At 44.8% G+C, this 138,411-nt stretch overlaps 3 protein-coding genes across 8 annotated transcripts in view; 1 reads left to right on the top strand and 2 right to left on the bottom strand.

The window, feature by feature from the left end:
• The first annotated feature begins 16,852 nt into the window (after positions 1–16,852).
• Stau1 (staufen double-stranded RNA binding protein 1) lies at positions 16,853–59,040 on the top strand. Of its 5 annotated transcripts, none has more exons than XR_006638540.1 (13): positions 16,853–16,935; positions 37,415–37,551; positions 39,113–39,278; positions 44,191–44,289; positions 47,114–47,344; positions 49,365–49,508; positions 52,548–52,694; positions 54,281–54,356; positions 54,491–54,651; positions 54,737–54,810; positions 55,440–55,562; positions 56,045–56,130; positions 57,783–59,040. XR_006638540.1 is itself a non-coding variant. In XM_045156671.1 (12 exons), the coding sequence occupies exons 2-12, from the start codon at positions 37,472–37,474 to the stop codon at positions 57,802–57,804; spliced, it is 1,476 nt and encodes a 491-aa protein (XP_045012606.1). In that variant the 5' UTR covers positions 16,853–16,935; positions 37,415–37,471; the 3' UTR covers positions 57,805–59,040. The 5 variants fall into 5 exon arrangements, 3 of the variants coding, with proteins under 3 accessions (XP_045012606.1, XP_045012604.1, XP_045012605.1); XR_006638539.1 differs by having other exon boundaries at positions 57,674–59,040; XM_045156671.1 differs by having other exon boundaries at positions 47,132–47,344; positions 54,491–54,810.
• A 6,375-nt stretch (positions 59,041–65,415) lies between these two features.
• On the bottom strand, positions 65,416–113,131 carry Cse1l (chromosome segregation 1 like). Its single transcript, XM_004663880.3, has 25 exons — positions 113,000–113,131; positions 107,774–107,869; positions 100,579–100,721; positions 98,962–99,063; positions 98,747–98,892; positions 98,203–98,293; positions 94,295–94,402; positions 92,780–92,872; positions 88,321–88,488; positions 88,098–88,227; positions 85,537–85,602; positions 85,010–85,212; positions 84,027–84,111; positions 83,454–83,515; positions 79,246–79,382; positions 78,039–78,142; positions 76,135–76,232; positions 73,503–73,653; positions 73,195–73,403; positions 71,812–71,909; positions 71,627–71,712; positions 71,124–71,205; positions 69,705–69,851; positions 67,400–67,631; positions 65,416–66,025 (listed from the first exon to the last, which is right to left on the bottom strand). The coding sequence occupies exons 2-25, from the start codon at positions 107,856–107,858 to the stop codon at positions 65,936–65,938; spliced, it is 2,916 nt and encodes a 971-aa protein (XP_004663937.1). The 5' UTR covers positions 107,859–107,869; positions 113,000–113,131; the 3' UTR covers positions 65,416–65,935.
• A 3,538-nt stretch (positions 113,132–116,669) lies between these two features.
• The window catches only part of Arfgef2 (ADP ribosylation factor guanine nucleotide exchange factor 2), a 113,173-nt gene continuing 91,431 nt past the window's right edge, over positions 116,670–138,411 (bottom strand). For both annotated transcript variants that reach the window (XM_045155851.1, XM_045155852.1), the window contains exons 31-39: positions 138,385–138,411; positions 137,052–137,190; positions 136,906–136,960; positions 135,248–135,362; positions 131,614–131,744; positions 128,922–129,090; positions 125,650–125,788; positions 122,055–122,172; positions 116,670–120,068 (exon numbers count right to left, since the gene is read on the bottom strand). The exon at positions 138,385–138,411 is cut by the window's right edge and continues 109 nt beyond it. In XM_045155851.1, the coding sequence (XP_045011786.1) occupies positions 119,892–120,068; positions 122,055–122,172; positions 125,650–125,788; positions 128,922–129,090; positions 131,614–131,744; positions 135,248–135,362; positions 136,906–136,960; positions 137,052–137,190; positions 138,385–138,411 (1,070 nt within the window). In that variant the 3' untranslated portion in view covers positions 116,670–119,891. The remainder of the gene's footprint in view (positions 120,069–122,054; positions 122,173–125,649; positions 125,789–128,921; positions 129,091–131,613; positions 131,745–135,247; positions 135,363–136,905; positions 136,961–137,051; positions 137,191–138,384) is intronic.

The following is a 138,411-nucleotide window of genomic DNA, read 5'->3' as shown; positions in this document are numbered from 1 at the left end:
CTGGCTTAAATACATTTTTGTTAGAGAATAGTTTTGTGTCAAAGTTATATTACAGCTAATTCATAATGAAAACTTTCAAAGTTTCTTTAAGGTACTTGTGCAACTATGTAGCTGTCACCATGGGTTAAATTTTAAGCAAAGAATGCTTAATTTAAAAGTCTGGGGCTGGAGGGATGGCTTAGCGCTTAAGGCGTTTGCCTGCAAAGCTAAAGGATCCAGGTTCAGTTCCCCAGGATCCATGTTAGCCAGATGCACAAGGGGCAAATGTGTCTGGAGTTTGATTGCATTGACTGGAGGCCCTGGCACCCCCATTCTTTCTCTCCCCCACTTTCTCTGTCAAATAAATAAATAAATAATATTTTTAAAAAGTCTTGTCTTTCCGGGCATGGTGGCACATGCCATCCTGGCACTTGGGAGGTAGAGGCAGGAGGATCACCATGAGTTCAGGGTCACCCTGAGAGTACATAGTGAGTTCCAGGTCAGCCTGGGCTAGAGTGAAATTCTACCTTGGAAAACCAAAAAAAAAAAAAAGGTCTATGTCTGGGGCTGGAAAGATGACTCAGTGGTTAAGGTGTTTGCCTACAAAGCCTAATGATTCTTATTTGATTTTCTATTATCCATGTAAAGTCAGATGCAAACAGTAGTGTGTGCATCTGGATTCCTTTGCAGCAGCTGGAGGCCTTGGTGTGCCCATTCTCTGTCTTTTCTGTGTCTCTACTTGTAAATAAATAAATAAAAACATAAAAAAATTCTTTGATGGCTAGACATAGAGCTCAGTGATAGAATGCTTGCCTAGCATGTGTGAAGCCCTGGATTCCATCTCCAGTACTGCAAGAAACAGAAATAAAAGAAAAAGAAATCAGTCTGGAGAGATGGCTTAGCAGTTAAGGCACTTGCTTCTAAAGCCAAAGGACCCAGGTTCAACTCCCCAAGACCCACATTAAGCTAGATGCACAAAGTGGTGCACGCATCTGGAGTTCATTTGCAGCAGTGGGAGGTCCCAACATGCCTTTTCTCTAGCTGCCTCTTTTTCTCCCTCCCTGTCTCTCCCTCCCAAAATAAACAAAAAATAAAATATTTAAAAAAATTATTTGAGGCAGGAGGATCACAAATTCAAGGCCAGGCCAGGAGTTCATTCACAGCTGTAGGAGGCCCTAGGCTTCAAGCCCATTCTCCCTCTCCTTCTGTCTCTTACCCCGCCCCCATAAAGCTGTCAACCACGTGTAGTATTGTCCAAAGATCTCCCATCTCCTTTAGTTACAGGTTACCGAGTATGAATGAACCTAACCTTTGTGAATAGTATGAAATCACAGTGTTGGTATTGATACTTGCCCTTCTTGTCTGAAGAGATCTCTCCTAGAATGGAAGTTGATAGGGATTTTGTAACTGTTGGCCACTGTTACTTAATTTCCAAGTCCCTCGCTGGACAGTGTCCAGCTCTGGCAGGCAGTGCTGTCTTTCTGCTTGTGGAGCTTGGTTAGCAAGGCAGAAATGCTGCTGGATTTTATGTGTTAGTGACTGCAGCCTGGGAGGTGCACGGGGATGTACCCCCCCTTTTTTTCCCAAGGTAGGATCTTACTCTAGCTCAGGCTGACCTGGAATTCACTATGTAGTCTCAGGGTGGCCTCAAACTCGAGGTGATCTTCCTACCTCGGCCTTTAACCTCTGGGACTAAAGGCATGTGCTTCTTAATGTTAACTCGGGTAAATTTTCCACTATTTTATATCTAGAAAGGACATCTTACTCTTTCTCTTTAAGCCTAAAGTAAAACTTTTTTTCCCCCTTTGGTTTTTCGAGGTAGGGTCTCATTCTAGCCCAGGCTGGCCTGCAATTCTCTGTGTAGTCGCAGGGTGACCTCGAACTCACGATGATCCTCCTATCTTTGCCTCCTGAGAGTATTGGGATTAAAGGCATGTGCCACCACGCCCAGCTCTAAAGTAAAACTTTCTTTTTGGTTATTTGAGGTATGGGGTTTCTTCTACCCCAGGCTGGCCTGGAATTCACTGTAGTTTCAGGGTGGCCTCAAGCTCATGGAAATTCTACCTCTCTGCCTTTTGAGTGCTGGGATTAAAGGCGTGTGCCACCACGCCCAGCAAGAAAAACATTGAAATGTTTAGAATTGCTATCATACATAGTCTTCAGAATAAATTGCTCTTTTAAGAGTTTTGTCAGAAAGCTCATTTATGTACTAACTATTTTAAGTTTAGAACATGACTCATGGTTCCCCCTCTAGTTCTGAAGGCCACACCATCAATGCAGTCCCTTAAATCCTTAAAGTGTGCTCCAGGAATGCCTGGCAGACCCTCTGGGAATCCCGTTTGTGGGCTGCCCCTGAGGCTGTTCCCTGGGTGGAGTAAGACATTAGCAGCTTCATTATGAAACTTACATGAAAAATGTGCCTTTTAGAAATGTCCTTGTGAATTCTCCAGACTGTTCTTATGATCTTCCAGGTCAGCTCACCTTATTTGGTGCAGTGCTTATCATAACAGAATCCCCCAATGTGGGAAATGTAAACTTTTCCCCTCAGATGAGAGCTCTGGGATTTGCTTTTTCAAATTTTTCTCTTAGACTGGGGTTTTAGAGGTTTCAAAAATGTTTTCAGAGCTGGAGAGAAGACTCAGTGGTTAAGGTACTTGCTTGCCAACCCTGATGGCCTGGGTTTGACTCCCCAGTACCCATATAAAGCCAGGCGCACACAGTGGTGCATGCATCTGGATTTCGTTTGTAGAGATGGAATTCACTATGTAGTTTGTTGAACTTATAGCGATCCTTCTACCTTATGCTCCACATTGCTGGGGTTAAAGGTGTGTGCCACCAAGCCTGGCTTATTTTTATTTTACTTACTTATTCATTTATTTTGAGGTAGGATCTTACTCTAACCCAGATTGCTCTGGCCTGTAATTCACTATGTAGTCTTAGGGTAGTTTTGAATTCACAGCGATCCTCCTACCTCTGCCTCCCAAATGTTGGGACTAAAGGTGTGCACCACCACACCCAGCTTATTTTATTTATTTATTTATTTACAAGCAGAGAGAGAATGGGTACAGCAGTGCCTCAGCCCCTGCAAATGAACTCCATATGCCTGTGCTACCCCGTACATCTGGCTTTATGTAGGTAGTGGGAAATTGAACTTGGGTCAGTTGTTAGGATTTTCAGAGAAGCACTGTAACTGCCAAACCATCTCTCCAGTCTTGGCTATGTTTATTTTCTGCTAACTTTTTTTTTTGGTTTTTCGAGATAAGGTCTCCTCACTCTAGCTCAGGCTGACCTGGAATTCACTATGTAGTCTCAGGGTGGCCTTGAACTCACGGCGATCCTCCTACCTCTGCCTCCTCTCCTGCCTCTGCCTCCTGAGTGCCGGGATTAAAGGTGTGTGCCACGATGCCCAGCTCTTCTAACATTTTATTACTAAAAATTTCAAACACATCAAAATTTCTAGAATTTTAGTACATACCTATTTTTTAAAAAATTTTTTATTTATTTATTTGAGAGAGACAGACACTGAGCGAAAGACAGATAGAGGGAGAGAGAGAGAATGGGCGCGCCAGGGCTTCCAGCCTCTGCAAACGAACTCCAGGCGCGTGCGCCCCCTTGTGCATCTGGCTAACGTGGGACCTGGGGAACCGAGCCTCGAACCGGGGTCCTTAGGCTTCACAGGCAAGCGCTTAACTGCTAGGCCATCTTTCCAGCCCAGTACATACCTCTTAAGTAGACCTATTGACTATCCTATTAATATTGACTATAGTTGCCTATTATAAGTTTAATACATCTACCCTGTGTGCCTTTGTCTCTCAGTCCATTAATCTGTTTTTTGATGCATTTCACAGTAAATTGAAACAATTCAAAAGAGTATGATAGCAACTCTAAACATTTCAACATTTTACTTGCTGGACATGGTGGTATACACCTTTAATCCTGGCACTTAGGAGGCTGAGGTAGGAGGATCACTGTGAGTTGGAGACCAACCTGGGCTAGAGTGAGACCCTATCTTGAAAACACCCCCCCAAAATAAAAAAAAAAAAACAACAAAAAAGGACACACTTTACATGAAATACTTCAGCATGTACTTATTACAGTTCATTTGTTGTGTTCTGCTTGGAGTGAGCCTGAGCCCCTGCTCTTGTTAGAGAAGTGCTGTAGCATCAAGCTGCAGCTCCAGCTATTATAGCTAATTTTAAGTTGAAGTAGCCCTTTAAGTTATTCCCAGATCTTCAGGAGACAAGAATTCTGTTGATTTTTATTTCTAATTGTGCTTTGACTCCAGACCTTTCTGCTTGGTACAATAAATTGTTCATGGAACTGTTTTTTTTTTTTTAAATCTATAAATCAAGTATTACAGAGCTTAAACAATGTGAAACAAGTCTTTCTTCTCATTGCTAGAAGAGGAGGTAATGGGATTATAACAACATAGCTCCGTGGATCTTACCAGATGAGTGGTGTGGATATGGGTCTTGTCAACAGCATAACGTTCTGAATGAAGACTCACTGTGAACCGTTGTTGTTAAGGTGGTAGGATGGGAACCTGCTGCAAGTAGCGATGTACTTTTCCTTTTTTGTGTTTTTGAGGCAGGGTCTCATTTGAGCTCAGGCTGACCTGGAATTCATATGTATCCTCAGGGTGGGCTCCGACTCATGGCGATCCTCCTGCTGGGGTTAAAGGTGTGTGCCACCACACTGACAACGAAGTGCTTTTGAGTGTGTACATTCTCACACTAGGGAACAAGACAGACGTGAAGTGAATGGAGGGAGCCCCTGCTTCATTGTGTTTCCTGAGCGTGTATGTGCCCCATGTTTGCTAAGGGTGTATGCTTAGGGGCTCCTTCAGAGTGTACTCACTGAAAACAATCTGTCCAAGAAGTCATTTGCTTTTGATTAAAAATTAGTCTTTAGGCTGGAGATATGGGTCAGTGGTTAAGGCATTTGCCTGTAAAGCCTAATGACCCAGATTCGATTTCCCCAGTACCCACATAAAGTCAGATGTAAGAGGTGATGCACACGTCTGGAGTTTGTTTGCCATAGTTAGAGGCCCTGGCTCACCCATCTTCTCCCTCCCTCCCTCCCTTTCATAAATAATTTTTTTGTTTTTCTTCTTTTTTAAAAATTTAATTAATTTACTTATTTCATAGAGAGAGAGAGAATATGCACCAGGGCCTCCAGCCACTCACTGCAAACGAACTCCAGACACATGTGTCACCTTGTGTATCTGGCTTACGTGGGTCCTAGGGAATTGAACCCAGGTCCTTTGGCTTTACAGGCAAATGCCTTACTGCTAAGCCATCTCTCCAGCCTCTTGCTTTGTTTTTCAAGGTAGGGTCTCGCTGTAGCTCAGGCTAACCTGGAATTCACTCCTCCTATCTCAGTCTTCTTAGTGCTGGGATTAAAGGTGTGAGCCACCATGCTTGCCTATAATTTTTTTTTTTTAAATAAATAAGGGCTGGAGGGATGGCTTAGCAGTTAAGGCACTTGCCTGCAAAGCCAAAGGACTCAGCAGGTTCAGTTGATTTCTCAGGACCCATGTAAGCCAGGTGCACAAGGCGGCATGCATCTGGAGTTCATTTGCAGAGACTGGAGGCCTTGGCATGCACCCATATTTTTTTTTTTCTCTCTCTCTCCCTCTTTCTCTCTGTCAAATAAATAAATAAAATAAAAAAAATTAGTCTTCTAATATTGGTATGGTGGAATGTACCTTTAATTAGGAAGCATTAGGAAGGCTGAGGTAAGAGGATCTATTGGAACTCAAGGCCAGTTTAGGCTACAGCATGAGTATGAGGTGAGCCTGGGCTAGAGTGAGACTTTGCTTCAAAACAAACAACTAAACAACAAAAAATGTGTCTTCTAAATACTTGATCTATAACCCAAGTTGTTAGGCATTGCAGGCAAGCACCGTAATGGCTGAACCGTCTCTCCAGCTCTGTGTGTGTGTGTGTATGTGCGTGTGCACGCACCAGGGTCTCTGGCCACTGCTAACTAACACTAGATGTTTGTGCTACTTATGGCTGGGGAATTGAACCATGACCTACAGGCTTTTGTAAGCAAGCACCTTTAACCACTGAGCCATCTCACTGTAGTAGCAGTTTTTTTCCGTGTCTACCAGACTACAAAGGCTACAAAATCTACCTGAGTTCCCTCGGTTACTAAATGAAATGGGTTGCCGAGTCCTGACCCCTCACTGCGTTGAGTGCCTCTGCTTACGTGGAGCTGTGGGGCTAGGTGGCCAGCGAGTGGGAGGATTGTACTCATGCTCTCTTGCCATTTTAAATATTTTACAAGAGGCAACTTTAAGTTTATATTTATAGATGTTTACGTGACTGCAAACGGGACTAGTGAATTTTTTGGGTAATATTTGCTACTATTTATTGTGTGCTTACCAAATGCCAGTTTAGAATTATAGGTGGGAGGTATTTGATGCGGAGGACTCTGACAGGTCAGGTTGAACTTACCCAAGACTGTGAAAGCTGTGTGTCCTTGATCTTGCCTGTGCTATGTAGTGATGTATATACATGCATACACACATAGATTTCAGAGGGAGAGGGAATGGGCTCGCCAGGGCCTCTAGCCACTGCAAGTGGATGCCACACATGTGCTACCAGGTGTACCTGGTTTTTATGGGTACTGGGGAATAGAACCTGTGTCCTTAAGCTTCATAGGTAAGTGCCTTAACTACTAAGCCATCTCTCCAGCTCCCCCCTTTAAAAACTTATATTTATTTTTCTAAGCATAGAGAGATAGAATGGGTGAGCCAAGACCTCCAGGTGCTGCAAACAAACTCCGATGCATGTGCCTCTTTGTGTACCTGGCTTTATGTGGGTACTGGGGAATCAAACTCAGGTCATTAGGCTTTGCAGTCAACTGTCTTAATCGCTGAGCCATTTCTCTAGTCCGACCCTTTCTTGAGTAAGGGTCATAACTGAGGTCCTTGAGACTGAAGGTGACATGCTGGGCTCAGGAACACCAGGCTGGTCTGTCTCCAAAGCTACAGTTTTCCAGCCTCCAGCTGTTGCAAATGAACTCCAGATGCATGCGCAACCTTGTGCATCTGGCTTACTTGGGTCTTGGGGAATTGAACCTAGAATCTTTGGCTTCATAGGCAAGGGCCTTAGCTGCTAAGCCATCTCCCAGCCCCTATTATCACTTCTTTATTTAATTAAAAATGTTTATTTATTTATTTGAGGGGGGGAGGGAAGGAGAGAACGGGCATGCCAGTGCATCCAGACCCTGCAAATGAATTCCAGATGCATGCACCATTTTGTACATCTGACTTACATAGGTCCTGAGGAATGGAACCTGGGTCCTTTGGCTGTGCAGCAAGTGCCTTAACTGCTACACTCTCTCTCCAGTCTTTTTTTTTTTTAATGTTATTTATTTATTTGTTTGCAATGGGAGAATGGGAGAGAGACAGACAGTGCACCAGGGCTTCTAGCCACTGCATATGAATTCCATATGTGTATGCCATTTTTGTGCATCTGGCTTTATGTTGGTACTGGGGTATCAAACCCAGGTCATTAGACTTTGCAGGTAAGCACTTAACTGCTGAGCCATCTATCCAGCCTGATTCTCTTTTTTTTTTTTAATATATTTTTTTAATTTTTTATTTATTTGAGAGAGACAGACACACAGAGAGAAAGACAGATAGAGGGAGAGAGAGAGAATGGGCGCGCCAGGGCTTCCAGCCTCTGCAAATGAACTCCAGATGCGTGCGCCCCCTTGTGCATCTGGCTAACGTGGGACCTGGGGAACCGAGCCTCGAACCAGGGTCCTTAGGCTTCACAGGCAAGTGCTTAACCGCTAAGCCATCTCTCCAGCCCCAGCCTGATTCTCTTAAAAAAAAATTATTCATTTATTTATTTTTTGGAGGGCTTTTTGAGGTTGGGTCTTACTCTAGCCCAGTCTGACCTGGAATCCACTGTGTAGTTTCAGGCTGGCCTTGAACTCACAGCAATCCTTCTATCTCTTCATCCCAAGTGCTAGGATTTAAGGCATGCACCACTATGCCTGAAAAAATTCAGTTTTGTATTTATTTTTTAAATATTTTATTTGAGAGAGAGAAAGAGGCAGAGAAGAGAAAGAGAATGGCACACCAGGGTCTTCAGCCACCGTAAGCAAACTAGACAAATGTGCCACCGGCATATGTGGGTCCTGGGGAGCTGAACCTGGGTCCTTTGGCTTTGCAGGCTAGCACCTTAACTGCTGAGCCATCTCTCCAGTCCTGTTTCTGCATTTTTTTTTTTTCTTTTTCTTTGAGGTGTGGTCTCAGTGTATCCCAGGTTGACCTGGAATTCACTATGTAGTCTCAGGTTAGCCTCGAACTCACAGTGATTCTCCTATCTCAGCCTCCCAAGTGTGGGGATTAAAGGTGTGCACCATGTCTGTTTCTGCATTTTTTCCTTTTAAATATTATTTATTTACTTAACATATTTTATTTATTTATTTGAGAGACAGAAAGAAGCAAAGAGAGAGAGAGAGAGAGAGAAAGAGAATGGGTGCACCAGACCTCCAGCCACTGCAAATGAACTTCAGATGTACATGCCCTCCTTGTGCAGCTGGTTTACATGGGTTCCTGAGAGTCGAATCAGGATCCTTTGGCTTTGTAGGCAAATGCCTTAACAACTAAGTCATCTCTCCAGCCCTTGTTTATTTATTTGAGAGAGAAAAAGAAAGAAGCAGAAGCAGATAGAGAACGGGCATGCCAGGCCTTCTAACCAGTGGACCCAGATCCATGTACCACTTTGTGCATCTGGCTTACATGGGTACTGGGGAATTGAACCTGGGTCCTCAGCCTTAGCAGGCAAGCACCTTAACCACTAAGCCATCTCTCCAGCCCTGTTACTGCTTTTTTTTCTTACCAGTTTGTTTGTCACCGGTGGTCCCTCCCCACAGTTATCCATCCACTGTAGTTCCCCCCTTCCCCATAGGATGAATTTTGTTTGGAGCACTTTCAGTCAGTTTGAAAGAAAGTATTTTTAGGTAATACTGTCTTGGTAAATAGTCCCTTTGGTGGTGGCGCACACCTATAATTTCAGCACTCAAAAGCAAGCAGGGTTAGGAGTATCTTTGAATTTGAGGTCTGTCTGGTCTGCACAGTGCATTCCAGGCCAGCCTGGAATAAAACAGAATAATAAACGATCCTTTTGTGTCCTGTATCAGATTGAGCTAAAACTTTTCAGCTGATTCACAGGTTTCTGGGGATAGAGGTTTTGGTAAATAAGGAGGGGTGGTGGTTCATTACCCTTTATTTTTACTTATTTATTTTTTTGGTTTTTCAAGGTAGGGTCTCGCTCTAGCCCAGGCTGACCTGGAATTCACTCGGTAGTCTCAGGGTGTCCTTGAACTCATGATGTTCCTCCTACCTCTGCTGCCCAAGTGTTGGAATTAAAGGTGTGCACCACCATGCCCGGCTTCATTACCCTATATTGAAGGACCGTAGCTATCTCTTGCATTGTCATTTGTATCATCTGTTACTGAAGTTGTTAAAATAATTCATAGCCTGGCATGGTGGCACACACCTTTAACCCCAGAACTTCAGGAGGCAGTGGTAGGAGGACTGCTGTGAGTTCGAGGTCACCCCTAAGACTACTGAGTGAATTTCAGGTCATCCTGGGCTAGAGCTAGACCCTACCTTAAAAAATTATACATACAGGGCTGGAGAGATGGCTTAGCGGTTAAGCGCTTGCCTGTGAAGCCTAAGGACCCCGGTTCGAGGCTCGGTTCCCCAGGTCCCACGTTAGCCAGATGCACAAGGGGGCGCACGCGTCTGGAGTTCGTTTGCAGAGGCTGGAAGCCCTGGCGCGCCCATTCTGTCTCTGTCTCTCTCTCTCTCCCTCTATCTGTCTTTCTCTCTGTGTCTGTCACTCTCAAATAAATAAATAAAAATAAAAAATTAAAAAAAAACTCTCACATTAAAAAAAAATTATACATACATACATACATACATAGACTGGTCAAAATTATTGCCAAAGAAATTAGTTTCTTTTGAATTACAATGTTCTTCTTTATTGGAAAAAAAAAACTTAACTAAGTTTCCGTTTTCTGAGGGTCTTTTTTTTTTCTTTTTTCTAATGCTGGGGATTAAATTTCAATATCTCTACCACCTTGTGAACTTTTTTGTTTGCTGCTCACTGTCCTTCCTGAAATTTATTATAATTCCTGGTTAATTTAGTGCAGTTTTCTGTTGAATACTAACTACTTTTTTTTTGTTTTTGGAGTTAGGGTTTCACTGTAGCCCAGGCTGACCTGGAATTCACTATATAGTCTCAGGGTGGCTTTGAATATACAGCAATCCTCCTTTCTCTGCCTCTGGAGTGCTGGGATTAAAGGCGTGCGCCACCATGCCTGGCTTTTAACTGCTTTTTTTTGTTTTTATTTATTTGAGAGAGAGAGAGAGAGAGAAAGAGACAGACCAAGAGTCAGTATGAGAGGGTCAAGGCCTCTAGCCGCTGCAAACAAACTCCAGATACATGTGCCATTTCGTGGCTTTACGGGTATCGGGGAATCCAACCCAGGCTTTCAGGCTTTGCAAGCAAGCCCCTTTATCTCTTCAGCTCCCCCCTTTTTTTTGGACACAGGGTCTCTGTGTACCCCAGGCTGGCTTCAGACTTGCTCCTTACCTTCTGCCTCTACCTTTTGAGTGCCAGGATTGAGAGGCATACACTACCCACTGTTGCAACTGTTGTGTGTGCGCTAGGAAGGAACTTTTGGCTTTGTCCCTAGTAGGCAAGGCAGATCCTGTACCTATCATGCTACATCCTCAGCCCTGACCATTTTTTTTTTTTTTTTTTTTAGGTAGGGTCTTGCTCTAGCCCAGGCTGACGTAGAGTTCACTATGTAGTCTCAGGGTGGCCTTGAACTCACAGCGATCCTCCTATCTTGGTCTCTAGACGCTGGGGTTCAAGGCATGCACCGCCATGTCCTGTCTTTGGGAAATTTCTTCAACCATAAACCTCTTGTTCTCTACCAGTCATCCCTTAAGGCTAGTGTCTTTTTAAAAATTTTTTTTGGTTTTTCGAGGTAGGATTTCACTCTAGTCCAGGCTGACCTGGAATTTACTATGTAATCTCAGGGTGGCCTCGAACTCATGGTGATCCTCCTACCTCTGCTTCCTGAGTGCTGGGATGAAAGGTGTCTGCCACCATACGCAGCTCCGCTTATGGCTAGTGTCTTTAAGGCTACATCAGTGCACCTAGGTGTAAGGCCTTCTGTGAATGCTTAAAGTGATGGAGTCTCACTGGAGTGGGTCTCTGGGACGAAGGAGTCCTGGTAGCTTGGGTCCTTCAGGGCTGAGCTTAGTGATCTCATCAGGTCTTGTCTCGATTCTCTCACATCTTTACTTTTTAAATTTTTTTGTTTTGCTGAAGTGTGGAGGAAGGTATGGGTGTTGACAGTGTTTTATACAGTGCCCAGGCTGGCCTTGAACTCACTGTTTAGCCGAGGATGACCTTGAACTCATCCTGGTTCTCCTGTCTACCTCTCAGGTGGTGAGATTATTACAAGCATGGGTCACAGGGCCCGTGCTTTGAAGTCCATGTTTTCTAGTGATTAGTTTAAGTGAGGTGTGAATTGTCTACATTTTTTTTCCAAGACAGGGTATGTAACCCATACTGACCTGAAACTCACTCTAACCCAAGCTGGCCTCAAATTTATGGTGATCCTCCTAAGTTAGATCCCCTCCCAAATGCCAGGATTGGAATTGTGTGCCACCCTATCTGGCTTTGACTTTTCCACTTTTGCAGAGTCCACCCTGATCCCAATAGGACCATTGTGTGCCGATGCCATTTCTGTGTAAGGCCTCTGCCCACGAGCAGGAGCAGGAGCGGGAGCTTCCATGCAAGGATGAGTAGGATTAGGCTTGGAAGCTCGGTTCTCCATTGCATTGAAGCAGCCCAGTGGATCATTAGGTTCCCTGAGTCTACTTGGGTGGCAGTCAAGTATAGCTAGGTCAGTTTAGTGTACTGTGGCTTGCACTGGGGTGAATCTTCACAGGTTCTGATGCTTGGCAGTGATGTCATCTACGCAGCAGTTTCTCTGTGGAGAATGGAAGCGCTAAGCATAAAAAAGCATGGTGCTGCTAGAGCTGGGCATGGCGGTGCCCGCCGTCAATCCTCACACTTGGGAGGCAGAGGGTCACTGTGAGTTCGAGGCCTGCCTGAGACTAAAGAGTGAGTTCCAGGTCAGGCTGGGCTGGAGCTGGACCCTACCTGAAAGCCCTCCCCACACACACACAAAAACTTATTTGCAAGCAGAGAGAGACAGAAGAGAGAGAGAAAATAAGCATGCAAGGGCCTCTACCCACTGCAAACAAACTCCATATTCACGTGCTACTTTGGGCACCTGGTTTTATGTGGGTACTGGGAAATCAAATGTAGGTCATTAGGTTTTACAGGCAAGTACCTTAACCACTGAGCCATCTCTCCAGACCTCACATTAAAGATTTTTATTTGCATGTGTGTGTGTGTGGGGGGTGGGGGGTTCAGAGAATGAGTGTTCCAGAGTCTTTTATTACAGACAAATGCCAGAGGCACATACCACATTTTGGGTCTGGTTTTATGTGGGTGCTAGGGAATTGGGTTGGGTGTGACAGACTTTGTAAGAATGCACCTTCTTTTTTTTGGGTTTTTCAACATAGGGTTTCACTATAGCCCAGGCTGACCTGGAATTCACTATATAGTCTCAGGGTGGCCTCGAACTCACGGTGATTCCCCTACCTCTGCCTTCCAAGTACTGGGATTAAAGGCGTGTACCACTGTGCCCATACCTGGCTAGAAAGCATCTTTAACTGTTGCTGAGCATCTCCCCAAGCCCCACCTTAAAATATATTGAATTAAAAGCTAAATGCAGGGCTGGAGAGATGGCTTAGCGGTTAAGCACTAAGTGGTGAAGCTTAAGGACCCCGGTTCGAGGCTTGATTTCCCAGGATCCACGTTAGTCAGATGACCAAGGGGGCGCACGCGTCTGGAATTCATTTGCAGTGGCTGGAAGCCCTGGCACGCCCATTCTCTCTGCCTCTTTCTCTGTCTGTCGCTCTCAAATAAATAAATAAAAATAACCCCAAAAAATTAAAACAAAAAGAAAAACTAAACACTAGCCGGGCATGCATGGTGGCGCACGCTTTTAGTCCCAGCACTCGAGAGGCAGTGGTAGGAGGATCACCGTGAGTTCGAGGCCACCCTGCATAGTGAATTCCAGGTCAGCCTGGACTAGAGTGAAACCCTACTTTGAAAAACCAAAAACAAACAATAACAACAAAACAAACAAACTAGAAAACAAAAACTAAACGTTATTTTCAGGCTGAATCCATCAGATCAGATCAGATCAGGGGCCATTTTCTTTGTGCATACCTTTCCCAGTATCTAGAATAGTCTTGCAAAGAGGAGATGCTGAAAAGAAAATGCCAGTGAATGGATTCCTTCTCTTGCCTGTTTGAGTAGGGGAGTGAGGAAATTGGGTGTATCTTACTATATTCTCTGCTATGTAGATACATGGTAATTAATACGATGGCTTTGGAAATTTATTCCCTAAAGTGGATTTCTCATGGACGTGCAATACATATGTATGAGTCTCTGCTATCACATGTGTGAGATGTTTGAGATTCTCATGATTGCAGACCTATTTTTCCCTCTTTCCACAGTTGATGGCAGGTTTGAGTTTTAAAAAATATTTATTTGAGAGAGAGGGTGGGGGGACAGATAGAGAGAAAAGGCTGAGTAGGGTCTCCAGCCGCTCCAAAAGGCTCCAGATGTATGTACCACCTTGTGCATGTGGCTTATGTGTTCATTGGGGAATCGAACCTGGGTCCTTTAGCCATCTCTCTCCAGCCCAGGTGTTTTTGTTGTTGTTGTTGTTGTTTTTGGTTTTTTGAGGTAGGGTCTCACTCTAACCCAGGCTGACCTGGAATTCACTCTATATTCTTAGGGTGGCTTGGTACTCACAGTGATCCTCCTGCCTCTGCCTCCCAAGTGCTGGGTTAAAGGTGTGCGCCACCACGCCTGGCTTTTTCTTTTTTGGTTTGTTTTGTTTTTTCGAGGTAGGGTTTCACTGTAGTTCAGGCTGACCTGGAATTCACTATGTAGTCTCAGGGTGGCCTCCCAACTCATGTGATCCTCCTACCTTTACCTCCCAAGTGCTGGGATTAAAGGCATGTGCCCCCACACCCAGCTTAGGTTTGAGGTTTTTAAAAAAAGATTTGTATTTGTGTGGGTGTGTGAGTGAGAGAATGAATGAATGAATGAATGAGTGCACAGGCCCGTTATGGCTTTGAGCAGACTCATGCACCACTTTGTGCATTTGGCTTTATGTGGGTACTGAGGAACCGCTTAGCCCTCTCCCCAGGCCTGATTTCTTTTATTTTAATTAATTTATTAATTTATTTGAGAAAGCGGGGGAGGGGGAGAATGGGCATGCCAGGGCCTCCAGCCACTGTAAACGATTCCTCCAGATGCATGTACCACCTTATGCATCTGGCTTATTTGGGTCCTAGGGAATCGAACCGAGGTCCTTTGGCTTTGCAGGCAAGCGCCTTAACAGCTAAACCATCTCTCCAGACCCCTGATTTTTTAAAAATGTTTATTTATTAGAGAGAGAATGTGGGCACGCCAGGCCTGTAGCCACTGCAGATGCACTCCAGATGCAGGTACCACCCTATGCATCTGGCTTTTACATGGGAACTGGGGAATCCAACTCCAGCTGTTTGGCTTTGCAGGCAGGCATCTTAACTGCTGAGCCATCTCTCCAGCCCCTAAACTTTTATTTACTTATTTGATAGAGCAATAGGCAGAGAGAGAGAGAGAGAGAGAGAGAGAGAGAGAGAGAGAGAGAGAGAGAGAGATGGGAGGGAGGGAGGGAAAGGGTGCGCCAGGGCTTCCAGCCACTGCAAATGAAATCCAGATGTGTGTGCCCCCTCATACATTTGTCTTACATGGGTCTTGGGGAATTGAACCTGGTCCTTTGGCTTTGCAGGCAAGTGCCTTAACTGCTAAGCCATCTTGCCAGCCACCCCCTCCCCCGCTAAAGATTTAAAAAATGTGTGTTGCCTGGCATGGTGGCACATACCTTTAATCTTAGCACTCTAGAGGCAGAGGTAGGAAGATCACTGTGAGCTGTGAGTTCAAGGCCATCTTGGGACTACAAAGTGAATTCCAGGTCAGCCTGGGCTAGAGTGAATAAAACCAAAAAAAAAAAAAAAAAAAAAAAAAAAAAAGAAAATGCAGTGTGCAGCTTTTTTTAGGGTTTGAGGCAGGGTCTTGTTCTAACCCAGACTGACCTAGAACTCACTCTGTAGCCCAGTCTGTCCTGGGGCCCACAGCCATCCAACCATCCTCCTAATTCAGCTGTGATTGAAGGGGACAAGCCACCACATGTGGCTGAAAATTGAACAATTAAGCTCTTCCTCTCAAATCCAGTGTTTTCCCCCTACTTCTAGAAGATGGTTGTGATGTCATTTTAGTAAAAATAATGTGCTCCAGCTGGGCGTGGTAGTGCACACTTTTCTATTTTTTCTTTCTTTTTTTATTTTATTTGAGAGCGACAGAGAAAGAGAGAGAATGGGCACACCAGGGCCTCCAGCCATTGCAAAGGAACTGCAGACGCATGCGCCCCCTTATGCATCTGGCTAACGTGGATCCTGGGGAATTGAGCCTCAAACCGGGGTCCTTAGGCTTCACAGGCAAGCGCTTAACTGCAAAGCCATCTCTCCAGCCCCCCCCCTTTTTTTTTCAAGGTAGGGTCTCACTCTGGTCCAGGCTGACCAGGAATTCACTGTGTAGTCTCAGGGAGGACTCGAACTCACGGCAATCCTCCTACCTCTGTCTCCCGTAAATGAACTCCAGATGCATGTGCCACCTTGTACATCTGGCTTATGTGGGTTCTGGGGAATTGAACCTGGGTCCTTTGGCATTGCAGGAAAGCGCCTTAACTGCTAAGCCAGCTCCCAAGCCCTCTTTGCACTTTTTATTTTTTATATTTTTTATTTTTTTAAATATTTTTATTTATTTATTTAAGGGAGAGGAAGAGGCAGAGAGAAAGAGAGATTGGGCACACCACGGCCTCCAGCCACTGCAAACAAATTCCAGATGTGTGCGCCCCCTTGTGCATCTGGTTTATGTGGGTCCTGGGGAATCGAACTGGGGTCTTTAGACTTCGCAGGCAAACACCTTAACCACTAAGCCATTTCCCCAGCCCCTCTTTGCACTTTTTAATATGTGTTTACATGTGTGTGACGATGTGCACATCCCATGTGCATGTGTGTGGAAGCCAGAAATGAGTGTTGTGCATCTCTCTCTCTCATGCTTTAGCTCCTTATTTCACTAAACCTGGGCCTGTCCTTTTTTCAGTTATGCTGACCACTTGGCACTGGTGTTACATGTGTGGGTGTGCAGCCTCGCCCAGCGTTTTGTATGGGTGTTGGGGCTGCGACGTAGGTCCTCATGCTTGTGCCGCGGCAGCTTGGCCTCCGCGAGCGTTCTCCCCAGCTCCTACTTGGAGTTTACACAGCACATGGACAGAACGCCTTTAGTGACATTTCCACGAAGCTGCATTGCATCAAGCGTATGTCAAAGACATTTGTGAATGAAATGCTTATACTGTAGTTGGGGACTCTGCAATTGGAAACTCGGTCTGTGATTGGATTGCCCTCCAGAGATGTGCTCTGGTCAGGCGGCGGTGGTGCTGGTGAAAGGGCAGTCCTGTTTCTAAGTGTGTGCCTGTGAAGTGTTCACCAGCTCCTGGCAGCCGTGTCCTTGGTGGTTCTGGGTGTGACATGTGATTACATGAACTTTTCTGCTTGTAAATTTTAGCTTTCCTTAAAAGTGAGCAATATATGTCTTCATTTTCAGGAAAATGAACTATCATAGTAAATTATTGTCTCTTCTTTTCCAGGAGTCTCCTAACCACAGAACCTCTTAGAACTGGCAAAAACAACGTTGTTTCCAGAACGCCCTCCTTAAGGTACATGTAATTTGGTTTTATAATTCCAGGCCTGCTTGTAACTAGTGATTAACTGGTGATTCTTGTGAATTCTCTCTTGTGTAGAAGTGATTTTTGCTTTTTTAAAAATTAAAATAAGCTGGGCTTGGTGGTGCATGTCTTTATTCCCAGCACCTGGAAGGCTGAAATTAGGGGTTCACTATGGATTTAAGGCCAGCCTGTAGCTACAAGAGTGAGTTCCAGGTCATTCTAGGCTAGAGTGAGACCCTGCCTCAAAGGAGACAAACATCAAAAAAAGTCCCCCCAAAATTTAAAAACTATTAGCCGGGTGTGGTGGCACATACTTTTAATCCCAGCACTGGGAGGCAGAGGTAGGTGGTGGATTGCTGTGAGTTCAAAGCCAGTCTGAGACTACATAGTGAATAGAGCAAGACCCTACCTGGAAAAACCAAAAAACCAAAACAACAACAACAACAACAACAACAACAAAAAACCTCTTAATTTTTTTTTTTTGTTGTTGTTGTTTTTTCAAGGTAGGGTCTCACTCTAGCCCAGGCTGACCTGGAATTCACTATGGAGTCTCAGGGTGGCCTTGAACTCACGGCAATCCTCCTACCTCTGCCTCCCGAGTGCTGGGATTAAAGGTGTGTGCCACCACACCCGGCCATAAAAACACCTCTTACAATTTACATAACCCCTTCCTGTTGTCCTCCTCTGTCCCTCTTTCCTGTTACCCTCCACTGAACCCTACTTCTTTTACTCATCCATTTTTTTTTTTTAAGAAAACACTTCTGAAGCCTTTCAGTCATCCATCTTTGTCTTTTTTTAAAACTTTATTTTTTAGGGAGAGAGAGAGAGAGAAGCAGAGAGAGGGAGAGAGAATGGATGTGCCAGGGCCTCCAGTCACTGCAGACGAATTCCATACGCATGCGCCCCCTTGTGCTTCTGGCTTACTTGGGTCCTTGGGAATCAAACTGAGGTCCTTTGTCTTTGCAGGCAAATACCGTAACTGCTAAGCCATCTCTCCAGCCCCTCTTTTGGTTCTTTTGAGGTAGGTTCTCACTCTAGCCCACTCTAGACCTGGCATTCACTCTGTGGTCCCAGGTTGGCCTTGAACTCACAGTCTCCTGAGTGCTGGGATTAAAGGCATAAACCATCTTAATGTCTTAAAATTTTTTCTTACTGTAATATTAGAAAAAAAAGTTTTGCATATCTTAAATTTCTCTTACTGTTAATACGTTTATTTGTAAGCGGGGGTGGGGGAGGAATGGGTATGTCAGGGTCTCTTGCCACTGCCTGCACCACTTAAAAAATATTTTATTTATTTAGAGAATGGGCACATCAGGGCCTCTAGCCACTGCAGACGAACTCCAGATGCATGTGCCACCTTGTGTACCTGGCTTACATGGGTACTGGGGGATTGAACCTGGGTCCTTAGGCTTGGCAGGCAAACACCTTAACCACTAAGCCATCTCTCCAGCCCACACTACTTTTGGATCTGGCTTTATGTTGGTGGTAGAGATTGAACCCAGGCTGTTAGGCTTTGCCAGCAAGCACCTTTAACCGTGAAGTCACTTCTCCAGTCCCTATTTATTTATTTTATTTAGCCTTTTCTTTTTACTTTATTTTATTTGCTTATTTATTTGAGAGCGACAGACAGAAAGAGAAAGAGGCAGATAGATAGATAGAGAATGGGCACCCCAGGGCCTCTAGCCACTGCAAAGGACCTCCAGACGTATGCGCCCCTTGTGCATCTGGCTAATGTGGGTCCTGGGGAATCGAGCCTCAAACCGGGGTCCTTAGGCTTCACAGGCAAGCGCTTAACCGCTAAGTCATCTCTTCAGCCCTTATTTAGCCTTTTCAAGGTAGGGTCTCAGTCTAGTCCAGGGTGACATGAAACTCATGGTGATGTTCTTATCTGCCCTCCAAAGTGTTGGGACTAAAGAGTGTGCCAGCATACCTGGCTACTCTTCATTAAATTAGGCAGTAAATGCAAGGTACATGTGGGAGAACATGTAAAACCCAGGTCTAGCTCTGCCAAGTAGTTTACATGTGCCCTGTGCAGCCGGGAAACTGGCTGCTGAAGCATCACTGTCATTAAGCAGGTGTCAGTGAGGTCCTGCTCACAGAAGCTGTCCACATCGTTGAGGCTGAGCTTTGGTCTTGCTTGTGGAACTCACGGTATTGTTTTCTGTCCGAGAGGAGATAGGCTTGTCATGGAGCTGTGCCCCCTGGCAGCCTGTGGTCAGTCCAGACCGAGTTGTCTGTGTGCTTGGGATTTTCCTTGCCTTTCCTCGCCAGTAGCTGGGCCAGTATTAGTGAACAGAGGAGCCTGCTTTCGGGGAGGGAGCACGCTAAAGCAGAAGGAAACTGAGGGAGTGGTTCGTGTCCATCATGCTGGGTTTGCCTGATGCTTGCTTTTCAAAGCTCGCGTTACCAGGCCTCAGGATTCCTCAGTGTGTTAGCTTTCCAGTGTTGCAAGTGAGAGAGGCTTTGTGAAATAGTCCATCAAGTGCTTTGGGGCAACCGAGGTACAGGGCCATGGATTGCCAAGAGTTAGATGAAAACTCAGATGTCTGCCCTGCCATCTTCCCCAGCTGCTGTTGAGCAGTGAGGCTGGTTCCTGGGATGCTGACTTCATACTGCTGTTTTGCATGGAGACAAGTCAGCAGTAGGATGGAACATGGTTAGACTAGTTTTGTTTTGTTCCGTCCCTTCCCCTCCCCTCCCCTCCCCTCCCCTCCCCTCCCCTCCCCTCCCCTCCCCCTCCCCTCCCCTCCCCTCCCCTCCCCTCCCCTCCCCTCCCCTCCCCTCCCTTCCCCTCCCCTCCCTTCCCCTCCCCTCCCCTCCCCTCTCCCCTCCCCTCCCCTCCCCTCCCCTCCCCTCCCCTCCCCCCTTCCTTCTTTTTTTTTGAGGTAGTTTCTCACTCTAGTTCAGGCTGACCTGGAATTCACTCTGTAGTCATAGGCTAGCCTCAAACTCACAGTGATCCTCCTCCTACTTCTGCCTTTCCAGTGCTAGGATTAAAGGCCTGCACCACCATGGCTTCCTGTGTTTTTATAAGTATAGACTTAACAACCATATTTATATGTTTAGCCCATTGTGGTGGTGCAGGCCTTTAATCTCAGTACTTGGGAGACATAGGAAGGACGTTCACTGAATTCGAGCTAAGTCTGGGACTACAGAGTGACTTCCAGGTTTTTCTGGGCTAGAAAGAGTGAGACCCTACCTTGGGGGGGGAAAAAACACCCCAAATTCTGTCCATCTGTGTGTGTGTGTTGTATGTATATATGTTTTAAATTTAGTTTTTTGTTTGTTTGTTTGGTTTTCAAGGTAGAGTCTCACTCTGGCCCAGGCTGACATGGAATTAACTATGTAGTCTCAGGGTGGCTTCAAACTCATGATGATCCTCCTACCGCTGCCTCCCAAGTGCGGGGATTAAAGGCGTGTGCCACTACACCCAGCTTTTTTTCTTTTCTCTTTCCCTTTCTCTCTCTTTCTTTCTTTCAATATATTTATTTCAGAGAGAGAGAGAGAGAATGGGCATACCAGGGCCTCTAGCCACTGCAAATGAACTCCAGATGCATGTGCCACCTTGTGCATCTGGCTTATGTGGGAACCTGCAGAGTCAAACTGGGTTCCTTTGGCTTTGCAGGCAAATGCCTTAACTGCTAAGCCATTTTCTCCAGTCCTTTCTTTTCTTTTTTAAAAAAGTATTGGTTTAAACAGACCACCCAACAGCTATATTTGTGTGGAGAGAAAATCCTCCCTTGCTCACCTGGCATTGGGCCAGGTGTGGGACAGGGGCCACATTGTTGCTTGTGCTGGGTGTAGAACAGTTTTTTAATTTAGTTTATTTTTTTATTGATAACTTCCATAATTGTAGACAATAACCCATGGTAATTCCCACTTTATCCTCTGAAACTCCACTCCGTCATATCTGCTCCCCCTCTTAATCAGTCTCTTTTTTGTTTTGTTTTGATGTCATGATCTTTTCCTGGCCAAATTTAAGGTTTGTAGTGTCCACTGTTGAGTATGTCCACTGGTGATTTCTCTCTATCCCATTGAGCTGCATGCAGTGTGGCTTTTTCCAGCTTTCTGTCAGCTGGTCTACATGGAGGCTTTCAGCTCACCCCCAGTTTGCTTTCTCAGTGGCCTTGCAGCCCAAGTATGTGGAGTCTTCAGCAATAGGGTCTTACCATCTGTTCCTGGTGGGAAACCAGGGGCCTTGGCATTAGCCTGTAATGTTTTGTGGGCATCAGGGACCTCCTTGGCCAATCATCCCTGACACTGAAAATTTTATAGTAATAATCCATGGCTCCTGGGTGTTCCATTGTCCAAAAACGTAGGTTTCTATATGACTTGTTTATATCCTCTTAGATTTTGATTAGCCCTCCTTGTGCCTTTCCTTTACTCAATCCCTTCCCCTGTCCTCACTTAGGCCTTTTCACCCCCATTAATCTGTTCTTCTACTTACATATGCACAATACCATCCTATTAAGTCCCCCCTCCCTTTCTATTCCCTTTGTATCCCCTTTCTAGCTTACTGGCCTCTGCTACAGAGTTTTATTTCTGCTCATATAGAAGCCCAATCATTTGTAGTTATGATCTACATTTGAGAGAACATGTGACATTTGGCTTTCTGGGCCTGGGTTACCTCACTAAGTATAATCCTTTCTAGATCCATCCATTTTCTTGCAAATTTCATAATTAAATTTTTCTTGACCACTGAGTAGAACTCCATTGTGTAAACATGCCACATCTTCATTATCCACTCATCAGTTGAGGGACATCTAGGCTAGTTCCATTTCCCAGTATTGTGAATAGAGTGGCAATACACATGGTTGAACAAGTATCTCTAAGGTAGTTAGACGAGTTCGTGGGATATATGCCTAGGAGTGCTATAGCTAGGTCATATGACAGAACTATTTTTAGCTGTCTCAGGGACCTCCACACTGATTTTCACAATGGTTGGACCAGGTTACATTCCCACCAACAGTGTAGAAGGGTTCCTCTTTCTCTGCATCCTCGCCAGCATTTATGGTCATTTGTTTTCATGATGGTAGCCAATCTGACAGGAGTGAGAGGGAATCTCAACATAGTTTTAATTTGCATTTCCCTGATGGCTAGAGGTGTAGAACATTTTTTAGATGTTTACATGCCATCTGTATTTCTCCTTTTGAGAAAACTATTTGGTTCCATAGCCTATTTTTAAAAATTGGGTTGTTTGGTTTCTTATTGTTTATTTATTTTAATTTTATTTTTTTGGTTTTCTGAGGTAGGGCTTCACTCTAGCTCAGGCTGACCTGGAATTCACTATGGAGTCTCAGGGTGGCCTTGAATTCATGGCGATCCTCCTACTTCTGCCTCCTGACACTGTGAATAGAGCAAAGAGGCAACCTACAGAATGGGAGAAAATCTTTGCCAACTATACATCTGCCAGAGGATTAATATCTAGGATATACAGAGAACTCAAAGTCTTACTTAAGTAATTGTGTGTAATAGTAAGATTTTACAATCTTCCTTGGGTAGTTGTGTGTACTGATAAGCTCTTACAGTCTTAACTGTAGTTGTGTACTGGTAAGATCTGACAGTCTTGACTTGAGCGCCCGTGTGTGGTGGTAAGATCTGACAGTCTGACTTGAGCACTGTGTGTACTGGTAAGATCTGACAGTCTGACTTGAGTGCCCGTGTGTGGTGGTAAGATCTGACAGTCTGACTTGAGTGCCCGTGTGTGGTGGTAAGATCTGACAGTCGGACTTGAAACCCTGCAAGAGTATCCCTGCTGCACATTGTTCTTTGAGGCACTCACTTGTGGCAGGACCTGCCTCCTTTGAATTCAGTCCCGCAGATGGGTGCCTGTGCTATAGTCATGCTGGTTTGCTGCTGAGTAAGGAACACAGCGGTTGTGGCTGGTCTGCTTGTAACGTATTACCTATTGAAGAAGGTCCTTGTACAGTTTCCATACTATGAAAAGGACTTGATACTTGTGAAGTAATAGTTGCCACGCAGCAAGACCCTCCTGTAACCCCCACTCCCCAAGGTAGGGTCTCACTATAGCCCAGGCTGACTTGTGGCATTCACTCTGTAGTCCAGGCTGGCCCTGAACTCACAGTGATCCTACTTCTGCCTTCCAAGTGTTGGGAATCAAGGCATGCACCACCGCACCAGGCTTAAGGCTGTCTTTTTTTTTCCTTTTTCTTTCTTATTTTTAGAGACAGATCTCGCTGTGTAGTCCAAGCTAGCCTCAAACTGGCCAGTCTTCCGGTCTAGACATCCTGAGTACAGAGATTATAGATGTACACCTCCATGTCCAATGAAACTTACTTCTGTGAAATTTTTGCTTATGTTATTGTACCTTGAGAGGTTTGCAGTTAAGTAACGTGTGTACCTGTGTATGTGTGTGTGTTCATGTGTGAGTTTGTGCCATGCAGTAGGTGTGGAGGTCCTAGCCTTCCACCTGCTTTGAGGCAGGGTTTCTTGTTCACCACCGCCTTTGCCAGGCTGGCGGGACCGCCCCTGCCGTGTGTTTACGGAGGATAGGGGCTTGTCCTGTCTCTGCCTCCCTCATAGGTGTGGTTGGGATTACAACACCTTCCACAGGTTCGCATGTAGGTGCTGCTTCCAGCCTTGGGTACTCAGACCTGGCAGCAAAGTGCTCATCCCCTGCGCTCGCCACTACCCAGCCCAGGGATTAATCTTTGGAGAGCAGCACTTACAACTCTCACTCTCAGCCCTTCTCTGTGTTGTGCAACCAAGCAGATTGATCTCCAGAGGGAATCCCTCAAGAATTTTCAAGGACCAGTTAGAAAAAAAGACTGCAGTTTGTACTTAAGGATTTAATCTTCAGGACAGAGTTCTGTTGAGCAAAATTGAAAATCTATTCGGTAGCAGTAGCTCCAAATCTCATGGTCGCCATAAGGCTGCTCTGAATGGATAAATATCAACCTGAAGCTTGGCGTGGTGGCGCACACCTTTAATCTCAGCACGCGGGAGGCAGAGGTAAGAGGATCACCATGAGTTCAAGGCCACCCTGAGACTACATAGTGAATTCCAGGTCAGCCTGGGCTAGAGTGAGAACCTACCTCAAAAAAACCAAATGCAAAAAAAAACACAAACAAGGCTGGAGAGGTGGCTTAGCAGTTAAGCGCTTGCCTGTGAAGCCTAAGGACCCTGGTTCGAGGCTCAATTCCCCAGGACCCACGTTATCCAGATGCACAAGGGCGCACGCGTCTGGAGTTCGTTTGCAGCGGCTGGTGGCCCTGGCCCGCCCATTCTCTCTCTCTCTGTCCCTCTTACTCTCTCTCTGCCTCTTTCTCTCTGTCTGTTGCTCTCAAGTAAATAAATAAAAAATATAAAATATAAAAAAAAAACACAAACAAACAACAACAACAAAACCCAAAAGGAAGACCAATCTGAATTACCTGAGGAGACAGCGTATTCTCCTCATGCACAGCTGTGGTCTCTGTACTGGTGTCCCTCTCCTACCCACTGGAGACAACACATTTCCCACCTCCACAGGCATGACAGAAGGAATGTCCCTGAGCATGGGCAGACGCACTTAGGGGAACAGGTTCTCCTCCCGAGAACCCCTGCTTGTAAGAGTTCCAGAGTCGCCCTCCCCTCCTCCCAGCAGACATGCTCAGAACCATCAGTATCCCCGGGCTGAGAAGAGAGCCTGCCATCTCCTCGAGTCCCGCCTCAGCCAGTCACTCCAGGCCCCTCTTTCACTGTGTGGTTACCCACCTCCTCCCCCCTTCACCCTTACAAGTCCCCTCCCTTCTTTAAAGTTCGGGAGCTCCCTTCTCTGATCATTTTGGAACCTGCCAGTTCCTCTTGATGTTAAATAAAAGTCTTGAGCCCAAGAAACAGTTTGTCTTGAGTTTCTCCTCTGTCTTGAACCCCAAACCTGACAGTTTTACATTCCTCTTTTAATATAAAAAATTTAACAACTAATTTATTTATTTGAGAGAGAGACAGAGACAGATAAAATGTGTGCACCAGGGCCTCTAGCCACTGCATATGAATTCCAGACAAATGTTCCATCTTGTGCATCTGGCTTTTATGTGGGTACTGAGGAATTAAACCTGGGTATTTCGGCTTTGCAGTCAAGTGCTTTAACTTCCAAGCCATTTCTCTAGGCTTATGTTCTTTTTTCCTGGTTTAAATATGACATGTTAAACGAGCAAGTGATTGTTAACTGTCAAATGGGGCATGATGGCTCACGCCTATGTTCCTAGCTTTGAAGCTGGGGTACAAGAATCCCCATATGTTCAAGGCCAGCCTGTGCTACAGAAAGAGCTCCAGGTCAGCCTGGGCTAGTTCCAGGTCACCCTGCTTTGAAAAACAAGCCAAAAAAAAAAAAAAATTTAACTGGCAAATGAGTGCTGCTTGGTGAATTCAGGGATGGTATCTAGAGCCTTGTGCATGTTTCTCCACTGATCTACACCCACAGTCCCCAGCTTGATGAATTGTAGAATTGCTTCTGTGGGAAATTGGAAGCTTAGCTCTAAATTGGAGAGTGTATACATTTTCTTTTTCTGTTTTTTCCTCAGACTGACTTGGAAATTACTCTCTAGCCTCAGCCTGGCCTTCAGCCATGACCGTCCTCCTTACCTCTGTCTCCCAAGTGTTGAGATTAAAGGTGTGAGCCACCCTGCTTGGCTAAACAACAACAATAATAATAATCTTAATTTTTTTTCAAGGTAGGGTCTCACTCTAGCCCAGGCTGACATGGAATTTACCATGTAGTCTCAGGGTGGCGATCCTCCTACCTCTGCCTCCCAAGTGCTGAGATTAAAGGCATGCACCACTACGTCCGGTTTTTAAAAGTATTTTTATTTATTTATTTGCAAGCAGAGAGAGTTGAGAGACAGAATGGAAGTTCCATGGCCTCTGTAGCCACTGCAAATGGATTCCAGATACATGTGCCCCTTTGTGCATCGGGCTTACGTGGGTCTTGGAGAATCCAACCAGGATCCTTTGGCTTTGCACACAGCACCTTAACCACTAAGCCGTCTTTTCAGCCCCCGTCCTTTTTTAAATTTTCAGTTCCCAGCTACTTATTTAAGCAGTTGTTAGAGTGAGGTATGCTTTGAGGTGCACTTGAATCTGACACTTGGGGAGGCTTACTGAAAGCCCGTTTGTCAACATCTAGCAAGCACATGGATTTATCACAGTAGCTGGAAATGCTGGCAGTGGGCTGCTTTAGATAGCAGTAGCCAAAAAGGATCCCTTTGGGCCCCACCCTTTCTAAATTTAGGTGTCCATTGGGCTCAGCCAGGCCAAGTGGGGTGGCGGCGGCTGCTGCTGGTTGGTGGTGCGAGATTAGGAACACACTCGTTTTTGCTGTAGCTAGCAGTGATATGAAGACCAAGTCTAGGAAGAGTGGGAAAGGTAGAGTGAGCGAGCGAGCGAGGGAAAAAGAGAATTGTTTTTCATCTGTTAGCTGAAAGGTAAAAACAAAACAAGGGAATCACTGACTTCTGAACCGTTCCGGGCTTGTTTCCACGCTGGTAACTGAGCTGCTAAGACCATTTTCTCTAATTTGGATGGGCTGCCTCTGTTATTTGGTTCCAGTCCCAAAGTAAACAAGAAGCAACTGCCTTATGGGGAATTTGGGTGAGTGAGGTCCCTTTGTCCTCCGCCAGCACCAGCCAGAGGTACACTGCTGCCACTTTGGGGGTTTGCAGGCCCCACCAGGAGAGAATGTGTCAGGACTCCACAAGTAACTTGCTCGAACTAGACATTCATTTTTTGGTAGGGGGCTGTCATTAAAAAGTCATTTTGGGACTTGTTAAAAAGTTGAAGTAACAAACGGCTGCTGTGCAGTGGAACTGCTAATGAGCCGTATATGCAGGAATCTTCTTTGGTTGACTGTTTCCTGAGAGACCTGTCACTTCTAGGGTTTTTTTTTTTTTTGCTGCAGGTTTAAAAAAAATACTTCTTTCTTCTTTTGGAGGAAGGGTCTCATTCTAGCTAGCCCAGGCTAACTTGGAACTCACTCAGTAGCCCAGGCTGACCTTGCATTCACTGAGATTCTCTTTCCTGAGCCTCCCTAGTGTTGGGGATTCAAGTGTGCACCACCATGCCCAGTCCCGCCAACCTCTTAGTCAAACAGATACATACATCATTTATCCTCTTAAGGGAAAAGAACCAACAAACGCTCAAGCCTGAGCCCGTGACAGCAGTGTTTACAGTGATCTTCTAAGAGTGTCACCCAGTGTGCTTTCAGTTTCTCCTAAACTTGAGACTAGAGACCTTTCCCGTGTCCCTGTATACTGTGGAACACCCCTCTGTAATTTAAAAATTGCCTTTTAGGGCTGGAGAGATGGTTTAGTGGTTAAGCGCTTGCTTGTGAAGCCTAAGGATCCCGGTTTGAGGCTCAATTCCCCAGGACCCACGTTAGCCAGATGCACAAGGGGGCGCACGCGTCTGGAGTTCGTTTGCAGTGGCTGGAAGCCCTGGCACGCCCATTCTTTTTCTCGCTGCCTCTTTCTCTCTCTCTGTCTGTTGCTTTCAAATAAATAAATAAAATAAAATAAAAAATAAAAAAAAAATAAAAATTGCCTTTTAAATAACGTAAACCAGCTTTACAGTTGCTAATAGTATTAGATGTTAGAATAGACACTGCTGATTCTCTTTGTAAAATGAGCATGCTTAACATGGTTTATTGTAAGTCAGTCTACAATCCCCATAGGAACCTCAAATGGCCAGGACACTTACTGTATGTGAAAGAGAAACATTTCTAATGAATTGGCATAGCTACATGCTAAATGAAATGAGTCTCATACATAGAATAAATAATACCAATTTTGCCTAAATACTGGCAGTTAGATTTCTCCTCTGTAATTTTTCTTTCTATTTTCTTTCCCTTTATATTTTAAAAAATAGTTTTGTTGCTGGGTGTGGTGGCACATACTTTTAATCCTAGCACTCAGGAGGATCTCTGTGAGTTCAAGGCTAACCTGAGATTACATAGTAAATTCCAGGTCAGCCAGGGCTAGAGTATGACACCACCTCTTTTCTTTTTTTGAGGGGTGGGGGAGTATGGGTGTGTCAGGGCTTCTTGCTGCTGCAGATGAACTCCAGATGCATGCGTCACTTTGTGCATGTGGCTTTGTGTGGGTGTTGGGGAGTTGAACTTGGGCTGGCAGATTTTGTAAGCAAGTGCCTTTAACTGCTGAGCCATCTCCTCAGCTCTCTCTTTAGTTGTAAGTTTTATGTATTTGCACACACGTGTGTGTGTGTGTATGTGTGTGTGTACACAGACCAGGGTGTCTTGCTGCTGCAAACGAATGTCCAGATTGCCCATTTGGCTTTAGGTGTGTGGCTGGAGAATTTAACCCTGGCTGGCAGGCTTTGCCAGGAGCATCTTTAACCACGGAGCCATCTCCCCAGCCTCCTGCACTACTTTTAGGTAGAACTTTAGCCTTCACAGGACTGACATCACCTGCAGTTGTCCACTTTGGTTGAAAGTAACCATGCCACAGGTGAAGGACAAGTCTGGATCCCATCTGCTGTTCTCAGAGTCGATACCAGACAGGAACCAGTCTTCCCCACAGCCCCGGCCACTCTCCCTTCTCCTGCCCTCTGACTCTGCAGCTAGACTTGGTCAGAGCTCTGTTTCCTCTGCCTCTTACAGCTTCTGGTGCAGCCTCCGAGAAGTTGTAGCCCACCTGCCTCCTGTTTTCCAAGTTTTCTTAGCCTGCTTGACGATCTGACAAGTAGGTTGCAAAACTAAGCCCTGAGGAAAGCCTTGCCAGCTATGCTTCTGTGTCCCAGATGAGAGCCCTGGTTGAGTGTGAGGTGGACAGAGTCCTCCCTTGACAGACCATCTGGAAGTATGAGAAAGAATTGGCCACTGCTCTACTCAGGTACAAAGTGATGCTGAACAGAAAGAAAGGAGCAGGAAATACCACTTTGGATAGTTACTGTTCTGCTTTTAAACTACTCCCACAATTCCTCAGACCACCTCGCTGGACTGGCCTCCTTGATTTGCTGTCTTGATACATAGTGAATTCCAGGTTAAGCCTGGCTAGAGTGAGACCCTACCTTGAAAAACCAAAAAGAGGGGGCTGGCTTAGTGGTTAAGGCACTTGCCTTCAAAGCCTAAGGACCCAGGTTTGATTCTCCAGGTCCCATGTAAGCCACATGCACCAGGTGGTACATGCATCTGGAGGTTGTTTGCAGTTACTAGAGGCCCTGGTGTGCCCATTCTCTCTCTCTCTCTCCCCTTTCTCTGTCTCTAATTAAAAAAAAAAAAAAGGAATTTATTGCCTTCTTTTTCTTTTTTGGAGGTAGGGTCTTGCTTTAGCCAGTCTGACCTGGAATTCACTATGTAGTCCCAGGGTGGCCTTGAACTCATGGCAATCCTCCTACCTCTGCCTCCCAAATCCCTTCTTTCAACTATCCCTGGTTTGCTCCCTACCCCCTTTGCCTGTTTTGCAGGTTTTGTGTAGGTAGTGCCAGCTACTGTGAGGTTTTGAATGCCAGGGCCACTCTGGAAGACAGCATTACAAAGCACTCCTCCCCTTCCTTTGGCCATTCCTGGCTTTCCTCTCTTATATCTTCCTACCAAATCTTCCACAGTGGTCCCTGATCCCTGGAGAGTGTGATAGAGATGTCTCCATACTGACTGTCTTAGCACTTCAAGTTTTGAGTCTCCCTAATGGGCACCATCATTTGAAAAGAGAAGCTTCTCTAGCCATAAATGAGAGTAGCATTAATATATGAGCAGAAACGTAAGTATTTAGAGGGCAGTTTGGTGGGCATGCTATATCCATTTAGCCAGATAATAGTAGTAGTTTCCCCCTAAGGCTTGTGACGTCCTCAGCCTCAGCCACAGCCACAGACACACACACACACACACACAATTATTTTTTGTTGTTGTTTTTGAGGTAGGATCTCACTCTAGCTTGGGCTGACCTGGAATTCACTCTGTATTCTCAGGGTGGCCTCAAACTCATAGTGATCTTCCTACCTCTATCCCTTGAGTGCTGGGATTAAAGGTGTGCACCATCACACCCAGCTGTTTTGTTTTGTTTTGAGACAGGACCTCAATTGGCCTTGAACTTGTTGAGGATAACCTTGAATTTGCGATCTTCCTGCCTCCAGTCTCTCTAGTGATGGATTATAGGCTTGGGCTACACACTAGTTTGTTATTCTGGGGATTGAACTCAGGTTTTTTTTTTTTTTTTAATTTTTTATTTATTTATTTGAGACCGACAGACACAGAGAGAAAGACAGATAGAGGGAGAGAGAGAGAATGGGTGCGCCAGGGCTTCCAGCTTCTGCAAATGAACTCCAGACGCGTGTGCCCCCTTGTGCATCTGGCTAACGTGGGACCTGGGGAACCGAGCCTTGAACCGGGGTCCTTAGGCTTCACAGGCAAGCGCTTAACCGCTAAGCCATCTCTCCAGCCCAGGTTTTTTTTTTTTTTTTTAATATATTTTATTTATTTATTTGAGAGAGAGGGAGGGAGGGAGGGAGGGAGGGGCAGATAGAAATAGAGAATGGGCATGTCAGGGCCTCTAGCCACTGCAAACAAATTACAGGTGCATGTGCCACCTTCTGCATTTGGCTTATGTGGGTCCTGGAGAATTGAACCTGGGCCCTTAGGCTTCGCAGGCAAGTGCCTTCGCTCCCACGCTTTGTCTCCAGCACCCCCCCCCCCTTTTTTTAAGGTAGGGTCTCACTGTGGCCCAGGCTGACCTGGAATTCATGATGTCCTTGAACTCCACACGATCCTCCTACCTCAGCCTCCCAAGTATTAGGACTAAAGGTACCTGGCTTGAACTCAGGGTTTTGTGCATGCTAAAGAGACTCATTGCGTCCTCTCTAGGCATATGTTCCCAGCATGCTTTGCAGTTTTGCGTCACTGCTATGGAAGTCGTTTGCCTTTGTTTGCTCTCTCTGGCTTTCTGCCCCCTGGGAGAGTAGTAGCTGTGTGTGCTACTGGTGGTTTCAGGGGCCTTCCATCATGTCTCAGCTCCTTCCAGGGAGCCAGCCACGTTTGGCTCGTGAGTGCGTGAGCTCACCAAGGCCTGTGTGGTCCAAGCTTCGCTGAGCAAGGCTCTGCTCACTGCAGTGCACACCGTTGCCCCGCCTGTCTTTCCTGGTGGCTGTGAGTGCGCGCGGGCTAATTTCTGGTTCCTGTACTGCAGAAAGTGCTTTCAGACAGCCAGGACCAAGAGAGAGAAGGAACAGCTGTCAAAGAGTTGCTTCCTTTTTCCATCCTTGCAGAGAGGGTCCGAGAAAATGTGCTTCTCTTGGAGCATGTAGCTTTCAAAACTACAAGTAATGTCAGATTGCTCAGGATTTGGAATGGAGCGATGCCACGCGCTGCGAGGGGCCTTCCACGAGTGCTGGCGGCCTAGGCCTCCTGCTCTGCCTGCTCTGGCTCTTCCCGCTCACTTGCACACTGAATGGGCACGGAGAGGAGACTGAGGTCGGTGTCGCAACTTGTGTCGCCACTTGTTAGCAATCTGGGTGAAAGGTTGCATGATGCAAGTTAGGTATTTGTCTCCCAGGGATGCTTAATTATTTTAAATTCCAATTATCCCTCTCATTTCTTTTATCTTAGAGAATGAAGGCTATTGCTTGAAGGTTTGCTATTTTTTTTTTTTTATTTGTAAGCAGAGAGAGAGGAGAGAGACAGAGAGAGTGGGTGTGCCAGGGCCTCCAGCTGCTGCAAATGAACTCCAGATGCATGTGCCCCCTTGTACATTTGGCTTTATGTGGGTACTGAGGAATCAGACCCAGGTTATTAGGCTTTGCAGGCAAATACCTTAACAGCTGAGCCATCTCTCTAGCCCCTAATTGTTTTTGGTGGCTGTTTTTCTTTTCTTTTTTTTTTTTAATTTATTTGAGAGTGACAGAGAGAGAAAGAGGGAGGGAGAGAGAGACAGAGAGACAGAGAGAGAGAGAGGGAGGGAGAGAATGGGCGCACCAGGGCCTCCAGCCACTGCAAATGAATTCCAGATGCATGCGCCCCCTTGTGCATCTGGCTAACGTGGGTCCTGGGGAATCGAGCCTCAAATCGGGGTCCTTAGGCTTCACAGGCAAGTGCTTAACCACTAAGCCATCTCTCCAGCCTATGGTTGTTGTTTTTCGAGGTAGGATCTCACTCTAGTTCAAGCTGACCTGGAATTTACTATATAGCCCAGGATATCATCAAATTTAGGGTGCTCTTTCTACGTCACCCTTGCCAGTGCTGGGATTTTAAAGGCATGTGCCACCACGCCCTGTATACCCATTTGTGTATGAGTGTAGACGTGTGTGTCGGGGGGGTTGCATGTAAACATATGTTTGCATGTAGCTGCAGAGTTCAATGTTGGATGTCTTCCTTGACTACTGCATACTTTATTTACTGAGCATGTCTCGAGCTCAGTTAGTCTAGCTAGCCAGCTTGCACTGAGGATCAGGGCTCAGCCTCCCTCACATTGGGTTATGGGCAGGTGCCATGCCCGCCCTACGTTTATATGGGAGCTGAGGATCTGAACTCTGGTCCTTATGCTTGCATGGCAAATCCACTGAGCCAGCTCCCCAGCCTAATGAAGACGCAATGAGTCTCTTTAGTTTTAAGAGTAAACAGTTGCTGGGCGTGATGGTGCATGCCTTCAATCCTAGCACTCAGGAGGCAGAGATAGGAGGATTGCCTTGAGTTTGAGGCCACCCTGAGACTACATAGTGAGTTCCAGATCAGCCTGGGATAGAAAAAATAGAGTAAAGTTTATGTGGGCCACCTTTACAAAGGGTTTGTCTTCCCATTGTGTGGTGAGAACCACGTTAGCTGTGTTTAGGTGTTTCCTCAGAATTGCGCTCAGCCACAGTTTCATGTCTTTGCTGTGACTCTGATTCTCTTTGCAAGTGGAAGCAAAATCCTATCATGGGAAGTGATCAAAAGAGTTTCAACTTGGGTATTGAGGTGGTTTGAATGTAAACTTCCCCCAGCCTCATTTCTGTGCTTAAACTTCCTACTTGGTCCTCAGCTGGGGAAGCTTTTGGGAGTGGAGCCTTGCTGGAGGAGGCGTTTCATGGGGTGGGCCCTAAGGCTTACTAGTCCAGCCCACTGGGTCTTCAGAGCCAGCCAGCCAGGATGAAGCTCTTTTCTTTTTCTTCTTTTTTTTTGCTTTTCCAGGTAGGGTTTCACAGTAGCCTAGGCTTTGCATGGCATTCACTATGTAGTCTCGGGGTGGCCCCATACTCATGGTGATCCTCCTTGCCTCTGCCTCCCAAGTGCTGGGATTAAAGGCATGTGCCACCATGCCCAGTTTGCCACAAGGTTTTGATTAGGTTTTCAGTTCCAGGTAGGAATCTCCTCCTGTGGAGCAGACCTCCAATCCAATCAGAAACTAGTTGGTTTTCCCCGTAACAGACATGCTGTCATTACATAGTTGGCATATTTTCCTTGGCTTTCCCCAGTGACATACATGGTGATCCTCCTACCCCTGCCTCCCAAGTTCTGGGATTAAAGGCATACACCACCATTACCAGCATCTGAGGTTTTTATTTTTTATTTTTATTTTTTATTTTTGCAGTGGCAGGAAACCCTGGCACTCCCACTCTCTCATAAATAAATAAATAAATAATAAATAAATATGGCCTGGTGTGGTGGTACACACCTTTAATCCCAGCACTTGGGAAGCAGAGGTAGGAGGATTGACTTGAGTTCGAGGCCACCCTGAGAGTTCCAGGTCAGCTTGTACTAGGGTGAGACACTACCTTGAAAAACAAACAAAAATCAAAAACAATAACAATAATAAATAGGCTTAGCGGTTAAGGAACTTACCTGCAAAGCCAAAGGACCCAGGTTTGATTGCCCAGGACCCACATAAACTAGATGCACAGGTGGTACATGCATCTGAAGTTTGTTTGCACTGGCTAGAGGCCTTGGTACACCCATTCTCTCCTGCACTCAAATAAATAAAGAAAAATAGGGCTGGAGAGATGGCTTAGCGGTTAAGCGCTTGCCTGTGAATCCTAAGGACCCCGGTTCGAGGCTCGGTTCCCCAGGTCCCACGTTAGCCAGATGCACAAGGGGGCGCACGCGTCTGGAGTTCGTTTGCAGAGGCTGGAAGCCCTGGCACGCCCATTCTCTCTCTCTTCCTCTATCTGTCTTTCTCTCTGTGTCTGTCGCTCTCAAATAAATAAATAAATTAATTAAAAAAAAATAAAAAATAACTGAGCATAGTGGCGCATGCCTTTAATCCCAGTACCGGGAGGCAGAGGAGGGAGGACCACTGTGAGTTCGAGGCCACCCAGAGAATACATACTGAATTCCAGGTCAGTCTGGGCTAGAGTGAGACCCTACCTTGAAACACCAAAAACAAAAAACAAAAAAAACAACACCAAAACCAATAGTTCTGGGGCTGGAGAGATGGCTTAGCAGTTAATGCACTCGCCTGCAAAGCCAAGGACCCAGGTTTGATTCCCCAGGACCCACGTAAGCCCGATGCACGTGGTGGCAGCACACGTGTCTAGAGTTCATGTGCAGTGGCCGGAGGCCCTGGCATGTGTGCTTTCTCTCTTTCTCTCAAATAAATAAATAGATAATATCTTTAAAGAGAAAATAAGAAACACAGTTCTGGGCTGGAGAGATGGCTTGGCAGTTAAGGTCTTGCCTGTAAAGCCTAAGGACCCAGGTTTGATTCAGGGACTGAATTTAGACCAACCAATTATACAGAATGCTGACCTGGAATTCACTATGTAGTCTCAGGGTGGCCTTGAACTCACGATGATCCTCCTACCTCTGTCTCCTGAGTGCTGGGATTAAAGGTGTGCGCCATCATGCCCAGCCATAATTAAAATTTTGAATATTTTTATTTATTTAATTTATTTATTTGACAGAGAAAGAGAGAGAATATGGGTGGGCCAGGGCCTCCAGTCACTGTAAATGAACACCAGACATGTGCACTCCCTTGTGCATCTGGCTAATGTGGGATCTGGGAAATTGAACCTGGGTTCTTTGGCTTTGCAGGCAAACGCCTTAATCACTAAGCCATCCCTCCAGCCCCATAAATAAAAAAATTTAAAAATATTTTATTTAAAGTACTGCACCATCTTGCGTATCTGGCTTTATGTGGGTACTGGCGAATAAAACTTGAGTCCTTAGGCTTTGCAGACAAGTACCTTAACTGCTAAGCCATCTTTCTAGCCCTGGAAAACTTCACTTTAAAAGCTTACAGAATCCATTTAAGCCAAGTGTTGTGGTGCATGTCTTTAGTCCCAGCACTTGAGAGGCAGAGGTAGGACTGCTGTGAGTTGAAGGCCAGTCTGGGTCTACAAAGTGAGTTCCAGGTCAGCCTGGGCTAGAGCGAGACCCCTCCTCAACCCCCCACCCCCACCCCCACCCAAAAGAAAAATCCCACTTCATTCTATATAATTGGATGATCTAAACTTAGTCCCCAAATCAAATTCATAAGGGTAGAGTTTGCCCAAAGGGTCATATGAGTTACCAACCTGTCTTCCTCACAGCAGAACTGTTTATTTTTTTAAATATTTTTTTCATTTTATTTATTTATTTATTTGAGAGTGACAGAGAGAGAGAGAAAGAGGCAGAGAGAGAGAGAGAGAGAGAGAGAGAGAGAGAGAGAGAGAGAGAGAGAATGGGCGCGCCAGGGCTTCTAGCCACTGCAAATGAACTCCAGACACGTGCGCCCCCTTGTGCATCTGGCTAACGTGAGTCCTGGGGAATTGAGCCTCGAACTGGGGTCTTTAGGCTTCACAGGTAAGCGCTTAACTGCTCAGCCATCTCTCCAGCCCAGAACTGTTTATTTTTTAAAATATTTTATTTTTAGAGAGAGAGAGAGAATTTGTGTGCCAGGCCTCAGCTACTGCAGTCAAACTCCAGATACTTGCGCCACCTAGTGGGCATGTGCAATCTTGTGCTTGCCTCACCTTTGTGCATCTGGCTTACGTGGATCTGGAGACTCAGTGGATCTGGAGACTCAAACATGGGTACTTAAGGCTTCACAGGCACTAAACCATCTGTCCAGCCCTGGAATGTTTTATTTTTATTTACTTGAGAGAGAGAGAGAGAGAGAGAGAGAGAGAGAAAGAGGCAGACAGAGAGAGTGGGCATGCCAGGGTCTGTAGCCACTGAAAACAAACTCCAGATGCATGCCATTGCTAGTGTTCTGTGCTTGAAATATATGTATATATATATTTTAAGACAGCTAGCTCAGTTAGGTAGGCCTTGAACTTACAATCTTCCTATCTCAGCTTCCCTAGTGCTGGAATTATAGGTGTGTACCACCTGGCTTGGCACAGGGGTTGCTTTTAAGTGTTGCATAATAATGGGAATCTTTCCATGCTGATTTCCTTTTCACATAGTCTGTGAAATTTTATGAACTGGGTGACTTAAGAGAAATTAGAAAGCAAATAATATATATAGTTATAAAGTTGATAATTCTGTGGTAATAGTTGGCTCTTGTAAGTGAAAATGAAACTCATTTTCCTAATTTACAGGTCTGCAGGGAAACTCAGTTAGGTGGGAATGGCCATACGGAGTTACTTCCTAGGCCTCATCTGTGTCTTCCAGACACTCTACCTGCCCCCTTCCTGTTTGTTTCTTTTTTTTGTTTGTTTAAATATTATTTATTTATTTGTTTGAGAGAGAGGGAGAGAGAAAGATGCAGGTAGAGAGAGAATGGGCACATTAGGGCCTCCAGCCACTACAAATGAACTCCAGATGCATGCTGCACCTTGTGCATCTGACTTACGTGGGTCCTGGGGGTTGAACCTGTGTCCTTGGGCTTTGTAGACAAACGCCTTACCTGCTAAGCCATCTCTCCAGCCCTTTTTGTTTCTTTTGTCTCCTTTCCTCCTCCTCTCTCTCACCGCCCCCCCTTCTTTGACAGGGTCTCATGCTTCCCAGGTTGGCCTCAATCTTTTATGTAGCCGAGGATGGTCTTGAACTTCTGATTTTCCTGCCTTCACCTCCTAAGTGCTGGGATTAAGGTGTGCACCTGCGGTGCAAGGGATTGCGCTCTGGGCCTTGTGTGCCGTGGCAAGCGCTCAGCTAACTGTATAACTGAACCCCAGCCCTCCCTCACTTCACATTTTCCCAGTCATACGTCCTCCTGAATGGTGGCTAGGGGTATTTTGTTTCCTTGGAATTCCTTCAGATTTTCAAAGTGCTTTGCATACAACTAGAACTTAATAAATGCATTGTTCTGTAAATATTGTGTTCAGATGTACTGTTAAGGATATGCCAACATTCATGTTGTCAATGACATCATCCTGGGGTTTGTTCACGGTGAGAAGCGGTGCTGTGTGGCTTTCACTGATGGGATCTCAGAGGTTGAATTGGTGCTTCCTCTGCTGGCCTGTCCACTGTATTTTGTCGTGCTGACTGTTAGTGTTGAGGGACCAGAACCGATTTTTGGATTTCCTGACCTGACACCTAGCATGAAGCTCGAGTCTGGTTCATAGAAGCACACTCCTGGTTTCCAGTGCTCATCACACGGCGCCAGGAACCCTTCCTTGTGTATTGCAGGAAGCGTGACTCCTGCCGCTGAGCTCCATGCACTGTGCGTGAGACTGGGACAAACCAATGTATAAGCCTGTTGACCCGTACTCTCGGATGCAGTCCACCTACAACTACAGCATGAGAGGAGGTGCTTATCCCCCGAGGTAAGTGTGCTTCTGGGCTCCTTAGAAAGCACAGGTGGAAATATACCTGGCCTTTTACCTGGAATAGTATCTATACACTGTGCACAGGGTAATGAGTGGGTCTTTGTGTTCAGGAGGGCTCAGCAGGTGGGATGTATGTCTTGACTGCCTGTGAACTGTGCGCTGTTGATGCTTTTGCCTCAGCACACTCCTCATGGGCAGTGGGGCAGCCTGGCGACAGTTCTTCCTTTGGGCTGCTTTGTGTCACTGAAGCTTCCAGCACCATAGTTCTCAGCCTGTGCAGGCTTCCTGGTGATTCGAAACTTTTTGACTTTTGAACCTGTGTACTTTGTACACTAGTACTTGTCCCTTAGAAATGCTGTGTGTGGCAACGTACTGCTTGCTGGCAGGAATAAGATGTTAGCAGTGAGTGATAATCACAAAGTGATGCTGTGATTTCTCCCCTTCCTTTGCTTTGGTGGGGAAGGCAGTGCCCTTTTAAAAATCCAAGCTGTTTTTTCAAGATTGAGTCTCATTCTAGCCCAGGCTGGTCTTGAATTCAGGCTGTCCTTTTACCTCAGCCTCCCAAGTGCTGGGATTAAAGGTGAAAATGTAGGCTTTGAAGTCTCAAGAAGTTAGGTTCTGCCAGGCTTGGGCTGTGGAGTTTCCAGAAATCATGGTCCTTTCTTTTCCTTTTTTTCAAAAATGTCTTATTTATTTGTCTGAAGAGAGATAGAAAATAAATATGGGGGCACTAGGGTCTCCAACCACTGCAAATGAACTCCAGAAGTATGTACTACTTAGTGCATCTGGCTTTATGTGGGTTCTGGGGAGTTGAACCCAGGTTGTTAAGCACAGGCAAGCACCTTAACCACTGAGTCGTTTCTCCATCCTTCTTTTTTAAAAATTTAAATGCTTTATTATTCAATTAATAATAAATAAATAAATAAATAAATAAAATAATAAAGTCATTTCATTTAAATGCTTTATTATGCAAGCGAGAGAGAGAGGCAGGGGAGAAGAGAATGGGCATGTCAGGGCTTCTTGCCACTGCAAACGAACTCCAGATGTATGCACCACCTTGTGCATCTGGCTTTACGTGTGTGCTTGGGAATAGAACCCGGGCTGTCAGACTTTGTAAGCAAGTGCCTTTAACCGCTGAGCCATCTCTCCAGCCTGAAATGAGGGTCCTTTCTGAAAGACATCAGCCCTGAAATTTTAGCCTCCTTTGGCTCCAAGTGCAATAAAAAGGCTTGAGAAGTTCACACACACTGCATTTGTCTTAGCCTAAGCCAGGTCCACTGTAGAGATTGTCAGTTCGGACTAGGATGAAAGTTAAACACATGTTGCTTGTAGCCATCTGGTTTTCTGGAGCATAAGCATGAACTGCTGCCCTGCGTGTGCTTGCAGTGTCCAGGGGTGGGGACCCAGCTGAAGCTCTTTGAAAACTCTGCTTGTACTGACCAGGTGTCACTTTTAGCAAGCAAGCACGGTTGAAGGGAATATTTGGAATTTACCAGAGAATGTATGGGTGACTTACCAACTTAAGACTGTAGTTTTCCTAACTCCTGTTTATTTTTAGGTACTTTTATCCATTCCCAGTTCCACCCTTACTTTACCAAGTTGAACTTTCTGTGGGAGGACAGCAGTTTAATGGGAAAGGAAAGACGAGACAAGCTGCAAAGCATGATGGTCCTGCCAGAGCCCTGAGGCCCCTGCAGAGTGAGCCCCCGCCCGAGGGGCTAGAGGTGAGCGCACTGCCCCACGGTGTCACTGCCTGCTTCCTGTTTCCTCTTTAGACCTCTCAGCAAGGAAGTTGGGTACCTACCCTCTCTTACTGTGGCCCAATTGCAGTGACATGCACATGGTGTGAGTGTGTCCGAGGAGTTGTGAAGAGCATTCATGTACGTGTTCCTCTGTGCACACGGCATGTTCACCAGAACTGCTGGTCTGTGGTGCGGAGCTGGTCTTCAGACCTGTTCTGACCAGCCACTCTGCCTGCTGTCTGCCCTGCTGAGCCATGTGCAAGCATCTCCAGGAATTGTTCTTGCTCACAGATCTGTACCCTAGTTCCAGCTCTGGCAGAGGAGGCTCATGGGCCTGAGTGCAAGATGGCGTGCTCACATGGTTGACAGTTGGCGCTGGTTGTCAGCTGTCAGCTCTGCTGGCTCTGGCCAGGGCACCTCAGCTCCTGCTTAGTGGGCCTGTGCACGGCTGCTTTTACCTCCCTCACAGCATGGTGGCAGGGCCTCAGAGTGAGCACCCTTGAAGACAGGAAACAGAGTCAGGTTCTTAGAGCTTGCACCTAGAAATACCAGCCTTGCTTCTGCCATTTTCTAGGTCAAGCAGGCTCATAGCCAAAGGAAGGAGACAGGGTGGTTTGCTTTTGGTTTTTGAGGTAGGGTCTCAGTCTAGCCCAGGCTGACCTGGAATTCACTGTGTAGACTCAGGGTGGCCTCAAACTCATGGAGATCCTATCTCTGCCTCCCGAGTGCTGGGATTAAAGGTGTGTGCCACCAAGCCCTGCTAATATTTACAAGCAGTGAGAGAGACAGACTGGGCATGCCAGGGCCTCTAGCTACTGCAAATAAACTCCAGATGCATGAGCTACTTTGTGCATCTGGCTTTGTGTGGGTCCTGGGGAATCGGACCTAGGTCCTTAGACTTTGTAGGCAAGTGCCCTAACCACTGGACCATCTCCCAGCCCTAAAAGGAGTTTTCAAGAGTTATCTGCACAGCATTCATTTTTTTGGTGTATATGTGTGTATGTGTCCACATGCATGCACATGTACATGCAGAGATCAGAGGAAAACATTTGAGTGCTGGGATTAAAGGTGTGAGCCACCACACCCAGCATACTAGGCAAGCAATCTACCAACTGAACTAAACCCTAGCCCACACTTTTTCTATTTGAGAGAGAGAGAGGAAGAATATGGATGCACAAGGACCTCCAGCCACTGCAAACAAACTCTAGATACATATGCCACCTTGTGCATCGAATTGAACTGAGGTCCTGTGGCTTCGCAGGCAAGCGTCTTAACCGCTAAGCCATCTCTCCAGCCCCCCCCCCCCCTTCTTTTTTCTTTTTTGTTGAGGTGGGGTCTCACTCTAGGTCAGGCTGACCTGGAATTCACTCTGTAGTCTCAGGGTGGCCTCGAACTCACGGCAATCTTCCTACCTCTGCCTCCCGACCAATACATTTTTAAAAATGCTGTTTTGGGGCTGGAGAGATGGCTTAGTGGTTAAGGCATTTGCCTGTGAAGCCAAAAGACCCAGGTTCAATTCTCTAGGACTCATGTAAGCCAGATGCACAAGGGGCACTTGCGTCCGGAGTTCGTTTGCAGTGGCTACAGGCCCCGATGTGCCCGTTCTCTCTCTCTGCTAATAAGTAAAAGGGTCCTGGAAACACCTGTTCCCTTGTAGTTTCAGTCACTCAGTAGGCTGAGGTAGGAGATCACTCGAGTCCAGGAGTTTGAGCCCAGCCTGGGCAGCATGGCCAGTCTGTCTGTGGAAACTACAAACTAGGCATCTTCCTGTTCCTCACTCACAAAGCAGCGGCAGGGTGCTGAGCCCAGTGCCCGGCGGAGGTGAGATGTGAGCAGGCTGGCGGGAAGTGCCCGCTGGTCTCGGGACATGGGGAGTCTCTGCCCAGGGCTCTGTCTGTTGTGAGAGTGTATTCTGGTTGTATCCATGGATTTTTAGCCAAGAGCTTTGCTTCATTTATCTTATTTTATCTTTAATTACAGTGTGTCATGGTGGTCCCATTTGGGTGGGATTACTTTGGGTGTGACTTAAGGCAGTGCATGGCCCTGCAAATCCTGCCCATCCTGTCTTTGCCTGCTAGCACTTTCAGCACAAGTTCCTGTCAAGGCCAATCCTGCCAACAGCAGTTTACAAATTCTCATGAATTTCTTTCCTTCTTTCCATGAGAGGGGGTGGGCTGAGGCAGGCACTAGGGCTGTAAGCAAACGCAGACAAATGCACCACTTTGTGACGATGGCTTTAGGCAAACACAGGAATCAGACCCAGGCAGCTAGTCTTTACAAGCAAGCACCTTCAACCCCCAGCAACCTCCCAGTCCAGGAGTTCACAAATTCTAACGAACGGCAGGCAGACCCCGGTGTGAAGACTGCAGCCCTGGCTACGTTTGGAGCCTCCTGGTGCTGTGCCAGCCATCTTGCTGTGCTGCTTATTGTCCAGTTCTGTCCGCTCACCCAAGGGGCATCCAGCCCTCTGACCCCTTCTGGCAGAAGTCCTGGGTAAACCTTGCTATCAACATGACCTGCTCCCTGGCTGAAGAGGCTTGATTGGTCTGCACATTGGATTTCTGCCAGCAGCAGTGATTGGGCAGAATGGAAGTTTCGTCATTCCTGTATCTGTATGCTTCCTGGAGCATCATGTTGAAGCTATAAGCCTGCACACTTAGGGTGGAGAGAGACTTAGGTCTGGGCCACCGTGTTGCCCACAGACCTGTATTTGCTTTTCTTTTGATTTTTCAAGGTAGGGTCTCACTCTAGCCTAGGCTGGCCTGGAATTCACTATGGAGTCTCAGGGTGGCCTCAAACTCACGGCGATCCTCCTACCTCTGCCTCCCAAGTGCTGGGATTAAAGTCGTGTGCTACCATGCCTGGCTGTTTTTGCTTTTTGCTTTTCTACTCCTGCATAGTGCTTGGCTCTTCCCCAGCATGCTGCCCTTGCTATACTGTGGTTATACCAACGTGTGCCCAAAGTTGGTCTTTCTCAATTGCTTATGGCAGATGTATGAGCTACTTACAAATCTTACCCATGTTTGACAGGATACTTAAATTTTTTTTTTCACTCATTTATTTGCAAGGAAGAGAGAGAGTGCAAGCGAGTGAGCAAGTACACTGCTACATGTGAACTATAGATGCATGCGCCACCTTGTGCATCTAGTGTTATGTTGGTACTGGTGAATTCAACAAAGGGCCCTCAAACTTTGCAAGCAAGTGCCTTTAACCATTGAGCCATCTCCCCAACTCCCACTCTTTTTCTTAACCCCCCTCCCCCACCAACCCCAAGGTAGGGTCTCACTCTAGCCTAGGCTGAAGGCTGACCTGGAATTCACTATGTAGTCTCAGGATGGCCTCAAACCCATGGTGATCCTCCTGCCTGTCTCCCCAATGCTGGTATTAAAGGCGTGCACCACCATGCCCAAGTTTTTTTTTTTTTTTTTAACTTCTAAGATTCAGTGACACCTGTGGCCTTGTCCACTAGTTCATTGTTCATAAAGGCAGGGTTCAGTGCCCTTGATGTTTTATTGTTTTAGCTGGATTGTTGATGCTTTTTTTTTTTTAAATATTTTGAGAGAGAAGAAGAGGCAGAGAAAGAGAGAGAGAGGGAAAATGTGACATGCCAGAGCTTCTAGCCACTGCAAACGACTCCAGATGGAAGTGCCACCTTTTAATTTATCTGGCTTATGTGTGTACTGGGGAATCAAACCTGGGTTCTTAGGCTTTGCAGGCAAATTCCTTAACCACTAAGCCTTCTCTCCAGCCCTGTTTTTTTTTGTTTTCTCCCCCAAGGTAGGGTCTCACTCTAGCTCAGGCTGACCTGGAATTCACTATGTAGTCTCAGGGTGGCCTCAAATACACAGTGATCCTCCTACCTCTGCCTCCTGAGTGCTAGGATTAAAAGCGTGTGCCACCATGCCCTGCTTGTTGATTTTTTTTTTTTTTTTTTCAAGGTAGGGTCTCACTCTAGCCCAGGCTGACCTGGAATTCACTATGTAGTCTCAGGATGGCTTTGAACTCAAGTCGATCCTCCTATCTCTGCCTTCCAAGTGCTGGGATTAAAGGTATGCGCCCCCACACCTGGCTTGTTGATGATTTTTAAAAAATATTATTTATTTATTTATTTGAGAGTAACAGAGATTGGAAGAGAGAGAGAAAATGGGCGTGCCAGGGCTTCCAGCCACTGCAAATGAACTCCAGATGTATGTGCCCTTTTGTGCATCTGGCTTACGTGGGTCCTGGGGACTCAAGCTTCAATCTGGGGTCCTTAGGCTTCACAGGCAAGCACTTAACCACTAAGACATCTCTCTAGCCTTTTGTTTGTTTGTTTCTTTTTTGAGGTAGGGTTTTACTCTAGCCCAAGCTGACGTGGAATTCACTATGGAGTCTCAGGGTGGCCTCGAACTCAACAGTGATCCTCTTACCTCTGCCTCCCGAGTGCTGGGATTAAAGGTGTGCACCACCATGCCCAGCTGTTGATGATTTTTAAAAAATATATATTTTATTTATTTATTTGAGAGAAAGAGGCAGAAAGAAAGAGAGAGAGAGAATGGGCACACCAGGGCCTCTAGCCACTGCAAACGAACTCCAGATGCATGAGCCCCCTTGTGCATCTGGCCTACAAGGGTCCTGTAGAGTTGAACCAGGATCCTTTGGCTTTGCAGGCAAATGCCTTAACTGCTAAGCTATTTCTCCAGCCCTTGTTGATTATTATTATTATTTTTTTTTTCCCCCGAGGTAGGTTCTCACTCTAGCTCAGGCTGACCTAGAATTCATTATGTAGTCTCAGGGTGGCTTCGAACTCCTACTCTGCCTCCGAGTGCTGGAATTAAAGGTGTGTTCCACCATGCCTGGCTCTTGTTGATGATTTTAATGAAAGTTAACTCCTAAACAACTGTTACTCTTGCAGATGAATGGAAGAGAATCAGAAGAAGAAAATCTCAATAAATCAGAAATAAGTCAAGTGTTTGAGATTGCACTTAAACGGAACTTGCCTGTGAATTTCGAGGTAAGCTGATTTATATGTAGGACTCTGTATTTCAAATCCTGTTAGGATTTATTAGAGCAGTGCCTTTCCACATGGAATAGTATTCACATCATGTGACCCTTTACATGTAACAGTCTGTAACTTGGGATTTCCATGGAGTTCTAGCTTGGGCTATGAGTGGCCTTGTTTGGTCTGTGAAATTTACTAAGTGGTCTGTGTGGAATGTCAGATTCCCATTGCTTGCATCAGTCTGGCAAGCAACTTTACCTTCAAAATACTCAGACTGTCCTTGAGGAGTATAGGCGGTGGTAGTCAAAGCTGCCGTGACAGACATCCTCCAGAAGTAGTTGGCATCAGGGGAGGTTTTGTGTGGCTCATGGTTCTCAGAGGTTTGAGGCATGGCTGGCCCAGTGCAGAAACATGCAGGTTGTGGAGGAGGGCTATGAGGGAAAGCTGCTCGAGGCACACCTCCAGTAGCCTGCTCCCTCTGATTGGGCCTCACTTCCAGAGGCCCACCTCTTCCCATACTTGGATCAGATATTTTTCTTTTTCTTTTTCTTTTTTCTTTTTCTTTTTTTTTTCTTGCAGGGGGGTAGTGTTCAAGGTAGGGTCTCACTCTAGCCCAGGTTGACCTGGAATTCACTATGTAGTCTCAGGCTGGCCTCAAACTCACAGTGATCCTCTTACCTCTGCCTCCTGAGTGCTGGGATTTAAGGCATAAGCCACCATGCCTAGCCCGGATCAGATTAAAAATATTTTTTAAAAAATTTATTTGCAATCAGAGAGAGAGAGAGAGAGAATATGAATATGAATGGATGGATGAATATGCTCACCAGGGTTTCCAGCCACTGAGAAGGAACCCCACCTCTACTCTGCTTTAGGGTTTAGATTTGGCTTTCACTCCGCCGTTGGGAATACCTAACATTTTGCAGTCTTGCCTAGAAGCTGGAGAAGAGAAGGTGTGAGGCTGCCCCCTGTTGGTGACACTTTGTATAAAGTAAAACTTAAACTTGCAGAGGTCTCTCATTGGAATGCATCCAGGACCTGTGGGAGCCCCTGGCGCCTGGGCTGCTCTCATCACATTACTCATAATGTGATCAACAGCTTGCATTTCCAAGCTACTCTGCTACAGTAAACAAAAACCTTCCCTTACGTGACATGGACTTGCATCCATATGCATTACGTCTTTTTATTTTTATTTATTTATTTGACAGAGAGAGAGAGAGAGAGAGAGAGAGAGAGAGAGAGAATAAGAGAGAAACAGAGAGAATGGGCATGCCAGGGCCTCTGACCATTGCAAACAAACTCCAGACACGTGCGCCCCCTTGTGCATCTGGCTTATGTGGATCCTGGGAAATTGAACCAAGGTTCTTTGGCTTTACAGGAAAACACCTTAACCACTAAGCCATCCCTCCAGCCCACATCACTTCCTTTTCAGAATTCAGAGCATCTCTGGCCAGCATTCATTTTCATGTTCAGATGTCCCCGCTGGCTCCTGTGCCCACTGACCTACCTCTAACTAGTAGGTCTTTTTTCGTTTTGGTTTTTTGAGGTAGGGTCTCTCTAGCCCAGGCTGACTTGGAATTCACTCTGTAGTCTCAGGCTGGCCTCAAACTCGCATAGCACTCCTCTGTCTCTGCCTCTTCAGTGCTGGGATTAAACACACATGCCACCAAACCTGGCTTTATTTATTTTTTATTTTTTTGAGACAGGATCTCATGTAGCCCAGGCTTGCCTAGAACTCACTGTGTAGCTAACGATGACCTTGACTCCTGGTCCTCCTGAAGACCATGATTACAGGCATGCACCACCACATTCAGCTTGTACAATGCTGGGGATCAAACCCAGGGTAGGGTTTCATGCATAGCATGTCAGCACTCTATCTGAGTCACACGCACAGCCCCTGCATGTGGATCTAAATACATCTGTGAACCTTTCTCCCTACACAGTACTAGACTCTGCTGATGTCTGTTGTCAATTTTTCACTTAATACTTGCTAAAATCTACTCTTTACCAAGATTTGGAATTCCCTTTTTTTTAAAAAACAATATTTTATTATTATTTACTTATTTATTTGAGGGAGAGAAAGGGGGAGGAGAGAATGGGTGCATCAAGGCCTCCAGCCACTGCAAATGCACTTCAGATGCATGTGCTGCCTTGTGGCTTACGTGTGTCCTGGAGGATCGAACTGGGATCCTTTGGCTTTGCAGGCAAACGCCTTAACCACTAAGCCCAACAACTTCCCTTTTTTTACTCAAATATTTTATTTATTTAATTGAGAGAGAGTAAGCAAGAGAGAGGGGCAGATAGAGAAATGGAGAGAATGGGCATGCCAGGGCCTCTGGCCACTGCTTCAGGCACCTGCACTGCTTTATGCGTCTGGCCTTGTGTGGTGTGGGGAATGGGACGCAGGTCCTTAGGCTTTGCAGACCAGTGCCTTAGCTGCTGAGCATCTCTTTAGCCCGACTTTTCTTTCTTCCTGCATAACAAGCGCGGTCTGCGCTGGCGCTGTGGAAAATGGCAAACCCGAGCGGCAGCTGCTGCTGGGCCTCACTGAGCCGCTTTCCCTTGGCCAGTTGCAGGTTCCACACCACATTTCAGCCAGCTGGACCCTGGGCACCATGGCCATTATGATGGGCAGGGGTGGAGAGTTTGTTAGGCGTGGAGGTGCAGGCCTGTGACCCCGCCCTCAGGCCCTGCACCGGAGAGGGCGAGAGCACACGACGGTTTGAAGAGAGAAGAAAGCGGAACCACCTTCCGAGTTCTCACTGGCTGTTCCCTCATGCCCGGCAGAAGGCAGTGTGCCCCGTCACTTCTATCAAGTGTCTGTCACACTTTCACTCAGTCTTTCCCTCTGACACAGGTGGCCCGGGAGAGTGGCCCACCCCACATGAAGAGTTTTGTGACCAGGGTTTCAGTTGGGGAGTTTGTAGGGGAAGGTGAGGGGAAGAGCAAGAAGATCTCCAAGAAGAACGCGGCCCGAGCCGTGCTGGAGGAGCTGCGGAAGCTGCCGCCGCTGCCTCCCGTGGAGCGAGTGAAGCCCAGGATCAAGAAGAAACCCAAGCCCACGGGCAAGGTGAGGGAGGGGGGGAGAGGGCACCTTTCCCAGTGCCCTAGATGGGGTGGGGGTCAGTGCCTGCTTGTTTGCTGTCAGTTGTCATATCAGGGCTGGGAGATCCTTGACAGATGCCACACAGGAGCCAAAGGTTGCATCAAGATAAGCCTCAGCGCTCAGAAGCAGCACATCCAGGTGCCAGGTGCCGCCGGGGAGCAGGCACTGCCCTTCTGGTGGTGTGTGGGAGAACTAGATGGGTGGCATGCCCAACTCGGGATCACTGTTGGGCCTTCACAGACTCTCAGGTGGGGGAGGCACGCACAGGGCAGGGCCCATAGACACTGTTCTGAGGGCTAGCGCCTTTTGGAATCTTTAGCCACACTAATGGAGTTAAAAACAACAACAACAACAAAAAACTAGACACTCATATGGTGACATAAGCTTTTAATCCCAGCACTAGAGAGGCTCGGGGACAGGAGCGTCATTATTTCCATGCTAGCCTGGGCTAGAGTGAGACTCTGCCTGAAAAAAAGGGGGAGGGACAAGGAAAATGAATGAATAAATAAAATACTGGTTTACTTTTTTGCCACCAGAAAAGAGACAAGATTCCATTTGGAAATACTTCTGAATCCCAGGATCCATTCTGACTTTCAGAATAGTTTCATACTACATCAAGATCTAGTTTTTCATCCAGTTTACTTGGTTTTTAAGTATCTACATTTTTAAAAATTTTTATTTATTTTTATTTCGTTTTGGTTTATCAAGGTAGGGTCTCCTTCTAGCTGAGACTGGCCTGGAGTTCATTTTGTAGTCTCAGGGTAGCTTTGAACTCAGTGATCCTCCTGCCTCTGCCTCCCAAGTGCTGGGACTAAAGGTGTGTGCCACCACGTCCAGCTACCATCCACGTTTTTTTTTTTTTTCTTTTTTCGAGGTAGGGTCTCACTCTAGTCCAGGCTGACCTGGAACTCACTATGTAGTCTCAGGGTGGCCTCGAACTTATAGCAATCCTCCTACCTCTGCCTCCCAAATGCTGGGATTAAAAGCATGCGCCACCACGCCCGGCCTCCATCCACGTTTCAAATAATTATTTTAATTCTAAAAATGTGAAACTTTGTACATTCCTTACTACATATAATTAAAAAACCCAGGTCAGGCTGAGCTAGAGTAAGACCCTATCTTAAAAAGAAAGCAAAGCCAGGCATGGTGGAGCACACCTTTAATCCCAGCACTTGGGAAGCAAAGGTAGGAAGATTGCTGTGAGTTTGAGGCGCTACCCTGTGATTACATAGTGGATTCGAGGTCAGCCTGGGCTAGAATAAGACCTCAAAAAAGAAAGGATTAGAGCTAGAGTGAGATCCTACCTCTGGTGGGGATTGGAGGGGGGACTGAAAAGGATTGTGTTTATACTAACCCTGTCATTCTTTTTTATTTAATTTTATATTTTGCTTTTTTGAGGTAGGATTTCACTCTAGCCCAGGCTGTCCTGGAATTCGCTATGTAGTCTCAGGGTGGCCTTGAACTCACGGTTATCCTCCTACATCTGCCTTCCAAGTGCTGGGCTTAAAGGTGTGTGCCCCCACGCCCGGCTCCCTGTCATTTTTATCTGCTCATTCTTCCCTAGCCAACAGTCTCCCAGCTCATTATGTGATATGTCAGCTGAAGTAAGCATTCCCAGTCATCTAGGGACGGCCATTGGACAGTGGCACAAGTGTGTGTAAGCACGGGCATTTTCTACAAAGGACTAGAATGCTGGCAGATTTTTGTATCTTGGAAAATTTCGCTATGGATGTTGAGGGATGACTGAACAGACATTTGGGGGAGTCTTAGTAATGGTTTTAGATTTTCTCTGCCTCTGCATTTATTGTTGTTTGCAAAGCAGACACTGTAGTGGTTATCCTTCTCGTAGTCTACTGGGGCATACAAAAGGTCCCCTTGGTCCTGAACATCGGTTACCCAGCAGCCACTTCCTCTCTGATCTCTGCTTTGGTCTTTCCTTTCTGTGTGTAACATGGCCCCTGTTTCTGCATTATTTGTTTCCCAGCCACAGACAGCCCCGGAATATGGCCAAGGGATGAATCCAATTAGCAGACTGGCCCAGCTCCAGCAGGCCAAGAAGGAGAAGGAGCCAGTGTACACACTCCTCACGGAGCGAGGCCTCCCTCGCCGCAGGGAGTTTGTGATGCAGGTGGGTTGGGGCAGCTGTAGGCAGTCCTTCTTTGGCCACGTCTGTTCCTTATGAATGTCCAAGGCTGGCTACCTTCCTGATGGGGCTACCAGCATTGTCACTAAGACCATCCTGAGTACACTTGTCACCACACACGGGCACGACCTTGTTGACAGGACTGTGTGTGGTCCTGTGACAGCATCAAGGAGCCCTTCACAGCCTCCTTTGTGCTGATGGCAAACCTTACAGTAGTGCCTTCCTGCCCCGTGCAAGCGCTCACTTTCCAGGGCTTCCGTTACCCAAACTAGGTCTGAAAATATAAAATGAAACATTACAGAAATATGAAGTGGCTGTTCTAGTCTACACTTCACACACAGGCCAGGAAAGGTTTTCTTTGACTCGCTCAGTCTTGTGAATGGAGCTTTTGGTTTTAACAGCCAGGTTTCTGTGGTCAGGGTCTCCTGCAGGGGAGCTATAATAAAGGGTGCTGAAACATGACCAGTGACCAACTCCTAGGGGAGTGTGGTCCAGGAAGAAAGGTATACGTGTGTATGAATAGAGGCAGACACACATGCACCTTTCTCTGTAGTCAGTTTCATACATCTATGATTTCAGTGTGACAGTCACCAGTGATAATGCTACAATGCCTTTTCTCTCTGGTTTGGCAGCAGATGCATGCATCCTTGAAAGTTCCTTTGCAAAGACATGTTGTTGTAGTCAGGTTCGCATTGCTGGCAGAAAACACCTGACCAAGAGCAGCTTGTGGGAAAAAGGTTTATTTTGGCTTACAGACTCGAGGGGAAGCTCCATGATGGCAGGGGAAAACGATGGCATGAACAAAGGCTGGACATCACCTCTTGGCCAACATCAGGTGAACAACAACAGGAGAGTGTGCCAAACACTGGCAAGAGGAAGCTGGCTACAGCAACCCATAAGCCTGCCCCCAACAGTACACTGTCTCCAGGAGGCTTTCATTCCCAAATCTCCATCAGCTGGGAACCTAGCATTCAGAACACCTAAATTTATGGGGGACACTTGAATCATACCACATTTCACCCCTGGCCCCATAAACTGATAACCATACATGATCTAAAATGCAGTGCATTCATCCACCTTTAAAAGTCCCCATAGTTTTTATCAATCCCAGTGATGTTCAAATGTCTTCATAGTCCAAGGTCTTAATTTAGCCACAACAACAACAACAACAAAAAACCTAAACCCCATAATGACACAGAATAAACACTCACACTGCAAAAGATGGCATTGACGATAGCAAAGAAACATTCAACCAATACAAGATTTAAGCAGGGCAAGCATCCAACTCTAGCTCCAAGTCCAACAACTCTAGCCAGTGACAAGTCTCCAAGTCACTTAATTCTAACCAGTGACAAGTCTCTGGAGTTCCAGTTCTGCTCCTCCAGCTAGCCTACTCACAGTCCCAGAAAACTTCATCTTGTGCTGGCAGCTCTCCTTGGCAGCCATCCCATAGTCCTGGTATCTCCATTGGGTCTCCACTGCAACCCATGGTTCATCCTCCTGGCTCCACTGGGTTCCATGCAGGCAATCCAACAAGCCTGCTTCACACTGCCCATGGCCACTTCTAAAATACAAAACTGTTGCAAACTCAATGACCTTCTCTTTCTTGCATTTGTTATACTCTATAGTACCAGGTGGGCCACCAGTCTGTATAAGTAGATTTTGAAGAACAGGCATGCTTTCAAAAGAGTGTCCTTTCTTTCTGTTGTCCCAGTGCAGGTCAGCTGGCCCAATCGCAATGGTGGTAATCTCTCATATAATTACATCTGAATGGGCAGAAGTTTCAGCCCAAAGATTTTGTTATTTTTGTGTGCAATATCCCTCTGCACACACCAGTCCATTTTTACACACTGCAACCTTGCATAAATTCTCAGGACAGCAAGCCTCTCATACAACTTCTAGCCCAGTCCAGGCAAAGCTTTTTCTCACTCTCATAAGCCAAACCTCACAGTCCATAGTTCTTACTGCATCCAGGTCTTTCAGCTCTGATCAGAACAGTCCATCACGCTGTGCTTACAGCCCTGCAAGTCATCTTCTAGGCCAAGGTTTCAAATCCGTCCACACTCCTGTCAGAAATCAGCTCCAAAAGGCCAAAAGCCATACAGACAGGTGTCTAGCAGCAGTGACCCCATTCTCAGTATACCAATTGACTATTGCCATCAGATCATGTTGCTGGCAGAAAACACCCAACCAGGGGCAGCTTATAGATGAAAAGTGTTATTTTTTTGGGGGGGGGGGCGCGGGGAGAGACTTACAGGCTCGAGAGGAAGCACCAAGATGACAGGGGAAAATAATGGTATGAGCAGAGGGTGGACATTCCTGGCCAACATCAGATGGACAAGAGTAACAGAACAGTGCACCAAACACTGGCAAGAGGAAGCTGGCTGTAGCACCCTTAACCCTGCCCTCAACCATGCACTGCCTCCAGGAGGCTTTAATTTCCAAATTGTCACAGCTGGGCACCTAGCATTTAAAAGGTCACCTAAGTTTATGGGGACATCTGAATCAAACCACCACATTTGTGGTTGCAGTTCTAGCATGAATTCTGGTTGATGGTTTTGTTTATGGTAGCAAGTAAGGTGGAAGTTCAGACAAGCTTATATAACTTTGCCCATCTGTAATTGATGTTGCAGTCTCTGTACTGTTTGCAGTTATTCTCACTGAGGCTAACTTCAGGTTGTTCCCTCAAAGTCACATCTCTTACCAGTCACTATATGGAATTTCCATCCTACAAGTTTAATAAATGGACAGAGCCAACTAGGAAGTGATGTGTTTTGAGTACCTGGATGCCTGTGACAGCGATTCACAGACAATAATTCAGTGTTTGATAGTGGCCATGTTTCACAGCCAGCACTCCCAGTTCCTGAGTTTTTCTGCTTGCTGTCATAGACCGGAGCCAGCATGCTCTGGGGCATGTGGATTACAGTGCCCTGCACTGACCATCGCTGGGGTCTCTGTCTGTATGTCAGTCCGTGCCCTGGTCTCTAGAAGGTTAAACATGCGACTACTGGCTGCTTTCCGCAGGTGAAGGTCGGGAACCACACTGCACAAGGAACGGGTACCAACAAGAAGGTGGCCAAACGCAATGCAGCTGAGAACATGCTGGAAATTCTGGGCTTCAAAGTCCCACAGGCACAGCCCACCAAGCCCGCGCTCAAGTCTGAGGAGAAGGTGACTTCTGGGACTCAGCAGGGGGCTTGTTCCTTTGCAGTAACTGTACACAGTGCAGGAGGGAGCTTGTCTGTCCCATGCCCTGGCCCTAGTTAACTTTCCTGTCCCCAGCATTCTTGGGGGCTGAGGTGCTGTGCTGGAGGGGTCCCATTCCTCTCCTTTTGATGGGCAACAGAGCTGGGAATGAGTGCGGTCCAGTCACTTGTGCTCTTAAACTACAGCCTGCATGGCAGCTCTGCTTTCGCGGAGCTGGGTTGGTTTGTCCTCGGACAGGGAAGCCCACACAGTCGTCAGGCCAGATCTGTAGGTCTGTTTGGGGATTTTTTATTCTCATGGGAATTGTCCATTGAAAATCACCCTATATTCAGAACCCTGATCTGCCAAAAGTGATCAGCAGGACTAGGTGAAAGCCTCACCACCCTTTCTGGTTCCAGTCTTCCTGTCAGGATGGACTGGAAGCCAGAAGTAACTTCATGCCCACTAGTTGTGTGACTGAGAAAGCGCTCCTACATAGTACTGTCAGTACCTGGAACCCCAGACACTTCAGGGGTGACAGCTGTCCTGGATTTGGCTTTCAAGTTTTTCATTCCAAAATTGTGTATTCATAAGCACCCTTGTCACTTCTAAAATGTGAAAGCCTGTGTCTAACTGAATTACCCTGTCCCCATTATCTTTGAAAATGTCATTATTCTTTAATGGATGTGAGCTCCAGCAGGAGTTTCTCTAACTTACTTTTTTTTTTCTCTGAGGTAGGGCATCATTCTAGCCCAAGGCTGAGCTGGAACTCACACTGGGATTAAAGGCATGCACCACCACTCCCAGCCACATTTTACTTTTTTTTTATTTGAGTAGATAAGAGAATGGGCTCACCCACCAGGGTTTCCAGCCACTGCAAATGAACTCCAGATGCATGCACCACCTTGTGCATCTGGCTTACATGGGTACTGGTGAATCGAACCTGGGTCCTTAGGCTTCGCAGGCAAGTGCCTTAACTGATGAGCCATTCTCCAACCCAAATTTTATTTTTATTTTACTGGTTTTTTTGTTTGAGGCAGGGTCTCATTCTAGGCCAGGCCGAGCTAGAACTCACTCTGTAGACCCAGGGTGGCTTCAGATTCACAGCAATCCTCCTACCTCTGCCTCCTGAGTGCTGAGATTAAAGGCATGTGCCACCACACCCAGTCAGGGTGACCTCTTTCATGCCAGCACTTGCTGGGTGCCTTCCAGGCTATTGGGTAGAGCCAGCTCTGCAGCCATGGGGGCCTGCACTACACAGATGCCCCGCGTATGGGCAGATGTGAGACATGGCTGTGAGGGTGTCCTGGATGGCAGGGTTCAACTGGTTGTAGTAGTAGGTTTCTTTCTTTTCTTTTTTTTTTTTAAGTAAGTCTTGTTCTAGCCAAGGCTGACCTGGAATTCACTATGTAGTCTAAGGGTGGCCCTGAACTTACCGTAGTCCTCCTCCCTCTGCCTCCAGGTGCTGGGATTAAAGGTGTGCGCCACCACCCGGGCAGTTGTAGTATTTTATATAGCAGGGACTAAGGTTTCAGTGACTTGTTTAAACTCACGGGTTTTTCTTTTTTAAGACACCAGTAAAAAAACCAGGGGATGGAAGAAAAGTAACCTTTTTTGAACCTGGCACTGGGGATGAGAATGTGACTGGTAAGTAGGACAGTAGTGTGGCTACTGTGGCCATCCTGGGGCTTGTGTGCACACCAGCTGGAGGAAGGCTGCCCAGTACTGTGGCCACTTGGCTCATGGAAGTGAGCTGTGTTGATGTGCGTGTCCCTCCCCAGGTAGTAAAGAGGACGAGTTCAGGATGCCTTACCTTAGCCACCAGCAGCTGCCGGCTGGAATTCTCCCCATGGTGCCCGAGGTTGCCCAGGCTGTTGGAGTTAGTCAAGGACATCACACCAAAGATTTCCCGCGGGCAGCTCCAAATCCTGCCAAGGCCACGGTAACTGCCATGATAGCCCGAGAATTGTTGTATGGGGGCACCTCGCCCACAGCCGAGACCATTTTAAAGAATAACATCTCTTCAGGCCACGTACCCCATGGACCTCTCACAAGACCCTCTGAGCAACTGGACTATCTTTCCAGAGTCCAGGGATTCCAGGTACTGTTAGGCCAGAGCTGGGAGACTGTCCATTGGTGTGATCATCTGAGCTCCTCAGAAAACATGCTTTGCACCTGGGTGTGGTGGGGCACACCTTTAATCCCAGTACTCGGGAGGCAGAGGTGGGAGGATCACTGTGAGTTCAAGGCCATCCTGAGGCTTTATAGTGGATTCCAGGTCTGCCTGGGCTAAAGGGAGACTTTGCCTTGAAACACCAGGAAACAAAAAAGGCTAGGCTCTTAATGGGGGTGGAGCTCATGGGTAGAGTGCTTTTCCAGTACGTGCAGGACCAGGCGCAGCCCCTGGAAGCACCAAGTGTGCTTCTTCTGGCGGCGGGGAGGGAAATGGTGGTAGAAGTCTGGCTGTGGGCAGGAGAGGTCAGCAAGAAGTAGAAGCCTCTAGAGAAAAACCCGAGCCTCTACTCAGAGCACTTGTAAGAGAAAAGACTTCCAGGGCTGGAAACGAAGGAATGGGGCTTCTGTCAGACATCTAGGCTTGGAAGACTTCGGATTGGGACCCACGTAGCTAGGTGGGTGCTGGGGGCAAGTCTACGAGAAGTCTCCCTTTTTGTTGGCTTAAGCGTCTGCCCTTTGTTCCTGCCCCAGCCTCAATGGTCTCACCTTCTTTAGGTTGAATATAAAGACTTCCCCAAGAACAACAAGAACGAATTTGTCTCTCTCATCAATTGCTCCTCTCAGCCGCCCCTTATCAGCCACGGCATTGGCAAGGATGTGGAGTCCTGTCATGATATGGTACATTGGCGCTGGGGGAGGGTGCGGGGGAAGCTGGGTCATTGTGTGTCATGTGTTCCCTTGTCTGGCTTGTCAGTGGCCCCAGGGAAAGGGACAGGGCCACCTTGTAGACCTCACAAATGGTACCTCACTATTGAATGGGGTTCATCCTTTCCCTACCACTCGCCAGCCCAAGGATCTGCTCAGGTGCTGGATGCCTCTGGGCTGATCACTGACTGGTGCAGCAGTGTTTCCACCAGGCCGACATCTGGGAAAATAAAGTAGCAAGGACAACCTCAGAGAGCTTGGCCTGAAAGCTGACATTAGTTACCCTAAGGTAAAAAACAAAAAGGAAATACATGTTAGAGGTTGTGAGTGCGTGTGGTAACTGTCTAGTTTTTAAGTTTCACTTCATCTTCTGCTTGCTGGGCCGGCAGCTCCCATCCTCCCTTCTCCATCAGTCTTGAATTAGTTACGGTTTTACTTTTCTTTCCATCCCATAGGCTGCACTGAACATTTTAAAGTTGCTGTCTGAGTTGGACCAACAAAGTACAGAGATGCCAAGAACAGGAAACGGACCAGTGTCAGTGTGAGTGAGCTGGTGTACGCAGAAGGCGCCACCTCTTTGCCATTCTCTTCCACTGTGGCCAACTCTGACACATTCCCTCAAGTGTTCCTTGTTCTCTAGGTAGAGCTCCCGTTGTTCTAGGCTTAATTTTTCACAAGAGGCACATTTAGATGGCTTAAAAATATGACATGTGGCCCATGTGTAGTCCCCACTCTTTCCACAGGTCAGGGTTTATTACTTTTTTGTGTGTTCCTGTATGCAAGTATAATCCCCCCCCCCAAGTTAAGAAACATTTCATTACAGAGTTTAAGAAGAATGAAGGCAGAGCTTCTGTAAAACAGGAGGGGTCCTGAGCAGATATTCCCATGATTTTTTTTTTTTGTGCTGCATATCAGACAAGTGTGTTGCCCCTAAGCTGTGCTTCCAAGCCCATCATTTCCTTTTTTAAAAAATTTTATTTTTAATTTTTTTTGGTATTCTTATTTATTTATTTGAGAGTGACAGAGAGAAAGAGGCAGATAGAGAGAGAATGGGCGCGCCAGGGCCTCCAGCCACTTTAAATGAACTCCAGACACGTGCGCCCCCTTGTGCATCTGGCTAATGTGGGTCCTTGGGGAATCGAGCCTTGAACCGGGGTTCTTAGGCTTCACAGGCAAGTGCTTAATTGCTAAGCCATCTCTCTAGCCCTCCTTTTTTATTTTTTAAAATACTTAATTTTACTTATTTATTGGTGGGGGGAGAAATAGAGAAATGGGCAGGTAGAATGGGCACTGTAGGGCCTCTAGCCACCACAAATGAACTCCAGATATATGTACCATTTGTGCATCTGGCTTATGTGGGTACTGGGGAATTGAACCTGGGCCCTTATGCTTCTCAGGTAAGTGCCTTAACTGCTGAGCCATCTCTCCAGCTTGCATCATTTCCTTTCTCACAGTTGAGACACACATACACCTCTCTGCTTAAAAAAAAAAAAAATTATTTAAGAGAGAAAGAGGCAGTAGGAGGAAGAGAATGGGTGCTCCAGGGCCTTCAGCCACTGCAAACGAACTCCAGGCGTGTGTTCCACATGTGCACCTTATGCATTTGACTTATTTGGGTCCTGGGGAATCAAACCTGGGTCCTTTGGCTTTGTAGCCAAGTGCCTTAACCGCCAAGCCATCTCTACAGTCCCTCTGGTTGTTATTTATTTATTTTGCATTTTTAGTATTTTTATTTGATAGTCGGGGAGAGAAAGAGGCAGAGAGAGGTGGGGTATGCCAGGGCCACAAGCCACTGCAAACTCCAGATACACGTGCCACCATGTATGTCTTAGATGGCTTATGTAGGTTCTGGAGACTTGAGCCTGGGTCCTTTCGCTTTGTAGGCAAGCACCTTAACTATTAAGCCATCTTTCCAGTCCCTCTGCTTCTTTTTCTTTTTTTTTGTTTAACTTGATAGTGTATCCTAGGATAACTGAGCTGCTTTGAGTTATCCTGTAAAGGGCCCCATATTCACAAATTTCATTCCTATTAGCTTAAATTCTTATTTCAAAACTGTAATTTCTCTTTTCCCCTTTTCCTTAAAGGTGTGGGAGGTGCTGAACCTTTTCTGGCCATGAACCATTGTAAATCCCAACATATATACTGAAAATACTGAAACTGCTTTGAAAATTTTGGAATTTCTGATACCTCCAGTGGGCCGAGACATGGTGGATGAAAACATGGCAATGGTGATGAAGATGGAGACTCCAGGCGGCGGCGGCGGTGCTGGCCTGCTAGTGACCCCGCTCTGCGAGCCTGCAGACCCAGGAGCGGCTGCCGGGGAAGAAGAAGCCTGCCCAGCAGCCCAGCACCGTGGTTTTTCTTTCTTTCTTTCTTTCTTTTTGGCTTTGTGAAGAAAAGTAGAAAGCACTAATTCTCAAACTGGCTCACTCAAGACACTTTGGGACAACCATGGACAGCCACTTTATGGTGGCCACGAGTCGGCCCCAGAGCTAAAAGCCCCAGAGAAAATCAGATGCTTCCTGTTCAGCGTAACCTAACTCCAGCGTGCTCTGGCCTACCACCTCACGCAGTCCCCACGTAACCACCGCCTCCTCTCCAACAGTGATGCTTATTCTTAGTTTCATTATTTCCCTTTGATATGACACTATAAAATTTTCATTTGAGTTTCTCAATTGTATCTAGTTATATAGCACAGTTTAGAAACTTGTCTGAGACTGACGAGATCAGTAATCTAACCTGCACAGACCACAGCCATGTGTGGTTTCTCTCCCACTTGGTCAGACTAGTCCAGCGCTGCTCCCTCGACGCCAGCCTTGTGCTGGAGCGGCCCTGGATCTTCAGAAACGTTCAAGTCTCCCGCTGTTGTATAAATTGGATAACTTAGGAATTTTAAACTTTAGGTGATCAAATATTTAGTCTTTTTCTATTATTTTTGAGCAGCAGGACCTAAATGAACTGAGCTTTGTTTTAACAGCTATTATAGAAATCGTCTCTCAAGGTAATGTTCACCACCCTACAGGCTGTGGCCTCAGCACAGGGTGGCCTGGAGGATGGTGACCCCCAAGTGCCCCATGCTGTTGTGTAGGGTGAAAGGGTAGCTGTGTCGCATGCAGCTGTATTGCTTTGGGGGGGGCTGTTGGCACAGATGCAGTTGCTAAGGGCTGCTGGTCCAGATGGAAAGCTCAGTACTGCTTCCACTCATTTACACTAGGATTCCCCCCATGGAATGTAAGTAAACTTAATGTCACCAATAAATGGTAATACTAAATTTTTTTGTTAATTTATTTTCAAATGCCACTACTGCTAGGTTGGCCCCATTCAATTCATCCCCTCCTCCCCATTTTATAAAGAAATATTTGTAATGCTTGTGATTCTGTCTGGGTAAAAATCTAAAGAGCTGAAATAACTTTATATCAAACCATTGATCAATAAACAGCTACTAATGAAATTTTTGGTCCTGTTGAGCAGTGACTGAAGGAACAGACGTGGTGTGGAGACTGTCCTTGGGCTAAAGGGAGGTGGTATGCGCACCAGCATGGCTGATGGTGGGTGGAGCTAAGTGTTCAGTCCTGCTGTCCGTCTGCCTGATAGTTGGAGTAATCAGAGCATATACTAAAACAAAGCAGCAGAGGGGGATTCACTCAACACTGGCAGATAATGACTTCAAAGCATCCACCTGTGGGCCTATGACCCCCAATTTCACACTGTACTTTTAGGGTTGATACACAGATCAGGTAACTTTGTGGGCTGTGGAATTGGAAGGGTTTTTGCCCTGTATTGTGTGATTTGCAGAATAAGAATAAGTAAGTTTTTTGTTGTTGTTAGTTTTTAAAAAAATATTCTACTGGGGGGAGAGAGGAAGGGAGGATGGACGGGCACGCCACATCCTCTAGCTACTGCAAGTGGAATCAGACACATGCTTCCCTTGCGCATGACTTACATGGGGGAATTGAACCTGGGTCTTTAGGCTTCCCAGGCAGCCCTCATTAGTACGTTGTCATACACAATGTTTTCTTTGCTTTACCTGTTGGGTGTGGCTGAAACTGCATGTGCATTCTTTCCCTGTCCTATACTCCTCCTTAAAAGTGAAACCCAAGGCTTAGTGATTAAGGTGCTTGCCTACAAAGCCAAAGAACTCGGGTTCTATTCCATAGGACCCATGTAAACCAGAATTACAAGGTGGCACATGCACCTGGCCCTGGCGTGTCCATCTCTATCTGCCTCCATGTCTTAAATAAATATATTAATTAAAAATGAAATCCAGGGCCGGGTGTGGTGGTGCACGCCTTTAATCCCAGCACTCGGGAGGCAGAGGTAGGAGGATCACCATGAGTTTGTCACTCTGAGACTCCATAGTGAATTTCATGTCAGCCTGGGCTAAAGTGAAACCCCACCTTGAAAAACGAAACAAAACAAAACAAAAAAAAAAAAAACAGTGAAATTCAGACATTCAGGGCCACTTTCCACTACTACTATGGAAATCAGCACTGCTGGGGACTGGCCAACGGTGTCCACTTTCCTGTTCACAGGATTCATTGGGAAGTATACCTCCTCTTTAGTTGCTTGCCACATCTTTCCCCAGAAGCACTGCAGACGTCTCTGAGCTTGGGTCTACTTAATGGTGACTGGACCTGGGCCCAGGTGGCATTTCTTGGCAGGCAGGAAAACCAAAGAAATGACACTGAGGTCATCTCTGTCTCCTGTCACAGCAGAGTTGTCTGTTAACCTTGGGTACTCATTCCTGTCTGGAAGGCTTGTTCCCTTTTGGTAGGTGGGTGGTACTTTGTGGGGAGGGTCTTCTTACCCCCCCCCCCCCAGTGTCCTTGTCCCCACTGACAACCTCATATTAATCTGCAGCTGCTCTCCCATCTTCTATTAGCATCTCCCTCGTGGAGAGGAGCTCTTCTTCCTGTTACCCCAGTATCAGTAAATGATAGGATAGCTACTTCCATTACAGCATTGAGTAGAGTGTTGCTAGAGCAACACTGGCCTCAAACTCGGTGATCCTACCTCTCCAGAGAGGCAGCGTGGGGGGAATGGGGACGGGATGAGGAAGGGGGAAGAGAATGTGTTCCAGGGCCTCTAGCTAGCGCATATGAACTCCAGACGCATATGACCCACCCTGTGCATCTGTCTTTACATGGGTACTGGGAACGCGGGTCATTGGTCTTTACAAGCAAGCACCTTAACCACTGAACCATCTCTTTTCTTCAGACCATACTTAAGATTTTTGAGGTAGAGCCTTGCTTCAGTTTGACTCTGGCATACACTGGGCATGAGTCTGGCTGTGCCCTCACAAACCATGGACTAACTGTCCCATTTCTCAAGGAACAAGCAGGCACGGACTGTGCTTTCATACAAATAAGCCACAGAGGGTCTCTGGTAGGGATTTGTAGGTAAAGGGGGGACTGTGATTAGGACGAAGTGTCATAATCATGTGCTTACTAACAAGCAAACACCACCTCTCTTGTTGCAGCAGACAGAAAAGGGTGGCTGAGGAGTCAAGCTGCTCTGTAGGCCAGGCTCCCTAAACATCACTCCAGCTGTGCAGCTCAGCGAACCTCAGTGCCTGAAGAAGGATGGGGACTAAAACCCAGCAAGGCAACAGCACACAGGGAAGGAAACAGAAACAACATTATGGCCTAGGTTTTAGGTTGAACACACAGAAACCTCCACCATGCACACCCTTTTGACAGCAATGAGCTCCTGACATGGGAATGTGTGTAAGTGTATGCTGATGAGACACACTGCAGAGTAAACGCAGCGGTGAGGAAGAGACATGGACAACATGGGTGGAAGTAAGTGCATGAGGTGAAGGCTTGCCAGCGTAGGACTTGAAAACTTTCCATGAATGTAATGGTTTGAATCAATCGGATTACTTTTCACAAATAAAAAAACAATTTTACCTACTAAAATGGCATCCAAAGGGCTGGGGTATGGGGAGCTCATTGGCAATGTCAGGACCACCAAAAATAAAAAGAATGCTGTGAGTTGTGGGGATATGCTATACAAACCATGCGCTCTGCACAGGAAACAATGGATAAGGGCGCTCATCTCAACAGCTGTTTATAGAACAGCCTCCAAGATCTCCACAATGGTTATAGGGCAACTTATATCAATGACACCACCTGTTGGTGATGGTGTTTACCAAGTAAATGTTAAATGTTTTTAACAGTTAAAAAAAAAAAAAAAGCCAGTGTGGTGGTACATGCCTTTAATCCCAGCATTCAAGAAGCAGAAGCAGGAGGATCAATGTTAAAGGCCACCCTGAGACTATATAGTGAATTTCAGGTCAGCCTAGGCTAGAGTGAGACCCTACCTCACACCACCCCCCAGAAAAAAGGGGGGGCTCAGCAGTTAAGATGCATGCTTGCAAAGCCTAATGACCCTGGGTTTGAATCCCCAATACCCACATAAAGCCAGATGCACAAAGTGATGGATACATCTGGAGTTACAGTGGCTGGAGGTCTTGGCATGCCCCCTCTTCCTCTCTGTGCTTGAAAATAAGTACTTTGCTTGTCATGGTGGTATATGTCTTTGATCCCAGCACTCCGGAGGATGAGTTTGAGGCCACCCTGAGACTATGTAGTAATTTCCAGGTCAGCCTGGGCTAGAGTGAGACCCTGCCTTGAGAAAAAGTTGTATGTACAGAGTGATACCAACTTTAAGCTTTGGGGGGATGACCCAAAGTATTTTAAAGCAGCTGGGAAGAGAAATGGTTTTTGAACAGTTTTTGAAGTTTAGAAAGATTTTATTATTATATAGAGTACTACAGACACAGGCAAAGCGCTTGTAAAGCAGAAAGGGTCTGGAGTGGGTAATCCTGATTTTAATTATTTCCCAAGTTTCCAAAGAAAAATAAACACATTTCAATAGTTATTAAAAAAAAGTCGACACTTGGGAGGCAGAGGTAGGAGGATCGCCATGAGTTCAAGGCTACCCTGAGACTACAGAGTTAATTCCAGGTCAGCCTGGACCAGAGTGAGACCCTACCTCGAAAAAAATAATAATAAAAATAAATAAATAAATAAAGGTCGAGTGTTTAAGACACCATCAGTATTAGGGAAAGTCAGTGAACCAAGCAGCAACCCTGAAGAAAATCTGCACTGCCCTCTGCCCCTTGTGTGTATCAGGGCCACGGGCTGGGGTTTACTCGAGCTTGGGCTTTAGTCTCTACCAAGTCTCCCAGCAACCCCTCCTACATTTCCCCACACCATGGAGGTTATAGGAGAACTATGAACAGCAGGGCTGGGGAGTTGGCTCAGTGGTGGAGGGCACTTGCTTACAAAGCCTACCAGCTCTGGTTCCATTCCCCAGTACTCCCATAAAGCTGTGTATGCATCTCTAGTTCGTTTGTAGTGGCAAGAAGCCCTGGCATATCTATTCTTTCTCTTCCCTTGTAAATAAATATTTAAAAAATACTTTATTTACTCATTTGAGAGGCAGACAATGGGCACTCCAGGGCTTCTACCTGCTGCCAAAGAGCTCCAGATGCATGTGCCACCTTGTGTACCCGGCCCACATGGGTCCTGGGGAACTTATTCTGGGTCCCCAGGGTTTGCAGGCAAGCTCCTCAACCAAGCCCATCTCTCCAGCCATAAATAAAGTTTCAAGAAAAAAAAAAAAATGAACAGCAATAGCTTTAAAACACAAGGACTCTGTAAAAAGAAGTTTCAACAGTTGTCGGTCAGAAAGGACAGTTTTCAATTCTGCTCAGTCAGCAGTGAATGCGTGATGTGCTCTAGCCTGACTCTCCTGCCTCCACCTCAGGCTTACACAAGGAAATGACTAACAAATTTTTTTGTCTTCCTTCTCTGCTTTAAGTACTCTGATGCCTCATATAACCTTGTTCCTAACCATGTCAGGTGAATAGCATCGCAGTCACTTCTCAGAAGACGACATTCAGGTCTGCACAGAGGTCAAGTCATCCGCTCCAGGTTACAGTTAGTGGAGACTTGGGATTTGAACACAGCTCTTCTACCACTAAGACTTGTCAGCAAACTTTTCCCTGAAGGTAGGGTTTCGCTGTAGCCCAGACTGACCTGGAATTCACTACATAGTCTCAGGCTGGCCTTGAATTCATGAAGATCCTCCTACCTCTCCTTCCCGAGTCCTAGGGAGCCACCATGCCTGGCTTTTGTCAGTATCTGTCTATGACCTCTGTGCCCCCAGCCCAGTGCTGCAGGTGGAACCAAAGGTCTTTCCATGCTTGTGGTGGCTTCATGCAGGTGTCCCTGATGAACTTAGGTATTCTAAATACTAAGTTCCCAGCTGATGGAAATTTCAGAACTAATGCCTCCTGGAGGCAAAGTATTGGTGGGGGCGGGTGCATGGGTGTTATAACCAGTTTCCCCATGCCAGTGTTTAGCACTGTCCTATTGCTATGGTCTGTTGTTGGCCAGGAGGCTGATGTCCACCCTCTACTTATGTCACCGTTCCCTGCCATCATGCAGCTTCCCCTCGAGCCTGCAAGCCACAATAAGCCCTTATTTTCCCACAAGCTGCTCTTGGTCTGGTGACTTCTGCCAGCAATGGAACCTGACTGCAGCACTAGGTAAGCGCTCAATCACTGATCTACATCCCCGACCTCTGCTTTTTTGAAATTGGGTTTTTGCCATAGCCCAGGCTGACCTAGAATTCACTCTGTTGTCTCAGGGTGGCCTTGAACATGCAACCCTCCGATCTCTGCCTCCCTAGTGTTGGATTAAAAGTGTCCACCACCACGCCTGGCTGCTTATCATTTCTTTTTTTCTTTTCTTTTTTTTTTTTTGGTTTTTCGAGGTAGGGTCTCACTCTGGTCCAGGCTGTCCTGGAATTAACTCTGTAGTCTCAGGGTGGCCTTGAACTCACAGTGATACTCCTACCTCTGCCTCCCAAGTGCTGGGATTAAAGGCGTGCGCCACCAACAAAACCTTGCAAGCCACAATATGAAGGCGGCATAGAATCCTACCAATACAAAACATGTGAAAATAATCAGCTAAGAATCTTGAGAACAAGACAGACTAGTGAAGAAAGGAAAAGCAAAGTCCTTGGTTAAAAGCAATCCTTAAAGGCACACTGCTTGACATTTGCAAAGACCAACTGTCAGGTCAATCTTGAGCTGAGGAGGAAAAAGATTATCCAATGAGTCCTGAGTTGAAAATGCCAAATCCATCACTGGTCACCCACTAGAAGATTGTGGCTATGTCCAGGTTACTTCTCACCAGAAGCTCCAGCAAGAACCAATCCAAACATGGGCCCAAAGTACACTATAAAGAAAGCTCACCAACTTCCTGACTTCCACCCCAGACTTTTCACATTTATTTAAAATGGCTTAGGTCTGGAGAGATGGTTCTGCACTTAAAGGCACAAAGCCAGCCAGCTCTGGTTCAATTTCCCAGTACCCACATAAAGGCAGATGCACAAAGTGGCATATATGTCAAGTTGTTCTGCAGTGGAAGAAAGCCCTGGTGTGTCCATAGTCACTCTTTCACTGACTGCATCTTAAAAAAAGCTGGATATGGTGATTCACGCCTTTACTCTCAAGTAAGAGGATGCTAAGTTTGAGCCTGAGATTGCGGGGTGGGGGGGGGGGAGGAGGAGGGAAGGAGGGAGGAAAGAATTAGAAATATTTGAGAGTGAATGAATGAATGAATAGGCAGAGCGGGGCAAACAGCCACTGTAAATGAACTGCAGATACATGTGCTACTTTTTGGTTTTATGTGGGCACTAGGGAATTGAAACTGGGCAGTCAGGCCTTTCAAGCCAGCGCCTTTAACTGCAACCCATCTCTCCAGTCCCCTTCATTTTTACAGAAGTATCAGAAAGCACCAAAGACATGTCCTTAGGTGTTCTTAGACGCATTTTTGGGGATTTCTTTATTGCTGATCACAGACGTAAACTAGGAAATGTGCATTGTTTGGGCAAGTTAACAAGTGATTCTTTACTTTTTCACATACCCAATAAAAGCTGAAAGAAACAGATAAAACCACAAAGGACAAGAGACACACGAACAGCAACAGCTTCAAAACAAGGATTTAGTAAATGAAAGATGTGTCCACAAGTCAGTGTCTGTCAAGAAGCTGAAATTATCCAAACCGTGCAAATGCTCAACTCAAATCAATGTCACACACTGTACTGTTCCTTGCTGTTGCAATCTAGAAAAATTACCCCACTGTAATTATGATCACACAAACCACCTAATTTGCTCAAAGTTCAGCTTAAAGCAACATTTACTATTTTTTGTAAGATGGAATCTGTGACAAACTCAGAAGGAAAACTTGCTTTGTTTCAACACAGCCTTGTTCAGGAGTCCACGTGATTCCTAAGAAATCACCCCTGGGCTCAGCAAATGAGGACACAGTTCACATCAGTGTAACACTGGCCGCTTGCAGGTAGCCCTGGAGATACTGCAGTGCTTCAGCATTGAGGCTGGTGCTCACCATGGAGGGGACCTGCAGGAGATGAAAACAGTGTTTTTGGGAGTGCTTGTGTGCACACATGAACCGCATCCTCTACAACAGCAGCCACAGGGACCTGTCATTCAGAAGTGGCGACCTAGATCCACAAGGAATTACTATTATGAGTATGATCAAATTATGGTTGATTTTAGAAGTCCTGAGCTGGGAGATGGCTTAGCAGTTAAAGGCACTTGCTTCCAAAGTCTGCTGGGCTTGAGTTTGATTCCCCAGTACCCACATGTAAAGCCAAATGCTCAAAGGGGCATACGTGTCTGGGACTCATTTGAAGAATCAAAGAGGCCCTGGTATGCCTAGCCTCCCTCCCTCTCTGCTTGCCAATTAATCAATAAATAATATAAAAAAATAGGGCTGGTGAAATGGCTTATTGGTTAAGGCATTTGCCTGTAAAGCCTAAGGACCCCAGTTTGATTCCCCAGGACCCACGTAAGCCAGATGTTCACAAGGGGCCACATGCATCTGGAATTTGTTTGCAGTGGTTAAAGCCCTGGCACACCTATTCTCTATCTGCCTCTCTCTCAAATAAGAAAAATATTAATTACACACATACACACACACACACACACACACACACACACACACACACACACGCACGCCAGGCATGGTTACACATGCCTTTAATTCTAGCCCTCAGGAGGCAGAGGCAGGAGGATCACCATGAGTTTGAGCCCACCCTGAGACTACATAGTGAATTCAAGGTCAGCCTGAGCTAGAGAACCTACCTCAAAACACTGAAAGGGGAAAAAAAAATTAGTGTTCATTCATTGGCAATGCATAATTATTTATTGAAATATTTTAAGACTTACTCTGAAATTCTCTACAAAGAAGCAAAATTGATAAATCACAGCAAGTTACTGAAATTGGGCATACCAGCATTTGTTATGCTGCTGCTTCTATATATGAAGAATACAAATTTTACAAGATAGTACATACTGAGATACTAAAACACACTAGCTTACTGTGATTTAAAAACCAGTGTTTGGGAGCTGGAGAGATAACTTAGCGGTTAAGGTACTTGCCTGCAAAGACTAAGCACCCAGGTTCGATCCCCCAGGACCCATTTAAGCCAGATGCACAAGGTGGCATGTCTGCAGTTTGCAGTGGCTGGAGGCCTTGATGTGCCCATTCTCTTTCTCAGATAATTAAACACACACACACACACACTGTTGGATTTATGCTATGGTCCCTTACTTAATTTCAGATTATGTTGCAGCTGTAAGAGGCTCATACTTTGAAGAATGGAAGCTTGACTTCAGTCAGTAAACAGTGCAAAGAGCTATGCCGGCTGCTCCTTCCCACCTTCCTTCCTAGTCCAGTCTCCATCAGAGTTTCTGGACAGAACACACTTACCCTTCCTGGACAGGCAGTAGATAATTTGTGAAGTGACTGTGCCAGGTGAATTTTGGGGTTATTCACCATTTGACCTACAGGGTCATGCTCTTTTTTCCCAGCAAACGCCAGCTGTGAGAAGGCAGTCTGGTACCCTGGGGTGTCTTCTATGTCAATGAAATGCTCTTCATCAGGAATGCTGTCATCTTCAGGTAACTCAAAAAGGCCTATCAGAGACTGTAGCAAAGGTGTCCTGGATTGGAGAAAGGCCGGAGAGAAAAACTCAGAAAAGCCAGGCATGGTGGCTCACACCTATCAACTTAGCATATTGAAGGCTGAGGTAGGAGGACCAGCCACAGTTACACACCAAGGCCTTTTCACAAAAAAAAAAGCAACAAATGTTGGCCGGGCATGGTGGCACACACCTTTAATCTCAGCACTTGGGAGGCAGAGGTAGGAGGATCACTGTTAGTTCAAGGCACCTTAGACTACTTAGTGAATTTCAGGTTAGCCTGGGTTAGAGCAAGACCTTACTTGAAACCCTCCACCAACAAACAAACAACAAAAAACCCAAAAGCAACATTTTCTCAAAGGACAAAAATTAATGACTCATGGGCTGGGAAAATGGCTGTTAAGCTGGAGTATGAGTTCGAGCCCCAGAACCCATATAAAATGCCAGAAGCCATGGTGGCCTTCTGTAACCCTATCAGAGACACAAGAATATCTCATAAACTTGTGAAGAACAGAGCCAAGAACAGCAGAACCAGAAGCTCTGCCTCAAATGTGGAGGCTCAGGAAAGATAAACACAAAAGTTATCCCAACAAACAAACCTAAATTAAAAAACCAACTCACAAATCTAAAAGCAGGAAGGTATGTGTGACATTAAGATGGCCCTGAGTGCTTTTGCTGATACAGATACTACAAATCCCTTTAGAAACACCTACAACTCAAGCCAAACCAAGACCCTTCAGTGCTAGGGATGTGCTTTGAGGAAACAGCTGTCAGATCCCTTGCAGAATTCTAGACTATTTAGTTCCTTTCCTGGGAGTGGGGAGATGGCTTAGTTGGTGTAGTATCTGCTGTGCAAGCATGATCACCTATGATCCCCAGGCACCTATATAAATGCTGGGCAGGTGTGGCAGCCAGCCCTGCCTGTAATCCACAGGATAAACTGGCTAAGTAGGCTAGCCAAAACAGCAAGTTCTAGGTTCAAGAGACCCTGTTTCAATAAATAACATGGGTAAACTGGGCGTGATGGTGCACACCTTTAATCCTAGCACTTGGGAGACAAAGATAAAAGGAGTGCCTGGAATTTGAGGCAACTCTAAGACTACCTAGTGAATTCCAGGTCAGCCTTAGCTATGATGACATCCTACCTTGAACCCCCTACCCCTCCCCAAAAGATGGATAAAATTGATGAAGGCACAACAAAAAAACAAGTACTGGTTTAGCTGGGTTTGTTTTCTGTTTTTTTTTTTTTTTTTTTTTTTTTTGGTTTTTCAAGGTAGGTTCTTGCTCTAGCCCAGGCTAACCTGGAATTCACTATGTAGTCTCAGGTTGGCTTCGAACTCACAGCAATCCTCCTGCCTCTGCCTCTCCAGTGCTGGGATTAAAGGCGTGCTCCACCACACCCATATGGGTTTCTGTTTTGTGTAACTCTTATAGTGCTGAGTGTCTCAGAACAAACCTATAACCAGACACTCAGGAGGATGAAGCAGAAATATGGTTTTCAGTTCACTGTCAGCAACACTGAATTCCAGACTAGCCTAAGCTACATGGTAATACCCTGTCTCAAAACAAAAACAAAAAACAAAACAAAACTAGAAAACAGCAAAACAGCACAATGGACTGTCATCAAAGAATCTTGAGAGATCTAGAACAGACATTCAACTTAAGAACCGGGAAACAGCCACTTCTAGCTTCAAGAGGCTGAGGTAGGAGGATTACCATCAGTTTGAGGGTCCAGGTAAGCTCACAAAAGTTATCTTTTCTGCCGGGCGTGGTGGTACACGCCTTTAATCCCAGCACTCGGGAGGCAGAGGTAGGAGGATCGCCATGAGTTCAAGGCCACCCTGAGACTACAGAGTTAATTCCAGGTCAGCCTGGACCAGAGTGAGACCCTACCTCGAAAAACCAAAAAAAAAAAAAAAAAAAAAAAGTTATCTTTTCTGGCCCCCAAATGCCTACAAGTCATATCTAAGATCTTATGGCTGCTAGTGGAAAAGTCAAGATCAGAACCCAATTCTTTCCCTCCTATCCCAAAGAGTTGACTTTACAGTGGGAAAGAAAGCTCATTTTCCTAAACTCTAAGAAGGAAGCACTTACCATAGTTTAGTATATTCTGTGTCCATCATTGGGGGACACTCTGTGAGTAGTTTGGTTATGCCTACTGCACAGATCTTTTTCTCCACATTTCCAGATACTTTCTGAATTTCTGGAATAATGATTTTTTCCAAAACCATTCCAAACATTCTATTAAAGCAAATGAAATCCATTTAGTATTAAGTTAGCCATTATAGTGAACAATGAAGTGATGAGATCTCCTTATGAATGGAATTAACTAAAATAAGCTTTTTTTGGGGGGGGGGGTCAGATCTCGAAGAGATCTAGAAATAAAAAAAAAAGCAAAACCACTTTCTAACCAATTTCTACTTTGGGACAACTACCATCATCTTTTCTGAATAAATACTTCTTGTGTTAGTGTAGGCCTCTGTTTAAAAGCAGAATCTGGGGATGGAGAGATTGCTTAGTGGTTAAGGCACTTGCTTCCAAAGCCTAATGGCCTGGGTTTGATTCCCTATTACCCATGTAAAGCCAGACACACAAAGTGGCTCACGTATCTGGAGTTTGTCTGCTGTGGCTACAGGCCCTGATTCCCTCTCTCTGCTTGTAAATAAATAAACAAATAAATATTTAAAAAATTTTAACATGAAAATGTACATGATCTAATTTCACACCAACAGTAAAACAGGCCATGTGGGGGAGGGGCATGGATTGCTTTGCTGAATAGTCAATAGTTTGAACTGCTGCTACTAGTTCTTCAGGTGACCAGTCTTACAGTGCTCTTCTGCTGCCCATTGGATGCTGTCTCCACTATTGTATCCAATCACATCACTCATAAAGGCATCAAATTCCTTCTATTCCTTGGACATGTGTGCTACCACTCAATTTCAACAGTAACTTCTTTTGAGCCTGGAAGGATGAGCCTTACTCATAGAAGTCTTGTTGGCAGGCTACATCCTTGTTACTGCCCAGCCCACTGCTCCTTGAAGTGTATTCAATAAGCTAGCTTTCTTTTCTCTTTCTCTTTTTTTTTCCCGAGGTAGGGTCTTACTCTAGCCCAGGCTGACCTGGAATTCATTCTGTAATTTTATGGTGGCCTGGAACTCCTGGCTATCTTCCTACCTCTGCATCCCCAGTGCTGGGATTAAAGGTGTGTGCCACTACATCCAGCTAAGACATCTTCCTTTAAATATATATGTGTGTGTATATATATATCTTGCCTTAATAAAGGCAGACAGACTCCAAGAAAGCACACTAACCAATGAATGTAAAACACTGGCTGAGTACAGTGCCAGAAGGAGTTAAGTTTGGGATCTAGGAATATTCTGAAAACTACAAAGACTTTACCCCCAATCCAAGAACCACAATGTTACCTATAAGACAGATACTGGCTTATAGTACAAGAGGCCGTATCATTTCCTCTTTAAAAAAATAAAACAAAAACAAAAATTAAAAACTTACTTTGGTTGTATACCATCAAATATTTCTTGTAGGGCTAGTGCCCCATACTTTATGCAATACAAATTAATAAACACCAAGAAGCCTGTAGAGAGAAGATGAACAGTATCATTCAGAAGGAATGTGAAATTAATGCACTGCATCTGACGCTGTCAGTGATAACCCACAACAGCACTGCCTTCTGGGGCACGGGACACAGATGCTGCCTTTATGTGTGTAAGCGCTGAGTCGGATTTTACTTTTCCACTCAAGGTATTTTAATATCTAAACTTATACAAAAACTTTGGAACAATAATCTTGAAATCAATTTAGTGTTTAGAGAACATAAGTGTCTTTAGGAATTTCACATGTAACATTTATAGTAGGGATAAAAAGTTCACCTGCTGGTCTAAGGGTTTACATGTAACATTTACAATAGGGATAAAAATTTCAACAGTTACCATATGGTCTAAAGGTTTTGGCCACATCCCTTCTATTTCTATAAAATACTCAAATAAGTGACTTACTCTTGATGAACTTTGTGGTTTTGGAATTCTGAAGTCTCTGGAACAGTAGGATGAAGATCTGTTTCCTGTATTGGTCAACTGATTCACTAAGGAATTGGACAAAAGCGACAACACAAATTCAGCACTTTTGTAAGCATCTAACAAAATTCCTGCTTTAAGGCACAAAAGGTCAGAGTCAGACTCACAGGGGCATGTGCTCTATTATACTGTTGAGAAGATAAAAGCCTTGGTGATCATTTGCTTTGGATGCAATCAGCTTCTGGAAAACGCCCAGTAACCCAGGCTGCAACAAATCAGATCAAACAGCAAATGGTTAGAGAAGGCAGGGGTTAACTCTTCTGATAGCTGTACAACCTAGATAGCCTTTTCACTTTGTACATATTTCTGCAATGGGGGCAGGGTAGAAATCTTACCACAGTAAGTCATTATAAATTAAATCCTTGAAATTAACCTGTTTGGATTTCATTTTCCAACATGAATAGAAATAACCACCAAAGGATAGCCAATTCTAACTAAACACATATTATTAGTTCCTACAAATTACTATGCATTGTATTACTAAATTTATCTTTTTTTGTTGTTGCTGTTGTTTTTGTTTTTTCAAGGTAGGGTCTCACTCTAGCCCAGGCTGACCTGGAATTCACTATGGAGTCTCAGGGTGGCCTCGAACTCACTGCAAACCTCCTACCTCTCTGCCTCCCGAGTGCTGGAATTAAAGGCATGTGCCACCACGACCAGCACTAAATTTATCTTAAAGCATAACTTGGTCAGGTGTCGGTGACACACACCTTTAACCTACCAAAACCTGGGGGGTTAAAAAAGGGGGAGAAGCTGGAGAGACGGCTCAATAGTTAAGGTGCTTGCCTGCAAAGCCTTAATGAACCAGGTTCAATGCCCCAGTAACCACGTAAAGCCAGATGCACAAAGTGGCACATGCACTTGGTGTTCAAAAGCTGGGCACGGTGGTACACACTTTTAATCCCAGCACGTGAGAGGCAGAGGTAGGAGGACCACATGACTGTGAAGTCACCCTGAGACTACACAGTGAACTGGGGCTTGGGCTAGATAGAGTGAGACCCTACCTCAAAAAAACAAAAAGATGGGTGTGGTGGTGTACACTCAGGAGTCTGAGGTAGGATGGTCACTGTGAGTTCAAGGCCAGCTTGGGGCTTTAAAGTGAGTACTAGAGGTCAGCCTGGTTTAGAGCGAGACCCTGCCTTGAAAAAATTTAAAGCCTGGGCTGGAGAGATAGCTTAGTGGTTAAGCCCTTGCCTATGAAGCCTAAGGACCCCGGTTCGAGGCTCAATTCCCCAGGACCCACATTAGCCAGATGCACAAGGGGGCGCACACATCTGGAGTTCGTTTGCAGTGGCTGGAGGCCCTGGCCTGCCCATTCTCTCTCTCTCTCTGCCTTTCTCTCTCTCTGTCACTTTCAAATAAATAAATAAAAATAAACAAAAAAAATTAAAAAAACAAAAACAAAAACAAAAAAAACTTAAAAGCCTGCCACTTTTAGGTTGTCCACATTATCTTGGGAAATGAGTTACTTCAAAATAAACTTGACTTACAATTTTATCAGCTGCAGCACTTGCTATTGTGTTTGAACCTCGCTCTAAAAATGCTTGCAGAAGCCTCACTAGAGCAGGAATGTTTCCCGTCCTTTCCCAAAGTACGGGCTGGAGGAGGTGAGGAAATAAGGCCATGTACGAAGACGGGATGTCATTTTTGTGTGTTTCCAGAAGCAAGGACATCACTTGAAAGACGTATGGGATGAATTCTGTTGATAACAAAAAATGAGCTGAGTGTTACAAAAGGCCTGTTTACTGGGCTGCCTTTCACAACCACATGGACAAGATAAACAACTCCTAGGGCTTACCTTGCACATCATTTTGCAAGATTTCAGTAAATACTAGAAACAAAGCCTCCTCAAAGTTGACCACAGCAGCAGGGTTAGCTTTGCAGGTTATCCTTATGGACAAGCATATTGCTTCAAACATGTAGTGATTAAAATGAGGTTTGCTTGGGTTCTGAAATCATATTAAAATAAAAACCTATTAATAATCCAAGTGACTATATTAAGTATCATATAAAACAAAACACACCTAACCCTTCTAACCACATTTAAAATAGATGTCATCTCTCTTTTTTTAATGAGCTTAAAGGATTGGGGAGATAGCCCAGTAGCTAATGATGCTTGCTTGAGTTAATTTATAATGGCTAGAGGCCCTGGCGTGCCCTTCTCTCTCAAATAAAAATCATAGAATCTGGTGCATTCATGTGTACTCTCTCTGCTCACAAATTAATTATTTTTTTGTTTGTTTGTTTCAAGAAGGGAAAAATGGTCCTGGAGTAGAGGGCTTAGATAAAACCCAGGACTTCTACTTAAGCAATGAAATCCCATTTCCTTCAAGCAAGATCTCCTGAAAGCCAACATACAAAGCTGGTTGGAGCACAGGATAAGCATGCTGGGGGAGGAAGGAAAAAACAAGACCATGCTTTTCCTCTGCTTCTAATTCCTCACTGAAGTCTAAAGCAGGCTTGTAACAGAGCTCAGGTGGCAACAATTACTTGTTTTCTTAGTCTCTCCAATACTTCTTTTTAAAAATTATTTATTTATTTATTGATTTGAGAGCGACAGACACAGAGAGAAAGACAGATAGAGGGAGAGAGGGAGAGAGAGAGAATGGGCGCGCCAGGGCTTCCAGCCTCTGCGAACGAACTCCAGACGCGTGCGCCCCCTTGTGCATATGGCTAACGTGGGACCTGGGGAACTGAGCCTTGAACTGGGGTCCTTAGGCTTCACAGGCAAGCGCTTAACCGCTAAGCCATCTCTCCAGCCCTCCAATACTTCTTAGGAATCTATCTAATTTATAAAGAACTAAAAACATGTGGCTCTGAAGTAATTGTCAGCCTTAAAAATATTTTATTTTTGAATATTTAAAAAAATATTTTATTTATTTATAAGCAGAAAAAAATAGAAGAGACACGGAGAGAATGGACATGACAGGACCTCAAGCTGCTGCAAATGAACTCCAAATGCATGTGCCACTTTGTGCATCTAGCTTTATGTGGGTACTTGGGAATCATACCCGGGTTGTTAGGCTTTGGAGGCAAGTGCCTTAATTGCTGAGCCATCTCCCAACCCTATTTTTAGATTTCATTATTTATTAAATGTCTTATCAGGTAAAGCACACCTAACCCCTCTAACTACATTTAAAATAGATCATCTATTCTTTTTAAAATGAGCATTAAGGGGCCAGGGAGGCGGCTTAGCAGTTAAAGGTGCTTGCCTGCAAAGCCTGTTGGCTTGGGTTCAATTCCCCATTTACCTACATAAAGCCATCAATCACAGCAGCGAGAGACCCTGGTGTGTGTGTGTGCACACAAATAAATAATCCAGGTGTGGTGGTGCACACCTTTAATCCTGGCACTTGGAAGGGAGAGGCAGGAGGATCGATGTGTGTTTTAGGCCAGCCTGGGACTACACAGTGAGGTCCATGTTAAACTGGGTAAGACCCTACCTCCATCAATCAATCAAGATGGCACATGCATCTGGAGTTCATTTGTAGTGCCTTGAAGCCTTGGTGTGCCTGCTCTCTCTCAAATAAGTAAATATTTTTAAAAAATTAAACAAATAAGTAAATAATATTAGGTAGGTCAGAGTAAGGAAGAAGAGATACAGGAGTTTGTTATATTGCTCTAGCCCAAGCTGACCTGGAATTCACTATGTAGTCTCAGAATGGCCTTGAACTCACGGCGATCCTCCTAACTCTGCCTCCAGAGTACTTTCTCACTTTTTTATTTATTTATTTATTTCAGAGAGAGGAGAGAGAAAAAAGCAGATAGAGAATGAGTGCTCAGGGCCACCAAACACTGCAAATGAACTCCAGATGCAGCACCACCTTGAGCATCTGGCTGACGTGGGTCCTGGGGAGTCGAAGTGAAGTCCTTTGGCTTTTCAGGCAAGCTCCTTAACCACTAAGCCATCTTTCTAGCCCTTTGAATACATTTTTTTTTTTGTTCTCATTACAAAATTTAACGTATTCTTTTTAAAAAAAATGTTTGTAGCGGCTGGAAGACTTGGCATGCCCATTCTCTCTTTCTCTCAAATAAATAAATAAGAATATATATATAAAAAAAAGTATTCAAGGGGCTAGGGAATATAGGTGAATTGGTAGGGTGCATGCCAGTAATCCTAGCACTAGAGTTGGGGGATAAGAAGTTCAAGATCATCACTGGCTGTGTACGAAGTCTAAGGCCAGCCTGGGATATGTGGTACCCTATCTCCAAAACCAAAACAGAAATATACTTAAAGATGAGCCTATACTTAAAAAGGCGACAGCTGTTGCATCTCCAGCCTAATGAGCATCCCCAGACTTCCAGAAACCCCGGGAAACTGCAGTTAGAAGAATGCATCCAGCCAGCACCTTGCCTCATACCAAAGGGCTCTAGGTCCAAACTGTAGAGCAAGTTAAAAAGCAAGCTCATTTTTGAGAACAGCCTGTTACCTTACTAACAGCTAACAGCTTCTGTGTTAGCTGAGTGATGAGAGTAGGAATATAGGGAATTATGGCATCTTGTAGGAGAGAGAAACTTCGCATGATAGCTGTAAAATATAAAAAGAACACAGTTTAGTTAATCTTTAGAAAGAAACAGTTGATGGGAAAGCCACTAATTCATCAAATAAAACAAATGTCCCCTAGGAACCTTTCTGCATTAGAAAAAAAAATCTGCTTTTGCTGGGTGTGATGGCACATGCCTTTAATCCCAGCACTGGGGAGGCAGACGTGGGAGAATCGCTGAGTTTGAGGCCACCCTGTGACTACATAGTAAGTTCCATGTCAGCCTGGGCTCCAGTGAAATACTACTTCAAAACAAAATGAGCAAAAAAAATAAATAAATAAATAAAAAAAAATTTTTTTTCTTCTTCCTTTTAAAATCAGGACAGGGGACGGTGACAAATTTATCTGGGGACTATTGAGTGCTTATTGAAGACCCAAGTCTTAAAGATGATGAAAGAGCCAGATAGAGGAGAAAGGGTAGGGTGTGGGGGCAAGGGCAGACCAGCCGACATAAACATTGTCTGTCTAGGCCTTTTCTGTAGAAATCACTCGCAGAAAACAGCTGCACACTAACAGAACCTGATCTTGGGCTGAAAGAAGCTACTTATTTCCCTCTGACAGTGAAGAGCCTAAGAAAAAACTAGAGTGCTTACTGCAAATACTGCTTTATTAACAGGAGATTAAAACATCTGGCACGGAACAGGCATCTATAAGCTGACTATTCTCTCTGCACAAATTTGTTCCTAGAGTAAATAGTGACCACTACAGCAATCAAATGTCAGGCCCAGGGACAGAGAGCTCCTTTTAAACCCCAGCACTACTGTTTCCACCCCATATCAGCTTTGAAGAGAATACTGGAGAAAGCTTTCTGACCTGGGCTAACGAGGTTAGAGGATGGGTTAGTGCCCATCCTTTGGGCTAGTGATGAACCATTTCCCACATACAATGGTATTTATGAAGGCTGTACATTGCTTTCTTTTGTGCGCCCTAGGAACACAGGAATGAAAACCACAGACCAGTAGTCCGCTGCCCTCATGGTACTAAAAAGCCACACAAACACACCTGCATAGAAACACGTATATAGCCACTTAGTTCTGAACTCAGGTGGAAGGATCAGGGCCAGTTTCTTTCTTTCTTTTTTAAATATTTATTTATTTGACAGAGAAAGAAGGACAGAGAGAGAATGGGTGCACCAGGGCCTCCAGCCACTGCAAACGAGCTCCAGACGCATGTGCCCCCTTGTGTATCTGGCTAACATGAGTCCTGGAGAATCGAACCTGGGTCCTTTGGTTTCCAGGCAAACGCTTTAACCGCTAAGCCATCCCTCCAGCCCCAAAGGGCCAGGTTCTTTAGAAAGTTATTTCCTATGACCCAGACAGCATGCTAGACTTTTGAGCTGTGACAGTGAAAAAGATTGTTCCTTAAGTCAGAAATGGCACCAGGACACTCTCCTAAGGACAGTCCATAGCAGACAGGCCTGTGTCCCTGGCAGCAGATAAAGCAGGACTCTTGCTGACAGAGTCTGTCCTGTTGTATCCATGCTTCACCAAGCCCAGCAGAGCACAGTCAACAGCAGATGTTGTATTATCTGATCTTTGCTCTTCAAAATTAAACTGAGGAAGGAAAATACAATTGCCATTGTTTTCTATAACAAGGAGAAGCACATCAAGCTGAGGCTAAATATTCTAAAGTTTTTAGTGCAAAGACAATTTTCACTTGAAAAAATCCTCTCTGTTGTTTTGGAAAACAGTACCTGGTTTTTGTGCACTCTGCACCCTGTAGGAGTGCTTACCCTTATAACCTGAGGTTAGATACTTAGTTATGGTCTGTACACCAGGGAAACGGCCTACCTTTCATAATATATTCATTTTCTGAAGAGCCAGGAAGTGTGAGAGCTTTGAAAAGGTTTGTTAGCAGAATCTCAACAAACGGTGCGATTTCTGCAGCTGTAAAACTATAGATGAAAAAACAGCTTTCAGTCACTACCAACTCTTGAGCTTGTCACTGTGGAACACCCTGGGCAATCACTATATCACACTTCTTGGCAAACAAGGAGCCATCTTCAACCCCTGACAGCTGGTTGACAGCTTAGGAAAATCGCTCTTTATATGTGCTCAGGGTGAGTTCCTAAGTAGGCACAATGGGACCACATACAACCATCAATCAAAACACAAAAAGCAACATCATCTCCTTGGCTCCTGTTTAAGCCCACAGAGAACAACTTCCAGAACCTTGGGCTTCAGCCATCTGCTTTGCTGAAGTGTAGCACAGAACCTAAGGCTACAATTCTAGGCCTGGCTAGACTCACCTTATAAGACGTCCTTTCAAATGGCCACTGAGAGTATCTGTGCTTCAAGAGCTTGGTGAAGAAAAGAATCTAGAACAGTTTTCCTTCTCTTACCCAGAGCTCAGTTTCAAGAAATAACACTGTGAAGAACAGATGGCCTGAAAGACATGCAGACCACCCACTCCTCTCCATTTTCTCTCTGTATTAAGCCAGCAGAGCTGAATAATTCTCTGTCAGTTGTGTCATATCTCAGAGCCTTGAGACCAAGAACAGCCACGTAGCAGTCACTCACATAACACTGCAGAGAATACGGGTACTGGCCAGCACTCTTTTTATCTCATGGACACTGAATAATGTTGCCCTCTCTGCTGTGGCTGTCACAAGACTTCAAATAAAATTAGGTGTTTCTTTACTGTACAAAATCCTTACACACAGTTTGTTCACAGATCTTACTGTAGGTAAAATACTCCTTTGCTTGAATTTATTTAATTTGCTGTCAGAATATCAATTTTATTAAGTTGTCTTGACTTCTCTTGAAATGAGAGAAGGTAAATCAATAAAAATTACACATCTGTTTCTCTCTTTCTTTGGGATAAGCTTATTAGGCCTAATGTTGCAATAACATCAGAGAGCAGCACAGGATGATTTTTCCTGACTCCCACATTTGTTTTTCTAATTTCTGAAATCATGAACACATCCAGAGACACCTCAGACCAGTACAATATAGCCCCTACCTCAGTAAAGAAACTGCTTAAGAAAGAAATACTTACAGAGTGGCATTGTTAGGTCCTCTCATAGTAAACAGCCTCTCAAGAGCATGTGCTGCGTATGTATGGACAACAATACTTTCAGCTTGAAGGTGATGAATCAAGAGAGGAATAGAGACTAAAAGATGCTCTTTTGGAACCTGAAAAATAAAGAAATCCAAATTCTTAATCCAATGATGTTACCTTTAAAAATATATGTATTTATTTATTTTTTGAGAGCAAGTGAGAAAGAAGTAGAGAGAATGGGCCCATTAGGGCCTCTAGCCACTGCAAACAAGCTCCAGATGCATGTGCCACCTTGTACATCTGGCATACGTGGGTCCTGGGGAATCAAACCTGGGTCCTTAGGCTTCGCAAGCAAGTGACTTAACCTTTAAGCCATCTCTCTCCAGACCTAAATGATGTAACCTTTAAGCCATCTCTCTCCAGACCTAAATGTTGTTACCTTTGAGTAAAAAGAAATTGAAGAAAAAGGCTTACTGATTTTAAAGTTTGTTTTGTTAGCTGTTAATAGAGACAATACTGTTCAAATTTCATGTAAAAGCTTGATTCCCACTGACTTTTTCTAGTCGGTTTTTCAAAACACTATAATGATCAGGGCAAAAAATAGCTGCTCCCTTCCCTAATGTGCTAATGACAGTTAAAGGTTGCTTGGGGGTGGAGAATCTTCTATGGCACAGCCACTAGTAGAAGGAGTCCAGTGTGATTGTGGGAGACACAGAAGTGAAAGTCAGATGCAAATGATAAAGATACAACATATATATAATGTCTAGAAGCCAATCAAGAAATCTCACTGATAGGCTGGGTATGGTGGTGCATGCCTTTAATCCCAGCACTTGGGAGGCAGAGGTAGGAAGATTGCTGTCAATTCGAGGCCACCTTGAGACTGAGACCACATAGTAAATTTCAGGTCAGCCTGGACTAGAGACCCTACCTTGAAAAATCCAACAAAACAAAACAAATCTTAGTTATATGTGACTACACCATGAAACATTCCCGAACAGCAGACAGACTTCATCAATTCTGGGCTGGATAGATGGCTCAGCAGTTAAGGTGCTTGTTGGCAAAGCCTAATCCTAATTATCTAGGCACAGTTCCGCAGTAGCCATGTAAAGCCAGATGCACAATGTGGAGTATGCATCTGGAGTTTGTTTGCAATAGTTGGAGGCCCTGGTGCTCTTATTTTCTTTCCTTATCTCTCTTTTCTGTCCCCCTTTGCTTAAAAAAAAATAAACATATTTAAAAAGAAAAAATAAAGTTCAGCTGGGCGTGGCAGTGCACGCCTTTAATCCCAGTGCTCAGGAGGCAGAGGTGGAGAATCACCGTGAGACTACACAATGAATTTCAGGTTAGCCTGCACTAGAGAGAAAGCCTAAGAACCCAGGCTTAATACCCCAGAACCCACATAAGCCAAATGTACCTGGTGGTACATGCATCTGGAGTTCATTTGCAGTGGCTAGAGGTTCTGGTACACCAATTCCTATTCTCTCTCTCAAGCAAATGAATAAAAGTAAAATATTAAAAACAACAAACTCAAAAACCACCAGAACCAAAAGAATCAACTATCCGACCAACAAAAAATTATATAAGATTGTTATAATCTTCAACTGAAGTGGAAAGCTTCCTTCTAAATCTGTTTTCTAACCCTCCCCTAGGAAAGCCCCTAAACCAATGACAAACCAATAATAACATCTCTACACAGATGATGGGGTTTTGTTGTCATTTTCTTCGAGGTAGAGTCTTGCTCTAACTCAGGATGACCTCAAATTCACTCTATAGTTCCAGGCTGGCCTCAAACTCACAGCAATCCTCCTTCTGTCTGCTTCACAAGTGCTGGGATTAAAAGTGTGAGCCACTAGGCCTAGCTGCTTTTTTCTTTTTTTTTTTTGGCCATAGAATCTCTCAATGTAGTACTGGTTGGCCTGGAACTTACAATAGCCTTTTTCTCTCTTGCCTTCCAGACTTCAGAGTCCTGAGACTACAGAGAATGTGCCATTACAATGTTTTTTTTTTTTTGTTTGTTTGTTTTTTTAGCTCAGCCTGACCTGGAATTCACTATGTAGTCTCAGGGTGGCCTCAAACTCATGGTAATCCTACTACCTCTGCTTCCTGAGTGCTGGAACTAAAGGCGTGCACCACCATACCCGGCTTACAAGGTGGTCTTTAAGTAAAATTCCCAGCTTTAGGCTGGGGATGGCGGCACACGCCTTTAATCCCAGAACTTGGGAGGCAGTGGTAGGAGGATCAACTGTGAGTTCAAGGGTACCCTGGGACTACATAGTGAATGTCACCCTGGGCTAGAGTGAGACCCTACCTTAAAAAATAAAAACAAATCAAAACAAAAAACCCAGCTTTAAAAAGTGGGGAATTTAGGTCTGGACAGGAAATATACTCAGTAAGTCTGGCCCATTTTGTCATTTCAGAAAAGGGACATTAGCAAAGGCCACAGAGCTCATGTCAAGAAAATACAGAAGCCAACACAAGAGTAACCCAAGGGCCAGAGACGGGCAACTAGAACATTCCCAGTCTGCATTCCCTTTCTCAGAAATGCTTATGTACTGCAATCCATTACTCTGAAAATAGAGGGAGGAGAAACTGATGAGAGAAAAAGAACCACTATCTGGAGTTTTGGTGCAGACTGGTAATTATATTGCCCGTGGATGAGAAAAGTGGTGGTGGCGAAACAGAATATAATAGTAGTTACTGAGGTTACTAAAAAGGTCAATTTTAGCCGGGCATGGTGGCGCATGCCTTTAATCCTAGCACTGGGAGGCAGAAGCAGGAGGACTGCCACCCTGAGACTACACAGTGAATTCCACGTCAGTCTGGGCTAAAGTGAGACCCTATCTTGAAAAACAAACAAAGGCCAATTTTGTGTTATGCAAAGAAAATCACAGCTTATTAAAATGCTATTAAAACTGTTGATGGAGCCAGGTGTGGTGGCGCCCGCCTTTACTCCCAATACTTGGGAGGCAGAGGTAGGAGGATTGTCATGAGTTTAAGCCAACCCAAGACTACATAGAAAATTCCAGGTCAGCCTGGGCAAGAGTAAGAACCTCCTTTGAAAAAACAAAAAATTGCCTGGGCTGGATAGATTGAAACCCTCCCCCCAACAAACAAAAAATGCACTAATAAACTATTGACCGAATGTTGTACTTTTTTTTTGTGTGTGTGTGTGTGTGGGGGGGGTGCTTCAAGGTAGGGTCTTGTTCTAGCCCAGGCTGGATTTGAACCCATTGTGATCCTGTACCTTAGCCTCCTGAATACTGAGATTAAAGGCGTGTGTCATGACGCTTGGCCAGAAAGTTGTTCTTTAAGAATCCACTAACACCTGACATTACAAAAAGTAGAGAGCTGTCACTGTGAGTTGTGAAGTAAAGGGGGAAGTACAGGTCCCCCAAGAATCTAAACCTAATCAAGTAACCAGCTTTATCAAGACAAATACATAATACACTACCATAAGGAGCCAAAAGGAAAATGTGAGAAACTTTCCAATATAAATGACTATGGACCCAGATTTTGATTCCAATATCTATGCAAGCCAGATGCACAACGTGGCACATGAATCTGGAGTTTGTTGCAGTGGCTGGAGGCCCTGGTGTACTCACTCTATCTGCCTGTCTTTCTCCCTTCTCTTGGGGGGGGGGGAATAAATATATATATATATATATATATCTCCCCTCCACCTCCAAGAAACTTCAGAGGCTGTGGAGATAGCTCAGCAATTGAAGGTGTTTGTTTGCAAGGGCTGCTGGCCCAGGTTCAATTCTTCAGCCACACACATAAAGCCAGAAGCAAAAATTGATGCAAGTGTCTGGTGCATGTTTGCATGTGACCCTAGTGAACACTAATCAGATGCAAATCAATAAAATATTAAAAGAACGAAAGAAACCCCAGACTTTATTATCAACTGTAAACAACACGTATACTATTTGGGTCCAAACTTGAAGGAAACAAGATGCTGGGCTGGGGGGTATAGATCAACACCACAGCACTCACTGGCTTGGAACGTGTGAGGCCATGTTTAATTCCTACCAGTAAAAGAGACCTAAGGAAGATTCAGCAACATCTCAAACTGTAAGCTATTAAAAGAGCTTTTCTGGTTAACTTTTGTTAGATATGGATGTCAAATACTGAGTGCAATGTAGATTAGAGAAGCTGGTATATAAGAGAACTCTTAAACTGCATATAACAAATTAAAAGCTACTTACTTGATTCCTAAAAATCATAATATATTTGATACCATCAGCTTTAAGCACAGGAAATTCATTCACTATTAAAAAAAAACACAAACACAATTATTTGAGTGGTAAGGCTTGTCCCAATGACATTTACTAGCTTAAAAAAATGCCAAATAGGAGAAAGCTCAGCAGTTAAGACACTTGGCTTATAAAACCTAATAGCCTGTGTTTGATACCCAATACCCAAAGAACATTAGATGCACCTAAGTGGCCCTGGCATGACCATTCTCTCCCTCTCAATCTCCAATAAAGAAATGGCAAATGTGGGGCTAGGAAGATGGCTCAATGGATAAAGCACTTGCTATGCAAGTGTGAGGACACTGGTTTGGATCCCCAATTGATAGTGTGGGTGCTTGTAATCCCAGCGCTCTTAGGCAGAGACAGGTGACTGACTCCTTGAGAGCTTGCACGTCAGCCAGCCTGGCAAATAGCAGTGAACAAGACCCTCCCTCAAGGTGAAAGACAAGGCCGAACACCTGAGCTTCCCCCACACAGGCAAATAACCCCCCCCCAACTACAAGTTACAGAAACAAAACCCCTCACCATTCGTTGATTTTAAATCAGGGAGTATGTGAGTCACAAAGAACTCAGTCAGGTTCACAAGTTCATTGGCTTGAGTAATTCCATGCTGAAAAACAAAGAATATAGTAAAACAACACACAATACCTACATGTTTAACATCAGAAACTTCAACAATTTAGAAAAGCATGTTGGTTGGAAATATGTCAGCTTGGGCTAGACTGAGACCCTACCTCAACAACAAAAAACTACTGAACACATCAAAACAAAAACTGCTGGCCAGGCGTGTGGTGCACGCTTTTAATCCCAGCACTCGAGAGGCAGAGGTAGGAGGAACAGTGTGAGTTTGAGGCCACCTGAGACTACATAGAGAATTCCAGGTCAGCCTGAGCTAGAGTGAGACCCTACCTCAGGAAACCAAACCAAACCAAATTAAAAATATATATATAATACACACAGACTGTTCATATGCAAAGTACAACTACCTTAATAGGTATTAAATGAACTTTTTAAAAATCAAAGAATCAGTTATATTAATCCTATTAAACCTTTTTTTCCTATTTTTATTTGAGAAAGTCGGGGGGTGGGGGGGGAGAGAAAGAACAGGTGCATCAGGGCCTCCAGTGCTGCAAACTTCAGATGCATGCATCACTTTGTGCAATCTGGCTTATATGTGGGTCCTGGGGAATTGAACCTGGGTCCTCTGACTTTGCAGGCAAACATTTAACCATTAAGCCATCACTCCAATTCCCTATTTTGTTTTTTTCAAGGTAGGGTCTCACTGTAGCCCAGCCCTGGCCTTGAACTCAGAGCAATCCTATCTCTGCCTTCTGAGTGCTAGGATTAAAGGTGTGAGCCACTTCCCCAGCTAAATTAATATTTTATATATAGCTAAGGTAAAAGTGTAGCACCTATGAGTAAATTTAAGTGATTAATTTGTCTACAGAAGGCTTCCAACTAGAAGGAGGTCATTACTGGTGGGTAGATAAAATGCACTGAAGATTTACCTTTTGTGTTTGGGCTTTTGATGCCAAAGATGTCACTAGATAAATGGCTGCATCCTTGTGTTTCCAGTTGACAGATGGATTTTTTGCATACTCCTGGAGCATGGAATTAACATAACCAGAGAAGATTCCTGTCACGGGTCCTTCAAAAAACTTGCATAATCCTCGAACAAGATCACAAGCAGCCCTACGTCTAGTATCAATATCTATAAAAGCAAAAGAAAATATATCTTGGAAGAAGCAACCACAAACCAAATTATAAACCAATCCAGTCTATAGAAAAAGAACTTGTAAGCAACAAATGAAAAATCACGCTTTCCTTGTAAGAAACACGAAATGAGAACAAAACTGAAGAGGTCATACAACCATCACAAATATTACTTAAAAGAATATTAAGATTTTTTTTCAGTCTGTGATTAAAAGAGATGTACAAGTTAATGAAAGCCAGATGAGAACATACTCATCATTTAGGAGAAAGAGAATGCCCTCAAAACAGACATGTAAGACTGAGCTAAAGATTACATGCATACCAGAGCCTTCCAGATCTCTGCGTATGTACTCCTCAGAATTGTCCTCAAAGGCCTCTTCATCTGCCGCTGTGAGAAAACAAGTCATATATATAGAGAACTGCCTTTGTTCTATACATAAGCATTCCATCTTACTACTGGTTCACATCCTCTAAACTACCACCCAGATCAGGCAGATCCCTCAGTTATAACATGACTGTAAGTACAGTTTCTTTAGAACACACTTTCACTTTCAAATGTTAAAAGTGAATGTTGGGCATGATGGTACACATCTTTAATCCTAGCACTTGGGAAGCAGAGGTAGGAGCATCGATGTGACTTTGAGGCCACCCTGAGACTACATAGTGAATTCCAGGTAAGCCTGAGCTAGAGTGAGACCCTACCTTGGGGGGGGGGGGGAGTGAAAGTTAAGGGCTAGAGAGGTGGCTTAGCTGTTAAGGTGCTTGTCTGCAAAGCCAAAGGATCCTGGTTCGATTCTCCAGGATCCATGTAAGCCAGATGTACAAGGTGATGCATGCATCTGGAGCTCGTTTGCAGTGGCTACAGGCCCTAGTACGCCCATTCTCTTTCACTCTCTACCACTTTATCACTCACATAAATAAATAAAATATACTTTAAAAAAAGAATGTTATGGTCAATCTAGGGACACTTTCTTTTTGTTTTTGGTTTTCCGAGGTAGAGTCTCACTATATCCCAGGCTGACCTAGAATTCACTCTATAGTCTCAGGGTGGACTCGAACTCACAGCAATCCTCCTACCTCTGCCTCCCAAGTGCTGGGACTAAAGGCGTGCGCTACCACGCCCGGCCTTAGGGACACTTTCTATTTTACCAGATGAGGGCATTCAAAAACAAAACAAAAACAAGTACAAGGGCTGGGGGGATGGCTTAGTGGTTAAAGATGCTTGCTTGCAAAGCCTTCTGGCCCAGGTTTGATTCCCCAGTACCCACATACATCCAGACCCACAAAGTGGTGCATGTGTCTGGAGTTTGTTGGCAGTGGCAAAAGGTCCTGGTACATCTGTTCTCTCCTCCCCTCAAATATAAAGATATTAAAAACAGTGATGGGGGCTGGAGAGATGGCTTAGCAGTTAAGCACTTGCTTGCACAGCCTAAGGATCCTGGTTTGAGACTCACTTCCCCAGGACCCACGTGAGCCAGATGCACAAGGTGGCGCATGCATTTGGAGTTTGTTTGCAGTGGCTGTAGGCCCTGGTGCGCCCACTCTCTTTCTGTCACTCTCAAATAAATAAATCTTAAAACAAACAAACACACACAGTGGTGCATGCCTTTAATCCTAGCACTTGGAGGCAGAGGCAGGTGGATCGCCATGAATTTGAGGCCACCCTAAGAATGCATAGTGAATTCCAGGTCAGACTGAGCTAGAGTGAGACCCTACCTTGGTAAACAAACAAAAAAAGAGAGCCAGGCATGGTGGTTTGGTGGTACACGCCTTTAATCCCAGCATTTGGGAGGCAGAGGTAGGATTGCTCTGAGTTTGAGGCCACCATGAGACTACATAATAAATTCCAGGTCAGCCTAGGCTACAGCAAGACTCCACCTCGAAAAACAAAACAAGCAAACAAGCAAAAAAAATCCCAAAAAACAACAAAAAGAGGGGGAGCTGGAGACATGCTTAGAAGTGAAGGCAGTTGTCTATAAAGCCTAAGGAACCAAGGTTTGCTTCTCCAGTACCCATGTAGGCCAGATGCACAATGATGTATGCACAATGCATGCATGTGGAGTTTGTTTGCAATGGCTGGAGGGCCTAGCATGGCCAGCCACTCTCTATACCTATCTACTTCTTTCTCTCTCGAATAAGTAAATAAAATATTTATTAAAAAATTGTAAACAAAGCCAGGTGTGGTAGCACACACCTTTAATCCCAGCACTTGGGAGGCAGATGTAGGAGGATCACAGAGTTCAAAGCTACCCTAAGACTACATGGTAAATTCCAGGTCAGTCTGAGCTAGACTGAAACCCTAACTCAAAAAACCAATAAATAAATAAAAACAATGACAAGCAGGGAAGATGTTTTCAGAATAAAGATCTTGTCCTTTAAATGTAATTTAAAAAAACACAAAGGAAATGAAAACCTTACATTTCACTGTGTTCAGTTTCCTGTGTTCCAGCTGAGTGCTGGAAAACCACTGATCTAATCATTACTGTGCTATGAAACATGATCCCTTCCCCCTTCACTCCTTGCTCTTCATAACAAGGAGAGGTAGATACAAACCCAATCTCATTAAGCTAGGCTGACTTTCCACTGTGTATATATGATAACAGTTGCCAATCACTTCTACTCAACTACTTACTTAAGTGGCTATGTGTGTTGGTGAAGCAACAATCATACAAAATACTAAAGAGAAATTTCACTCATTTGAGATCCTGCATATTTCCCAACTAATTCATTATGTAACAAAGGCTGGCCGTGAACTCCTGTTTCTTGAGTCTCCACCTCCCAAATGCTGAGATGCTAGGTCCCACCATTCCCAGAGTCCCAGTTATCACTTTTAAAAACTAAGCTTTTGCTCCCCTGAAAAAGCTTTCCACTTTGCATAATTACCTCTAAATTCCATGTTAGGCACAATAACTTTTTCACAAATGCTTGTCAGCGTGTTCTGGTCCTCAAAAAGATTCTTATAATGTGGTCTCTCACAAACTGAAGCCAGAAATTGAATTGCGTTACTTACCAACTGAAATAAAACACACAGAAGTATTTTAAAAGCAAACAGTCTATTTCTTGTGTAATAGGAAAGGAGTACCTTCTGTCTCCACCATCATCTTACCAAATCATATTTAACCTCTTGACCTGTTGTAACCAGTAAGTTCCAGATGGCTGTGACAAAGCGAGGCAGGTACCTTTGAAACTCTTCATCATACTTCTGTGCATAGAGGGCTGCGTTATCACAGATCTGGGATTTTAAGAGTTCCAGTAAGCCGGCTTCCTCTTCATCCTCATAGAAAAAAAGGAAAAACTCAAAACATATACATGCAAGGCTACATTTCCTCATGAGACTTTTTAAACTTTAAATCTGAACCAATTATTGTAAACCCTACATCTTTACCACCATAATAAAGGCTTTCAAATGATTACATGAACAGTAACTCAAAACTTTTCTGAACAAGGGCCATCAGACTTTCAGGCTTTGCAAGCGAGCTGCTTTAACTGCTGAGCTCCCCCCCCTCCATTTTTTTGTTTTTTTGAGGTAGGGTTTTGATCTAGCTCAGGCTGTCCTAGAACTCACTATGTATCTCAGGGTGATCTTGAATTTGCCACAGTCCTAGTTCTGCCTTCTGGGTGCTGTGATTAAATGCTTGCGCCACCACACCCAACTTCCCATCCCTTTTATTGAGGCAGGGTCAAGGGTAACCTAGAAACTACTCTGTAGCCCAGGCTGGTCTTGGACACAGGGCAGTCCTCCCACCTCAGCCTCCTGAGTACTCCTTTGTTTGTATTGTTTTAAATTTTACTTATTTATTTATTTGACAGAAACAGGCAGAGAATGACTTTAAAAAAAAATTATTTAGCTGGGTGTAGTGGTGCACGCCTTTAATCCCAGCACTCAGAAAGCAGAGGTAGGATGATCGCTGGGAATTTGAGGCCATCCTGAGACCACATAGTGAATTCCAGGTCAGCCTGGGCTAGAGTGAGACCTACCTCAAAAACAAAAATGAACAAACAAAAAATTACTGGGCGAGAGGCAGAGGATGGGCACATCACAACCTCTAGCCACTGCAAATAAACTACAGATGTATGTGTCACCATGTATATCTGCCTTATGTGGGTACTGGGCAATTGAACCTGGCCTTTAAGCTTTGCAGGCAAGCACTTTAACCACTGAGCCGTCTCTCCAGACCTTTTATTTTTGTGCGTGTGTGTATTTTATAGACAGAGTCTAAATATGTAGCTCAGGCTGGTCTCCAAGTCCTCATCTTCCTCCCTCCACCTCCCAAGCACTAGAATTACAGGCCTGCACCATCCCACACATAGCTTCCCACAAATTCTCAAGTTGAATAAAGCCTTTTCCTTTGGTTGCTGAATCACAAAGTATTCCACCTCTCTTTCTTTCTCTACACACACACTCTCCTATGGAAGCTTGAACCCTAAAACCTGTCCTCAACTATTTTTTTTTTTTCATGGTAGGGTCTCTCAGTCTAGCTCCCGCTCACCTGGAATTCATTATGTAGTCTGAAGGTGGCCCCAAACTCACTGGCAATCCTCCTACCTCTGCCTCCCAAGTAATGGGACAAAAGGTATATGCCACCATGCTTGGCTTATCTCCAACTTTTTTGTTTGTTTTTTCCAAGGTAGGGTCTCACTCTAGCCCAGGCTGACCTGGAATTCACTATGGAGTCTAAGGGTGGCCTCAAACTCACAGCGATCCTCCTACCTCTGCCTCCCGAGTGCTGGGATGAAAGGCGTGAGCCACCACGCCTGGCTTGTCTGCAACTTTTTAAAAAATTTTTATTAGCATTTTCCATGATTATAAAAAAATATCCCATGGTAATTCCCGCCCCCCCACTTTCCCCTTTGAAATTCCATTCTCCATCATATTACCTCCCCATCTCAATCATTGTACTTACATATATACAATATCAACCTATTAAGTACCCGCCTCCCTTCCTTTCTCTTCCCTTTATGTCTCCTTTTTAACTTACTGGCCTCTGCTACTAAGTATTTTCATTCTTACGCAAAAGCCCAATCATCTGTAGCTAGGATCCACATATGAGAGAGAACATGTGGCGCTTGGCTTTCTGGGCCTGGGTTACCTCACTTAGTATAATAATTGTCTGCAACTTTTTAACATTATGTTACGTTATTATGTTATGAATTAACATGTCTGCTACACTATACCATACAATGCCTCATAACCATACCTAAACAAAAAAATGCTGCAAGAATCGCATGAATATTCTGGACATATAATATTAAATAACAGTCTGGATCACAGGTTAGCCACCTGCAATCTGCAGGCCAAATCTATCATGCTTCTATTTTTGTAATCATTTAATAAAACAGCCACAGGCAAGAGAGATGGTTCAGTGGTTAAAGGCGCTTACTTGCAAAGACTGATAGCCCAGGTCCAAGCCCCCAGTATCTATGTAAAAAGCTAGTTATGCCGGGCATGGTGGCGCACGCCTTTAATCCCAGCACTCGGGAGGCAGAGGTAGGAGGATCACCATGAGTTCGAGGCCACCCTGAGACTCCATAGTGAATTCCAGGTCAGCCTGGGCTAGAGTGAGACCCTACCTCGAAAAACAAAAAAAAAAAAAAAAAAAAGCTAGTTATACAAAGTGTTACAGAAGTGTGGAGTTTGTCTGCAATGCTAAGAGGCCCTGGCATGCCCATATTCACTGCTCTCAAATAAATAAATAAATATTAAAAGAACAACAACAAAAATGTGTCCATTCTTTGAAAGAAAAAACAACTTTGTATTTATTATTTGCAAGCAGAGAGAGAGAGAGAGAGAGAGAGAGAGAGAGAGAGAGAGAATGGGATGCACCAGGGTCTCCAGCTACAGCAAACCAACTCCAGATGCATGTGCCACTTTGAGTATCTGGGTATTGGGGAATGGAAACCCAGGTTGTTACCTTTGCAGGCAAGCATCTTAACCACTAAGCCATCTCTCCGGCCCCCATTCTTTTATAGAAAGGGGTAAAGAGGAGTGAGGGAAGGTTTTTTGTTTTGTTTGCTTTTCCAGGTAGGGTCTCACTCTATCCCAGGCTGACCTGGAATTCACTGTGTAGTTTCAGGATGACCTTGAGCTCACAGTGATCTTCCTACCCGTCTCCCGCGTGCTGGGATTAAAGGCGTGCACCAACATGCCTGGCTTTGGCTCATTATTTACCCAATTTGTAAGCAATATCTAACAGTTCTTCCATATTATAACTACTTAGTACTCAACAAAGACTCTATGGCTCCACAAAGTGGAAAATAATAATATCTGGCTTGTTACACAAAAAGTTTAGCTGGGTGTGGTGGCGCATGCCTTTAATCCCAGCACTCTGGAGGCAGAGGTAGGACGATTGCCATGAGTTTGAGGCCACCCTGAGACTACATAGTTAATTCCAGGTCAGCCTGAGCCCCTACCTTGAAAAACCAAAAAGTTTAACAACCCCAACCAAAATCACCACACTGGAACTAGAGATGGCTTAGTGGTCAAGGAACTTGCCTCCAAAGCCCAAGTACCCAGGTTCGATTCCCACATAAAGCCAGATGCACAAGGTGGCTCATGCATTTGGAGTTCATTTGCTGTGGCTAGAGGCCCTGGAATGCTCATTCTCTCTCCTCTTTCTCCATAAATAAATCAATAAACAAAACATATTTTTAAAAACCCACCACAATGAGGACCAAATTACTAGAGAATAGAAATACTCCCTGACAAGGTATAAAGGTAAGGTAATGGGTGTTGTGTAGTAAAATGATACACATGACCAATTGGGCAAACAGCTCCCTGCAAGAATCTAACACGGGACATTTCTATTAGAATCATGTGAAAATAAAAATTTTGTTTTCTGAAGTATTCCCCCTCAACACTAGTGAAATGAAATAAAATAAAATTTTTGTTTGTTTTTTCAAGACAGGGTCTCATTGTAGCCCAGGTTGACTGATCTTCAACTCAGGAGCATCTTCCTACCTAGGCCCTCCAAGTGCTGGGATGATAGGTATAAGCCACAACATCCAGCTCCAAATACATTTTTGGATGTGGTTTTGGACCCAGGACGTGTGAATGCTCTGCAATGTTTCCCACTAAGTTATACCTCCAGGCCCGAAACCAAGGTCAAGGAAGGATAAATACTAGGCAATGCTTTTAAATATTTACATCTGGGGCTGGGGAGATGGCTCAGTAGATGCCTGCCATGGTACTTGAGTACCTGAGTACAAATCCTTACATCCCAAACAGAAGCCAGAGGCTGCGGCATGAATGCTCCTGTATTCATGAACAAATGAGCGCGCGCGCGCGCGCGCGCGCACACACACACACACACACACACTCTCTCTCTCTCTCTCTCTCTCAATAAATGTTTACCTTCTTCCCCCCAAACCCCGTCTTTTTTTTTCTTCAACATAGATTTGCTCTAGCCCAGGCTGACCTGGAATTCACTCTGTAGTCCCAGGCTGGTCTTGAATTCACAGCTATACTCCTACCTATGCCTTACAAGTGCTGGGATTAAAGGCATATACCACCATGCCCGGCAAAAAATACTTAAAAACAAAAACAAACAAACAAAAAAAAAACTTACATCAGTTTGGAGAAGCTTGTTGTCCAATGTTAAGAGGGTATGAAAATTGTTCATCCAGGTTTCCATATTGTCTTCAAAAAATTCAGGAAGATCCTAAAGAATAATCTTACTTAAGACTTTCATTAAAACAAACAAATACATCATTTTAACAACCTTCCCACACATCAAAAATTTGGCACATGCCTTTAGGCTCAAATCCAGCCTTTTTAGTCTGAGATTACCTGTTGTTACAATTCCATAGTAGCTGAGTGATACAATCTGACTTCTGTCCTATTTCTCCTACGCCTTGACCACTACTTCCTGTCTAAACTAAACCCCTGCCCTGTTTTTTTGTGGTGGTTTTCTTTGAGGTAGTTTCAGTCCAGGTTGACGTGGAATTCACTATGCAGTCTCAAATTCATTGTGATCCTCCTACCTCTGCCTCTCAAGTACCGGTATTAAAGGCGTGTCTTATAAAAAACTGCTTTCTCTCTTTTCTTCTGTCTTTTTTCTTCTGAGATAGGGTTTTACTCTAGCTCAGGCTGACCTGGAATTTCCTATGTAGTCTCAGGGTGGCCTTGAACTCTTCGCCAACCTTCCTACCTTTGCCTCCCAAGTGCTGGGATTAAAGGCCTGCACCACCATGCCTGGCCTAAAACTGCTTTCATAATGAGAAACAAAAGGAACAGGACTGAGTCCTCCCGCCTGTTCCTCTGGCTGGAGCAATAACTCATCAAGAGTTTCACTTTCCCAACTTCTCTTAATTCAAAAGTACTATTCACTTAAATAAGGATTTTTTCAAACTGCTGTCCAGTTCAACAATAATGTGGGATCTATCATTTGGTTTAGCAGTAACAGTCTCCTACTACCATAAGAAAACATAACTTCCTTTTGGGAACTGTTCTCCCTACCACTGCCAATATAATCACGTTATGAGGATAAGTACAGGTACTGGCTACAAACAATGAAATCAATCTGCATAAATTATTACCCATTTCTGGGCCCTGAGCTTTGAATTGTAATGATTCTAAAACAGAAAGAATGACTAGAGCCTACTAACTCAGTAACACAGTGATAGGTATTTTCTGATCTAATTAACTATGAAATGCCATTGATTCTTTGTCCCTTCAAAGCCTTTAATTTCAGCCGTCTGGTTCCCTGAAAGGTCTTTAATGTAATAAATACCTCTGTATAAAGTAGCCAAGGAACCCTAACCAAATTGTGTCCCCCATACTAATATCTTTATATATGAACCACAAAAGGCCTCAGAAATGATTCCTCTGTGCCTTCAATTAAACTGTGTACAGAGTGACCAAAAAAAGTAAGGGGTGGGGTTTCTCTAACTTATTGGACACAAAGGAACTCAACCTTTCCCTAGCCATGAGCATCTTAAGAGACCCTGTGGAGAGGAAAATTAAAAGAGGGAAAATATTTTTTTCAGAAACAGTGTTAGAAAAGAAGACCTTTCTAAGTGGACTGCATACTTAAAACGAGTAAAAAGAAAGAATCAAAAGCAAGAAATTAAGTGAAGCTTACCTGGAAGTTTAAACTATAGAACAATTTTGAGATCAGGATCAAGGACGAGAAAAGAATCCTCAGGGCAGAGGCATCATTAGCATGGGTATTGCACAGCTCAATGGTGGCCTTGAAAAAGAATTCAGGGCATAGTTATAGTGTGTCATAAAGCAAGCATACTGCTCTTAGGGGGCCTTTAAATAGTAAAATATATTCTTTTAAAAGATTCTGAAACCGGGCTTGGCGGTGTATGCCTTCAATCACAGCACTTGGGAGGCAGAAGTAAGAGAATCACAGTGAACTGAGGCCACCCTGAGACTACACAGTGAATTACAGGTCAGCCTGGGCTACAGCAAGACCCTACCTCAAAAAAACAAAACAAAACAAAAAAAAAAAAACCAAAGGAAAGGGGAGGGAAGTATCATGGTTTATTGTAAGTATAGAAGTTGTCAATAAAAAAATATATATCTATATAAAAAGGTGAGCTGGAGAAATGGTTTAGCCATTAAACACTTGCCTGTGAAGCCTAAGGACCCCAGTTCAAGGCTCGATTCCCCAGGACCCACGTAAGCCAGATGCACAAGGTGGTGCATGCATATGGAATTAGTCTGCAGTGGCTGAAGGTCCTGATGCACCCATTCTCTCTCTCTATCGCTCTCAAATAAATAAATAAAATTCTAAAAAAAAGGAAAACGAGGGGAAAAAAGAACTTTCCATATAGTAGAATTACACCACAATGTGGTTCTGGCAAGGCTGTCTAATGGTACAGAAGATAGATATTAATTAGTGGTGCATGCCTTTAATCCCAGCACTTGGGAGGCAGAGGTAGGAGAATTGCAGTGAGTTTGAGGCTACCTTCAGACTACATAATGAATTCCAGGTCAACCTGGGCTAGAGCAAAACCCTACCTCAAAAAACAAAAGATTCTAAAAAATAAGCCAAAGTGTTTAAGTTGTCTGTAACAGTACTCCTAAAAATCTAATATTCTGAACACCTTTTCAATCACCTATGAACATATAAAACTGGTGCTATGTGCTCTCATTTTTCTATCACTTTATACAGGTTTCTAACTGTTCACTACCCTAACTACATTAACAGGGTTATCATCAAACTGTATACAGACCAGGCCTGATGGCACATGTCTTTAATTCCAGCACTTGGGAGGCAGACAGGCAGGAAGATTTTCTACTCTGCACCGAGTAGCTAGTCTAGAGTTCAGTGAGAGACCCTGTCTCCAAAAGATAAGGTGGTTGGAGGGGCTGGGGAGTTGGCTCAGCAGTTAAAGGTCCTTACAGGCTTACAAAGCCTGCTTACCCTGATTCAATTCTCTTTAGGCACCCAAGTAAAGCTGAATGTGAAAAGTGGTTCAAGCTTCTGACATTCTTTGCAATGGCAAAAGACCCTGGCATAACTTCACAAACATGCAAATATATTCTAAAAAGGTGGAAAGGGATAAGAGTAAGGGGGGGGGGGGAGACATGACCAAAAATACAGTATATACCTGCATGAAATTCTCAAAATGAAAATAAGGGAGCCTAGAAAGATAGTTCAGTGGTTAAGGTGCTTATATGCAATGCCTAATGGCCAGGGACTGATTCCCCAGTACCATGTAAAGTCAGGTGCACAAAGTGGTGCATGCACCTGGAGTTTGTTTGCAGTGGCACTATGCTCTGGTGTGTCCACTGCCTCTCTCTGCTTGCAAATAAATAAGGCAGAAGAGTGACTGAAGACACCTGAAACTGACCTTGGACTTCTACCCATGTGCACAAACATGCATGTTCAACCCCACACATACATACACAGGCAAAAATAAACTAACAAATAAAATAAGGAGTTCTGCCCTGCAAAGGACATAGGATTCTGTGGCTCTCTTCAGCCCCTCCCCACCTTTACATCTATGAAATGGTTTGATTACAAAACCATAATAATAATAATAATGATAATAATAATAATAATAGTGGTTATCATGTCTGAAGAGTAAGAGCTATGTGAGAATTTAACTTTCTGCTTGTATGTGTAATGTGGTACATACATGCACCCCATGCACTTGCCCACTGCAGGGAGATGCTCACAGGTGGTGGCGACAGAGCAGATTGCCTGGTATCCTGTTCTATCACTCTTCCACCCATTCTTATTCTGAGTTTGAGTCTCTCACTGATACTGGAAGGTGCTAGTTTTGTGAGTCCAAGTGGATTTTTTCATCTTTGCTCCCCTGGGACTGGGATTACAGGCGTGCATGGCCATACCCATTTTCTGGAGGGGTCTGCACACTGCAAAACAGTATGGAATAACTGGATTCTATATATGGTAAAAATATTGCCAGGTGGGGCTGGCGAGATAGCTTAGTGGTTAAGCGCTTGCCTGTGAAGCCTAAGGACCCTGGTTCGAGGCTCAACTTCCCAGGATCCACGTTAGCCAGATGTGCGAGGGGCCGCACACATCTGGAGTTCGTTTGCTGTGGCTGGAGGCCCTGGCGCACCCATTCTCTCTCTCTGTCTGTTTACCTCTTTCTCTGTCTGTCGCTCTCAAATAAATAAATAAACAATAAAAAAACTTAAAAAAAAATATTGCCAGGTATAGTAGTGCATGCCTTAGTCCGAGCACTCAGAAGGCTGAGGTAAGAGAATCACCATGAGGGCTGGAGAGATGGCTTAGCAGTTAAGCGCTTGCCTGTGAAGCCTAAGGACCCCGTTCGAGGTTCGGTTCCCCAGGTCCCATGTTAGCCAGATGCACAAGGGGGCGCATGCGTCTGGAGTTCGTTCGCAGAGGCTGGAAGCCCTGGCACGCCCATTCTGTCTCTCTCCCTCTATCTGTCTTTCTCTCTGTGTCTGTCGCTCTCAAATAAATAAATAAAAATTAAAAAAAAAAAGAAAAGAGAATCACCATGAACTCCAGATTAGCCTGGGCTACAATGAGACCCTGCTTCAAAAAACAAAAACAAAACAACCCCAAAATTCATCTCTTTAGAGACATATAGTCACTTATTTGGGTAAAATGATATAGTTTCTGTTAATGCTTTTTATTTATTTATTTATTTTTTGTTTTTTTGAGGTAGGGTCTCATTCTAGCCAAGGCTGACCTGAATTCACTATGTAGTCTCAAGGTGGCCTCGAACTCTCAGCAACCCTTCTACCTCTGCTTCTCCAGTGCTAGGATTAAGGCGTACACCATCATACCCAGCTTTTTTTTTTTTTGGTTTTTCGAGGTAGGGTCTCACTCTGGCTCAGGCTGACCTGGAATTCACTATGTAATCTCAGGGTGGCCTTGAACTCTCGGCGATCCTCCTACCTCTGTGCTGGGATTAAAGGCGTGTGCCACCACGCCCGGCAGCTCTTTTGTTTTTTGAGGTAGGGTCTCGTTTAGCCTAGGCTGACCTGGAATTCACTATGCAGTCTCTGGCTGGCCTTGAAATTACAGTGACCCTCCTACCTCTGTCTCCTGGATGCTGGAATTAAAAGTGTGTGCCACCGGGCCCGGCTGCCTTTTTAATTTTTATATTTATTTGCACGTGTATGTGTGTATGGACGACCCCCCCCACCCGCCCAACATCTCCTGTTGCTGTAAACAAACACCCACTGGGCTTTACATGGGTGCTGAGAAACTGAACCCAGGCTGACAGGCTTTGCAATCAAGCACCTTCAATCACTGATCCATCTCTCTATCCCCTAATATATTGTTTAGGTTTTGCTTTTATTACTACAAAAGTAAGGGAGCAGATCTAGAAAAATGTCAGTAATTATTAGTACTTGTATAACATGAGACTTTATTACAATATCGTCTCTATTTCTATGGAGACTTAAAATTTTGTTTTACAATAAATACTGCTCTACCAAGTAAAATTTCAAAGTATTCTCTGAAAACTATACAAGTACAAAAGCAACTTGAAATACTAGGTCATTTTCAACTATCATCAAGACATCATTCCATACCTTAAATAGATTAGTCAAAGGCAAAGCAAAGGCATCCAAAACAAGTTTAATTTCAGTCCATAACTCGTTTGACTTAAACTCATGACGATATCTAGAAAATCATAAAGAAGGTGAATGTACACGTCTTCTGTTTTCTCAGTTTAGGTCTTCAACGCCATATGCTGACCACAGGGCTTCCTGAATTCAACGGGAATTCTTGGTTTTCTTTTTAAAGGAGTGAAGCCTAATTCACATCCAACAAGGTAGCATGGAGATTAGCATTTGGCTTGTGAAGAAGCAAATAGTAATGGACTGAATGGCATGTATTCCAGTCTAGGCTGTTTATGTTCAAAGAAGTAATATGTAACAGAACTAGTCACACAAATAAAGCTTGAAGGCTTGAGTTTGATTTCCCAGTACCCATGTAAGGCCAGATGCACAAAATGGCACATGGGTTTGGAGTTCATTAGCAGTGACACTAGGCCCCAGCATTCCCATTCTCATTCTCTCTCTCTGCTTGCAAATAAGTAATTTTTAAAAAAAGACTGAATTTGAACATCAGTACCTTTTAAATAATGAGTGTGCTGTACGAAGGACTCCATTAATAACATGGAAATCTCCACTCTGAAAGCGATTCACCATTTCTGTCAACAGGTCAGGCCATTTCTGAGGGAAATCTTCTCTGCCAATAATGCTAATAGCATCGCTCAACTAGGGAAGGAAAAGCTTAATGAGACAGGAGACCCTTGTGAAGGACCCCCAGGGGCAGTAGTACATTACCTGTTTCTGGATCTGCTCAGGGCTGCTCAGCATCAAGTGTACTATGTTGGCTTTAATGGCTACTCGGTCAGCTTCACAAATTTTGTTTGGTTCATCTTCAACCTAAAAGCAAGAAATAAATAAGCATATAACATGATAGCCAGTCTCACATCACATCTATGTAGAGCCAGATGCAAGGTAGTCAGCATTATCTGTGATTCCAAGGTGCCTGCAACAATGGGACAGGGAGCCAGGAACATCTGAAGCCCATGAGTCAACTAGACTGGCCATTGTTTGCAGTAGCAAGAGATCCTGTCTCAAAGAAAGTAGAAGAGGGGTGCAGATAATGAGGTTGTCCTGACTTGCCTCACACACTCAGAGATCAATATATGCAAGCTTGAAAAAGCTTGAAACTGATTCTCACCTTAAATCAAAGATCTTTTCTATGAAAACTTCTTGAGCATTACTGTTCAGAATGCATGCCAGACATCACAACTCAACAGGCTCTGGAAGTCTCTCTAGTTTTATAACTCAAAACAGTAGCCCCTAGCCAGGCATGGTGGCGCACGCCTTTAATCCCAGTGCTCAGAAGGAGGTAGGAGGATCACCGTGAGTTCGAGGCCACCCTGAGACTCCATAGTGAATTCCAGGTCAGCCTGAACTTGAGTGAGACCCTACCTCAAAAAAACAAAACAAAACAAAAAAACAAACCAAAACCAGTATGATGGCTCACACCTATAATTCCAGTACTCAGGAGCCTGAGGTAGGAGTACCACAGTAACTTTGAAGTCAGCTAGGCTACAGAGGGAGCCCCAGTCTCCTCATCAAAAATTTTACCAGCCATGGGTTTACATGCCTTTAATCCTAGCCCTCAGGAGGCAGAGGTAGCAGGATCGCTGTGAGTTTGAGACCACGGTGGCTACATAGTGAATTCCAGGTCAGCCTGGGATAGAGCTCTCCCTATCTCAGAAAACCAAAAACAAACAAAAAATTTTAATTTTAATTAATTTGAATTGCTTGATGGGATCTTACTGTATTGGCCAGATTGGCCTTGAATTTGGTATCCTGTCTCAACCTCCAAAGAGGATTATAGGAACACTAAATACATCCATCTATTTCCCTCCCCCAGGCAGGGTCTCACTCTAACCCAGGCTGACCTGAAACTTAACTCTGTACCCCTAGGCTGGACTCACTACAACCCTCCTACCTCAGTCTCTTGAGTACTGGGACCAAAGGCATGCACCACCAGGCTCAGCCTTAAATACATCCATCTGGCACACGCCTTTAAGCCCAGCACTCACGAGGGAGAGGTAGGAGGATCGCCATGAGTTCAAGGCCACCCTGAGACTACATAGGGAATTCCAGGTCAGCCTAAGCTAGAGTGAGACCCTGCCTCAAAAACAAACAAAAAAAATTTAATGTTTATTTTTTCCAGCTTTAGTTTTCCTATCCTATAACAAAAATTACAATTGTTCATTTAGACTTTTCACGTACCATATGTCTCCACACTCTCCAGAAACCTGTTTGAAGTTGAAGGAATTTACATGAATTCAATGAGAAAATGTAACCTATGTCTGAACCTCTTAGGAGAGCTGTTTATAAACATATAAGGGTGCTATATGTTCCTCAAACACTTACAATTCTCCAGTTCCTTTTAATATAGTTCTTGAAGGTTACTGATGCACACACTTTGATGACATTATCCTGGGACTTTTCCAGCAATGTTAAAAGCAACAATGGGTAATTCTGATTTCCTTCTACAGATTCGAGAAATTTCTCAGCTGTAAAAGAATCATGTTAGAAGACTTGTCATTACAATAAAAAATCTTTTGACTTTATATCTTTAAAGTATAAAAAAGTATAAAGGCAAGGTTCAAAGAACATTTCAGAAAAAGCATTGGAAAGACTGTAAGAGCCACAGGGTGGAAAGATGTAGCTTAGAGACATTGTCCCCCTTCACTGAGGCTGACAGACAGGCATTCATGACCCCAAAGTAAATACCAACAACCCCACTGAGGGAAAGTCCTTGGAGGAATGGAGTGCCTTTAATCTCAGCACTCAGGAGGCAGAGAGAGGATCAGTTTGAGTTTGAGGCCAGCCTGAGACAACAGTGAATTCCAGGTCAGCCTGGGCTACACCAAGACCCTACCTTGAAAATGGGGGGAGGGTTAAGGGTGGCGAGATGGTTTAGTGATTAAGGTGCTTGCCTGCAAGGCCAAAGAACCCAGATTCTATTCCCCAGGACTCACATAAAGCAGATGCACAAGGTAGCACACATGCCTGAAGTTTGTTTGCAGGGGCCGGAGGCCCTGGCATGCCCATTCTTTGTCTTTCTCTATCTGCCTCTCTCTCAAATAAATTAAGTAAAAATAAAATATATATATTTTTTAAATAAAGGGGACAAAAGGAAATTAGAACAGACAGGTGGCTCATAATTATGACCCCATCACTGAGGAAGTGGAGTCAGAAAGGCAGCCCTTAACCTGAAACTAGTCTGGGCTACATAATGAGTTTTAGGTCAACTTGAGTTATAAAGGGAGCCACATAGCAAGACAGACCCTATCTCAGAAAACCAAATCAATAAATAAGGACAGATTATTTTTCCATAGCCTATTGTCAGCTCTGCAGAGCTTCACTTTTTAAAATCTATTAAATGGTTTGTATAAATCAAATTTACATAATGCTTCAGTTTTCTTTCTTTTTTTTTCCATTTAGTTTTTCATGGTAGGGTCTCACTCTAGCCCAGGCTGACCTGGAATTCACTGTGTCATCTCAGGGTGGCCTCAAACTCACAATGATTCTCCTACCTCTGCCTCCGTTGTGCTGGGTGGGATTAGAGGCATATACCACCATGCCTGGCAATGCTTCAGTTTTCTAATCACCTTACCATCAACCAACTCACTCAATTGTCACCCACCTTTGAAGTGATCTAATAAGATTCACTCCACCGGAAGAAGCTGCTCCCCATACAGATTAATGATATGTTAGGATAAGTCATACATCCCTAGAGCCAGGCATGGTGGCACAAGCCTTTAATCCCAGCACTTGGGAGGCAGAGGTAGGAGAATCATTGTGAGTTCGAGGCCAGCCTGAGACGACACAGTGAATTCCAGGTCAGCCTGGGCTAGAGTGAAACTCTATCTCCAAAAACAAAAACAAAAAAATCATACATCTTGGGCTGAAGAGATGGCTCAGCAGTTAAGGTACTTGCCTGCAAAGCCCAAGGACCTGGGTTCAATTCCACAGTACCCATGCAAAGCCAGATGCACAAGGTAGCACTTGAGGTCCTGCTACGTCCATTCTCTATCTGCCTCTTCCTCTTTCTTAAATAAAACTTTCTTTTAAAAAAAAAAAGTTGGGATTGGAGAGATGGTTTAGAGTTTATGGCATTTGCCTGCTAGCCGAGGGATCCAGGTTTGATTCTCCAGAACACACATAAGTCAGAGCATAATGGGGCTCATGTATCTGGAGATCATTTGCAGTCTCTGGAGGTCCTGGCAAGCCCATTATCTCTCTATTCTTTCTCTATCACTTTCCCTCTCTCTCAAATAAACACATAAGGCTGGATGTGGTGGCATACGCCTTTAATCCCAGCACTTGGGAGGCAGAGGTAGGTGGATTACCATGAGTTCGAGGCCACCCTGAGATTACATAGTGAATTCCAGGCTAGCCTGGGCTAGTGTGAGACCCTACCTCCACCCCCCCCATAAAAAATCAAATAAACAAAATATATTTTGAAAAAAAAGTCATATATCTCACTGAGCATGTTTTTAATCCCAGCACCCAGTAGCCTGGGTACAGGCCAGCCTGGGCTAGAGGTAAGACTGCCTCGACAACCAAACAGAAAAAAAAAAAAGACACACATCCTATCTTGTTGCGCATGCTAACAGCAGCCACGTGGGTATGGTGCTTTATTTTACATACATTACTTCAGTAAGTTGTCACTTCTACCCAAAAAGGTTGGTAGTAGCATGATCCTCATTTTTAAAGACAACTTTCATCACTGAAGACTTAGTCTCATCCTTGTTCTACACCAACCCTAACCTAATATTTCTTGAGTAAAACCAGATGCACAAAGTGGCACATGCATCTGGAGTTTGTTTGCAATATACTAAGAGGCCCTAGTACCTCTATTCTCATATTTTTTCTCTATACCTCACATCCCCTTGCAAATAAATGAAAGTTGTTTTTTTTAAAGAAATTTAGGCTGGGTGTGGTGGCACAGGCCTTTAACTGCAGCACTCGAGAGGCAGAGGTAGGAGGATCGCCATGAGTTCGAGGCCACCCTAAGACTACATAGTGAATTCCAGGTCAGCCTGAGCTATAGCAAGACCTAATATTGGAAAACCAAAGAAGAGCTGGCTTAGCGGTTAAGGTGCTTGCTTGCAAAACCTAATGACCCAGGTCTGATTCCCTGGGACCCACGTAAAAGAGATGCACAAGGTGGCACATGCTTCTGGAGTTCAATTAAAAAAGAAAGAAAAAATAAAAGAAATTTAAAACCTGGGCATGGTGGCGCACGCCTTTAATCCCAGCACTCAGGAGACAGAGGCAGGAGAATCGCCATGCATGTGTCTGAGGACACCCTGAGACTACATAGTTAATTCCAGGTCAGCCTGGACCAGAGTGTGACCCTACCTCGAAAAACCAAAAGAAAGATGTTTAAGCCATGTGAGTGCCTTAAGTGAATAGAGGTGCATGCCTTTAATTCTAGTGCTTGGGAGGCAGATGTAGGTGGATTGCTCTGAGTTCAAGGCTAGTATGAGACTACAGAGTGAGTGCCAAGTCAACTTGGAGTAGAATGAGACCCTACCCTGAAAAAATAAAACCAAAATAAATAAATTTATAACAAGGCATTTACATTATGTATTTTCAACCTAGAATTACATTCTATGATAAATTCCCTTGGTCTACAACTATCAGTCAAGGTGGTATGGGTATTTCTTCCCCACACCCACCAGACAGGCTGGCTTCCAACTTGTTATGTGAACAAGGAGAACCTTGAACTCCTGGTTTTACCTCCAATTTCCAACTGCTGGAATTACAGGGATGTACACCAGGACTAAATGCAGAGCAACACAGCACATTCATGACTTGGAGAAAATCCATATAAACTTTCTTTCATGTCTCTTCTAAATTGCAATTGAAGCAATTTCTTTTCTTTTGAGATAGGATTTTCTGTAGTGCAGGCTGGTCTTAAACTCCAAAGATGACCTTGAACTATGATGCCCCTGCCTCCAACTCCCAAGTGCCAGGATTACAGGCATGTGCCACCATACTTGGTTTATGCAGTGAAGGGGATTGAATTCAGGGCATCTAGGTAAAGACGCACGAACTGAACTGTACCCATGGCCCTGAAGCAATCTTCTTACAAGTTCATGTTAATGCCTTTCTGCATTCACTTCCCTCACTTACAGAGCCATTTATATTGACATGTTTTTGCAGTCAAGGAACCTCTAAAGCCTTCCACATTCATCCACATATCTCAGTAACCTACTGAGCACAGTGGCACCTGATACACACTTCTACATAGTGATTGTCTAGTAAGGTGCCAGGCCTGGGATTCATCCCCAGCATCAGGGGAGGAGAGATATTCTGAGCCAGTCTGCCTCTACTTCCCAGAAACACCACTTTATTTCTACACTACCTTATTGCTCTCAATTTTTAAAAACACTAAATAAATGAATAAAAATAAAAATAAATTTCTTTTGGTTTTCTGGCCCAGGCTGACTTGGAATTAACTATGTAGTCTCAGGGTGGCCTTGATCTCACAGTGATCCACCTACCTCTGTCTCCCAAATGCTGGGATTAAAGGCATGTGCTACAATGCCCAGCTTAAAAAAAATTTTTTTTTAAATAGGCAATGTTTTACATAGGCTTTCTGGGAAATTCTAAGACGATTAGAGCAATTAGGTTTCCTTTATCCAGGAACACATTACTTCTATAAGCACTACTAGGAACACGGATGTGACCTCTCAGAAAACACATCTTTTTTATGGGGGGAAGGGCATTTCGAGGTAGGATCTCACTCTAGCTCAGGCTGACCTGGACTTCATTATGTTGTCTCAGGGTGGCCTTACTCCTACTTCTGCTTCCCAAGATTAAGGGTGTGCACCACTATGCCTGGCTTAGAAATCATTTTTATTGAATAGACTGGGCTGGGCTGGGCTCGGCCAGGCCAGGGATATGGGGGTCTGTTACCCGGCCCAGAAAAAAAAAATAATGATAAATTAAAGAAAGAAAAAGAGAAGACACAGCAGATAGAACTAGCCACTAACATGAGTCTATCTACTTACTATACACAATGTTCCTGTATTGTGTCAAGGGAGCCTTTCCAAAATCCTGTGTGTGCATGATTACATTCTGAAGAGCAGGCAGGTTAGAGGAATTTCTGATTCACAAAAATGACATCAGTGATTACCAACTGACTGCTCATAAGAGTCCTACAAGTAATGTTTTAGGTTTTTGTTTGTTTGTTTTTTGAGATAGGGTCTCACTCAAGCTCAGGCTGACCCTGAATTCACTAGTCTTAGGGAGGTCTCAAACTCAGCAATTCTCCTACCTCTGCCTCCCAAGATCCGGGAAGTGCACCCCCCCCCAAAAGCGTGGGCACCACACCCGGCTTTAGTTAGTTGGTTAGTTTGTTTATTTATGAGAAGTAGAAAATGGAAACGCTAGGGCCTCCATGAGCCTTATGCATCTGGTTTACATAGGTTCTGGGGAATTGAACCTGAGTACTCTGGCTTTGCAGGCAAGTGCCTTAACCTCTAAGACATCTCCCCAGCCCTTTTCTTTTTGCATTTTATTTATTTGCAAGCAGAGATAGAAGAGAGACAGAGAGAGAATGGGCAACCAGGGCCTTCAGCCGCTGCGAATGAACTGCAGCAGACACATGTGCCACTTTGTACTACTACGCTCAGTTTATGTGACACTGGGTATCAAAACCCGGGCCTTGTGCATACTAGACAAGCAATCTTATCTACCAGTGAGGTACATCTCCATCACTGTTTGAAATTTTTTTTATGTCACCATTTTAAAATGAGGGCATGAAAAAACAAAAAAAGGAAACGAAAATACATTGCAGGTGTGGTGGCGCATACCTTTAATCCCAACATTCAGAAGGCAGAGGTAGGAGGACTGCTGTAAATTCAAGGCCAGCCTGAGACTACACAGTGAATTCCAGGCCAGCTTGGGCTAGAAACTCTACCTCAAAAACAAAAAGAACATGAGCTGGAAAGATGGCTTAGCAGCTAAGGCACTTGCCTGCAAAGACAAAGAACCCAGGTTCAATTGCCCAGGACCCACTGAAGCCAAATGCACATAGCACATGCTTCTAGAGTTCGTTCGCAGTGGCTGGATGCCCTGGTATTCCCATTCTTTCCCTCTGCCTCTTTCTCTCTCAAATAAATAAAGAGTAGGAAGATCACTGTGAATTCAAAGTAAATCTAGGACTACAAAGTGAGTGCCAGGTCAGCCTGGGTTAGAGTAAGACCTACCTTGAAAATAACAACAAAAGATGTGCCCTCCCTCCCTTGGAGTGGGTCCACAGGAGTGGACCAAATTGACAGAACTTGAAGGGATCCTTCATTCCAATCCTATCTTGACAAAAGGGTAGTCTCCTGGACACACCAACTACTCCCTTCCAAAGGAAATCTAAGAAAGCGAGCTATTTTTAATTCTTGCTCTTCATTGTCCAGCCTCTGTCCCCAGAGCAGAGGAACATATGTTCTTTATGGACTTGAGACCACTAAGAAGAGAAGAAACAAGGGCCTTCCTGGAGGTGTGGGTAGGCAAATGGTAAGAATGGCAAGTCTTCAAAATTAAATTAAATTTCTTCCTTTTTTTTTTTTTTCGAGGTAGGGTCTCACTCTGGCCCAGGCTGACCTGGAATTCACTATGGAGTCTCAGGGTGGCCTCAAACTCAGGGTGATCCTCCTACCTCTGCCTCCCGAGTGCTGGGATTAAAGGTGTGCGCCACTGCACCCGGCTTATATAATACAGCCTTTTTGTTTGTTTGTTTGTTTTTTTGTTTTTCGAGGTAGGGTTTCACTCTAGCCCGGGCTGACCTGGAATTCACTATGGAGTCTCAGGGTGGCCTCGAACTCACAGCGATCCTCCTACCTCTGCCTTAAATTTCTTAAAAAATACTTATGTCGAGGCTGGAGAGATGGCTTAGCAGTTAAGGCACTTGCCTGCAATGCCTAAAGACCCACACATAAGACATAAGATGCACAAGGTGGTGCATGCGTCTGGAGTTTGTTTGCAGTGGATGGAGGCCCTGGTGTGCCCATTCTCTCTCAAAAACAAGCCAAAAAATGTTTAAAAACAAACAAAAAAGAAGCAGTAACCAATTACTTTGTTTTATTCACTTAATCACTTTTTGGTAATCAGTTATCTCTATGCCCTTATTTATCCTCTGAAGCAGGCAGGCTTTTACATGAGATTTCCTGAAAGTTCATGGAATAGTTTTCTAAGCATCTTTTTATTTCGAACTATAACTTAACCTCAGAAGACCTTAAGTAAAACTTAATTTTATTCAAAATCAAATTACCCACCATTTGCCAGGATCATTGTGGTAACCAACCAACACGCTATAAACGCTCCTGAGAAAATTATTCTTTTTGGTTTTTCAAGGTAGGGTCATGCTCTAGCCCAGGCCGACCTGGAATTCAATCTGTAGTCTTAGTGTGGCCTCGAACTCATGGCGATCCTCCTACCTCTGCCTCCTGAGTGCTGGGATTAAAGGCGTGTGCCACCACACCTAACTAGGCAAATTGCCAAAAGGTCTTCCTGAGCCTGTATTGAGGCAACCGAAAACATTTACTCTCTTCACCTGGTCGTCTGATGGCAGGATCGGGATCAAGGGTTTTCTTCAAATATTCCGTTAGTGTTTGCAAATTTGCATCGCTGAGCTCCATTGCAACAGAATCTAAAAATGCAAAAAAAAAAAAAAAAAGTAGTAGTTTGGATAATTGGTCACTTGGCAAACAGCGAGTTAAATAAATGATACTTTTTGATTTTTTTCTGAAACAGGGTATCATTCTATACCCCACTAGACTGGAACTCACTATATAGACCAGGTTGGCCTCAAACTTATGTCAATCCTGCCGCTTGTGCCTTCCAAGTGCTGAGACTGTGGTATGTATCACCCTACCAGGCCGTGAATCCTTTTATATTAGTTTACAGCCTTCTCTCTCGTAGTCATATATCTGAGACACATATTTGTAAATATGCACTCATGTAGCCCAGGGTGACCTTGAGTTACTCCAGCCCAAGATTTGAGACTCCAAGTGTGCACCATCATACTTGAGATTTTTTGTTTGCTTGTTTTTCGAGATATGGGTCTAACTCTAGCTAGGAATTCACTATGTAGTCTCAGGGTGTCCTTGAACTCACAGCAGTCCTCCTACCTCTGCCTCCCAAGTGCTAGGATTAAAGGCATGTGCCACCACACCTGGCAAGAATCTTTTTCTTCTAAATATGGCTTTTCTTTCTTTCTTATTTTTTTTTTTTTTAAATTGGTGTCAAAGGACAATTTCAGAGTATTAGGTCATCTCCTTTTATCTTGTCTGACAAGGTCCAGTTTTGCTGCTGTGTGTGCCAGTCTAGCTAACTCGCCTGTTTTGGTATTCTCTTGGCTCCTTTCCCACTGCCCTAAGCACGTTGGGATCACAGTCACAGAGGCTACTCTGCCTCCAGCTTCACATGGATGCTGGGGAGAATGAAACTCTTGTTGGCAGGCTTGCAAGCAAGCATCTTTAGCAGGTGAGCCATCTTCCCAGGCCCTAGACATGTTAAAGTATTAAGCAGGCATGGTGGCCCACACCTTTAGTCCCAGCACTGTAGAAGCTAGGTAGGAGGATCTCCATGAGTTGGGAGTCCACCCTGGGCTAGAGCAAGACTCTACTGGGGGGGGGGGGGTGCATTTAAAAAGCAGGAATAAGGAGATGGTTCAGTGGTTACAAATTCTTGCTTGATATCTCTATCATATCTTCCAAGGCTCATGGTCCATTGCAGAAGAGGTGGGGGAAAGAATGTAAGAGCCAAAGGAAGGGTAGGACTCCTTACAACGTGCTCCTCCAGACACAAAATGGCCTGGATATCCATGACCTCACAGTGCCTGACACTACCTACACAAGACCCTCTTTTTTTTGGTTTTTCAAGGTAGGGTCTCACTCTGGTCCAGGCTGACCTGGAATTAACTCTGTCATCTCAGGGTGGCCTTGAACTCATGGCAATCCTCCTACCTCTGCTGGGATTAAAGGCGTGCGCCACCACGCCAAGACCATGACATCAAAATAAGAGAAACTGATTGAGAGGGGGAGGGGATATGATGGAAAATGGAGTTTCAAAGGGGAAAGTGGGGGGAGGGCATTACCATGGGGTATTGTTTACAATCATGGAAGTTGTTAATAAAAATCTGTTTTTAAAGTATGTGCTTGTGGGGCTGGGAAAATGGCTTAGTGGTTAAGGCATTTGCCTAAGGACCCTGGTTTGATAACCCAGGGCCCACGTAAGCCAGATGCACAAGGGGGCACATGCTTCTGGAGTTTGCAGTAGCTGAAGGCCCTGGCATGCCCATTCTTTCTCTCTGCCTCTTCTCTCTCTTTCTCAAATAAATAAATAAAATATAAAAAACAAGTACTTACTTGCAAGGCCTGTCAGCCCACAGTTCAATTCCTTAGCCACCCACATAAAGCTAGACAGCTCATTTACAGCAGCAAGAGACCATGGTATGTGTACAGCTATACACATATGCACACATGTAAATTTTGTTTTGAGCCAGGTATGGTGGTGCATGTCTTTAATCCCAGCATTCGGGAGGCAGAGGTAGGATTGTTGTGAGTTTGAGGCCACCCTGAGACTACACAGTGAATTCTAGGTCAGCCTGGACCAAAGTGAGATGCTACCTTGAAAAACCAGAATAAATAAATTTTGTTTTGTTTTTGTGGTACAGCCTACAGAGAACTCGTCACTAAACCAGAATGCTAACAGACCTTCTAAGGCTCAGGAGCCATTGTGGAAGAAGAGGCAAGAATATTCTAAGTCACAGCTTGCCCACCCAACACACTAAGTGAGGCAGGCCTCAATTACCCAACAATGAACATTAACAATCCCACTAATGAGAAAGACAGAGTGTTCTCTAGGAAAGTCGAAGAGGGGATATGATACCACAGTCTTTGTTAAAAAATTAATTAAAAAATTAGAGCCAGGAGTGGTGGTGCATGCCTTTAATTCCAGCAGTAGGTAAGCTGAGGTAGGAGTATTGTGTTTGAGGCCACCCTAAGACTTTCATAGTGAGTTCTACGTCAGCCTGGACTAGAGTGAGACCCTATCTTGAACACCCCCCCACCCCACAAACCCAGTCTGCAGAGGGTAAAGAATGAAGAATTGCTGGGTTTGTTGACAGGTCAGCAGTTTCAGGTTGAGGAAGAGACCTAGTCTCAAGGAAATACACAGATAAAAGGACACTCAATGCTCTCTTCTGGCCTCCACATGTTCATGCATGGGACACACACATGTGCACACAAGTACCAAACACACACACACACACACCTACCAAACTCTACAGTATGTCAATGCCTATGCAATATGGCACCTAGCTGACTTATCTATTTTTGTCCTGGCTCTTCCAGTCACAAAAGCCTTTTGGTTTCTGAAACCAGCCAAGACAGTTCTCAACTGGAATAATGTTCTTCCTCTATCTCAACATGGGCACCACTGTGATTTCACCCACTGTCAATGTCTCAAAGGGCATTTAGCATCTGTTTGTGTTAACAGAAATTATTCTCACTTGGAAATTACCTTTGACTTATTCCCTACACAAATGCAAGGGACTGTGTATGTTTGTCTCTGAAGGCTCAGGACCATCAACATTACTTGACACACGACAGTCATTTAGTAAGCATTTGTGGCATTAGCCAAATGGGTTAGTCAGCATGTCCAATACCCAGCTGGGTTTCCAGGCAAAACCAGAGGCTACTCTTTGGGATCAATTATCAGCAGCCTTAGGACAGGCACCACATCACATACTTAATACCAGCACTTGGGAGGTAGAGGCAGGAACACCAAGAGTTCAAGACCAGCCTTTAATCTCAGCACAAACTGTTTTTGGTTTTTCCAGGTAGGGTTTCACTCTAGCCCAGGCTGACCTGAAATTCACTATGTAGTCTTGGTGGCCTTGAATTCTTGATGATCCTCCTACCTACTCTACTCATAGCCTTTTGTTTAGACTGGCTAACCAGGGAGCCCCCACAATTTCCGTCTCCACACCCTGGCTTTTGTATTTCCCCCATGCCTGGCTTTTTATATGTGGATTGAATTTAGCACTTATCCACTACTCATCTCCTCTAACCGTTACTTCCTGTGATTTCTGATGATGTTCTTGAAAAATGGTAGAAGGACTCCCATGAGTTTGAGGCCACCCTGAGACTACATAATGAATTCCAACACAGCCTGAGCTACAGTGAGACCACACCTCAAAAAAACTTTAAAAAGGGTGTGTAAAGGGCCCCCTACTGTGTCTTCATGGAAGCATAACACCTGTGTACGCCTTCAATCCCAGTCCTCAGATGGCAGAGGTAGGAGGATAGCCAGGAGCTAGAGGCCACTCTGAGACTACACAGTGAGTTCCAGGTCAACCTGGGCTAGAGCGAGACCCTACCTCGAAAACCCACACAAAGGGGCTGGAGAGATGGCTTAATGATTAAGGCCCTTGGCTTAGAACCCAGGTTCTATTCCCCAGTTCCCATGTAAACCAGATGCACAAGGTGGTGAAGACATCTAGAGTTTGTAAGCAGTGGCTAGAGGACCTGGCAAGCCCATTCTCTCTCAAATAAATAAAAATCAAAATAACACACACACACTCGCACAAAGCCCAAACTAAAAAGAAAGAATAATACCCATGTATGTACCACGTAGCAGGCGCACGTGAAATACAGTAGTAAAAACAGGACAGGCAAGTTGCCTCCAAGAGCTTATATCCCAGCGCCCGAGAAAGACATAAGATACATGCTACAGAGCAAGGAACAACTAGAGCGATGTTGACAACGACGAGCCCGGAGTTCAGGTCCCTAGAGGGGAACTTGAAGGCAAGGAAGGGGTCAGCCCTGCACAGATCGAAAAAAGTCAGACAAGCAGAGGGCGAAGGGAGATTCGCGCGGGGTACTAGGGAAGAAGCAAGGGCGGGCCAGCTCGGCGACGGAGGGGGCGAAGGGGCAGCGGGCAGGAGGGCGAAGTGCCGCCGCCGTCAACGGCTTAACGGATCCTCCAAGCCGCTTGATGGGGGCATTTGTGGGTAAGGTCACTGTGCAGGTAAGGAGATGCAAGTCTGAGACGTGGGGTTGTGGCTCGGTCGGGGATGAAGCGCCTGGGCCGGCTGTTCCAAAACCAAAACACGACACAGAATCTAAGAGACGGAGCCGAACTACACTGCTAGGGGGAGACTTAAGTTTGCCACGGGCCGGAGCATCTTACTCCAAAGCCCGGGCGCCCCAGGAAGAGGGGGAACCCCCCCCATCATCCCGGGGCGTCTGTTATGGTCTCCGGTACGCGAACACCACCACGGCGGCGGAGGCTGCAGCACAGCTAGGCAGCAGAGGGCTGAGTTCCTGGGTCCTCCGGCATCCAGGGGACCCGCCGGGCCTCCACAGGCCTCGCCGCCGCCGCCGCCGCACACGGCTCACGCTGCAGGGGCCCGGCATGCCGAGAAGCGACGCGCGGGCTCCACCAATGAGCGGCCGCCATCAAGAGACGAGGCGGCAGCGCAGCCAATCAGCGGGGCGCTGGAGGGGAAGGGGCGGGAGCTCGGGCGGCTCACGTTAAGGCCGGGGCCTCAGGGACCCTGACGGTTCACAGGCCCCGCAGGCAACGAGCCTGGGCGTCGGGCGGCCACGCAGCGGGGCGTGGGGCCCCGAGAGCGCGGCCCCGAGCCGAGGCCCGCATTCCGCTCTCGTCCAGAGGCGCGGTCCTCGCTTCCGACTTGTTCGGAAGGCACCGGAATGCTTCCTCCTTCCCTCAGCCGGGCCCCAAGAACCACCCTGCTCGCACTGAGCCTCACCTCGTGGGGACACGGGGACGGAGGAGGGAATCCCAGCCGCGGACTGTAGCCTGCGCTACCCGCTCCTTGCCGCTGCTCCGCCTCACATTCAAACCCTGGCAAAATGGCGCGGCGGCGAGGCTGCGGGCACGGCGCATGCGTGAGCGAGGCCAAGGTGAGGGGCGGGGCCAGGAATGCCCTGGGCCCCGCCCATGCTCGAAAAGCCAATCGGAAGCCCACTCTGATTGGAGGTGACGTCACGAGTGACGAAATCCCTTGGCTGTGACCGCCGTCAGGGTCTCCAGCGAGGATTCTGAAAGAGCTCCTGGGTGGTGATGACAGGGTCTGGCACGCAAGCTGTGCTCCTTCATGCACACTGTGTGTCCAGAAGGGGACGTCCCTTTCTGGCCCCTCGTGGAGAGTTTATTTTAGAGGGAGAAACGGAGTAAACAAACGACTGAAAATCGCAAACTGGGGCTGGGCAAGTGGTTCAGCTAGTTAAAGGCGCGCGCTTGCAAAGCCCGCCCTGGGGGGGTTCAATTCCTCCAGCACCCACGTAAAGCCAGACACAAAAAGTGGACCCGTGCGTGCTTCTGGGATTCGTCTGAAACTGCAAGAAGGAGGCCCTCGTACACCCATACACACCTGTACACACACACACACACACACACACACACACACGAGCAAAAAAAAAAAAAAGAAGAAAAAAGCCAGGCGTGGTGGCGCACGCCTTTAATCCCAGCACTTGGGAAGCCAAGGTAGTAGGATCGTTGTGAATTCGAGGCCTGCCCGTGACTATATTGTGAATTGAATTCCAGATCAGCCTCGGCTAGAGCGAGACTCCACCTCGAAAAACAAAACAACAACAAAAAAATTCCAGGTGGTGAGCATGGTAGAGTAATAGAGTAAACCTGTGATCAATCCCAGCTCTTGGGAGACTGAGGTAGGAAGACTACAGTGAGTTCAAGGCCAGCCTGGAAAGAAAAATCCACACAGTACATAATAGGAAAGCACTCAGTTCTTCACTAATTAGGATGGGAGCTGCACAAAAATCACTATTTATGTTATCAATTTCCTGTCATTACTTTATTAATTAATTTGCGAGAGAGAAGAGGCAGATCTATAGAGAGAGAAATAATGGGTGCTCCAGGGCCCACAACCACTGAAAAGAAACTCCAGACGCATGCACTACCTTCTGCATCTCGTTTACATGGGTACTGGGGAGTGGAATCTGGGTCCTTCGGCTTCACAGACAAGCATGCCTTAACTGCTAAGCCATTTCTCCAGCCCTGTTTCTACTTATTTTATTTCGATATTGAGACAGGATCTTACTCTGTAGGCCAGGATGATGTAGAAGTCATTATGCAGTGCCCATGCTGACCTCAATCTCAGCAATTCTCCTGTCTCAGCCTCCTGAGTGCTGAGATTACAGTTGTGTGCCTCTGTGCACACCCAGTTTGTTTTGGTTGACACAGAACCTCCTGTATCCCAGACTGGGCTCCAACTTGTTAAAGCCAAACTGACCTAGAAAAATTCCTGATCTTCCACCTACAAACTGCTAGAATTACAGGCCAGTCCCCACCTTTTCTAATCCCTTATTAAAAATTTTCTAGGGGAGCCAGGGAGCTAGGCGTGGTGGTACACACCTTTAATCCCAGCACTCAGGAGGCAGAGGTAGGAGGATCTCCATGAGTTCGAGGCCACCCTGACTACAGAGTGAACTCCAGGTCAGCCTGGGCTAGAGTGAAATCCTACCTCGAAAAACCAAAAAAAAAAAAAAAAAAAAAAAAAAATTCCAGGGGAACATGGGCATGGTGTTGCATACCTTTAATTCCAGCACTTTGGAGGTAGAATATGATGGAGAATGGAATTTCAAACGGGAAAGTGTGGGGGTGGGGAGGGAGGGAATTACCATGGGATATATTTTATAATCATGAAAAATGTTAATAAAAATTAAAAAAAAAAAAAAGTATGAGGACTGCTGACAGTTCGAGGCCACCCTGAGACTATAGTGAATTCCAGGTCAGTCTGGGCTAGAGTGGGACCCTACCTCGAAAAAACAATAATTTAAAAATCCATGTGCTAGAGATATGGCTTAGCAGTTAAGGCATTTGCCAGCAAAGCCAAAGGACCCAGGCTTAATTACCCAGTACCCATGTAAAGCCAGATGCGCAAGGTCATGCATCTGAAGTTTATTTGCAATTGCTAGAGACTGGTGTCTTTTTCTGCTGCTTTCCTCTCAAATAAATAATATTTTAAAAATCCAACAAATCAATCAACCCCTGCACTTCCTCCCTCACATCCCCCCAAAATAAAATTTGGTGGTGCCTAACACTCTGGAGGCTGAGGTAGAGGAACCCATGAGTTCTAGGCCCTTACTTGAAAAAATAAATAGGGGCTGGAGAGATGGCATAGTGGTTAAGGTGCTTGTTGCAAAGCCTGGGGACCCAGGTTTGATTCTCCAGGACCCACATAAGCCAGATGCTCATGGTGGCACATGTATCTGGAATTTGTTTGCAGTGGCTAGAGGCCCTGGTGCACCCATTTTCTCTCCCTCTCAATAAATAAATAAATTAAAAATAAATAAATAGCTGGGCAAGGTGGTACATGCCTTTAATTCCAGCTTGGGAGGCAGAGGTAGGAGGATTGCCATGAGTTCAAGGCCAGCCTGAGACTACATAGTAAATTCCAGGTCAGCCTGGGCTAGAGTGAGGCCTCCCTCAAAACAATAAAATAAAGTAAAAAAAGGATCCCAGTTCGATTCCCCAGGACCCATGTAAGCCAGATGCACGAGGGGTGCATGCATCTGGAGTTCATTTGCAGTGGCTGGAGGCCCTGGTGTGCCTGTTCTGTCTTTCCCTCTGCCTCTACCTCTCTCTCTCTCAAATAAATAAATAGGTAAATAAAATATTAAAAAAAAAAAAGAGCTGGGCGTGGTGATGCACACCTTTTGTCCCAGCACTGGGGAGGCAGAGGTAGGAGGATCCCTATGAGTTCAAGGCCAGCCTGAAACTACAAAGTGAATTCTCTAGGTCAGCCTGGGCTACAGCGAGACCCTACTTTGAAAAACTAAAAAAAAAAAAAAAAAAGCGTTGAAGCCAGTGGTGGGAGAATTGCTGCCAATTCAAGCAGAACAGAGTGAATGCCAGGTCAGCCTAGGCTAGAGTGAGATCCTACCTTGAAAAAAAAAGACAAAAAACAAAAAAACAAAAACAGGGCTGGAGAGATGGCTCAGCAGTAAAAGGCACTTGCTTGCAAGGCCTAATGGCCAGGGTTTGATTCTCCAGTACCCACATGAAGCAAGATGCACAGGGTGGTGCATGCATCTGAAGTTCTTGTTTACAGCGGCAAGATGTCCTGGTGCACCCATTCTCATTCTTTCTCCTTGCAAAGAAAACGGAAGCCAGAAGTGGTGGCACACACCTTTAATCCCAGCACTTGAGAGGCAGAGGTAGGAGGATCACCTTGAGTTCTAGGCCACCCTGAGACTATATAGTGAATTCCAGGTCAGCCTGAGCTAGAGTGAGACCCTACCTCAAAAAACCAAAATTAAATTTAAAAAAATTCCACAAATATAGAGGTCAAATTTTACCACCCGTTGTAAATTACAAACTTATACCTGCCATGAGAACAAACACAAACTTTGCCAAAGCTGTGGCTGGATATACAGAAATACCACCTTAGAAACAACTTTACACTTTAAAACTTTATTGATTCTCCACCTGATCAAAGCATGGGATATGTAACAGTATTATACATAATATTTTTACATAGAAAACTTTACATAGCATTTCATATTATATAATTCTGCTTTATTCTTTCAAAAATGTATACATCCATTGGGCAAGGAATGCTTTTCATTAAATTATCAATATTAAATGCACTTAATCATTGTGTATAGATTAAATCAAAGTAGCTAAGAACTAACTTTTAGGCATTTTGAAGAGGTAAAACATACACTTTGCACATTAAGAAATACGCAAATAACAGTTTTAAAAATGAGAACACTGAGAGAAACTACACCTTGGATGAGTGTTGCTTTTGGAGAGCAAGGGTTTCCAGATATATTCATTCTCAGCTTTGGTTTTTCTGTTTCCCAAACTGCAAAGCTGCTGGTGGCACAACTCTAGGGGATCATGTGAGTTCTAGCGGTGCGCCTAACCCTTGACACACACAGACAATTCAGAAGTACCCAGCTTCTGAAACCAGTATCCGTCACAGCCCAACAACAAACACACCCGCTTGCCAGTGATTCCTACTGACTAGAAAGACAACTCAATGTGTAGCCAGAATCACAAAAAAACAGCAAAAAAAAAAAAAAAAAAGTTCAGCTTTTGTGTGTTTTCTGCATTTTGTACAAAAGTCACCCGTCAGAGGAAAGTGTTGTGTTCCAGATATTACTATACAATTGTCTTTACGTAGGTTCTTTGGTTGTACGTGAGGGGTACAAGGAAAAGGGATAGTGGACTCTACAGGTGCATATTAGAAATAAGGTTTCCCATCATCTGTCTGTTGTTAAGATGCCCATGCTGGTGACGTCCCGAGCAGACAAGGAAGAAAAATGCAAGTGCTTAAAACACAACAGTTTGGTGACAGAAGTTTTTCTAGAGACCTAACACATATGACTGGTACTTCCAGCATTCTGAGAAAGAAATAAGGCCTCGGTAGAGGATTTGTCCTTCCTACAACTCAGTTAAACTCCAAACAGCATTCTGGCCTGACGGTGCAGAGTGACACACACTCTTCTCTAGTGTCTGAGTGGCCCCAGCTGCATTTGTCAGGAGAAAGAATAGATGTGGTCCCAGCAAGGGATTTATACTGAATGGCTTATTTATTACTGGAGCTCAGGGGTGTCCTCTGGCTGTCACTGTCCACTGACAAGAAAAATTACCCTGAATGGTTTTACGTCCAGTTTTGAAAAGATCCATTGCCTCATTCAGAAAATTAAATCTTTTACAAAGCAAGATTAAAAAACAAAACAAAACAAAAAAACCCAAGAAATTCAAGCCCGAATACCTCAGCAAGTAATGAAACATGCTGACAATTCCTATCCTGCAGGAGGCAAAAATTCAAGAGCAGGCAGGGGGACACAGGCTACACTGGTGAACAGATGCCACGTGACAAGGAAACCCCACCAACTGAGGATATAGCTTAAACAAGAGATATTCACTGACTGAGCCTGTGTGTTCCCCATTTCTGCCTCCAGCGTAAGTAGTGTGGAGACACCAGATTTCAGGACACATCAGTCAAGTGTGCTCATACTTTCCAGTTACAAGAGGATCTTGTCCCTTTCTGTAGATGACACAGGCCTCTCAGCGGATGCATGTAAAGTAAAAACCTCAACTGGTCCTTTTTCTTTGGTACAGAAATTAAAATACTTTCTTGGAAAAACAAATGCAGGTAAGAGTACTGCTGGCCAAACCTAACAGCTCTGAAGGCTGTCAAAAACAATAGAAAAGAAAATGTTAAGAAACCAGTCTCTTAGCAAGCAAAAGCACCAGAAATCCTTCTTTAGAAAGAAATATTTGACTCTACAGATACATTCTCAACAAATGATTGACATCTAAGGCACCAGAGTTGACGTCAATGCAACCCAGTTTACAGGACTCAAATGTAGGTAGAAGTCTGAATGCTTTCATCACTGTGTGTGGCATGGTTGAATGCGCAGCTGCTCTGGTGAGCAGTGAGGGAGAGCAGAGAACGAAGTGTGTGTTCTCCTCCTCATGGACTTAAAATCACTCGGGCTTCCAGATATGCCACTATGGCTTTGGGTGCACTTGTCCAACTGCCTGCTTTTATATTTGGGCACGGGACCATCATCAACACAAGGGCTTCTGAATCTAATCTTGTCAAAGAGTTCAGCTTCTGGCTCAGATGAGCACAAGTGCAGGCACCTGTCACTTCCTGTCATTGTCACAGTTCAGTTCAGCTGTAGTTGCCCCAAAGCAGTGACCCTCTCTCCTCACACAGTTACTATTACTTCTCTGAAGGTCCCTTTCAAAGGGACTGTGCAAAGCAGTGGCGCTCATTCTTCTGAGGTAAAAATAAAAATGTTTACTCAAAGATAAAAGACCTCTGGGTAAATAATGACTTCATAAAGGAGGCTTGTGTGTGTGAGGTGGATGACAATGGGCTCTGGAAACTGGAACCAAGCACTCATCTATAATCACCTCAAGGAAGGCTAATCATATTTCAGAAATTGTTCACTTTTTCCTTTATTTTTTTCTTCCCAAGTTATTAAAACAGGGAGAGTCATGAGACACTACAGTTTTTTTAACCTTGCAAGCTCCTAATTTTACTAAAATCTGCCTCCAATCAAATTTTAAATACCTTTTGTTTTGTGAAATACTTTAAAAACCACTCAGACATTAACAAAACACAACATAAAACAACTTTTCTATGCTCTACTTCCCTAACTAACTGTGGATGACTTGTGACTGACAAAAACACTCCAACTTCTCTAACACACTCTAACAAAACACCCAGTGTACTTGAGGTGGCAGTTAGCCATGACAAGAAAGTTTATTAACATACTTTCTAGCAAACACGACCTACACAGCTATATGCAGTATTTTCAAGGAACGTGACCTCCTCTAACGAAACGTTTATAACCAGTCACAGAGCTGTGCTAGGACATGGTGTTCCCAGTGATTAGATGGTTCAGTCAATAAAGTGGAATGACAGATGAAACAGACTCTCACCCACTGAGTTACTGGTGCAACGGTTTAATGAGACACCACAAGCCCCGGCTGGGGAGTATGATGGGCCAGTGTATAGGCCAGTCCTGTCCAAGCCCTTCTGGAGCCAAGAAGGCAAGTGGCTCCTCATCTGTGTGTGATCCCTCACGAACCATGCCAGTCAGAGCTAGCATGCTGCATGTCCTGCAGAGCTGCAGTGGTGGGCAGGGCCAGTGCTACCATGCTGGTGACAGGGCGGCTGGCACTTGCGGCAGCTCTTCTGGGATCCATATCTTATATACAACGCCGATCCGCAGGAAGAACTTCCGCAGCACTGCTCGGAGCTCGGGGATCAGGTCAAACTGCATAATCTCACACAAGTAAGGGTAGTACATGGAGGCATGTGCCTTGAACTGGCCGTGGGGGAAAAGCAGAGAGAGGAAATTAAACATGGACTTTTTCGGCACCAGGCTTTCAAAAGCACTCATCTCACCTTGAAACTTTTTACAATACTGGTGCTTTTTTTCTTGCTATTAGAAAACTGTTAAAATTAAAACTTGTATTTTTGGAGGCGGGTTTGGTGGTGCACACCTTTAATCCCAGCACTTGGGAGGCAGAGGTAGGATGATTGCCATGAGTTCAAGGCCACCCTGAGACTACATAGGGAATTCCAGGTCAGCCTGAGCTAGAGTGAAACCCTACCTCGAAAAACCAAACCAAACCAACCAACCAAACAAACAAAAAACCCAAAACAAACAGAAAAAAACAGGTATTTTTAGCTGTGTGTGGTGATGCATGCCTATGATCCCAGCACTTAGAAAAGGTAGGAAGGCTAAGGCAGAGGACCTCCATTCAAGGTCAGCCTGAGCTACATATCAAGACTGTCTTAAAAAAAAAAAAAATTAGCAAAAACCAAACTTAGAGCCAGGTGTGGTGGTGCAGGCCTTTAATCCTAGCACTCTGGAGGCAGAGGTAGGAGGATTGCTGTGAGTTCAAGGCCACCCTGAGATATAGTAATTTCCAGGTCAGCCTGGGCTACAGTGAGACCCAACCTTGAAAATCCAAAAATTAATAAAACCCAAACCTAACTCAGCATGAAGATTTGGGCTTGTAATTTCAGCACTTCAGGAGTGAGGGGCAGGATGATCAGAGTTCAAGGCCAGCCCAGGCTACAAAAGGTCCTGCCTCAAAAAAAGAAGAGGAGGGCTGGAGAAATGGCTTAGTGGTTAAGCGCTTGCCTGAGAAGCCTAAGGATCCCGGTTCGAGGCTCAATTCCCCAGGACCCACGTTAGCCAGATGCACAAGGGGGTGCATGTGTCTGGAGTTCGTTTGCAGTGGCTGGAGGTCCTGGTGCACCCATTCTCTGTCTCTCTCTGCCTCTTTCTCTCTCTGTCATGCTCAAATAAATAAATAAATAAAATTTAAAAAAAAAAAAAAAGAGGAAGCTGAGTGTGGTGGTGCACGCCTTTAACCCCAGCACTCGGGAGACAGAGACAGGAGGATCCCTGTGAGCTTGAGGACATCCTGAGACTAATTCTTTTTTTTTTTTTTAATTAATTATTTATTTATTTGAGAGCGACAGACACAGAGAGAAAGACAGATAGAGGGAGAGAGAATGGGCGCGCCAGGGCTTCCAGCCTCTGCAAACGAACTCCAGACGTGTGCGCCCCCTTGTGCATCTGGCTAACGTGGGACCTGGGGAACCGAGCCTCGAACCGGGTTCCTCAGGCTTCACAGGCAAGCGCTTAACCGCTAAGCCATCTCTCCAGCCCTCCTGAGACTAATTCTACTTCAGCCTAGAGTGAGAGCCTACCTCAAAAAAAAAAAAAAAAAAAAAAAAGAGGAGGAAGGGGCTGGGGAGACAGCTTAGTGATTAAGGCGCTTGCCTGCAAAGCAAAAGGACCCAGGTTCAATACCCCAGGACCCACATAAGCCAGATGCACAAGGTGGCACATGTGTCTGGAGTTTGCAGTGGCTGGAGGCACTGGCACGTCCATTCTCTCTCTTTTTCAAATAAATAAAAATTAAAAATTAAAAAAAAAGAGGAGGAAAACTCCCTCTCCCCTCAAAGGCAAAACCAAAACCAAACCCCCTTTTAATGATATTGGACTTAAGATAGTCTTACTACCAAAGTCAGTTGTCCTTTTTTTCATTTGGTAAAACAAGTTTTTAGGTCTAAGCCACCATTGCACAACCACAGACCTATTCTAACAGAGTCGTCTCTCTCTCTCTCTCTCTCTCTCTCTCATAAAACGCCCTTCTCTCCAAAGGCATCGCTGCTTGTATTGAACTAACTTGCCTTCGGTGCTCAGGAATGGTCTATTTATGTAACCTTTCTGGAGGGATCCAGATAACAGCCACTGCAAATGTCCATGTCTTAAGAGTTTACTAGCTTGTACCTTTTCATCATTTATTTTGAGGGTTTTGGTTAGAAGTAGCAGCAAGAGGTTTGTCCAGGCTTCCCGATGACTTTCAGAATTCACTGTGATGAAATAGGCAAGTGCTTGGCTGCACACCCTAGAAATGGAAAGGGCAGGCATGTCACATGGTGGACTGACATTCATGGAGAACTACCAATTCCTGCAAGGATCATTTACCAAGCATCTACACTGGCTGTGTCAGCTTGGGCATCCCACTGGCCCATCGTTTTTGCAGCTGTAAAACAGGGTTACTCTGAGCATAAAGTAAATGTGTTGAATGATTGTTTGGCTCAGTACTGGCACCTAGTAAGGAGGATTAAAGGCTTGCACCACCACGCCCAGCTCATTCTTGGTTGGTTGGTTGGCTGGATTCAAGGTAGGGTCTCATTCTAGTCCAGGCTGACCTGGAACTCATTCTGTAGTCCCAGGCTGGCCTCCAACAATGATCCTCCTACCTCTGTCTACTGAGTGCACCACCACACCTGGGCCCTTTCTTTTCTTTAGTACTGGGGACAGACACATGCCTATGATCTCGACATGTGGGAGGTGGAGCTAGGAAGAAAGACTACATACTGACTTCAAGGGCAACGTTGGCTGCATGAGATCTTATCTCAAGAAACAAAAAAGATTTCAAAGGGGAAAGTGCGGGGGGGGGGCAGGGAGGAGGGTATTACCATGGGATATTTTTTATAATCATGGAAAATGTTAATAAAAATTGTGAAAAGAAAAAAAAAAGAAACAAAAAAGACTTGTCAGCTATATGTTCTCAATGAGGCAGAAGGGAAATGGATACAACTGTAAAGGAGCAAAGTTTAAAAAAGAAAAAAAAAAGCTCATCATTGAAGGAACACATGATGGTATTCTCATGTATTTCTAAGTTTTGCATGTGCACGTGTGTGTGTGAGGGTGTCATACATGCTATAGGCAAGTACTCTCTACCACTAAGCTATACCTCCATCCCCTCCAAACGACTATCAACATTCCACCACAGGTACACACCCTAAGTCAGTTGTCCACCTGACAGTAAGCTCCGCAGAAGGACTGTGTCAGTGTACACTGCTAGCAGCTGCGTGGAGACTGTGCTACCCAACTCCAAGGTGGTCAGTACTGAGTGTTACTCCCTTTGTATCTTAAAGGAGTGAAAGAAGGCTGGGGAGATGGCTCAGTGGTTAAAGCCTGCCTGATTCCCCAGTATCCACATGAAGCCAGATGCACAAAGTGGTACATGTTTTTGGAGTTCTTTGCAATGCAAGAGACAGTTAATGGGGTATCAGAGTATAAGAACTTTACTTCTACTCTTTTCAGTGTATATACATGTACATACAAACACATACACACACACACATTTATATTTATTTATTTATTGTTTTTATTTTATTTATTTGAGAGCGACAGGCAGAAAGAATGGGTGTGCCAGACTCAGTTCCCCAGGACCCACATTAGCCAGATGCACAAAGGGGCGCATACATCTGGAGTTTGTTTGTTGTGGCTGGAGGCCCTGGCACACCCATTCTTTCTGTCTCCTTCTCTCTGTCTGTTGCTCTCAAATAAATAAATAAATAAAAATTTTATATATATATATATATATATATATATATATATATATATATATTTCCAAATTCTTAAAAAAATAAAACCAGTTTCTCTTTTTAAAAAATTAAAAAAAAAATATTTTGCTTGCTGGGCGTGGTGGTGCACGCCTTTAATCCCAGCACTCAGGAGGCAGAGGTAGGAGGATTGCCATGAGTTCGAGGCCATCCTGAGACTCCATAGTGAATTCCAGGTCAGCCTGGGCTAGTGTGAGACCCTACCTCAAGAAACCAAAAAATAAAATAAAATAAAACACACACACACACACACACACACACACACACACACACACAGCTTATTTATTTGAGAGGAAGAGAAAGAGAGAAAGAGACTATGCACATCAGGGCCTCTAACCACTACAGATGAACTCCAGATGCATATGGCACTATGGTGGTTTGATTCAGGTGTCTCCCATAAACTTGAGGGGTTCAGAATGCTAGGCTCCAGCTGATGGAGATTTGGGAATTAACACATCCTGGAGGCGGTGTATTGTTGGAGGTGGGCTTAGGGGTGTTGCAGCCAGTTGCTGTTGTCCACCCTCTGCTCATGCCATCATTTTTCCCTGCCATCATGGCGTTTCCTCTCAAGTCTGTAAGCCAAAATAAATCTTTTTTTTCTTCCCTACAAGCTGCTCTTGGTCTGGTGATTTCTGCCAGCAATGTGAACCTGACTGCAATAGCCACTTTGTGTATCTGGCTTCATGTGGGTACTAAGGAATCCAACCTAGGTCCTTTGGCTTTGTAGGCAAGCACTCAAACAATATGCCATCTCTCCACCCCTAAATATTTTTATTTTGGGGCTGGAGAGATGGCGTAGCAGTTAAGCACTTGCCTGTGAAGCCTAAGGACCCCGGTTCAAGGCTCGGTTCCCCAGGTCCCACGTTAGCCAGATGCACAAGGGGGCACACGCATCTGGAGTTCGTTTGCAGAGGCTGGAAGCCCTGGCGCGCCCATTCTCTCTCTCTCCCTCTATCTGTCTTTCTCTCTGTGTCTGTCGCTCTCAAATAAATAAATAAAAAATTAAAAAAAAATTTTATTTTATTTTGTTTTGGATTTTCCAGGTAGGGTCTTGCTCTTGCCCAGGCTGACCTGGAATTCACTATGTTGTCTATGGCTGCCCTTGAACTCACAGCAAGCCTCCTGCCTCTGTCTCTCAAAAGTGTGTACCACCATGCCTGGCTCCAAAATGTTTTTTAAAAAGACAGAAAGAAGGTTTTGGGAACTTGGAGTTCAGTATACTTACCATATTCAAGGAGCTGAATTCTGTTGCCAACATAAAAAAAAAAGTGTGCAGAAGCTGGGGAGATGGCTCAGTGGTTAAGGCATTTGTCTGCAAAGCCTAAAGACCCAAGTTTGATTCCCCAGATCCACAAAGTGGCAAATGCATCTGGAGTCCGTTTGCAGTGGCTAGAGCCCTGGCACATACATTCTCTCTCTCCTTGCAAATAAATAAATAAATACAATATTTAAAAAGAAGAAGAAGTAAAGGTTCAGCACTTTGGTGATGACTAGGAGGTAGCAAAGTTCTTTTTCTGCCTGAGGCTTTCTCACTGGTATCCTATTGTCTCCCCATTGGTGCATTTCTATCTAACTGTAGTTACATCCTGGCATCTGAGATTCTAATTTCTTTTTCTTCAAATGAAGGAAAGATGGGATGCCAGACAGCAACTCTGATGAGGACCTCTTCCTACAAGGGACAGTGAGTGACCTGTTCCCAGGGTGTCAGCCAGAGTCAGGCCTTCCTCAGCTTGAGGACTGAGAGGCAGAGCACTGCTCACTACTGGTGCCTCTGCCTGAGGAGACTGATGAATGTAACAGGGAGGAGGCCCTCCTGGCTCTCAGGCTGTTCTAAGGTGAAATGGAAGAGGCACTCAAAAAGGAAAGTTAATATCAGAGTATAAGAAATTTTCTTCTGCTCTTTTCAGTGTACAGTATGCGTTTTGATTATGTTAATAAGGAATTTAAAGGAAAAACAAACTTCTTACGTTAAAAGTCGCTGTTGAATTTCACCCCAGGAGTCCTTGCGGTTCTCATCAACGTACATTCGAAACAGGATCCTTAAACAACAGGCTAGGCTACTGGTTTCTTGTTTGAGAAGATTGGGTTTAGACTTGCCCTTAAAGCCTAGGGAAGAAACAGTCACATTAGCAGTGCATACTGCCAGGACAGAATTGAGACTCTGGGGAAGACAGACCTCGAGTCACTTAAAAAAATACTGAAGGGAGGTAGGAGGATCACCATAAGTTCAAGACCACCCTGAGACTACACAGTGAATTCCAGGTCAGCCTGGGCTAGAGTGAGACCTTACCTCGAAAAAACAAACAACAACAAAAGGGAATACAAGCCTGATACTGAAAACCTAATCAAAAGCCTATGGCAGGGGAGGTCATGAGCCTTAGGGATATAAAGCCTGCTCTTGACAAATGTATATATTACTCTCACCAAATTGCGTGAATACACTACACTTAATGATCATACTCATATATTAATGCTACTCTCACTTCTGTTTAGAGAAGCTTATCTTTTCAGATGGTGATGACCACTGGGATGGAAGAAGGGAAGGAGGAGTGTCCAGCACTGAAACATCTCACACCCTCCAAGGCTCAGGGTCCATTGTGGAAGAGGTGGCAGAAAGAATGTAAGAGCCAAAGGAAGGGAACCACTCCTTACATACAACTGTCGGGACAGAATTTGGCCTTGATATCTAAGACTTTGCAGTGCCTAGCAATTCCTTCACAAGACCCTCATATTAGGAGAAAAAGATGATGACGTCAAATTAGAAGAGAGACTAATGGAAAGAGGGAGGGGATATGACGGACAGCAAAGTTATAAAGGGGAAAGTGGGGGGGGGAGGGAAATGCCATGGTTTATTGTCTGTAAGTATAGAAGTTGTCAATAAAAAAATATATTAAGGGCTGGAAAAGAAAATACTGAAGGAAGCTGGGCATGGGGGTGCACACCTTTAATCCCAGCACTTGGGAAGCACAGGTAGAAGGATCACCATGAGTTTGAGGTCACCCTGAGACTACATAGTGAATTCCAGGTCAGCCTGGGCTAGAGAGAGACCCTACTTTGAAAAAAACAAAAACAACAACAATAGCAAAAGATTGAAACAGGGCTGGGGAGATGGCTCAGTGGCTAAAGGTACTTGTTTGCTATCCCAGGTTCAGTTCCCCAGGACCTACATAAAGCCAGATGCACAAAGTGGCACATGCATCTGGACTTCATTTGCAGTGGCAAGAAGTTCTGGTGTGTCCATTCTCTGTCTCTCTGCTCACAACTAACTAACTAAATAAAAATAAATATTTATTTACTTGGTTTTTCAAGGTAGTTTCACTCTAGCCCAGGCTGACCTCACTCTGTAGTCTCTCGGGGGCTTTGAACTCTCTGCCTCCCAAGTGCAGTGCTGGAATTAAAGGTGTGTGCCATGATGCCCAATTTATTTTATTTTATTTTTTGTTTGTTTTAAAAACTATTTTATTTTTATTTATTTATTTGACAGGGAGAAAGAGGGAAAAAGAATGGGCACGCCAGAGCCTCCAGTCTAGCCACTGCAAAGGAACTCCAGATGCATGCGTCCCCTGGGCCTTTTGGCTTTGCAGGCAAATGCCTTAACCACTAAGACATGCCTTCAGCCCTAGTTTTGTTTTAATATCTATCCATCCACCCATCTCTCTATCTATTTGAGAAAGTGAGTATAGGTACACCAGGGCCTCTTGCCATTGCAAAGGAACTCCAGACACATAAGCCACTTTGTCTAACTTTACATGGGCCCTGAGAAATCAAACCCAGGTCAGCAGGCTTTGTAAGCAAGCAGCTTTAGCCAGTGAGCCATCTCGCCCACTTATTTAAGCTTGTTTTGTTTTAATTTTTATTAGCATTTTCCATGATTATAAAAAAATATCCCAAGGTAATTCCTTCCCTCCCCCCCCCACACACTTACCCCTTTGAAATCCTTTTTTTTTCCTTTTTTCTTTTTTTGCTGGGCATGGTTGCACATGCTTTTAATCCCAGCACTTGGGAGGCAGAGGTAGGAGGATCACTGTGAGTTCAAGGCTACCCTGAGACTGCATAGTGAATTCCAGGTCAGCCTGGGCTAGAGTGAAACCCTACCTCAAAAAAAAAAAAAAAAAAAAAAATCCTCTCCCTCCCCGAAATAGAGTATTGCTCTAGCCCAGGCTGACCTGGAATTTATTCTGTAGTATTCACGGTTTCATGGTGATCCTCCTACCTCTGATTCCTGAGTGCTGGGATTGAAGGTGTGCTCCACCATGCCTGGCAAAAAAAAAAAAAAAAAAAAAAAGGGGGGGGCCACAGGCCACTGCAAATGAACTCCAGACACATGTGCCACTTTGTGCATTTGGCTTTATGTGGATACTGGGGAATTGAACCCAGGCCATCAGACCTTCCAAGTAAGTGCCTTAACCACTACACCATCTCTCCAGGCTCCCTTGTTTGTTTATTTGTTTTTCCCAGGTAGGGTCTCACTCTAGCCCAGGTTGACCTGGAATTCACTACGTAGTCTCAGGCTGGCCTCACTTCCAGTGAACTTCCTACCTCTGCCTCCTAGTGCTGGGATTCACGGTGTGTACCACCACGTCTGGCAAACACTGTTTTTAAGACACAGTATAGCTGTCAGTCAAGTTGTGCCAATCACTCGCTTAAGTGAAACAGCCACAGAGAAAAGGTATTCCAACCATGGCTTAAAGTAGCCATTTGGAGTCTAGCATGGTGGTGCTCATCTGCCATCCTAGTCGCCAAGAGGCTCAGGAAGGAGGGTTATTGTTAGTCTCAGGCTGAGATAACTAATGAAGTTCAGGTCAGCATCTACCATACTTAAGTTGTAATTTAATGTCACATTTCATGTCTTGAAAGAAAAACTCTTGCCAGGCGTGGTTAGCGCACGCCTTTAATTCCAGCACTTGGGAGGCAAGGGTAGGAGGATCACAGTGAGTGTGAGGCTACCCTGAGAATACAGAGCGAATTCCAGTTGAGCCTGGGCTACAGTGAGACACAACCTCAAAAAAAAAAAAAAAAAAAAAGAAAAAAAAAATTCAACTCTTCACCCTTCCATTTATCTTTTCATTCCCAAGAATCTGTCATGTATCAGGCAGTTTCTTGGCACCAAGATGAAATCTATCCAGTATAGGAATAGTTGGAAAGTTATTATAGCTATGCCTAAACTACCAGGAATCTCCCAAAGGCTTCACCGTTTTAGGAAGAGGACCAGTGTGCCAACCTATCTGTGTGCCCTTACCTGCTCGCCACAGGACAGTCCGTTGCTCATAGTTGGAATTGAACGCTTTGGAGAATGAATGGGACTCTTGCAGACAGTCCAATAGCTTGAAGAGGTGTCGGGAAGACATGTACTTGTACATGCCCTGGTCTTCTGTCTCAATGTGGATATCAGCATCCAGGGTGTCTTGCTGGAGGGGAGAGGACAAGAGAGCTGAGTGAGAAGTATGTATGGAGGGGCTTGAGCAATGAGATGGCACCATTTCCACTTGGACTTTGTCCTGTGTGGCTGACGCCATGTCCTGACCTACTGCGTGGTGATGGGTTGGTGACAAAGGCTTTGGTGCTGTCAGTGCTGACAATTTTTTTTTTTTATTATTATTTGAGAGAAAGAGACAGACAGAATGGATGTGCCAGGGAGTTCAAGCCTGAAACTACATAGTGAATTCCAGGCCAGCCTGGGCTACAGCAAGACCCTACCTCAAAAAATGGGGCTCAAGAGATGGCTTAGTGATTAAGGCACTTACCTGCAAAGCTAAAGGACCCAGGTTCGATTCCCCAGTACTCAGGTAAAGCCAGATGCACAAAGTGGCACACACATCTGGAATTCATTTGCAGTGGCCGGAGGCCCTGGTGTGCCCATTCTCACTCTCTCAAATAAGTAAAAAACAAGTTGTATGCAAATGTTTGTAATAGTAATATGTATGAAAAACTTTTTTTTTTTTTTTGCAGGGGGGCTTTTTCAAGGTAGGGTCTCATTCTAGCCCTGGCTGACCTGGATTCACTATGTAGTCTCAGAGTGGCCTTAAACTTGAGGCATTCCTCCTGCCTCTGCCTCCTGAGTGCATTGGGATTAAAGGTGTGTGTTACCATGTCCGGCTTATTATTTTTATTTTTTATTATTTTTTGGTTTTGTGAGGTAGGCCTTGAATTGAACTTATGGCAATCTTGTTGTCTTCTTCTCAGCCTCCTGAGTGTTAGAATTACAAATGTGAGCAAACATGTTCACCTGGCTTTCCCTCTCAAATTCTTTCTTTTCTTTCTTTCTTTTTTTTTTTTTTTTTTTTTAAGGCAGAATTTCATGTAAGTCAGGCTGACCTCAAACTTTCTTTTTTCTTTTTTTTTAAGTGTCCTTTTCTTAGGGCTGGAGAGCTGGCTTAGCCTTTAAGGCATTTGCCTGCAAAGCCAAAGGACCCAGGTTTGACTGCCCAGGACTCATGTAAGCCAGATGCACAAGGGGGCACATGCATCTGGTGTTCTTTTGCAGTGGCTGAAGGCCCTGAGCATCCATTCGCTATCTGCCTCTTTCTCTCTCCTTTCTTTCTCTCTCAATTAACTAAATAAAAATATTTAAAACAAAGTGTCCTTTTTTAAAATTTAACTTTATTTACTTGCGAGAAAGAGACAGACAAAGAGAGAATGGATGCACCAAGGCCTTCAGCCATTGCAAATAAACTCTAAACACATGTGCCACCTTGTGCATCTGGCTCATACAGGCCCTGGGGAATTGAACCTGGACACTTTGGCTTTGCAGGAAAGCACCTTAACTGCCAAGCCATCCCTCCAGCCCTGACCTCAAACTTTCTATGTAGACAAGGATGACCTTGAGCTCCTGATCCCTCTGCTTCCACCTTCCCAGTGCTGGAATTATAGGTATGCACCAAATGTCCCCTTTCTAGGGCTGGAGATCAAATGCAGGGCCTCATGCATGCTAGGCAAACACTCTACCAACTGAGCTACATCCCCAACCTTTTCTTTTAAATATATTTTGAATAATTTTTAAAAAAGATCTATTTTTGTTTATTTATTAGAGACAAAGAGAGGGTGATAGAGAGAAAGAGAGAGAATGGGTACACCAGGGCCTGTAGCTATTGCAAATGAACTACAGACACATGTGCCACCTTGTGCATCTGGCTTATGTGGGATCTGGAGAATCGAACCTGGGTCCTTAGGCTTCACAGGCAAGCAAGCACCTTAAACACTAAGCCATCTCTCCAGCCCTAAATATTTTATTTATTTATTTATAAACAGAGATACAGATAGAGAGATGGACAGAGAGAAAGAGAATAAGGCAAACCAGGGCTTCCATCCACTGCAAAAAACTACAAATACATGTGCCACTTTTTACATCTGGCTTTACGTGGGTACTGAGGAATCGAATCCAGGTCATCAGGCTTTGCAAATAAGTGTCTTAACCAATGAACCAACTAATTTTGCTTTTGTGAAACAGGGTCTTGCTGTTTAGCCTTGATTGGCTATATACCAGGAAGCCCTCACATGTTTGGCAATTTTCCTGCCTCTGCTTCCAAAGTTCTGGGAATACAGATATACACCACCATACTTAGTACATTCTTAGTTGCTGGTGGTTAAACTATACACCAACAACAGAGTCTCATCCCTGGATAAATAACACTTCCTTAAGCACCAAGGGAGGGATGGCATGTGAGCAGTGGTATACTGGTAAGCCAGCTCTTAAAGGGATAAAAAAGAAGACCTTGATTTTTAGTGTCTACTGATTTCTGTGTTATAAATTAAGTTCCAGAATGGCCAATTTCAAGTGAGCAAATGACTAAAACAATGTTCTTGAATGTGGGGTGGATGGAGAGGAACATGATGGGCTCTGAACAGCCAGTTTGTGCTGGCTCCAGCACATTCCTGACACTGTGCTGCCTTCCCTTGGACAAGAATGTTGGGTCCAGACTGTGGGTCGTTACCTGGGCAGCCACCATGTGCTCCGCATCCTCCTTTTTGCTGGTGGCAGGATAAAACACGATGTTGTCGATGGTCTGGATCAACTCCAGCTGGACCACACACTTGATGAGAAGGCTGGCAAACAGTTTCTGATCTATATTAGATGATAAAGATTAACCTAATAATGACTCACAATGTCCAACAAATGTTCACTGACCTCCTACCACACAATTCCTGGCGCAGTGGCACAGCATTGAAGGGACCAGGCAAAACCTGACTCCTACACTACAGTGTGGCAGACAATAGCTATCGCGTACGTGTAAGCTCCAGTGTGCCAATAATAGTGGCCTAAGACAGAGGCAGGAAGTATCAGGTCTGGGTTGCAATTCTGACTAAGCTGGGCAGAAAATGTCTCACTAACAATGTGATATTTACAAAACAAATAACACAAGAAGAAAAGGAATAGAAAGTATTAAAATTTGAGCAAAAATGGAAGAAGGTGAGGGAGTTGGTTCTGCAGGTCCTATGTCTTCTGGCAAGTTCTACTATCACTCCACAGGCCACTCCTACAGATTAGGTCTGGACTGTGTCCTTAAGTGCAGGGGCCCTGGGTGACTACACTGCCCAGCTCCTGCAAGGAGACAGCATCTCAGTTTGGGTTGGCGGGGAAAGAGCCTTTGTAAGATCTTAGTTTCTGCATCACTTTCCATCTACTCTAGAAGTAGAACTGCCTCATGCATTTTCCACTTCTCTATGCCTATATTCATAAGGCCTTGCGCTTGATTCCCTGTCATACTTTTACCCCTGCTAGTGGTTAGCCACCCATGGCTGGTCACAGCTCTTAATACTGAAACACCCCCCCCCCCCCCCGTTCATATCTGCACTGCAGTTTCTGCCTACAGTAGACTCTGACTCCACTCTTGTGGTTTCCATCTCTGGGGCTCAGAGGAGGCTCACAGAAGCATCTCACAAGTGTTGGCTGATTCACTAGGGTAAAAGTAGAGATTACTTCCCAGTGTACTGTAGAATTAAAATGTTAAAAAAGTCAAACACAGGTTGTAGGGATAGGAAACAAGAAGACCCAGTTATCTTTAAGTATTTGGTTATTTGAGGTAGGCTTTCACTCTAGCCCAGGCTGACTTAGAACAACTTATTCTGTAGCCCCAGGCTGACCTCAAACTCATGATGATCCTTCTATCTCAGCATACCAAATGCTGGGATTAAAGTCTTCAAGTTTTTAAAGGGGCTGTAAAATTATATAACCATGTAACAATTCCTTATGAACACCGGTTTACCTTCCAGGGGGCTGGGGATGGAGTGCAGTGGTAGAATGCTTGCCTAGTATCCATGAGGCTCTGGGTTCAATCCCCAAAACCCTCCAAATAGTTTTAACTTTTGAAAAATATAATATAGATATAGCAGATGTTAAGAAATAAAATGATGTAGCCAGTCTGGTGACTCTACCACACTCTGGAGACTGAGGCAGAAAGACAACAAGATTTGAGATTATGTCTCAAAAAAAATTTTTTTTTTTTTGGTTGAAGACTGCCTGCTTAAGCTTAGGCCCAGATAGGAAGCAGAGCTGGGAAAACAGGAGAAACAAAATGCAAGGCTTGCTGGGGGAGCCAAGCAGCAGGGACTCTAGTCCTTAGCACTTCTAGTGCAGGCATCTGGATGCCCAGAGTGGCTCTACTGAAGGGACTTGACCTGACCCCCTCTCTGCCAATCACCTTATCTGGAGCTGACGACCACATAAAGAAATCTGTTTAGCCCTGGGCACTGCAGGGGAGCTGGCAGTGCAGCAGTCAGTAAATGACAGGCTTCAGTCCCAGCAAGTGCCTTTCTATTTCTACGGCGACTTCTGTTATTCCTTCAAAAGACACCAGGAACATGTCTGCTTAGTGCACTGTGGTGCTTCAGAAGCTGACTTCAGTGTTTACACCCACAGCCATGTGCATGTCAAGGGACTGTGCTAAAGATAAACAATGGGGGGCTGGAGAGATGGCTTAGCGGTTAAGCGCTTGCCTGTGAAGCCTAAGGACCCCGGTTCGAGGCTCGGTTCCCCAGGTCCCACGTTAGCCAGATGCACAAGGGGGCGCACGCGTCTGGAGTTCCTTTGCAGTGGCTGGAGGCGCTGGCGCGCCCATTCTCTCTCTCTCCCTCTGTCTTTCTCTCTGTGTCTGTCGCTCTCAAATAAATAAATAAATAATTTATTAAAAAAAAAAAAAGATAAACAATGGGGGACACCACTTTAAGAAGCCCAGCAGCTCAGCAGTTAAAGGCACTTGCTTGCTAAGCCTGAAGGCCTGGGTTAGTCCCCAGTACCAGGTAAAGCCAGATGCACAAAGAGGTACATACATCTGGAGTTCTTCACGGTAAAAGGCCCTGGTACCCCCATTTTCTCACTTTCTTTCTCTCTACCCAATCAAATAAAATTAAGAATAAAGAAATAGATAAAAAGCCCACCAGAATCCTTGAAAATCCTCACTCCTCAGTCTGCCCAAAGTGCACCTGGATCCCACCTTTACTATATACTGGCAAGTTATACCACTTGTCTAAGCTTTGTCATTCAAATGCAAAGCAACACCTCTTCAAGGCTAGGGGAGGACTGAATCAGAGCTCGCACATGAATTCAGCAAAGTGCCTAGTCCAATACATTACAGCTGTAAGCCTGCTTTTCACAATGAGAAATCAGCACACATCACACCAAGAGCAACATCAAGAGACAAACTGATAAAAAGCAATTTGGACCCTGCATCCAGAAAAATATCCTAACACATGAGGAGTTCCTCCAAACCAATAAAAACAGACTTAAGCAGAGTGTGGTGGCGCACGCCTTTAATCCCAGCATTCAGGAAGCTGAGGTAGGAAGATCACTGTGAATTCAAGGACAGCCTAGACTAAAGAAAGGTCCAGGTCAGCCTAGACTAGAGTGAGACCCTACCTAAAAAAACCAAACAGGGCTGGAGAGATGGCTTAGTGGTTAAGTGCTTGCCTGTGAAGCCTAAGGACCCCGGTTCGAGGCTCGGTTCCCCAGGACCCATGTTAGCCAGATGCACAAGGGGGCGCAGGCATCTGGACTTCGTTTGCAGCGGCTGGAAGCCCTGGCGCGCCTATTCTCTCTCTCTCTCTCTGCCTCTTTCTCTCTCTCTGTCACTCTCAAATAAATAAATAAAAATGAACAAAAAAAAAATTAAAAAAAAAAAAAACCAAACAAACAAAAACTCCAAAACAAGAGATTCTATGCTTGTGTACACATATGTGTCAACATACATATGTAGGTTTTTGCTGGCATATGGACACAATGAACCAGAAAGGTCCATGAGATTCTGGACACACTGATGACGGGAAGGAGAATGAAGGGAAAGAGGGTCCTACTGTGTTTGCCCCTCTGTTTTTTGTCTTCTTCTTCATTTATTTTATTTTTTTGAGGTAGGGTTTCACTCTAGCCCAGGCTGACATGGATTCACTATGTAGTCTTGGGCTGGCCTTGAACTCACAGCGACTCACTCTGCCTCCAGAGTGTTGGAATTAAACATGTGCACCACGATACCTGGCTCTGCCCCTCTGCTTTCTAACTGTGAGTCATGTCAAGTCATCACCTACTGCAAATAAGCAACTAAAAAACTGAAAAAGCAAAAGTGAAAGGGATCTCACTCGCATATGGTCTACCCTTCCAGCTGTCATCAGTTGGGTTGGAAAGCTGGCTCTGGCCTCTCTCAGAGGCATTTTTGTCTATGCTGCTTAAAGACTGCCGGTCCATATCCACATCCTAAAAGAAAACCAGAAAAAAAAAAATCACAAAGCTTACTTCTCTTCCATACCCAGAGCTGGGGACACTTTACACACTAATAGCCAACCTTAAATTTAATGGAAACTTCACATTCTCCTACTCTAACTCAGCATATTTCTCCACACTTTACAGTGGTGACTGAAAAGGTTTTTTTAGATTTATTTATGAGAGAGAGACAGTGTGAGTATGGCACGCCAGGGCCTCTAGCCATTGCAAATGAACTCTAGATGCATGTGCCACCATGTGCATATGGTTTATGTGGGACCTGGAAGATCGAACTTAAGTTCTTAGGCTTCGCAGGCAAGTGCCTTAACCGCTAAGCCATTTCTCTAGACCACCATATAATATATATATAAAAACACACACACACACACACACACACATGCACACACACACACACACCTATGTATGTATGTATGTATGTATTTTTTTTTTGAGGTAGGGTCTCTCTCTAGCCCAGACTGACCTGGAATTCACTATGTAGTCTCAGGTTGGCCTCAAACTCACAATGATCCTCTTACCTCCTGAGTGCTGGGATTAAAGGTGTGTGCCAACACACTCTGCCATGAAAATTTTTAATTAGGTCAAGCTCAAGAATAAGTTACTATTACTGTTTTTCTCCCTTCACTGAGAGTAACTTAAATGGAAAATTTAAAGGCAATTAAAAAACAGAAAATGTTTAAATACTGTACTTTACTCTAATACTGAATAAATTCTGACTGCATCCATCTCTGTATTCAAGCCTAGGTCTTTTATAGTCTAACTGTCCTAAACTGGTGTGATGATTCATGCCTTTAATCCCACTACTTAGCAGGTTGAGGTAGGAAGACTGCTGTGAATTCAAGGCCAATCTGGGCTAGAGTGTGAGTTCCAGGTCAGCCAGGGCTAGAGTAAGACCTTGCCTCACACAAACAAACAAAGAATTTAATGATCCTAGAGTTGTACGGGAATGTAAATTAGTAATGCAGCACCTACTCACCCAGCAAACCACTGTATTCTACAGTAAAATTTAAATTAGAACTTCCTTATATGGTGACACCCCCCCCCCCAGAAAAAAAGAAAAAAAAAGGTTTACAGTTTCTTTGGTGGCGAGTGTGAGTGTGGCACTGTGAATTTAGGAGGGCAGTGAGCAAGGCCAGCTGTGGCAAGGGGTGTCAGTTCTAGGGAGAGGGAGAAGTAGGGAAACTGCAGGAATGTGTGTGACCCCACAGAAGGCTGTTCTCAAAGAATATCAAAGATATAGAAAAAGCAGTCAACAGGTTATGTGCCCACTGAGCCTCATTCTGGGGCGGGGCTCTGTGAGGTGTGCACATGCACAAAGGAAAAGCAAGAAATGTAAACGGCATATTTTATTGGGCAAAGGAGTCAAGTGCAAGATGTAAGGAATGTTAATAAGCACGTCCTGCTTTCCAGTCTTAGAGCTTCATTCCTGACTAACCCAGAAGAGCACAAACACATGCTATGACTGGTCTTGACTAAGACTGAGACTGAGACAAGAAGAAAGAAAACAACAAATTCCTACCCAGGATTTTTCTGTTGTCTCTTCCTCCATTCCTGCAGGTCTCCACGTCAGCAAGCTTAAGGGAACGGGAGAGGAGACCATCAAGACAAACGGCAATGGGAGGAAACGCGGACGGTGATCTATGAAGGAACTGCACAGGCACTTACACGTGGGGGATGGTGGTCTTGAAAATATCCAACATGCAGTTGCACGTCTCATCCCAGACTTCAGGACTGAATTTCTCTCCGATGGAGATTACTAAGTTTTCTAAGCAATTTGTACCTGACCGAGCCAACTGTTCATTATCTGCAAAATACAACAGTATCTGTCTTTAATCTTGAGCTGTTGATAACAACCAGGCCTTTGGTGCTTCCTACTGTGAGCTGGAGGGCAGACTTCAATTACTGAAGCTACAATAGGGTTAAGATTTTATAGTTTATGCTACTACAAGGTATAATGATTTTCCTAGTCTATCTGTGAGGGATGGTGCAAGGTCAAGGTTACCTTACTTTAATTAACTGGCCCACATATGGCAAAAGATGGTAGAAAAGACATCAGACTTGCATTTCTATTTATTTATTCATTTATTAGAAGAGACAGAGGGAGACAGAAAGAGGCAGAGAGAGAGAGAGAGAGAAAGAATGGGTGGGCCAGGGCCCCCAGCCACTGCAAACAAACTCCAGATGCATGTGCCCCCTTGTACATCTGGCATTATGTGGGTACTCAGGTCCATAGACTTTCCAGACCAGCAACTTAACTGCTGAGCTATCTCTCTAGCCCAGACCTGCAATTCTAAATGGTCACTCACACACTATATTTCCAATTTTTTTGCAATAAGCCAAAATGGAATCCAGGTGTGATGGCTCAATGGGCCTTGTTTTAATACATACTAAAATAAACATATAACTACTCAAACAAAAGTGGTCTGTTGTTAGGTATGGGGATTCATGTCCTTAAACCCAGCACTTGGGAGGCTGAGGCAGAAGGACTGCTATGAATTTGAGAATAGCCTGGGGCTACAGAGTGAGCTCCAGGTCAGCTTAGGCTAGAGTGAGATCCTAGTTGAAAAAAAAAGTCTACTAATGAAGTTGTTGCCCTTGACACAACTATCAGGAACAGCATAAGCACAAAGGTACCTCTCTCTCTCTTTTTAGGTAGGGTCTCACTCTAGTCCAGGCTGACCTGTTAATTCACTATGTAGTCTCCGGGTGGCCTCGAACTCACGGTGATCCTCCTATCTCTGCCTCCTGAGTGCTGGGATTAAAGGTGTGCGCCACCACGGCTGGCAAGTACCTTTTAAAAATACAAAAATAAGCCAGCCGTGGTGGTGCACACCTTTAATCCCAGCACACGGGAGGCAGAGGTAGAAGAATCATTGTGAGTTTGAGGCTGAGACTACACAGTGGGCTACAGTGAGACCCTACCTCGAACCCCCCCCCCAAAAAAAGATTAACCTGTCACTAAGACCGTGACTATGCAATGTAAGTGACACAGTAATACCTTGTTTAACACACCACTGCAGCTGTG

The sequence above is a fragment of the Jaculus jaculus genome, chromosome 8 (assembly GCF_020740685.1).
Source record: "Jaculus jaculus isolate mJacJac1 chromosome 8, mJacJac1.mat.Y.cur, whole genome shotgun sequence".
Lineage (NCBI taxonomy): Eukaryota > Metazoa > Chordata > Mammalia > Rodentia > Dipodidae > Jaculus > Jaculus jaculus.
The sequence above is the reverse complement of the archived record's forward strand: the minus strand, read 5'-3'. Positions and strand labels throughout refer to the sequence as shown.

Excerpts from the sequence above, each read along its gene's own strand:
- Stau1 (XM_045156669.1), top strand. The coding sequence starts at position 37,472 with ATGTATAAGCCTGTTGACCCGTACTCTCGGATGCAGTCCACCTACAAC. Across the intron at positions 54,811-55,439 it reads CCAGAGTCCAGGGATTCCAG|GTTGAATATAAAGACTTCCC; the intron begins GTACTGTTAGGC and ends CACCTTCTTTAG. Across the intron at positions 56,131-57,782 it reads GGAAACGGACCAGTGTCAGT|TGGGCCGAGACATGGTGGAT; the intron begins GTGAGTGAGCTG and ends TGATACCTCCAG.
- Cse1l (XM_004663880.3), bottom strand. The coding sequence starts at position 107,858 with ATGGAGCTCAGCGATGCAAATTTGCAAACACTAACGGAATATTTGAAG. Across the intron at positions 100,722-107,773 it reads TCCTGCCATCAGACGACCAG|CTGAGAAATTTCTCGAATCT; the intron begins GTGAAGAGAGTA and ends ATTCTTTTACAG. Across the intron at positions 69,852-71,123 it reads TTTGATGGTATACAACCAAA|AATGTTTGGAATGGTTTTGG; the intron begins GTAAGTTTTTAA and ends TTGCTTTAATAG.